The 133164-nt window shown below is 35.9% G+C and overlaps 9 protein-coding genes, 1 long non-coding RNA gene and 1 pseudogene across 16 annotated transcripts; 3 read left to right on the top strand and 8 right to left on the bottom strand.

Moving 5' to 3' along the window:
- The first annotated feature begins 11642 nt into the window (after positions 1-11642).
- Positions 11643-14630, top strand: LOC110825503 (tryptamine 5-hydroxylase-like). Its single transcript, XM_022055968.2, has 2 exons — positions 11643-12700; positions 13860-14630. The coding sequence occupies exons 1-2, from the start codon at positions 11765-11767 to the stop codon at positions 14493-14495; spliced, it is 1572 nt and encodes a 523-aa protein (XP_021911660.1). The 5' UTR covers positions 11643-11764; the 3' UTR covers positions 14496-14630.
- On the bottom strand, positions 14545-17413 carry LOC110825504 (multidrug resistance protein). Its single transcript, XM_022055969.2, has 6 exons — positions 17082-17413; positions 16058-16195; positions 15571-15657; positions 15359-15406; positions 14993-15145; positions 14545-14888 (listed from the first exon to the last, which is right to left on the bottom strand). Exons 1-5 carry the CDS (start codon positions 17340-17342, stop codon positions 14999-15001), a joined length of 681 nt encoding a protein of 226 aa, XP_021911661.1. The 5' UTR covers positions 17343-17413; the 3' UTR covers positions 14545-14888; positions 14993-14998.
- A 1546-nt stretch (positions 17414-18959) lies between these two features.
- On the bottom strand, positions 18960-22619 carry LOC148253491 (GRAS family protein RAD1 pseudogene; annotated as a pseudogene).
- A 341-nt stretch (positions 22620-22960) lies between these two features.
- LOC110811599 (serine/threonine protein phosphatase 2A 59 kDa regulatory subunit B' eta isoform-like) lies at positions 22961-39256 on the bottom strand. Of its 2 annotated transcripts, none has more exons than XM_088206314.1 (3): positions 39054-39256; positions 37127-38888; positions 22961-23802 (listed from the first exon to the last, which is right to left on the bottom strand). In XM_088206314.1, exons 2-3 carry the CDS (start codon positions 38339-38341, stop codon positions 23443-23445), a joined length of 1575 nt encoding a protein of 524 aa, XP_088062440.1. In that variant the 5' UTR covers positions 38342-38888; positions 39054-39256; the 3' UTR covers positions 22961-23442. The 2 variants fall into 2 exon arrangements, with proteins under 2 accessions (XP_088062440.1, XP_088062441.1); XM_088206315.1 differs by having other exon boundaries at positions 37127-38867.
- Positions 39257-49185: 9929 nt separating this feature from the next.
- On the bottom strand, positions 49186-49954 carry LOC148253490 (uncharacterized). Its single transcript, XR_015821848.1, has 3 exons — positions 49792-49954; positions 49526-49596; positions 49186-49284 (listed from the first exon to the last, which is right to left on the bottom strand). It is a non-coding gene; the product is annotated as an uncharacterized LOC148253490 (long non-coding RNA).
- A 14875-nt stretch (positions 49955-64829) lies between these two features.
- On the bottom strand, positions 64830-73892 carry LOC110811606 (CAAX amino terminal protease family protein). 2 transcript variants are annotated; one of them, XM_088206271.1, is made up of 9 exons: positions 73579-73892; positions 73445-73494; positions 73084-73344; positions 70379-70439; positions 68698-68807; positions 68519-68581; positions 68305-68429; positions 65527-65687; positions 64830-65056 (listed from the first exon to the last, which is right to left on the bottom strand). In XM_088206271.1, exons 1-8 carry the CDS (start codon positions 73673-73675, stop codon positions 65552-65554), a joined length of 903 nt encoding a protein of 300 aa, XP_088062397.1. In that variant the 5' UTR covers positions 73676-73892; the 3' UTR covers positions 64830-65056; positions 65527-65551. The 2 variants fall into 2 exon arrangements, with proteins under 2 accessions (XP_088062397.1, XP_021893842.2); XM_022038150.2 differs by having other exon boundaries at positions 68683-68807; positions 73579-73886.
- Positions 73893-74884: 992 nt separating this feature from the next.
- Positions 74885-84273, bottom strand: TNO1 (TGN-related, localized SYP41 interacting protein). The gene is made up of 8 exons (XM_022038143.2): positions 83765-84273; positions 83393-83671; positions 79862-83281; positions 78558-79425; positions 77832-78475; positions 76354-76501; positions 76184-76265; positions 74885-75334 (listed from the first exon to the last, which is right to left on the bottom strand). Exons 1-8 carry the CDS (start codon positions 83900-83902, stop codon positions 75232-75234), a joined length of 5682 nt encoding a protein of 1893 aa, XP_021893835.2. The 5' UTR covers positions 83903-84273; the 3' UTR covers positions 74885-75231.
- Positions 84274-89116: 4843 nt separating this feature from the next.
- On the top strand, positions 89117-108340 carry RAPTOR1 (Regulatory-associated protein of TOR 1). 2 transcript variants are annotated; one of them, XM_088222206.1, is made up of 23 exons: positions 89117-89921; positions 91475-91577; positions 92177-92259; positions 92345-92503; positions 92600-92716; positions 92830-92987; positions 94527-94681; positions 94782-94926; positions 95006-95084; positions 95231-95332; positions 95878-95961; positions 96071-96181; positions 96703-97053; positions 97148-97337; positions 97634-98218; positions 98394-98720; positions 98814-98943; positions 100248-100372; positions 100472-100617; positions 100714-100815; positions 106874-106959; positions 107360-107444; positions 107542-108340. In XM_088222206.1, the coding sequence occupies exons 1-23, from the start codon at positions 89619-89621 to the stop codon at positions 107878-107880; spliced, it is 4065 nt and encodes a 1354-aa protein (XP_088078332.1). In that variant the 5' UTR covers positions 89117-89618; the 3' UTR covers positions 107881-108340. The 2 variants fall into 2 exon arrangements, 1 of the variants encoding a protein (XP_088078332.1); XR_015821406.1 differs by lacking the exons at positions 107360-107444; positions 107542-108340 and adding an exon at positions 101957-102072.
- Positions 108341-108926: 586 nt separating this feature from the next.
- On the top strand, positions 108927-116211 carry LOC110811600 (regulatory-associated protein of TOR 1-like). Its single transcript, XM_022038140.2, has 10 exons — positions 108927-109172; positions 109393-109905; positions 111008-111334; positions 111430-111559; positions 112782-112906; positions 113008-113153; positions 113251-113352; positions 114936-115021; positions 115401-115485; positions 115583-116211. Exons 3-10 carry the CDS (start codon positions 111112-111114, stop codon positions 115919-115921), a joined length of 1236 nt encoding a protein of 411 aa, XP_021893832.2. The 5' UTR covers positions 108927-109172; positions 109393-109905; positions 111008-111111; the 3' UTR covers positions 115922-116211.
- A 3340-nt stretch (positions 116212-119551) lies between these two features.
- LOC110811612 (TOM1-like protein 6) lies at positions 119552-124521 on the bottom strand. Of its 2 annotated transcripts, none has more exons than XM_088222207.1 (9): positions 124148-124521; positions 123512-123590; positions 123200-123298; positions 122155-122268; positions 121573-121733; positions 121401-121482; positions 121241-121326; positions 120855-121118; positions 119552-120766 (listed from the first exon to the last, which is right to left on the bottom strand). In XM_088222207.1, the coding sequence occupies exons 1-9, from the start codon at positions 124264-124266 to the stop codon at positions 119806-119808; spliced, it is 1965 nt and encodes a 654-aa protein (XP_088078333.1). In that variant the 5' UTR covers positions 124267-124521; the 3' UTR covers positions 119552-119805. The 2 variants fall into 2 exon arrangements, with proteins under 2 accessions (XP_088078333.1, XP_088078334.1); XM_088222208.1 differs by having other exon boundaries at positions 123512-123586; positions 124148-124520.
- Positions 124522-128711: 4190 nt separating this feature from the next.
- LOC110811596 (E3 ubiquitin-protein ligase AIRP2-like) lies at positions 128712-130685 on the bottom strand. 3 transcript variants are annotated; one of them, XM_022038136.2, is made up of 6 exons: positions 130544-130685; positions 130375-130457; positions 129812-129974; positions 129654-129720; positions 129369-129582; positions 128712-129106 (listed from the first exon to the last, which is right to left on the bottom strand). In XM_022038136.2, exons 2-6 carry the CDS (start codon positions 130452-130454, stop codon positions 128896-128898), a joined length of 735 nt encoding a protein of 244 aa, XP_021893828.1. In that variant the 5' UTR covers positions 130455-130457; positions 130544-130685; the 3' UTR covers positions 128712-128895. The 3 variants fall into 3 exon arrangements, with proteins under 3 accessions (XP_021893828.1, XP_021893829.1, XP_088078350.1); XM_022038137.2 differs by having other exon boundaries at positions 130375-130421; positions 130544-130679; XM_088222224.1 differs by having other exon boundaries at positions 130375-130681.
- Positions 130686-133164: the final 2479 nt, after the last annotated feature.

Here is a 133164-nt window from a genome sequence, read left to right as displayed (position 1 = left end):
CAAAAGGGGCCCTAGGTCTGATTTGGGATTTTTTTGGACACGGGCAGGTACTGGTTGTGCGTTTTAGTTTTTCAGAAAAAATTCAGAAAAATTAGGGACAGCCTTAGGCGCATTGTAGAGTCGATTTCAGACCCCAAAACAAGTAAGGACCCCTCACCCTGTTTCCTATTACGGTATTAAAGCTAAATAAATAATTAAACTGTACTTTATGACTTCATAGATGTATAATTGATTAAGGTTGCTAATGGAGCCCGAGTTTGATACATTGTTGGTTAGTTGTTGTTTGATCTAATTTTCAATACAAAATGCAGTATGATGTTTGATGTAATTATGTTATGGTCTCGTATGCATAAATCATGGTTTCTTTTATTATGGTTTGTATTATGGTGAACCCGATACTGTGTTGTCTTGTTTGGTGTCAATTACTGGTTTACATGTTGTGTATGATTAGATGATTGAGATTAAGGAAAAAGGTAAAAAGGTTATGTGAATTAATAAGTGGAAAATGTGAACAGCCTGACTAGATATCCTGGGAGATGGTGGACGGATCGGGTCCGTAGGGAACCCTACCGGGAACGTGGTCTCTCATACCGGACGGGGTATGGAGACCTTATGTGTTTTGGCGCCCATACCGAACGGGGTATGGGGACGGCCCGTTTTACCCTCATACCGGACGGGGTATTGATGTTCATGGTTTTGGCGCCCATACCGGACGGGATATGGAGACGGCCCTGGAATTAGGTTGTAATGCTAATGGTTCATGGGTAGCGGGGACCCCCTATGGATCCCCATGGATACTAGTAGGCTGGTAAAAGAGAAAAATATGTTGTTTAATGATTGAAATGCAAAGGTGTGTTAAGTGTTATGTTATAAAGTTTATATGATTTCATGATGATGATAATGTTATTACTTTCATATGTTGTTTTCATGGATCTCACCGAGGTAAGTGGACAGTAAAGGTTTTTGTGTTAATAAACGAGTTTGTTATAAATTATGCTCAATTTGTCATTTTTATTTTCTACCCACCTTTACTTACGTGGCGGTGAGATAGTGTGATGTTTTTACTGGACTGGTGTAGCTCATTCCTTATTTAACTATTTCAGATCAAGAAGATGTTCCCGAGCCCGTTCCGCAGGAAGACGGCGAATGGGACGCCTAAAGACTTCATAGTTATATTTATAGTTCTTATTTCGAGTATCTCTTTTAGTTAGTTTGTTCCTTCATATTTTGAGTACGTTTTAGTTATTGTGTAAGGGATGTTAATCAAAATTTTTATTACGATTTCGCATTTGAGATTTTTAATACATACATTTCATTTAAATTTTCGGGGCCGTTACACAGGAACCGAGGATGTCTCCTCAAGAGTGGGAAAAATCGACCCATTCAGGAAGCTGAATGGTCTTCCTCGAGTGTGGAAACCCGATTCACCATTTTGGGTTCTGATTCGCGGTTTGGGAAGCTGAAAAGTCTTTATTAGGAAATGGAAATCCTGTTTGCCCTTCGGAAAGTTGAAAAATCTTTCCCAGAAAACGAAAATTCGATTCGCTGAATGGGGAGCCGAAAGGATTTTCGGGTACGAATCTCGATAGATTCAGATATTCCGTTGGGTGGTCGTAGGAACATGTAAATTGATTAAATTAATTTTTAGTATTTCGAAGTATTTTAATTAATTATGTCATGTGTACAGGAAAATTTAGACATTCAGGCGCATCCGGAAAGACGCGTAAGATGGTAAGTATTTCTAAATCTCAACCAGGTTCGAATTTCGACATGTGTGTTCATTTTATTAAATTATGAATTTTGAATTTTAAACGGAATTTGACATAATTTTCGATAAAAAACAGAATCCAAATCATGATCAGTAAACCTAAGCAATTGGAACCATGTGAGCAGATGAAACCAAAAAACAGACCCAATGGATTAAGAATTATTTAGACTGATGAAATCTAAAATTGAAAAGGAAAAATCCAAATTAAGGAAAAAATTGAAAAAAAAAGAAATAAAATAAAAATGTAAAAATAAAAAGGAAAAGAAGTAATTAAGGTTAAGAATTAATCATTTATATAAATTGTGAATTTTGGAATGAGAGTGCATGAGTGAATAGGGTAGGGACCCTGAATACTTTCTCATTTAGTCTGAATCGAGGAAGAAAGTGTGTGTGTATGGCTGAAGTTCAGCGGGCATGGTGAACCTGCACATAGATAGAGTCTGAAACCTAATCCATACGTGGATAGGCCTTCGTGTGAGTGTGGGCTACCTAACAAACGTACCTACTGTGGCCATTGTGTAATTTGTATGTGTGCTATCCATGCGATGTGGGATCCATTTCGCATTTCTTTGATGATGACATAAACAGCATCGCGCGATGAAACTTTAGAAATGACATTTCAAGTGTATAAGTGATCTTTCGTATGTATGTGATTATGTTTTGAGATTATGAACGAGATTCGAGTGAATTTGTGATTTTTTATGTATGTGATTATATTTCGAAATTACGATTGATATTCGAGTGCATTTATGACTTTTGAGAGTATGAAAATATACATTTAAGCTTTGTATATGATATTCGAGAGAATTCATCAAATCGATCAGGAACATATGAAATAATAAAAATGAGAACGTGAATTTTGTAGTGAAATATTTTTATTGTTTTTGTTCTTACAGTGTGTTTTGCATGAAATTTTATCTGGGTTGAGAGAATGAGAATACTTATTGAGTTAGTGAAACTCATTAAATTTTACCCTGATATTTTTCAGAAGAGAATGAAGAGCCAACATCGCTGCCAGACGAGTAGAATCTGTAAAAATATTCTTATTTTTGTATATTTTTTGCATATTCAAAAAGTTTTATTTTGTTATGTTAAACTTTAATTTCTAATCTCATATTTTGTATATATAGTTACTGTACATAGCACATAAGATGCTATATTATATTATATTTTTTATCCACATATGTATATATTTTTTAGGACCACTGCATGAAAATAGCAGGAGCAGAAATTGCGCCTCATATCGAGTATTGAGGCATGACAGGTGGTATCATAGCCCACATGACTAGAATCATCTATTGTGCATAAGGTTTTAGAGTTTAAATATGATATTTGGTAAGTAGGAAATATTATTTTGAAATATTCTAGTTCATTCTTTTCTTAATGAAGGGTTGTAAAATGAGACGTGGACAGACTCCACCGGAGTGACCTCCAGATTACATGTCCTTACAGGAGCATATTGACCAGTTATACCACATGGTAGAGGAGCTTGTTAACTAGCCTAGAGAATCGATACTACGCCCTCTTCTAGTATCGGCTCCATACAATCCAGAACCAATCGTTATAGATCCAGACTGTCACAGAAAGTTCATGAAACTCCAGCCTCCTACATTTGTTGGTACCAAGAATTTTATTGAAGCTGAAGGATAGTTGAAAAAAATTAAAAAGACATTCTGAGTTTTGGGGGTGACTTCTGAACAGAAAGTGATTCTGGCTACATATCTGCTCTTGGGTGAAGCTGACCATTAGTGGGAATTCAGACAGACCACCTTACCTGTTCTCATCACTTGGGAGAGATTGCTGGGGGCGTTCAATGTCGAGTACTTTCCAGCACGACTCCGACATCAAAAAAAGTTAAAGTTCATGCAGCTCACTTAGGGGAACTTGTCAGTGGTTGAATATGCTTGAAGATTCACTGAGTTGACCCATTTTACTTCAGCCATTTTGACTAATGAAGGATAAAAGGTGAGAAAATTTCAGTGGGGGCTACGCCCAAAGATTCAGGATGCTCTTGCAGTTCTAGAATTGAGGACCAATGATGAGGTTTTGGCGAAAGCAGAAATAGTACAAAGTAGACTTAGGGGTTTATCCTCCGAAGCAGGCAGTTCTAAACCCCTAGTACCTCCGAGAAGACAGATTCCAAGGTTTAGTTCACAAGATAAGAGGTCTAGAATGGTAACAGAGGTATCTCCTAGACCACCATCAACTCCTGGTAGGGCGCCGACCTGTTGTACTTGTGGAAAGAATCATGGTAATCAATGGCGCCATCGTGCCACTCGATCCTGTTTCAAGTGTGGTAGCGAACAACATCTTATTCGTAATTGCCCACTTATGAAGGAACAATCAGAAGCTCAAAAATGGGGACGAGTATACACACTTACTGCAGCAAATTTTAAAGCAAACTCAGATGTGACTCAAGTTATGTATCATGTCTCAAAGAACCTAGCTAAGGTATTAGTAGATCCTAGTTTCATACACTCATTTGTGTCACACACTTTTGCACAACGATTGGGTGTTACACTTGTTTATTTAGGGCATATCTTGATGATATCCACACTGAGCACAGAGGTATTACTTTCTGATGTTATCTATAAAAATTATATAATAGAGATAACTAGTAGGGAATTCAAAATAGATTTTGTACTTTTAGATATGGAAGATTTTGATATAATATTAGGAATTGACTAGCTAATGGCTCATTATGCGACTTTAGATTGTCGTAATAAGAAGGTTGTATTTAATATTCCTAATGAAGAAACTTTTACTTCATAATTGAACAGTTTTATTTACCACATAGTACGGTTATTTAAGTTATATAATTTATTGAGTCTAACATGTAAAGGTTGATGTGGTAGGTGATAAAGATAAGAATATTGATTTTTATGATGTGTTAGTGGTCTGTGAGTATCCAGATGTATTCCCTGACGAACTTTCAGGATTATATCCAGACCGTGAAATAAAATTTTTCGTTGATCTACAACAAGGTACCCAACCAATCTCTATTGCTCCTTACAGACTGGTGAGAGCTGAAATGGAAGAATTATCGAAGTAATTAACAGAACTCCAAGAGAAAGGATTCATTCACCCTAGTGTTTCTCCTTGGGGTGATCCTGTAATATTTTCCAATGAGAAAGATGGAACCAAGCGAATGTGTATTGATTATAAACAACTAAACTAGGTCACCATCAAGAATAAATACCCTTTGTCCAGAATTGATGACCTATTTAACCAATTGTAAGGGGTACAAATCTTTTTAAAGATTGATTTACGATCCGGTTACTATCAAGTGAAGATTAAACCCGATGATATTTTAAAGACCGTATTTAGAACCAGGTATGACCATTATGAATTCTTGGTATTACCTTTTGGATTGATGAATGCCCCTGCGGTATTTATGGACATGATGAATAGAATGTTTGAGCCTTGGTTAGATCAACTTGTTATTGTGTTCATTAATGATATATTGATTTTCTCTAAGAGTCGAGAAGAACATGTTGAACACTTAAGACAAATTCTGGAAACTGTTAGAAAAGAAAATTTGTATGCAAAATATAGCAAGTGTGCATTCTGCCTCGAACATATCATTTTTTTGGGTCATATAGTTTCTAAAGATGGAGTATCTGTAGATCCAGCAAAAGTTGAGTCTATCATGGGATTGGAATATCCAGCTATGATGAAGGGTGTCTGAAAATTTTTTTTGTATGGCTGGATACTACCACTGATTTATGAAAGGATTTTTTAAAATTGCAACCCCTCTTACCCAGCTTACTAAAAAGGATGTTAAGTTTGAATGGACTCCAGATTGTGAAAATAACTTCAGAGAACTCAAAAACTGACTTGTGATGGCTCCAATACTAACACTACTTAGTGGATCAAGGGGTTATGCAGTATATACTAATGCTTCAAGCCAGGGTTTAGGGTGTGTGTTAATGCAAAATAACAGAGTCATTGCCTACAGGTAGAGATAATTGAAGAATCATAAACGAAATTACTCGACCCATGATGTGGAATTAGCTGTAATTGTTCATGCCCTTAAGATCTAGCATCATATTTGTATAAAGAGACGTTTGAGATCTATATTGATCATAAGAGTCTTAAATATCTCTTCATGCAGAGGGAACTAAACATGCGTTAATGTAGATGAATGGATCTTCTTAAGGACTATAATTACAAGATATCATACCATCTAGGGAAAGGAAATGTGGTGGCTAATACATTGAGTCGCAGTACCTCCGGCATGATTGCAAAACTAGTAGCTTCTGAATGTAAGACTCTAGAGACCTTATAAGAATTACAATGGGATATTAACAAATAGGGAATGTATATAGCCAGCTTGAGAATCGAGACAATATTAATTTAGAAATTTAAAATGCTCAAGAAACTGACACTACTATAGGGACCTTGAAGAAAGAAACTAAACAGGGTTTAAGGTCTGACTTCAGAGTTCACGATGATGGTTTGCTTTGATTCAGAGGAAGATTGTGTGTTTATGATGACCCTAATTTAAAAAGACTCATATTGGAGAAATGACATAATTCTAGATTTACCATACACCCAGACATCACCAAAATGTATCAGAGTTTATGACCTCGGTATTGGTGGATTGGAATGAAGAAAAATATCTTTGAATTTGTTAGTAAATATCTCACATGTCAAAGGATTAAAGTCGAACACCAAAAACTAGGGGGATTACTCCGATCTCTACTAATTCCAGAGTGGAAATAGGAATACATCACTATGGACTTTGTGATGGGTTTACCTAGGACTAGATTAAACCATGATACTATTTAGGTGATAGCGGACCGATTAATGAAGTCAGCCTATTTCCTACCAATAAAAGCTATAGATCCTCTCTATAAACTTGCCATATTATATATTAAGGAAGTTATTAAACTTCATGGAATCCCAGTATCAATAGTTTCATATAGAGATGCTTGTTTTACCTCTAGGTTTTGGATAAGCCTTTAACAGGCCTTAGGCACCACTTTATCATTCAGCACAACATTTCACCCATAAACAGATGACCAAATGGAGAGAACCATCCGAACATTAGGAGATATGCTTAGGGCTTGTGCACTAAAGATGGGAGGAAATTGGGATGACCATCTACCATTGATTGAATTCGGCTATAACAATAGCTATTAGTCTAGTATTAGTGCAACTCCATAGGAAGCACTTTAGGGCAGAATCTATAGATGTCCTGTGTGTTGGGAAGAATTTAAGGACATGAAATTAATTGGACCCAAATTAATTAAAGAAACTATCTCCAAAATTGTCCTAATTAAGAAAAACCTTAAAACTGTCCAAAGTAGATATAAGGGTTATACAGATAATTATAGAAGGAGTTTGGAATTTGAAACAAGGGATCATGTGTTCTTGAAAGTGTCACCAATGAAGGGCCTTATGAGATTTAGAAAGAAAGGCAAATTGAGCCCTCGCTTCATTGGACCATTCGAAATACTGGAGAGAATTGGATCTACTGCTTACCGATTGGCATTGCCACCCGAGTTAGCTAACATTCATGATGTATTTCATGTGTTCATATTACGTAAATACCAACCTGATCCATCACATATAATTTAGTATTAGGAGATTCCTATTAAAGGAGATATGTCCTATCAAGAAATGCTCATAGAAATATTAAACAAACAGGAACGGGTATTGAGGAATAAGATTATTCCAATGGTCAAGGTACTTTGGTGACATCATTCGCCAGCAAAATCTACTTGGGAGACTGAAGATTCGATACAAACTTAATATCCTTAACTGCTTTAGAGACATATCAAATTTGGAGGATCAAATTTTTATGAGGGGAGATTGTAATATCCATCTAAAGAAAAAAAAGAAGAGAGAGAGGAAATGTAAATGAAAAATAAAATTAGAGTTATGATGTAAATGAAATTATTTTTTCAAAATTAGGAGGTTTTTGGTTAATTTCAGGGACTTAAATTAAACAAATGAGAAAAAATAAGGGGTAAAAATATGAATAAGGGGAAGTGGAAGGGGGCAAAGGAAATCAGAAAATGGATGATCCTGATCGAACTGTCTGAGAAGATCGAATGACTGAGATTTAAAAAGAGAATGGATGACCCAGATTGAGTCAGAGAGATCCGACGGTTAGGATAAAAGGGTATAAAAAAGAAAAGTTTAGGGTTTTTCTTCATTGTGAGGGCTGCTGAAAAAAAGAGAGAGGGAGAGGAGAGAGGAGCGATCAGGGAGAAGGAAAAATAGGGGGTCACACGGGGAAGCTGAGAGAGAGTAAGAAGGAGAAGAAAGGAATAGGGAGGCCGAAGAAGGAGAAAAAAAGAGAGTGGCCGAGCGGAAGATGGAAGAAAGGAGAGGGTCGCACAGAGAAGCTGAAAGAGAAGAAAGAAGGAGAGGGAAGGAAGGGGGAAGCCGAAAAGAGGAAGGGAAAAGAGAGGAAAAAAGGGAAGCAAAAGAGCAAGAGGAGTGACAGAGCAGGAAAGAGAAGGAAAGAGCCGAGGATGGCCGCCGCAAGGGAAAAAAAGGGAAAAAAAGAGATACGGAGGTGGGAGAATAGTGTAAGTCGAGCCGAAAGGAAGAATGGGGAAGAGGAAACGGTCGAGGCGTTGTAGGACGGCAGAGACTGAGGTTGTTCAGGTTTTTCGAGCACCGCACTTGAGATAGGTGCATTCTTTTTCTTCTTTCAGTTTGTGTTTTTGATCAAACGAGTGTTCATATGTGTGTGTGTGTGTATAGGTTTGGGAGTTAGGGAGTCGCGGAGTGACCGAGAAGAGGCGACCGGGAGCCAAGCTGAGGCCAAATCGCCCCACACTAGAAAAGTAAAGTTTTTTCGTATTTTTTGGTGGTTGTTGAGCGGCGGTGGAGCGGGGACGGTGTCGGGCTAGTCGCGCGGGCTCGACTAGACCACCAACTCGTGCGGAAACCGAGGAGTTCTCCTCAGGAATGGGGAAAGTCGACCCATTCGGGAAGCTGAAGGGTCTTCTCCAAGCGTGGGAACCTAATCCGTCATTTTAGGTTCGATCCGTCATTCGGAAAGCTAAAAAGCCTTTCTCGAAAAACAAAAATTTGGTGTGCCTTCTAGGAAGTTGAAAAGTCTTTTCTGAAAAACGAAAATCTGATTTGCCGAACGGAGAGCTGAAAGATTTTTTAAGTAGGATCCCGATAGATTTCGATATTCCGTTGGGTGGTCGTTGGAACCCGTAAATTGATTAAATTAATTTTTAGTATTTCAAAGTATTTTAATTAATTATGTCGAGTGTACAAAAAAATCTAAACATTCAGGCATATCCAAAAAGACACATAGGAGGGTAAGTATTTCTAAATCTCAACTGGATTTGAATTTTGAAATGTGCGTTAATTTTACTAAATTTTGAATTTTGAAATTTGAACAGACATTGACCTACTTTTTAATAAAAAAACAGAATCCAAATCATGATCAGTAAACCTAAGCAATTAGAACCCTATGAGGAGACGAAACTAGAAAACAGACCTAATGGATTGAGAATATTTGGATTGAATTATTTGAACTGATGAAATTTAAAATTGAAAAGAAAAATTCCCAATTAAGGAAAAAATTGAAAAAAAAAAAGAAAAATGTAAAAATAGAAAGAAGAAGAAGTAATTGAGGTTAAGAAATGATCATTTAAACAAATTGAAATTTTTGAAATGAGATGGTAGGAGTGAATAGGGTATGGACCCTGAATACCTTCTCGTTTAGTCTAAATCAAGGAGGGAAGTGTGTATGTGTGGCTGAAGTTCAGCGGGCATGGTGAACTTGCACATGGATAGAGTCTGAAACCTAATCCAGACGTAGATAGGCATTCGTGTGAGTGTGTGCTACCAGCAAACGTACCTACTGTGGCCATTGTGTAATTTGTGTGTGTACTATCCATGCGATGTGGGATTCATTTCGCCTTTCTTTGATGATGACATAAACGGCATCGCACGATGAAACTTTAGAAATGACATTTCGATGTATAAGTGATCTTTCGTGTGTATGTGATTATGTTTCGAGATTATGAACGAGATTCGAGTGCATTTGTGATCTTTTATGTGTGTGATTATGTTTCGAAATGACGATTGATATTCGCGTATATTTATGACTTTCAAGAATATGGGAATATACATTTGAGATTAATATATGATTTTCGAGAGAATTCATCAAATCAATCAAGAACATGTTGAATAACGAAATTAAGAATATGAATTTTGCACTGAAATATTTTTATTGTTTTTGTTTCTTACCGTATATTTTGCATGAAATTTTATCTAAGTTGAGAGAATGGAAATACTTATTGAGTTGGAAAAACTCATTAAATTTCACCCTGATATTTTTCAGATGAGAATAAAGAGCCAGCACTACTGCTAAATGAGTAGAACATGTAAAAAAGGTTCTTATTTTTGTGTATTTTATACATATTCAAAAAATTTTATTTTATTCTGTTAAACTTTAAATTCTGAACTCATGTTTTGTATATATAGTTATTGTATATATCACATAAGATATTAGGTTGTATTATATTTTTTATCCACACATGTATATATTTTATGGATCCACTGCATGAAAATGACATAATCAGAAATTGCGTCTCATATCGAGTAATGGGGCATAACAAAAAAATATTTAAATAAAATAAAAATAACCAAATAATAATTCTCATACTTAAACTCTTCAAATATTTAAAATATAGTATCAAAAACTAAAATTTAATAATATAATTTAAACATAAAAAAATTCATGACTTTGATACTACTATAGAATTATTATATATTCATAACACGCAGCTGAAGATATATAACAATCTAATATTATCTATTTGTGCTTTAAAAATTATATTACAAGTTAAAAATTAAATCTAAAACATATTTGACAGTCGAGTAGTTCTTAAATTAAAATTATTCGAAAGAATGAATACTTTATGTGTATCCACACCGAAACCGACTTTTATTAATCAATTTTTTGAATAACAGAATAAATAAATAAATTGAATAATATTTGTGTTAAAAATTTTTCATAAAATTTTAACAAAAAAAAATTTCCTCAATTTTTTTTCTTTTGGCGTGCGGTTAATTTTTTCAGCTCTTCTTTTCCCGAATTTTTTTTCAATCCTCACTCGTATATATATATATATATATATATATATATATATATATATATGTATACACATCATAGGTGTTTTTTACAATCCTCACTCATATATATATATATATATACATATACACATCATATATATAGGTGTTTTTTGCAATCCTCACTCATATATATATATATATATATATATATAGTTGGTATATGTGGTCATGTCCTGCTTGACTTCTTCATGTAGAAGTCCATATTAATTTGGACTTATCTACTTATTTTTTTTTTCTTTTTTAACACCCTATTATATACATATATATCTCATATATATGTTGCCTTTTTTAATTATTATTATTTAATAAAATAATTTTATAAATTAATTTAATTTCAAATTAAATTTTATAATAATCTTTTTTATTATAATAATCATATTATTACATTAATAGTGTAATAATCAAAAATAAAAATATTATTAATGTCTTATTTTAATGATTTAACGATTAAAAATATTTTAAATTAAATCATAAAAAATTTTATTATTATTATTAAGATATCAATTTTAATATAAAATTTATAAATTTAATCAAAAAATTTATCATATAAATTAAATAATAAAATAATAAATATGATAATAAAAATATTATTTTTATATATTAAAATAAATTATTAATAATAATATATTTAATATATTACATAATTAATTGAATGGTTAACATAAACTTGAGTAACTAATTAGTGCATCAACACTCTCGTAAGAGAGAGAGAGACATTGGGGCTCTAGCTGGAGATCTTGCTTTGAGCCAGACCTGTGTGTCACTTTGATATTTTGGCTCTTATATTAAGTGTGTTCCTATATATATGTATGTATGTATGTATGTATGTATAAATTGCTTTGCTTCTTCCAAATAAAAATAAATAAATAAACAAACAAAATGGACGATTTTACCCTTCCTACCATCCTCCTGTCTCTGCTGCTCTTGTTAACCACCTTCCTCTATCTCCACCGCAGGTCTTTCCCCCAAAAATGGAGCATCAACTTTCCGGTAAGTCTAAACTCACCGTCACAGTCCGTCACCCCACCCTCACCTTGGCCAAGACTCCCCATAATCGGTCACCTTCACCTCCTCACAGACATGCCCCACCACTCCTTCGCCCAGCTCGCTCACCAACTCGGTCCCATACTCCACCTGCAACTCGGCCAAGTTCCCACCATCATCGTCTCCTCCGCTCAACTCGCTCGACTCGTTCTCAAAACTCACGATCACATCTTCGCCAATCGTCCACAACTCATCGGCGCTCAGTGGCTCAGCTTCGGCTGCTCCGACGTTACCTTCTCCCCTTACGGTCCTTACTGGCGCCAAGCCCGCAAAATCTGCGTCACCGAGTTGCTGAGCTCGAAGCGAGTCAGCTCATTTAAGTTTGTCCGGTACGAAGAGGTGAACCGGATGTTAAGCGTCGTGTCAACTCAGTCGGGGTTAGAAACCAATATGAGCAAGATGTTTTTCTCGCTGTCGAACGATATACTTTGCCGTGTTGCATTTGGGAGGAGGTTCAAGGAAGAGGGAGAAAAGGGTGAGTTGGTGGATGTACTGACGGAGACTCAAGAGTTGCTTGCTGGGTTTTCCGTGGGGGATTTTTTTCCGGGGTGGGGGTGGGTTAACTCAGTGACTGGTTTTAAACGAAGGTTGAAGAAGAACTTACAGGATCTGAGAAGAGTTTGTGATGAGATTATAGAGGAGCATTTGGGTCGAAGAGACAGAAGGTGTGTCAGTGAAAGAGAAGATTTGGTGGACGTTTTGCTTCGTGTGCAACAACGAGAAGATCTGGACGTGGCCATTACTGACGATAACCTTAAAGCACTTGTTCTGGTACGCACTCATCTTCTCTTCTTCTTCTTCTTCGTTTCACAATTATTAAATAATATTTAATTTTTATTCATTTTAAATTTTGTAAAATATCTTTTAAATTCTTGAATTAAAAGACAATTTTAACATTTAAGAAAGTTATCTTTTTTTTATTTTTTCCGTTAACTGATTCTTCTCCCCTTGACCTAAGGTCTTTTGATTTTCCTGCTGGCCAAACAGAAAAATTTGAAGATTTTTTTTATTAGTAAATTATAATGTTTTTAAGAAATAATAAACTATAAGTTTACATCATATAACTCAAAATTATTTAGAGGTGTGATTTATTTTTAGTAGTTTTAATATTCATATTTTAATGTTAATAAAATAATACAATTGTGTAAGAGTGGTGTCGCACGTGCGGAAACTAACACGTTATCCATTTGAACTTAAATTGCACATAATTTTCTTTAAAGTTAATTACACAATTTGGGAGAGTTCAAGACAAACTTTTGTGCTTTTAATTTTTTCATAAAAATTTATAGAGTCGGTGAGATCATCGTTTTGACCAGAAAGTTTGTATTGCGTCATTATTTGGCGCTTACTAGATCTTGGATAGAATTTAAAATAGGATAATATTGAACTGGATATATAGATATATGCTCTTCGTATGCACTGCGGTTGTCAAATTTTGGCTAAATTGCTAAAAAAAAAAAACCAAAAACTTAGTATCCACAATATCTATTTTTATTTAGTTAGTCACTATTTTAATTTTCGAATAAATTAATTTCTTTACCATAAATTTCAAATATCAGATATATATAATATAATATATTTATATTTAATAATAAATTAATATTATCTACTAACGATAAATATCAAGTAACATCTTATTTAAAAGATACATATTTAATTTCAATCGGCCCCATGCTATATACATTTATGTGTTTTTTTTTATGTTAACCATCATATATTAAAATTATTATTAAAATATTTTATTAAAAAATCATATTATAGATTATAAATTTATAAATTAAATTATATTAAAAAAATTTAAATGAAATTACAATATAAGTCATAATTCAGAAACTAAATTGATTTATCCAAAATAAAAATGGTTGGAATCTATAACTTTCATCATCCCCCTAAAAGAAATGCATTGACTAAAGGTGATTGCAAACAACAGGACATGTTCGTTGCTGGAACTGATACAACGGCAGCAACACTGGAATGGGTGATGACGGAGCTAATAAGACACCCAAAAGTGATGAAGAGAGCACAAGAAGATGTCCGGCAAGGTGCCTCCGGCAATGGCGAGGTTGATCAAACTCATCATCACCACTTTAATTACTTGAAAGCAGTAATTAAAGAGGCCATACGACTGCACCCACCAGTTCCTCTGCTTGTCCCTAGGGAATCCATGGACAAGTGCGAGCTTCAAGGCTATGAAATACCTGCTAAGACTCGGGTCCTGATCAATGCCTACGCAATTGGTAGGGATCCAAACTCATGGGAGGATCCTCTAGAGTTCAATCCCGATAGATTCTCTGGCATTGACACTGATGTCAAGGATCAAGACTTCAGGTTTCTACCATTTGGTGGAGGAAGGCGAGGTTGCCCAGGCTTTACCTTTGGGTTGGCCACAGTAGAGATTGCACTTGCTAGGCTCCTCTATCACTTTGACTGGGACTTGCCTCAAGGAATGGATGCTGATGATGTAGATCTCACTGAGCTTTTTGGACTTTCTACAAGGAAAAGAATTTCTCTAGTACTAGTCCCAACAGCTCACCACCAGTATCAATTTAACAAGGCTAATGCCTAGTCTTGAGCTCTTATATATGTGATCAGATCTAGTCAAACTCAAAAGACAGTTAAGACTAATAGAAGTTGCTTTATGTAATAACTTTGTTACTTACAGGATCATGAAATAAAAGTTGCCTCCACATGCTTCATGTCATTTTGTTCTAAGTTTCATTACTTTCAGATTTGAAAAATACAACAATTATATCACTGGTGCAGGGGCTTAATTTGTATTTCTGTTCAATAAATGTACTTGTATAAACAAAATTGTGCGAAACATTTCCCGTAACTATCAATGAGCTTCTCCCATGATATTGTACAGACGGCATGATGCTCTACAAATTCACAGAACCAATTATGGCAGGAATATTTCAACGAGATTAGCTCATTGAGTACCGGTTCTCAGCCTTTAACCCTGGAAAGTAAACAAGTAATGTCAAGAATGCTGCCATATAATACAAAACCTGGAGTAAGACTTGGCTTTTCCAGGTTTTTAAATGAAAAAACAGCATTACCCACTTGTGCTCATTTGGCTTTTCCAGTAGAAGCTTCCTTTGTTTCCTCACTACTCTCTGAATTTAGAGCAGTTATCTTCCCAAACGACTCCTTTGCATCCCCAAAGAAGTCTTTAACTTTGTCAAGCACAGTTTTAAGCTGGTCTTCTGTTGGAAGCTGCAATTGGATAAAATAATTACACATTTCTGAAGGGGATAAAGATAGATGCAAGGCCTTTCAGCCATCTGCTTTCAACTGTAAATAAAAAATCCACAAACCACCATTGTAATACAATTTTTAACTATAGTTTCCTGACTCCTGATCTTTGTAAGGACTAGCTAAAGTTCAAAGACAGAATCCAATCCAGCAACATCCAAGTGCAGTGATTACCTCAATAACATCTGTAGTTGTGATTGCAGCTCTTAGATTTCCAGTTTCCTGCACATTTAGCGAACACAAAATCAAACACAAGATTTCTTCTAATCACTCTCATGCAAGTACACAAATAGGATATGAAGACAAAAACAATGCATATAATATCAAATGTAATATTTATCAATAATAATGCCATACAGGGTGAAATAAAGGACTAAGAACATTACGACAAGTTTGTAGCCATATCTAAATTCTGATGCTGACCGCAGCACACGGTATTGCTTAAATGCTGTCTTCTGTATTTCCTTCTCATCCTATTTGAATCAGAAGTCGGCCATCAGTAAGACAGAAGAAGCAAATTTGAAATGATCAACAACAATACTTCTTGAGTAACAGCAAGCAGAATCCAGGGTACTTTTCAAGTGGGAGTATAAATCTAGAAAAACCAAGTTTGATTCACCAAAAGAAAATAGGTCTCCATCAACCACAGGACAAGTTCCAAATGATGTCCAAGCATGTTTTCGAATTGCTTCTCCTGACTGAGTCAGGTAGCAATTTATTTATAATTTCTGAACACAATTCTATACTTTTCATCTCAAAAAAAAATTCTGAACACAATTAAATTTGAGTGTCTATCGCAGGCTAATCAGTAATGCAAAAGGCACTATAAGTTACAGGTACATGATATTAAGTGCCATTGCATACAGGACTTACCCTGTAAATAACAGCAGCAAGATTTCTGGCCAGTGTGTCCTTGTAGATATACTTCCCCAGGAAATTATCTTTTGCTGCAACCATGATTTTGGCGGTGGTGCCACCAGTTATTATACTAAGTGGGTACCAAAGATACACCTGACAGTATGGCAAGTCAGTAATGCAAAAGGCACTATAAGTTTTTTGATTAAAGGTCATCCTCTTTGTTCTTTTAAGAGTCTTGGAAATCTTATTGACAATCTGATTGATATGTAAATACTTCTTATACATGAGTTTGCACTCTCTTAGTGCATATAAATGAATAGATACATGACTTTTCATTTAAAAAGAAGAAAAACAAAAATGTACAATTCTCCCTATATATGGACTTCAACATATGATCCTGATTTTTTTGTTACCATAGTAATTTATTCAATCTTGTTATTGAGCTAAGTGTGGATTTACAAATAGATTCCACAATAATTCTATTTTTTCTAAACAAGCCTTAGCGTTCCACTTGCAATGAAGCTAAGATGAGAGGAACGAAGTTCAAATATGAAATGCTGTGGCAATTCGAGATAGGAGAGAGAAACTACATTGTAATTATATGTATCATATAAGGACTACTTTAATGAAGTGTACGAATTCCGTATAAATAAAGTAGAAATTGAAACAAACGACCTGCAAATACAATCGGGCAAAAGAAGTTTCTAAATTGCTATTTCGAGTCAGAAAACTCAATTCTTACACTTAATTTTGCTCCTATTTATAGTGCTATGCCGATTTGTAGTATTACACAAGAAATATTACTATATTGCTAAACACAAAGCATAAAAATAAAGAATCTGACCTATCTGAAATACTTGGGCTAGTTTAAAACATATCAACTATATTTACATAATCTACTGAAAAACAGTAAAAAAAAACATTTTATATAATTTCGACGGAAATTAAGAGAATGCTTTCCAAATGTGGTGAAATTTAAAATCCAGTCCAAAATATGCGGGAAATTTGAAGTAACAAAAGTGAGAGAAGAGAAACAAACATTGGCCATGCGGATGAAGACCACAAACCGCGGGTTGCCATCATCTTCAATCTTTGGCAGCGGAGGAGGTGGAGGTCGCTGAAACTGACGAGCCGCCATTCCTTTCTTGCCCTTGGCCTGCACTATCAGTCGTTTCTGCGCCGATTTGAGAGTACTAGTCCTTGAACTGAAAAGTGAATGCTTGACCAGTCCATCTTCGTGAGCTCTCGAGCTCGACAATGGAATTCTAACCAGAGCGTTTAGGGACATCGCCACCTCCATTTGAGCAATCAGCTTGCCTTTTTCTCTCCAGCTTCAATTTTTATGTCTGTCAATCTGTAATTTGGAATCCACTTCGTGGAAGAACCTTATCCACGATATACAGAAAATGGTAATCGGAGAACTTGATGGAATATTCACCATACACGTGGCAGGTGGAATGGCCTCCAGCTGTCGGATTCAAATCGTGGGACCCACCGGCCTTTCTACCCTTCGTGTATTGGCTATTGCTCCAAGAAATTAATATGAAATCGATATTAATTTCAAACGATTATAAGAATAATATATTATTTATTACTAGGCACGTTCTTGTTTTTATTTTTATTTTTTCTTACACTATGTTTTTATTTTATAAAGAAAAAGTTGTTATTTTTTTAAATAAATTATTTATTATTATAGTAATTTTTGATGATCAAATAAATTTTTTAAAAAATTAAATTAAAATTAATAAACATGCTTAATAACTTACTTAAACTAAAAAATATATAAATTCATATTAAAATGAAAAAGAGAATTATTATACAAAGAATATCAAATAAAAGTAGGACAATATATTCTTCTATTCTAGATAAACACAAAATATTTTTAGTAGTATTTTTATGATTTTATAGCTAAAATAAATAAAATTTATAAATAAACATAGTAATATGTTGTACATTAATCTTAAAGTATATTATTAATTTTCAATCATTAAAATTAAAATTTTAGTTATGATTAAAATAATAATTTTTTTTTATAAAAAAAATGAAATTCATTCAAAAATTGTACAGGAAGAGACAATAGCCTATACCAAAAAATGAACAGTTAAATGAAGATATTTTTTAATTATAAAATTTTTATTTAAAACATTCAGTGTCTCTCTAACTAATGTATGAAATACAATATTATAATTTTTAAAAATTTAAATAAAATTATCAAGACAAGAATTATCTTTAAAAAATAATGTCACTAAGAAATAAACCAAGTATAATATCTTCAGCATGATATGATTGATTTAAGTCTATCAACCGATAAGAATCTTCTTTCAACTTATATGTACTGTAGCCCCAATCTTTTGTTACTTACATACCAAAACTAATGTGTGTGCCTAAGCAAGATCAAAAGAGGTAGATATAAGTTGTCCAATCAAATGAACTTTTCTTCATTTCATCTTCCATTATTATTAAGAGACGCATCATAATTAATCTTAAATACATTAGATATTTGCCGAAATGAGACCTTAGCAGCTTTAATAAGTTTATGAACAATATTGTCAATAGTAAGCTAACTAACATTCATAAAATCTAGTTTGTTAACTTATAAATATAATTTTTATATAAACTTCATAGAATATTAACTTAGTGACGCTATTAATTAGATAGTTAATAAATACTGCATAATACATATAAAAGTAAAGATCAATATTCTCTACTAAAATTTAGAAATACAAGTAATCGACCAATTATTATAACCTAAGTCGTAGTATGAGATTTTCTGAAGTAAATTTAACAACATATCACATTCTTATAAAAAAAAATACAATACACAACTTATAATTAATCCATCTCTATACCATTTTAGTATAATTAAGTTCAAATGTTATTATTTAATTTTATATATTATCATTATCATTATTATTACTTACGTGCATTTCCAACAAAAAATTGCAACAATAGATTTAGACTTCCATCCAAGAACTAAACATTCTTTATCTTCCATGATCGAATACCCATCTCAATCTTTGATCTTTGCCAACCATTCTTTCACCTGGATTATCATCTTTATCCGCATAGATTGAAACCCAACACAAGTGATCAACCCTCTCGCGTTGCTCAATCCTAGCCGGCCCCTCGTAACTAACTATGTTCTTGATCTCCTCTCCAAAAAAATAAAGTGCTCTATCTTGGCACGCCTTGTGTCATACTTGGGTAACATTATATCTAATAAATCAAAAATTGCTGAATAATAATGCAGTGCCTCCATGGACCTCCCTGAAAAAAGAGGTCCATTATGACTTGAATATTGCTCTACAATTATCATTAGCTTTGGTGAGAACTCATGTAAGGTCTGTAAAACTGAATTAAGTGCTCCTCTGATTTCTTTTACTTCTCTGTGTAACTGGAAAATGCTGTTGATGATCACAATTTCTCCTTCTTTTACTTCAAAATCTTTTGGAGTCAAAAAGTTTTCCAGGTTGCTTTCTATGATCAAGAATTCGAAGTGAAGTGACAATGTTCTTGCCAAGTTTTGCAAATCATCTCCGATTGGTTGGAGGCGATCAGCGGATGCTACACCTAGGATTCGCATATTGGGAATGGGGTTTGTACGACTGGCTAGGGTTTGGATTAACAGCCGCCATTGATGACCATGGGGTAGAGCTTGAGTCATCCCTAAATCAACTACGTGAAGTAAATTACTCTTTCCCTCAAGGGCTTCCATTACTGATGAACTCGCTACAAAATGACCAATTTGGATGTGAGAACAGATCTCGTAAAAATGACGTAAGGCTTCGTCAACTTTTACTGACGGAGATGTTGCCGGAAGTGAGTGAAAATTCGTGATAAGATCAGAATGTCTGTAACGGCCCCGAAAATTTAGAATAAAATATGTGTATTAAAAATGTCAAATGCGGAAGCGTAATAAAAATTTTGATTAACATCCCTTACACTAAAACCAAAAACGTGCTCAAAGTATAAAAGAACAAACTAACTAAAAGATAAACTCGAAAATAAAAACTATAAATATAACTACGGAGTCTTTAGACGTCCCCTTCGTCGTCTTCCTGCGGAACGGGCTCGGGAACAATGTCTTCCTGATCTGAAATGGTTAAATAAGAAATGAGTTACACCAGCCCAGTAAAGACATCACACTATCTCACCGTCACGGAGGTAAAGGTGGGTAGAAAACACAAAAAGACCAATGGAGCATAATTTATAACAAATTCTTTTATCAATAATAAAATCTTTTACCATCTACTTACATCGGTGAGATCCATAAAATAATATACGAAAACAATAACATTATCATCATCATGAAATCATATGAACTGTCTAACAGAATATATACCACGCATTTGCATCTCAATCATTAGACAATACATTTTCCTCATTTACTAGCCTACTAGTATTCATGGGGATCCATAGGGGTCCCGCTACCCGTGAACCCTTAACATTTACAATCTGATTCCAGAGCCGTCTCAATACCCCGTCTGGTATGGGCACCAAAATCATGAACCTCAATACTCCGTCCGGTATAAGGGAGAAACGGGTCGTTCCCATACCCCGTCCGGTATGGGCGCCAAAACACAGAAGGTCTCCATACCCCGTCCGGTATGAGAGACCATGTTCCCGGTAGTGTTCCCTATGGACCCGGTCCGTCCACCATCTCCCAGGATATCTAGTCAGGCTGTCCACATTATCCACTTATCAATTCACATAACATTTTTCTTGGTTTCAATCATCCAAACACACACAACATGTAAACCAGTAATGGATACCAAACAAGACAACACAATATCGGGTTAAGTATAATACCGACCATAATAAAGAAACCATGATTCATGCATACGGGACCATAATATAATTACATCAAACATCATGCTGCATTTAATACTGAAAATTAAATCAAACAATAACAGACCAACACAGTATCAGACTCGGGCTCCATTGGCAACCTTAATCAATTATACATCTATAAAGTCACACAGTACAGTTTAATTATTTATTTAGCTTTAATACCGTGATAGGAAATAGGGTGAGGGGTCCTTACTTGTTTCGGGGTCTGAATACGGCTCTACAGTCCGCCTACAGGCTGTTCCTAATTTTTTCTGAATTTTTCTCGGGGAGCTGAAACGCACTACTAGTACCTGCACGTGTCTCAAAAAATTCTAAATTAGACCTAGGGCCCCTTTCGACCAATATCGCAATTCCGACACGGCGGCTCCGCCATACTCCGGCGAAGCGGCGGCGATTCACCTCGGGTTGGCCGCCGAATTCGACCATGTTTGCATCGGTCCCTACGATAGAACAACCCTAGGGCCCTCGGTGGGCCGAAAAATCACGAAAAATCGAAACTTACCGGCGGCGGTGCTCTCGGGTGCGGTGGCTCCTCCGGCGTGAGTCGCGTTTTGATGTTTGGCTCCGATCAACCTGTAAAGAAAAGAACGGTGATCACAGTGGTATAAAATTTGCATCAAACGGAGACCAAGAAGGGCCTCATCGGAGGCAAAAATTGAGGAGGGGCGCGGCAGCGCCGCTGGGTTTCAGCTGAGTTTTTCGGCCGTTTGGCCGGTGGTTTGGCTCCGGTTTAGCCACAGGCGGACTCAGTGTCGAAAAACGAGCAAGAGGGAGAAAAATTACCTCGATCGGCGGTCGAAAACTTCCCCGGTGTGGCAACGGGTGGCGGCAGCTGGCTCCTCCGGCGTCTGGTTCTTTTTCTCCGACGAGCACTGGCGGCTAGGGTTTCTTTGGTCAGGTGTGGGTGGGGGTATTTTTGCCCTTTGCCTTTTAATCTTGACCGTCCATCAAGATTGAATCTAGACCGTTCGATCGCGATTTAATTGGCATTAAATCTGGGTCATTCATCGCGATGCAATCTGGGCCGTCTATACCTGATTGAATATGGGTCGTCCGTGCGCGTGAATCTGGGCCGTCCGTGCGCACGTTTGATCTGGGCCGTCTGTGCGCGCGGGAACGGATCTGGCCCGTCCGATCGCGCGCACGCGAATCGCCCCCGTGGCCCGTCCCCTGGTCAGCGTGTCCTTGCCACGCGGCGCGTTCTGGTTGGTCGGGGCTGCTGACTGGGCCGCTGACGTGACTGCTGACGTGGCACAACTTTTCTAAATTACGTTTTGACCCCCTGATTTCCGATTTTCTTTTCAAAAATACCCCCAGAATCCAAATTTTCACCTTTTTTTTCCAAAATCAATTTCAATTAAATCCAAATAATATTTTTACCCAATTTTATCATTATAATTATTTTTATTTTCATTTAATTAAATTAAATTAAATTAAATAAAAATCCAAATAAATAAATAAATAAATAAAATATTTATTTTCATTTGGGTGTTACAATGTCCGTGGATAAAACAGGAAGCAACACGCTGAAAAGATTGTTCCGAAGACGAGGAATGAGTTGTCGGTAGTAATAATGAAGCATGAATTTTATCATTGACGAGCCGCAGCTTCAGCACAGGCAACGAGTTGTAGAACCAGTTTGATTTTATCTCCATAGTTAGAATTTACCTTCTTCAATGAATTCAATTTCGTAGATAACCATGTTCAACGCTGCTTCTTCTTCCATGGCTTCAATGGCTAAATATCTTCGTGCTTGTAAATAATACTTGCTTTTCGAGTACTGTAGAACGAACAGACGATTTGAATTTACAGTTTTATACTTTTTTTAAGTAAAAATTAGTTGCTTATTTTTTAAAATGAAAATCTAAAACAGTTTAGTGCTGTTTTAAATACATTTTTTTCAACAGTATCGAACACCATTACAGTAGAAAATTTGAATGAAAATTATAAAACTTATTTTTATTTAAAATTTTAAAATGAGATACTTACAATTTAAAACTTTATTTCCATTACAAAGAAGATTATATCCAATCAAACATCTCCTAAAACTTGATGAAAAAACCAATATGAAAATATGTGAAATTTTGTATATAAATAAGAAGCCACGCATACAATAGTTTTTATATTAGCAACAATAGACAAATATATTATACATACAACGCCATCATGTAGCTCTTTAAAGTACACCACCAACTGATAGAAATCATGACTCTGCACATATGTAGATCACCAATGATTCTCATCTAAGCTCTTCAGAAATTTAACTACGAGAAAGGCCAGATTTACCAGCTGTCTCCTCTTCTTCTGAATGAAGTTATATAGGAGCTTCGCAATTCCACCATTAGCAGGAGCCCTGGTACTCGGTAACCAAAATGGACTTTTGCCATGCCATAAAGTTCTTGATCAACAATACAAAACCCCAGATAAGGGTGCAAGCAGCAACGAATGCAGAAAAAGATCCATGTGCGTTTCACTTCCTAAAGCACAAATAATCTTTTGTTTCCACGTGTCAATTGAATTGAAGACCCTTCAACTGTACAGATACTGTATCACTGCGATGATGTTTGGAAGGGAATCATGCAAGGAATGAGGACGGCTTCACTGCTAGCAGCTTTCGTTGCAGCAATCTCCTCTAAGCGCTTCCAAGTAGTTTCATGTTTTGTGTTCAACTCTTCTATTTTTCCTTCATCTTCCTGAAACTTGAGCAAGCACTTCTCAAACAGTTCAGGGTCAACATCAGAAAAAATCTTGCGTACGGTAAGTGTCAAGTTCTGGACCACCTGATTCCAATGGTTGCGACCATTCTTCTCCAAGGCAGGGAAGATGATGGGCAGTATGACTTTGCGATTTTGTCTAATCAAGTTCTCTATATGATCATTGTTCCACAAATACAATGCTCTCTCTGCCACCTGTAGAAGCAAGCACAAGTTGGATTGATATTTTTATTAAGGAGGTTACCATCATCACGAACAAATATGATGGCCTAGTGGACCAACAGCATGGTACAAAATCATAGCCTCATTTGCAGGAGAGATCAACAGGAAACCACTCCAAACATATTTGTGCAAAATGGTTCGTGATTGACATATTCTTGACAACTTAGATTGCAGCAAGTTAACTTCAATTTACTGAATAAAATAAAATTTACGTGCACATTAAAAGCTAATAAGGAAGTTCATTTTACATACTTGTAAGAAAAAGAACTAACATTTGAGTGCATAATTTAGTTTTTCTTGATCCCGCCTAAGCAAACATTCATATTGATTAACAGACAGTCCCTGGTACAGTATCTTTCTAAAGAATAGAGCATAAAGATAGAGAAATGTAATACAAAAATATAGAGGATAAAGGATCCTTTTATATGCATGAACAACAAAGAAACAATGACATTTCTTCAGTACAAGAGAGCAACTCAATCCCCAATAATGTAGTTAAGAATGTGCAGGCAAAAAAAAAGACCCTCAGCCCATAAAATGCAAAAGCACCAATCCATCCAAGATATGCTTTGATGGTTGAGAACAATGATTGAAAATCCTGGATGTGCTAACCCCAAACACCCGGGACTTCACTTCAACAGCCAACCTCTTAAATGGCCTGCTGGGTTACACGCCCATGCTACCAAACCGGGCAATAATTGAAATGAGAGAACAAGTGACTATTAAGGTCCAAGATTTATGAATGAAAATGACAGTTTTTGGTGGAAGGTAATTAAGGCTAAGCTTGGTACTAAAGAAAGAGGTTGGTTCACTAGACTGATGTCTAGACCTCATGGCAACGGCTTGTGGAAGAAAATATGCATAGGCAAAAGAACATGCCACAATTGCATCAGCCGAAGGATTGGCAAGGGGGATAGGGTCAGGATATGGCATGACAAGTGGATGAAGGGGTGCCCTCTCAAAACCCAGTTCAATCAGATATATACCTTTGCTCAATACAAAGAGCCTTGATACAGGATGGCTACATCAACATTTCAGGGAATGGGGAGTGGTTAGTGGAGGTCAGAAGGAACCCTAGTGACTGGGAAGTCAGGGAGTATGGGACTTTACTCGCCCTTGTGAGGGTTAGGCTTGATGGGAGTAAAGACCGACCACTTTGGAGTCTTGATACTAAAAGACCTTTCTCAATCAGTTCTTTCTAGAACTATCTGACAAAAAGAGAGGCTATCATTAGGGGCTTTCTTTACAAGAAATTTTGGAAGATTAAGCCTAGAGTTGCCTTTTTTGCTTAGAAGGTTGCTAGAGGTTGCACTTTAACCTTGGATAAGCTGATCAGAAGGGTTAGGATTTTGGTGAATGATTGTTATATGTGCAGAAGGAATATGAAGTCGTGAAACCATCTCCTATAATGGGACCCCTTTGCATATGGTTTGTTGGGTATTAACTAAGTGATAACTGGTTCCTTGAGGGAGGAAATTTAGGCATGGATAGGGATCAGGAATGTGAAGAAACATTTTAGCCTTATTCCTCTAGCTACTTTTTGAGTAGTATGGAAGGAAAGGAACAAGAGGGAATTTGAGGGCACGGATGTCAATTTTGACAAGGTTAAGGATAGCTGGTTCCAGACTCTAGTTTTTTTAATTAAGGTCATAATCTCTATTCTTTTGAAGACTTTAAGGACCTTATTGATATTCTGATTGATATATAAATACTTTGTATATGGGTTTTCATTCCTTTAGTGCAAGTGGACAAATACATCAATACTTTTATTTCAAAAAGAAGTGACTACTAAAGTCCTAGTCCAAGTAATACATGAAACAAATAACCGAAGACAAAATTCCATGAGGTCTAATAACTTGAGAAATGCTATTGTTAATCTGGTTAAGATCCATAGTTCAAACAAATATTCTTACACTCAAGCAAGATATGGCAAATGGGGTCTTTGCTAGGGGGCGGGGGGGCGCGGGAGGGGGAAGGAGGGAGAAGGAAGGGGAGTGACAAATATCAGGTTTCTTGATACTTCGCCATCTGTCTACTCAAGTGTAAGAATAGATATGATTTAGCACAGTAGAACAGGAAGTAGAAAGATAACAACCACAGAGATCAACAACGATCAGAATACGAGATTTATCACAATAATAATTAGAAGGTTGTTAGGCACCCAATTCAATTAGAAAATATAAGTTGTACTCATATGCATTCTGAAAATTATCAATTAATCACCCTTGTTCTTATAGGGTGCCACATAAGCTACGATGACTGAACCCTTAAATAGGAAAACAATTAAAAAATAAAACTCTTAAGTAAATAAGAAATAAAATCTAATAAATTATAATAACTACAAAAACCCTACATGAAAATAATAATTCTAGCGGTAATTTTAAGTTAGTAAAAACTATAGATGGCCCGCACTATTCTCTCCTCTACTTCAGAACAAGAAGACACTGATGAGGAATCCTAGATATATTCATCAAGAGGTGAGAATCCAAAATAAGTAATAGCTTTTTATTGCCATGAAGTGCATGAATCTGGATGCTCCTTCCATCTTACAAGGAGTAGATAGAAACCCATGAAATGGAGTTAATGCATCCATTAACTAAAATGAGCTTCCTAGAAATTGGAGTTCAGAAGAGGGGGGGAGAGAGGAAGAGGGAGAAAATAAAGAAGAGAAAGAGGAGAAAAGAGAATAGAGAAAGTAAAAGAGAAGAGAGAATAGGAGAGTAGAGTAGTTAAGAGAGTCTTCAGGGGGAAGACTTAGAACAATTTCATCATTGCGACTTAGAATAATTTCATCACTGCTGATCGAGGAAATGTGAACGATACAACCCTAGAGCTTATAAAGCTAATAGTTAAGCTACTTAAAAGAGAGTCCAATTTTGGTGGGTATTAAATGGAGGGTGGGGAGGGGCAGGGAAGGGCGACAGACTCCATTTTTGGTGGGATCTTTGGCTGGGTTGTGACCTTCTCAGAGATCAGCTTCCCAAGATTTTTAATATAACACAACTAGAAAAATATTTTGATCTGTGACTCTTTCAAAGACAGTGGCAGTGGGGTATTGGAATGGCAGGTTAAAGTAATGAGAAAGCGGAATGATTGGGAGATTTCAGATTACAAGAATCTCCTTGCTACTTTGTCTCTCATTTCTCTGGATGGAAGCAATGATCAACCTTTGTGGAGATCAATTCTACAGGAGTGTTTGTGGCCATATCCAACTACAAGTTCTGGACTAATGAGGAGGGGAAGGACCATGGTGAATGGCTGTTACTTATGTAAAAGGGCATCAAAATCCTGCAATCAAGTTCTTTTTATAGTGTCCAGTTTCATATAGGCTTTGTACGATGGTGTACGGATTGTTGGATATTAGTTGGGTGATGTCGGGTTCGATCAGGGATGAATTATGGGCTTCAAAGGGTCTCAGAGGACGTAGGAATCATGTGGACCTCATTCCGCCAACTATCTTTGGCTAATTTGGAAAGAGATGAATAAAGAGCCTTTGCAGGGATTGTGGAGGAAGGGGATTTTGATAGAATAGGGATAGATGGCTGCAAATTTTTGGACCTTTGATTATGGGTCCTCCTCTCTATTCTATAGAGGATTTTGTAAATCTTGTTGTCATTTTGTTAGAATTGTTTTTTTCTTTTTATATATAGGTCGGCACCCCCTTAGTACTTGTAACATATTTATACTTTTTATTTAAAGAAAAAAAGTTAAGCTGCTTAAGAAAACTTACATAAAATAACAAAACACTAAACTTCACTAAACTAATTAAAACAACCTTCTCAACCCATTACAAAACCAAAATTCCAGAACATCTAAATATCATTTACCCTTTCAACAATACCCATACTACCCCTAGGTCCTGGCAATACCCTCCCCAAGAAGATTATCCTTGTTCTTGGTGGGTATATATTACGTGCAGCCACAATATCAATTCATATCATTGCAGAAGCAACTAATTTCCCACTACTCAAGGCTCTTGGATTGATGATGTTCACAACAAAAGTGATGTCAATTTTCACTTGTTGCTCATACTAAACCTAACTGATTATATCCACTGGTGTATTAAAAGTAGCTTTATACCAACTCAGGAGCTGTTTTTGTACCAGGAATGATCTTTGAATCCATCCACCGAAGAAACTACCACTTCTTCTATGAAGGCTTATTCCTCCACCTCTAGTTTTTGACAACGGCAGCTGATCAAAGGCATCAAATATGTTGGCTCTTTACTGGTGCCTGTGCGCATGCCTGCGCGTGCAGGCGCCTCAGCCAGCAGGCGTGCGCAGGCGCCGCCTGAGCGCAGCATGTCTGCGTGCGGCAGGTTTTGGGCAGCGCGCGCGGCCCTTGGGCAACACGTCGCCCTCGGGTAGAGTGCGCCGCCGTTGGCCGGCATGCCCTCAGACTTTGTGCCCAGCTATCGCGTCGCTGTCATCTCATTGGCCATCCGTCAGTCGTCGCGTTACGTCGGTCAACTTTTTCTCCCTCTCTCCTTACGGATTCGCACCACTAGACGAAAATATGACGACCAATTTTCTCAATAAATAGGGGCCCTCTCCCCACCATTTCTTCACACTTTCTCTTCATTTTACTTCCTTAAGAGTTTCCAAGAGAGAGAGAGAGAGAACTTGAGAAAGAAGGAAAAGAAAGAAGAAGAACGTAGAAACTCTTCAAACTTTCAGTAATGGAAGTTTTGGTATTTTCTCCTGCATTTTAAGGAGTATTTCTAGAAAAATTAATTTCAAATATTACATGACTGATGTGAAATAGAAATTGCTTGTTTTAGTAAATTTTTAAACTTTAAAAATTAAATTGTTAAATGATATGGCTATAATGGAATATTAGTGATGCATGAGATATCATGGTTTTTGCATTGAGATGCATGGATATTTTATGAAAATGGACACGTAGGCCTAACACCGTAATATTTATGCATAACGTTTACAATGATATAATCCGTTAATCTATTATCTCTTAAAAGTTTTGTTTCTCCCTCATCTGGTCTGAAAAAATGTGTGAGAACCATTACTTACAGATGACGGCGTACCCTCTGAGGAGAATGGTTACACGATATGATTTGTAGGGCTACTGTAGCGACATACGATCTTAACTATAGTCTACATGTAGAACTATTGTGATTGGCACAACTGTAGTCATAGAGCGCGTTGTGGTTTGGCAAACCGTAAATGTGTTGTGATTTAGCAAGCCGTAAATGTACTGAGATGAAAAGAACTTTATCATTCTACAATGGTAGTCAGAAATCTGTATTTCTCTCAGTAGATATTTATCAGAACGGCTTCGCGCGAAGAACAAGTAAAAAGATGAAACGAAAAGTCATAACATTATTCATATTTGTTTGATTTTCTCTATTATATGCATGGTTTATACGAATGTCTTGATGTTAATGATTTTTAAACAAAACAAAAATATTTTCTATTCTATTGAAATGGACTCACATGCAACGATCTTTGACGGTAAGCGATTAATGGTACATTTACTTAAAGTTTAAACACCTTTAAAATTTCAGTAATGTTGTTTAAATACCATTATTCTTATTGAGTTTATGCAACTCACTTATTTCCATGCCCCCCTAAATGAAGATGATAGTGATGACCCGCTCGTCGATTTGCCAATCGAAGCCTTTGAAGATCTCGTGGATCCTTGAGATGATACAAATGTATGTTTTTCTTCCATATTCTTATGAGTCTAATATGTAGAAGAGACTTGTATATTATTTTAGCCAAATTTTTAGTCTCAGTGATGTAAAATTTAGAACTCAAATTTTTATTTTGTAAGGAATTTATAAAAATTTATTATGGTGCATTTAATTTATTTTGATGTACTCGTAATTTGTTTTTGTATCAGACTCCCTCATGCTACATTTAGTATTTGGGATGTCACAAATGGTATCAAAGTAGTTACGCTAAAATATCTCTTACACTGAGGTTATGGTCTAAGAAACAACTCTAGAAAACTTAGGGGATTTCCTCTTTCTTAAAATTAGTCAACCAACTCGTTATCTCCCTTTCTTTTCTGTAAGACCAAGGACTTGAGGGAGACCATCTATAGGGAGAATCGAAAGAATCAAGGCCCAGGACACACCGATCAGGGTTGAAACTGAATTCTTTCGAGCAATCCAAGACCTAACACACCAACCACGCCTCCCAAGGGGCAGCACACTCTGCCCGAGACCTGTCGCACACAAGCCTGCTGCACGTAGGTGTGCCTACTGTGCGCATGCTGGCCGAGGCGCCTACGCATACAGACTGTGTGCCTCACGTGTCACATGGACGGGATGTGCGCGCAAGCGCACGTCCAGCTGGCCGCGTGTGCACGCATGTGTGCGGCACGCAGGGACCCGCATGGGTAGAGATTTTTCCCTGCTGTTTCCGTGGGATTTTCTCTGCCATTTTTTCTCCGTTTTTCCTAAATATCAAAACTTAGTTATAAAATCACATAAATAAAATAATTTTAAGTAAATCCTAAAAATATGTGAAATTAAAACATCAAATTAAACAGTTAATGATCTTAAAACCTGAATAAATAGGAGTTTCACACAACCACATTTAAGCACGAAGGTGCCAAGGTGTTACAATCCACATCACTTATTGTTCTTATTACCATAGCAGCCACCCTAGCATCAATGCTAAAAGTTGGCACATCCATGAATTTAATTAGCTGATCTGGTACAAGCTCAACTGCCATTGTTTTAGCCTTCTGCATCCACTGTTGAAAGATCACCAACACCAGGCAGTCCTACAATTGCTTCTCTTAATGAGCTCAACTCCACAAACTACATCACTTCCTCATGGAACAACTTGTAAGACCATTTCCATTTTGTTCCAAGTCCATGAATTGAACCCCTTTGATGTAACTGGATCAAGAACCCTAGAATACCATGTCTCATAATGAACACTGACATTTTCCTTTTCTCCCAAGTGTTTCAAGTCAGCTAAGGTTCTTCATTCATCAATCTTTTACATGTAGGCCTTAACAAGGACGAGACAGTTACATATATATAACCAGTGAGGAAAATGTTACAGATATAAGAATCTGAGGTTCTTAACTTTTTCTTCAAAAAAAAAAAAGAATCTGAGGTTCTGCAAAAGCACTAACAGGAAATGTAAGACTTAAGGTTCTCCCTGTTACGGAAAAAGTCCTCTTCTATGATAAAGTCAACTAATATCCACATGACCAGCAAAATCAAGTAAATAAGCATTAGATCCAGTTTTCTCAAGATGTGAAAAGGATCATGGCTCAAGGGTGTAAATTCTTAACAAAGAAAAATGACACATTTAGTGCTAGTCATGGCATAATCCATAATAATAAATTGACGGTCTTATGTTGCACAAGACTAATAACCTTACAATTCATATTACTACCGATGCTACAGCTTTGAGATAGAGAACTTTGATTGAGCAAACTGCAAGGTAAGCAATGGAGATGAACCTTGGTGTCCTGCCACAGCAATCTAGAGCAAGTTACTAGGGTCGCTAGTGCAGACCCGTGTAAGTTCTTCAATGGAGAGCAATCCTTTTCAAATGATGAATATTTTGATGAAGATTTTGATGGCTCAAGGGTGATAGCTCTGAGAACAACAGAAAGGGAGGTTAAAACATGAGCAACTTTGATGAAGATTTTGAAGATTCTCTAACTTTTGTTTCCTCTATTGGTGTTTGGAGGAAGGCTCTGAAGGTCATGATCTCATACCTAGTTTTGCTATACCGCTATTATGATCTTCTAGTTAGTTAGAAATGAGAAGAGGAGGATTTGGAGGAATAGCAAAACGGTACTAGGTTTTTATAATGATACAATTCTAGATGGGGTGGATACTCTCTCCAGTCAATCAACTCCGGCAGGCGATAAGCATGTTAGTCCTCCGAGCACGGAAAAAATTCTATTAGTGTGTTATCCAAAATTAGCAAAGGATGAGAATCCTAATCTCATTCATGAAGTACAAAGTTCTTCTTGTGAAAAAATATCTTCCTTGCCTTCCATCATCCTGATGCTTTTGTACCCAACCATCATATGACAATTGATAACTTTTCAACTAAGGATTGTAATTGTTGTAGAGCTAATAGAGGAATTTTTCCTACTTCTGTAACTACTGACCTCTTAACCCTCTAAAGCTGCAAACTGTCAAGTACTTAAGCATCCTGCCTCATATATTAAGCTATTAAGGTCAAGAGATTAAAAATGAGAACTCGAATGAAACCCTTAAACTTGATATATTAGATTAGTGGATCCTTTGACCGAGAAAATATGACCCAAATACTTATGTAAGGAAGAAACTAGAGCTTAAAAAGTTAACATCCATCATCCAATATGGAGATTCTAAGGGATGGAGGGGTAAGTTGTCTTCTCAATTAAGATTGTTAATTTGAATGTTAATGGGTTGGGCAATGTTCTAGAATGGAATAAGATAAGGAAAGTCCTTTCTAGAGTTGGTGCGATTATCATTATGTTTCAAGAAACCAAGAGGGATAACATTTATACTTTGCTTGTTCAGAGCATTTACGGCTCTAGATTTCAGGATTGATCCTAGAGCCTGTCTTGAAGAGCTTCTAGCCGTCCCTTGTGATGTGAGATATTAGGGTGGCTTCTTTTGTTGATTTCATTGAGGGTGCTTTTGCTATTAAAGACTCTAATTCTTAAAATATTTAAAATCAAACTAAAATATTTAAATAAACCTAAAACACAAAATAATTATAAAAGATGGATTGAAGTGTGGGAATGGTGCGAGGTTTTGGAAAGACAAGCAAGTGGACAGCAATGCCCTTTTCAAGCACTATCCATCTACTTTCACTATTGCTCAAAACAAAAACATTTCTGTGAAGGATGCAGTTATAGGGATCAATGGGGAGAGCAATAGGTCCATCAGTTTGTCAAGGTACCTAAATGATTGGGAGATGGAAGAATATATGGATCTCCTCAACTTTCTTGCACGTGTGCATCTGCCTAGAGGGGTGGGAGAAGCCAGTTCCGAGCCTCTATCAAAATGGCTGGTTTTCTGTCAAATCATCACATATTTTTAATCAAAGGGGCAGATAGTGTTAAATTTCCTTTTAGCATGATTTGGGACTCAAAGGCCAAGACTAGTGGGGCTTTCTTTGCTTGGAAAGCAGCTACGAAAAATATCATTACTCTGAATAAGTTGATTAAAAGAGGGAAAATTATGGCAATTGGATGCTACTTGTGCAACTACCGCGAGAAGACTTGTAATCACATTCTTTTCTGGTGCCTATTTGCTCACCGGCTTTTATCGTTAGCCTATGGTTTGCTGGGGGTTGATTGGGTCATTGCTGGAACGGTTAAGGATGAGTTGTAGGCTTTGAAGCGTTTTCCAAGGAAGAAAAAACACTTAAGGCTTGTTCCTCTAGCCACTATTTGGACTATGTGGAAAAAGAGAGGAAAAGAAGGGCATTTAATGAGATTGAATTTTCTTCTAATAGATTTAAGGATTCTTGGATTAGACTCTTAAGTTTTCGATAAAGAACCAACCATTGTACTCTAGTGAGGATTTTGGGACTTTATACATATTATGCTTCATTTATAAATACTTTGTACACAAGTTGCAACCCCTTGGTGCCTTATAATCTACACTTTTACGTATTTATACACAAGTTGCAACCCCTTGGTGCCTTATAATCTACACTTTTACTTCTCAAAAAAAAAAAAAATAATAATAATAATAATAACAAATTACTCCAAATTATGATATTCTTGTTCTGCATCAGTACGAGTTATACTTTTTCTCACCTTGAACCCCAAAAGAGATTGTTCTAACAAAATATGTGATGCACTATTAGCATGCTCCCTAGTGTTTACAAAATCACTAAAATGCTTCGTTTGAGACTGAGTGAAGTATTATATGAAACTATCTCCATGAACTAGAGTGTATTAGTTGGGGCAAGAAAAATTCTTGACACTTCTGTAATAGCTAATGAAATGGTGAAGGAAGGTCAAAGATCAAGAAATAAGTGTTTGTTTTTGTTTTTGATTTTATTTTTCTAATATAGAGAAAGATGGCAATAAAACAATGGACGATTGTTCATCCATCTAAAAGAAAAAGGAAAAAAATAGAAAAAAGGAGAAAAAACCAACATCTTTCAATCAAGGATAATGTCAGGAATAAGACTGGTAAAGAATGAATTAGGAATTTTGAATTTAAGTTACTGTTAGTTAGTTACCAGAAATTGACTGGGAATGTTCATGCCAGCTCATGATGACAGCTGTTGATACACTGCTGTCCTTTACACCAATCATTCTGTCCTTTTTACCAATAATTGGTACTATATATGCATGGTGAATACCAGAAATGAGTAGGGAAAATACCTAGAATTTAGTCCTCTAAATTCTCTCTTTCCCCCTTCCCTCTATCTATCTCTCTCTCTTTTCCTCTCCCTCTCTTTTCTCTATTTCCAACCTTACTTTTAGCCACAGTTAAAACTTAATGGGCCAAGAGCCTGACTGATAATAAGTACATCTCTACTCGAAATAAACAAAGAAAAAATCTTTAAAATGCCCATGCACTTTAGCCTAAAGAGATGCCGAGTAAAAACAACCTATACCAAAGGAACACAAAAATGGTCCCTAAAAATCCTGATATATTCTCTGATCATAAGATCTGAAGACCAGAAAAAAAGGCCTCATATCGCAAAGACTTAACTTAACCTCTTTCCTCTTCCTAGTACCGAAAAGAACAAGAAAGAAATCCTGTATATGAGAATAAGAATCCCAACAAAATCTGAAAGTGCAAAATAAACGGATCCAAATCTACAAGCATATCATAATGTAGAAATAGATGATAACTATGAGACGCAGCTGCTCTGAAGCACAGAGACAAAGCACAGGTCAGGAACAAATTGTTAGAATTCAGTCTACTCAAAAAACTACAGTCCACAACAAATACCTGAAGCTCAGAACAAGTAGAAACCTTCTAAAAACAAGCAGTGAAAACAATGTTATTATAAAATAGCTATGAATTAAGAAGGCAAAAAAAAAAAAAAAAACTTTCAGGTACAAATATCCGAAAGGTCTAAAGACCAAACTCTACAGTTAGGACATAGGAAAAAAATGAAAACTGACAAAAAACCACATAAAAAAGAACAAAAAATATGATCATCAGGCCTAAAAAAACACATAAAAGCAACCTCCTAATCCTACAAAAAGGAACAAAAAAGAAAAGCATATAAGCATCAATACAAAATTTAGACCAGTCCCTTTACAGTGTACCTAGAGAAAGAACCCCAAAAAGCCGATTAGTCTCTGCACACGAAAAAGCAAATATCACAATTTTGTCGCAAAGAAAAGATGAAGGGAAGTAGTGATCCTTGAAAAGTCTAGCATTGCGCTTCAGTCACGGTACTTCCAAAACAAGCAAACGAAACTCCTCCCTTGAGCACCCTGGCTCGTTTTTAGCAAAGTCTCTCAAGGAATGAAGAGAAGAAACAGACAAAGGGGCAAAACCCACAATGGTGGCAGTATGATAAATACAAGACAATGAGGGCTGCGTTGGGAATGGTGGCCAAGATGTTCAAGGGAGTAGTAGGACTGAAAATTCAACCACCAAAGTTGATTCAAACATTGGTTCAGGAGAGCCCTCTCAAGGATTTAAGATGGGGCTCACTCATTATGGCCTATATTGAAAGTGGCTATTTTAATTTAACAAAAGGGTTTCAAGTGCAGGCTCACAGTATTTCTTGGAAAAGCCTTCTTCCTTGATGGTTGAAAAACATTATTACCTACTTGACAATGTTGAGGACAACAGAACAAAATAATTTGATAAAATCTTTTGTTTATTGCCCTTTTTTTATTTGAGGGTTTGTTCTTTACACAACAAGAGGTCTTTTCCTAGATTGCAATGCTAAATACAAAATAGAAAGACCAAAAGAAACTCAACTCCCTACACTTTCTTCTTCCCTTTTTCTCCATCCATCAAATCCTCCTCCTCTTCCTCCTCCTCAAAAACCTCTCAAAAAACTTGATCTGCCTCCATCTCCACCGTGAAATTTACTAATAACAAGATCGAATGATTGTGGCATTCGGATAAGTGTTTGATGTTAAAGTGAAAGAGAGAATTGAAGAACTGGAGATTGTGTCGCAAATTAGACCCTCCAAGGACAATCTACAGTTGGTTCTAAAAGAAGAATTTAACATGGAAGAAACAATTTGGAATTGAAACCAAGGGTGTTTTGCATAATCTATTTTCTTCGGTTTCCAAACAATGGTAAAATTGGTTATGCTTTTTTCATCCATTTTTAAATAGCTGTTTGAAATAATGCAGAATGTTAATGATTGTTTTGTAACCGAGAGAACATTTAAATAAAATCTAACATTAGCTATCATTTGGGGGTTAAATTGGGTATTTTCCATTTCCTAAATATAAACATGAGAGAAATTGATTAATAATTTACTATTTATCAAAAATTATTCAAATATTTTCATGTTAAATTTTAAATTAATGATATAGAGCTAATATTGATATTTATGGTAAACAAAGCACATCAAACTAATTAAAATGAACAGAGAATTTTCATTTTTTCACAATAATATTTAAATTATTTGTAATAGTAACTCTTATTGTATTCAAAATTTCGTAAATACCAAACATAATAACATTTCCTTTTTACAGCAACACTGCACACTATCTAGCTTTTACCTGAAGTACTTTTGCTGATAAAACTATTATCTCAAACGATTTTTAACCAATTAGAACACAAGAACTGGCATGGAGAAAAAGACACTCAATAGCATTCAACTATTGTAGCTACAGATATTCCCCAATGCAACTCCCCTCCACCAGAAATGCAGTCCCACCCACCAACAGCCAAAAAAAAAAAAAGAACTACATGCCATAAATTACTCAAGATATCATCCATTATCTACTGTGTTAGTCCACAACGCATCTCTCTTAATTGATAGTCATTGGTTTGCAGTACTTAAATCAAGTTGGTAGATCTCCAATTAACAAAGAATCCCTGTTCTCTTCCTTTTAAAAATTAAACTCTTTATTCCCTAAAAGCAAGTAAGCAATTCTTCAGGTGGTGCTTTCGGCAATAACTACTATAGAAATTTGTTTCACTGATGGTAAACCCATGGTTTCAGGTCTGACTAAATTCCTCCACATGGAAATTTTCCATAGGTTTGCAGTAAATTAGATCTTTCATATGTAGAATCCATTTACCATTTGGAAGAACCATGAAATAAGTAGACGAGACAAGGAAACAAGCTAAGAAAAAAGCCAAACGCATTTCAAGTGAAATAATTAAGAAAATCAAGTAATGAAGAACCAAATATTCACCTGAAAATGTGAACTGCTCAAGCATCGAGCAATTTGGCGGAAGAGAGGAACCATACATCTTTCAAATTCTGCTGGTTGAGTCGCTTCCAATATTTCCTCGAGCTCACTTAGGAACATGACTTCCTTTGAGCTGTTGGTGATTGGCCAGTACTTTAATAATCCTCTTATAACAGTGTCTGCAAGTTTGCAGTCTTTCTCCACAAACTGTGTAATACAATACGATAATTGCTGATGGTACATTGGCAAGCATTTTGGTTTGTGAAGTGGAATTAAGGCTCGAACAAGAAACAGCTTGTGTTCTTCTTTCAGCGGCAGCGCAAACCCATTGATTATGCTGCCCAATACCTCTAAAAGCTCGGCAATTCCATTATGCTTCTCAGTTTCAAAAATAAACCGGAAGAAGATATTATTTATAGCTTTCCTGATAAATGGCCGATGGACCATAAACTTCCCATAGGTGCGATGCAGAATCGTTTTCAAGTATTCCCTCTCCCTGGGATCCTCAGAATCAAAAAGATCTAACAATTTGAGAACAAAAGAGTGATCAATGAATCTCTTTGCCAACTTTGTATCTGTCTCAGGGGAAGCAACGAACCTTAGAAGGAATTCATACACTATTTGCAAATGAGGCCATGCAGGATCCATTAGTGGCTCCTCCTCTTCCAAGTCAAAGGCTTCTAAACCTTTGTTCTCTCGTGGTTGTGGAGTAAGTGACCTAAATAAATTAGCAGATATCATCTTTACAACTTCCTGCATGACAGTTTCTGTGAACTTTGCATTTGCTGAAGTAACATAATCCACAAGCTCAAGCAACATCTGCCTCTTGATGTCTTTTTCTTTCAAGTTCTTTGTCGGGTCAGTGAAGTCAAAGACAACACAACATAAATTAAGCTTTCTAATAAACAAATTCTGTTTCTCAGAGCTAGGAACATCCCTAAATGATGGCAACAGATCATAGGGAACAGTGGCAGAATCACCATTCAGTTTTTGATTGACAGCTTGTGGAAGTTTATTTGCATTACTATATCCCAAATTTGAAGTAGAATTATGGCCTGCAGACGACATATTATCTGAATTTACCAGCCTACTACTCAAAGAATCACTGCTTCTTGCAGAACTGGAAGTATTTGGAGGAGCAGATGAACCCCCAAATTCACGATTCTCAGAGGATTTAGAAGGCTTCCTAGGAAGTCTACCAAGTATCTGCTTAATCATGATTCGTAATTGCAAACAATAAAAAATAAATTGAAAAACAAATAATGATATTGGCACTGTTTCTAGAGGTTCCCTCTAGGGAGATTTCAGTCCGTTAAATAGAGGAAAACCTCAAGGTTCACATACAGAAAAAGAGGAACAGATGCATAAAAGTCATTTCAAGCCAAGAAGGTCACTTGTATAAACTGAGATCCCAGATACCCAATACCACCTGCAATGGAGGATTGAAGAAACCGCAGTAGCATCTCTCCAAAACATCAAACCAAGAACTCATTTGACCCATCATCCTAAATCCAATTCAAAGTTCAGCGACAGGAAGTTGACACCTTTTGACTTCCATTCAAGGACCCTAGATGCAGGAATTAAAGAAAACAGCACTAAATACTGCCTAGAAGCAAAACAATAAAACCTAACACCTTCAATTATTAACAAGCCACTGGAATCAAAGTGGAGTTTTTCCGTGCTTCTTCTTCCCTCCCTCTCAGATTCTTGTCTCCACCATCCCCGGAATTAGAGCAAACACAGACTGATCAGAAAATAAAAAGATCTGGGTTCAATCAAAAACACAAATCAGCATTTATAAGCAACAAAAGATTTTACCTTAAAGACCATTAAAGACGAACTTGTGGAGAAAATTAAAAGCAGTAAAGCAGAGAAAAGGAAAAGGAAAACCCAGAAAAAAGAAGAAAACACTGGAAGGTTTTAATCTTACAGAAGCTATAACTGGTAAGAGTAGCGGAGAGCATGAGAAGCTCCAGATTTTCCTTTACTTTTGCTCCATTTCTCTGGGCAAAAGAGAGAACTGACCGAGACAACCCTTGAGAATACAAACGACATTAACTTAACTGCCCGTAAATACAACACAGGACCAGATTTCAAACAAAAAAAAAAAAAAGTTGACAAGAGAATCAAATGACTTCTCTCTCTCTCTCTCTCTCTCTCTCTCTCTCTCTCTCTCTCTCTCTCTCTCTCTCTCTAACTTTCTTTATCAATTTCCTTTTATCTTTTAATGCACTTACTTTCTTCATCTATTAGTAGGTATATGTAATTTTAGTTATCTCATTATATTATTACGTAATTTAAAATATATATATATATTGCATATTTACTTTCTTATTTTTTAGATTAATTTAATCCTATTATGATTTTTCATATTTTTATTTTAATCTTTTTACTAATTCTAAAACCAATATAAAAATTTTAAATTATTTATTATATGCATTAATCTATAAATTTTCTTAATAAGCTAAATTATGTAATACAAATAATAATTAAATAAAATTAATTTAATGAACTTATTATGTTGTTCATTTTCTTATCGTTTTAAATTAAAAAAACATCAAAGATTTATATTGAATCAAAAGTTTAAGTAAATCCTTTAACGTTTAAAATTGTTCATTTAGATCCCTATACAAAACTTGTACATTTATGGATATTTGTAGGATAGATATTGAAATTTAAAACTTTTTATTTAATTAACTTTTAATTAAATTAATTAATATTTAATCACATATAATTTGTTCTTATGGTAAATTTTTAATATTTTATTAAAATTTAAATATGTTAAATTAATGTTTTTTTAATTATGAACTAACATAAATTTAAACACAAATCTTGATCTATTTATTTTGTTCTAGCTTTGACAAAACCATCAAGGATAATGTTTCCTCCATGCTTCATGGGTTAGGATAAAGTCTGTTATATTAATTCTTTCTCTTATTCTTCAAGTTCTTGGTTTAATGTTATTCCTATAAATATTTTTTTTTCAATTTTTTTTTTCTTTTTAAAACAATATCAAAATTAATTTTCACTAATTCTGTATAGATTCTATCCGTAATTTTAAGAAAAATTTTTTCTTGGAATTTTTGAATGGATGATCATATAATAATAAAAAAAAAAAATAAGTGAAAGATTATACTTTTTTTAAAAGTACACAAAAAAAAAAGTTCCAACTATACTAAAAAATAGAAGAAATAAATTTGTAGCGCCCGGAGAAAAGGGGCTGAAAAAAAAAAAAAAAAAAAAAAAAAAAAAAAAAAAAGCCACGTCGGCAGCCACGTCAGCAGGCCCGGTCAGCAATCCCGGCCAACCGGGGCCTGCCACGTGGCAAGACCACGTCACTCCGGAACGGGCCACGTTGGCGATCCGCGTGAGCGCGATCGGACGGTCCAGATCAATCGCGCGATCGGACGGCCCAGATGCAATCGCACGGACGGCCTAGATTCAATCAAAAATGGACAGCCCAGATTAAAACAAAATGGACGGCTGAGATCAAAGAGCAAGGGGTTATAAATAGAACCCCCACACCAGACCACAAACCCTAGCCGCCTGCCGCTCACCGGAGAAGCAAACCAGAAGCCGGCTGCCACCACCCGCCGCCGCACCGGAGGAACTTCCGACCGCCGATCGAGGTAAATTTCGTACCCCCGACTCGTTTTTCCACTCTGATTCCTCCTGTGGCCAAATCAGAGCCAAAATCCCGGCCAAACGGCCGGAATACACGGCCGAAGCCCAGCGGCGCCGCCGCGCCCCTTCTCGGTTTTTGCCTCCGATGAGGCCCTTCCCGGCCTCCGTTTGATGCAATTTTTATATCACCGTGATCACCATTCTTTTCTCTACAGGTTGACCGGAGCCGAATCACCAAAACACGAACCTCGCCGGAGAGCCGCCGCACCCGAGAGCGCCGCCGCCGGTAAGCTCCGCTTTTCCGTGATTTTTTTGCCCCCCGAGGGCCCTAGGGTTGTTTTCTCACAGGGACCGATGCGAGTGTGGCCGAATTCGGCCAGAAACGGCCGAAAACAGCCAACCCGAGGCGACACACCGCCGCCAGCGGCGGCGCCGTCGCCAGAGCACGGCGGAGCCGCCGTGCCGGAGTTGCGATTTGGGCCGAAAGGGGCCCTGGGCCTAATTTGGGATTTTTTTGGAACACGTGCAGGTACCAGTAGTGCGTTTCAGTTCCCCGAGGAAAATTCAGGGAAAATTAGGGACAGCCTGCAAGCGCACTGCGAAGCCGTGTTCGGACCCCGAAACGAGTAAGGACCCCTCACCCTATTTCCTATCACGGTATTAAAGTTCAAAATGATAAAACGGTATTTCTTGAATTAACGAATGTGTGAAATTGCTTAAGGTTACTAATGGAGCCCGAGTCTAGTGTGATTGATGATTTACTGTTATTTGGCCTGTTTTACAGCTTTAAATGCAGTATGAGGTTTGATGTGTTTATTTTATAGTTTCGTGTGCATATATTACATTTTTATTGGTTATGGGTTGAATGACTGAAAAACTGATACCGTATGTTGTCTGTTTGGCATGAATTACGATTTGCTTGTTTAAAATGTGAATTGATAATGCTTACTGAGGAAGAGGAAAATGAAAGATTGTGTAGACTGATAATTGTATGATGGGGTCAGCCTGACTAGATATCCTGGGAGATGGTGGACGGACCGGGTCCGTAGGGAACCCTACTGGGATTGTGGTCACACATGCCGGACGGGGTATGGAGATCTTATGTGTTTTGGCGCCCATACCGGACGGGGTATGGGGACGGCCCGTTTCACCCTCATACCGGACGGGGTATTGAGGTTTATGGTTTTGGCGCCCATACCGGACGGGGTATGGGGACGGCCCGTTTCACCCTCATACCGGACGGGGTATTGAGGTTTATGGTTTTGGCGCCCATACCGGACGGGGTATGGGGACGGCTCTGGAAACTGATTATGAATGTTAAAGGTTAACGGGTAGCGGGACCCCTATGGACCCCCATGGATACTAGTAGGCTAGTAAATGAGAAAAGGATATGTTGTATAATGATTGAATTACAAAAGGCGTGATAAGTGCTATGTTTTACAGCTTATATTATTCCATGATTGTGATAATATTATTGTTTTCTTATATTGTTTCATGAATTCCACCGAGGTAAGTGGATGGTAAAGGTTTTATCATAAATAAAAGGATTTGTTGTAAATTATGCTTCATTGGTCTTTTGTGTTTTTCTACCCACCTTTACCTCCGTGACGGTGAGATATCGTGATGTTCTTACTGGGCTAGTGTAGCTCACTCCTTATTTAACCATTTCAGATCAGGAAGACATGGTTCCCGAGCCCGTTCCGCAGGAGGACGACGAAGGGGATGCCTAGAGACTCTGTAGTCATACTCATAGTTTTATTTTCGAGTTTCTCTTTTAGTTAGTTTAATCTTTTATATTTTAAGTACGTTTTTGGTTTTCGTGTAAGGGATGTTAACTGAAATTTTGATCTCGCTTCCGCATTTTATGTGTTTAAATACTCATTTCATTTTAACATTTCCGGGGCCGTTACAAAATTAGTTTTAAAAGTATACATAACTAATTTCAAACCTTAATACAATTCAACCACAAAGAACCCTAATCTCTTACACTGGTTTTTTTTTTTTTTTTTATGTATCATTCTTTATTTCAGCTTTGATATATCCTACATTAATAAGTCCAAAGTTTAAATGGCAATAAGTTTTAAATTATAAATTAGATTAATTAAAAACATTAAATATTAGTATAATTAGTATTAATATTTTAATTCTGATTTTAACACTAATTATTTTGGATACTTTAATATTAATTAATTATTCATATAATGGTATCAAAATCCATAGAATATTTGTTTCTATAGCTAGTTGTCCATACCTAAGCTAAAGCTAAATTACTTAAGTACTCTTGTTTATTTGTGCCCATAATTATACTTCATAATTAACTCTAATTTAAGGCACCTTTCAGCCACAAATTAGTATTTAGACTTATTAAAACTCACTAATACACTTCAAAAATAACTAATTGTTATTTATTTAATCTAATTAATTATATGCTAAATAGTTAGTTTGGATTCTATTTTGATCTCACTCTTAATTGAACCATTTATTCAACAAGTTCACCATCTTAAATTTAATTAGTTTTATTAAACTAACATTAACATAACATCCTTCTAATAACTCAACATGTAGGAAAAATATTTTGGTTTAATATGTATTGTAACGGCCCCGGAATTTTAAAATGAAATATATGTATTAAAAAGGTCAAATGCGGAAGCGAAATAAAAAATTTCGATTAACATCCCTTACACTAAAACAAAAAACGTGCTCAAAATATAAAAGAACAAACTAACTAAAAGAGAAACTCAAAAATAAAAGCTATAAATATGACTACGGAGTCTTCAGGCGTCCCCTTCGCCGTCTTCCTGCGTAACGGGCTCGGGAACAATGTCTTCCTGATCTGAAATGATTAAATAAGGAATGAGCTACACCAGCCCAGTAAAGACATCACACTATCTCACCGTCACGGAGGTAAAAGTGGGTAGAAAACACAAAAGACCAATGGAGCATAGTTTACAACAAATTCTTTTATCGATAATAAAATCCTTGCTATCCACTTACCTCGGTGAAATTCATAAAACAATATACGAAAGTAATAACATTATCATCATCATGAAATCATAGGAACTGTATAACATAATGCTTATCACGCCTTTTGCATCTCAATCATGACATAACATATTTTTCCTTATTTACCAGCCTACTAGTATCTATGGGGATCCATAGGGGTCCCGCTACCCCTGAACCTTTAACACTTGTAATCAGATTTCAGGGCCGTCCCCATACCCCGTCCGGTATGGGCGCCAAAACTATAAACCTCAATACCCGTCCGGTATGAGGGTGAAACAGGCCGTCCCCATACCCCGTCCGGTATGGGCGCCAAAACACATAAGGTCTCCATACCCTGTCTGATATGAGAGACCACAATCCCAGTAGGGTTCCCTACGGACCCGGTCCGTCCACCATCTCCCAGGATATCTAGTCAAGCTTACCACATTATACAATTATCAATTTACATAACCTTTTATTCCCCTTTTCCTCAGTCAGCATTATCAAATCACACACAAACAAGCAACCAGTAATTCATGCCAAACAAGCCAACATACAACATCGGGTTCTCAGTCATTCGACCCATAATCAATAAAACAGTGATTTATGCACACGAAACTATAAAATGAGAACATCAGACATCATACTGCATTTAAAATTGTAAAATAGAACAAACAACAACTGACCGACAAATACACCAGACTCGGGCTCCATTAGCGACCTTAAACAATTTCACACATCTACTGATTCATGAAACACCGTTTTATCATTTATTGAACTTTAATACCGTGATAGAAAATAGGGTGAGGAGTCCTTACTTGTTTCGGGATCTGAATACGGCTCTACAGTGCGCCTACAGGCTGTCCCTAATTTTCTCTGAATTTTTTTCGGGGAACTGAAACGCACTACTGGTACCTGCACATGTCCCAAAAGATCCCAAATTAGACCCAGGACCCTTTCGGCCAATATCGCAATTCCGGCACGGCGGCTCCGTCGTGCTCCAGCGACAAACGACGGCGATTCACCTCGGGTTGGCCGTTTTTGGCCGTTTCCGGTCGAATTCGGCCACACTTGCATCGGTCCCTACGATAAAACAACCCTAGGGCCCTCGTGGGGCCAAAAAATTACGAAAAATCGAAGCTTATCGACGGCGGTGCTCTCGAGTGCGGCGGCTTTCCGGCTATGTTCGTGTTTTGGTGATTTGGCTCCGATCAACCTGTAGAGAAAAGAATAGTGATCATGGTGATATAAAAATTGTATCAAACGGAGGCCAGGAAGGGCCTCATCGGAGGCAAAAATCGAGGAGGGGCACGGCGGCGCTGCTGGATTTCGGCCGTGTTTTCCGACCGTTTGGCCAGGATTTTAGCTCTGATTTGGCCACAGGGGAACTCAGCGTGGAAAAACGAGCTGGGGGTATGAAATTTACCTCGATCGGCGGTCGAAAAACTCCCCGGTGCGGCAGCGGGTGGCGGCGGCCGGCTCCTCCGGCATCTGGTTCGTCTTCTCCAGCGAGGGCAGGCGGCTAGGGTTTTTGTGGTCAAGTGTGGGGGTTCTATTTATACCCTTTTGCCTTTTGATCACAGCCGTCCATTTTGATTAAATCTGGGCCGTCCTGCGCGATTGAATCTGGGTCGTCCGTGCGCACACTTAATCTGGGCCGTCCGTGCACGCGGGGACGCATCTGGGTCGTCCGATCGCGCGCACGCGGATCACCCACGTGGCCCGTTCCCGGGTCGACGTGGTCTTGCCACGCGGCAAGTCCTGGTTGGACAGGGCTCCTGACTGGGCCGCTGACATGGCTGCTGACGTGGCGCTGACGGGGCACAATTTTTCTAAATTACGTTTTGACCTCCGGTTTTCGATTTTCTTTTCAAAAATACCCCCATAATCCTAATTTTCACCCATTTTTCTCAAAATCAATTTCAATTAAATCCAAATAATATTTTTACTCAATTTTATCATTATTATTATTTTTATTCTTATTAAATTAAATTAAATGAATCAATTAAAATTCAAAAATTATAAAATAAACTAAATAAAATAAATTCAAAAATTAATTAAAAATAATAATAATAAATGACAAAATTAATGGGTGTTACATGTATGGTCCATTAATTTCAATTATTTTTATTTGGCAATAAATTTGAATAATTAACTTAATTGAATTAATAATATAATTAAATAAATTTTATTTATTAATTCTCTTAAATGTATGAACCATGGTTATATGAGATTTGCTCTAAAAAATATCAAAATGAATTCTTAAGATATATTTCTATTGTATTGAGAGACCTGAGTATAGAGAATGTTAAATTTAATAACATTCACCATGATCCACTAATATTTAAGTTAAGCCAAAAGATATGACTACTGATATTTCAATCAATTATGTTAAAAAAACATTCCTCTATATTTTACAACTATGGATATGATGCTATATATCATACTAAAAGTGATTAACCACAACTAAATATTCACACGACTATGAAATTTGAATCATACTCAATGAATAGTATGGCTAAAGTATATTGAAGTAACATTAACCTTTTATTCTCAAATGTAATTCATTCAATGTAAGTCCATAATAGTTGAACAAAATCAAAAGAATAATTTCTGCACTGCTATTGGGTTTATATTTTTCTTTGGCACGTAATTTAACTCAATGCAAGAATATAATTATTCGAGTCAATTTAGTAAATTTTTTCTTAGCAACAACACCTGTCCAAATACTACGATATCTATTATATTAATGTTTAATGAGTTTAATTACTTTTTTATGGATGAATAATATGTGCTAGTTTCTTCAAATCAATGGTATCCAAGTCATAATAATTCTTTTACTATAAAATTTTATTAATTGTGCTTAAGTCTAATAGTTATAATCTCATTACAATCTTATTTGTTCTTACCATTTTAATGAATATTTATCATGAAATACTTGCAATAATTTGATAAAACATAATAATTTGTCCTTTATGAATGAAATTAATCATTATGATATCTTTGAAAATAAATTATAATAGTATATTCCTAACATGTTTTATGTAATTGCTTGTTGGACATATTATTACTAACAACCTCTTACTTGCTTTAAAGTTAATCATTCTTATTTCTCATATCGTTTCTCTAAATTATAATTAAACTGTTGTCAACATATTGTTCCAGTTAGTGGATCTACTATATTACTCTTTCTGTTAGTTGTTGCCATATTTATCTTTCTGTTTCTATAATTTCTTTGATGAGATGATATATGTACAATAAACTTAACTTGGCTTCTTAGATTATGTAATGATTCTATTGTTGTTGTAGCAAAGGTTAATTAGGTCAAAAGATTTGGGACCATCTCAAGTCAAGTGATGAACTCATGTATATTGCTTTCATTTTTGCTTTACATGTAGTAATGTACTCGATTTTAGTTGTCAAATCAATAATGTTCTCTTATTTGGAACTCTCATAACTTATTGTTTATATTTGACTCAGAAACTAGAATTTATTATCTCTAACTTTGAGATTTCTTGATAAATAATGAAATATTCTTCATTTTTTTTAATATATTTAATGATATTTCTTGTTGTCGGTAATGACTCTCAAAAAGTTGGCTTGAAATCAACTTGTCACACTAAAAGCTTATGAGACATCTAGCCTTGTACATAGTACAAAATATATGATAGAACTTATTAATGAAGTATAAAAAATTCTTTCTACGTGTTTTCTCTTCTTCTAAGTCTTACGGAACATGTTTTAGAGAGATATATTCCATGAGGCATGGGTAATAACTCTCTCTTAGAATTTTTCATGTTGAACCTCTTTAAACATCATCTTTACATTTAGTTTAGGTCAAGTCTAATAACTTATGAATATTATTTCTGGAGATCCTAATCTACAAAATAAAAAGCTTTTCAATTTTCATTCATAGAGAATTTTTTTACAATTATTATTTAACTAATTGGAGCATTTTTACGTTATTCCTTAGGAGTATAATATTATCAACATACACACTTAAAAATACCACAATGCTTCAACTAACCCCTTTTAGTCTAAACATGGTTCACCTCATTTTTGTAAAAGTCGAACTCTTTATTTGTTTTATTAAAATGTAATTCCAATTGTATGAAGCTTGCCTAAGTCCATAAATGAGCTTTGCAACTTACATATCTTATGAGGCTCAATAACATATCCAAACCCTTCATGTTATGTCATATAGATAGGGATGAGCATGAGGCAGATACGTCAATCATCATAATCACACCTGTAGCAGCCCCGAAAATTTAAAATGGAATTTATATTCAAAAATATCAAATGCAGAAGCGAGATCAAAATCTCAGTTAACATCCCTTACACGAAAACCAAAAACGTGCTCAAAATATAAAAGATTAAACTAACAAAAAAAGGAAACTCGAAAGTAAAGCTATGAGTATGACTATGGAGTCTCTAGGCATCCCCTTCGTCGTCCTCCTGCGGAATGGGCTCGGGAACCATATCTTCCTGATCTGAAATGATTAAATAAGGAATGAGCTACACTAGCCCAGTAAGGACATCACGATATCTCACCGTCACGGAGGTAAAGGTGGGTAGAAAACACAAAAGACCAATGGAGCATGATTTACGACAAATCCTTTTATTAATAATAAAACATTTACCATCCACTTATCTCGGTGGAATTTATAAAACAATATACGAAAGCAATAACATTATCATAATCATGGAATCATATAAACTGTAAAACATAACACTTATCACGCCTTTTGTAATTCAATCATTATACAACATATCTTTTCCTCATTTACCAGCCTACTAGTATCCGTGGGGGTCCATTGGGGTCCCGCTACCCGTTAACCTTTAACATTCGTCATTGGATTCCAGGGCCGTCCCCATACCCCGTCCGGTATGGGCGCCAAAACCATAAACCTCAATACCCCATCCGGTATGAGGGTGAAACGGGCCGTCCCCATACCCCGTCCGGTATGGGCGCCAAAACACATAAGATCTCCATACCCCGTCCGGTATGGGAGACCACAATCCCGGTAGGGTTCCCTACGGACCCGGTCCGTCCACCATCTCCCAGGATATCTAGTTAGGCTGAACAAATTATACAATTTCCATTTACATAATCTTTCATTCTCCTTTTCTCTCAGTCAGCATTATCAATCACATACAAACAAGCAAAACGATAATTTATGCCAAACAGACAACATACAGCATCAATATCCCGGTCATTCAATCCATAATCAATAAAACAGTAAAATATGCACACAAAACTATAAAATGAAAACATCGAACCTCATGCTGCATTTAAAACTGTAAAACAGGCCAAATAACAGTTAACCGACAAACACACTAGACTCGGGCTCCATTAGCGACCTTAAGCAATTTCACACATTCGTTAATTCATGAAATACCGTTTTATCATTTATTGAATTTTAAAACCGTGATAGGAAATAGTGTGGGGGGTCCTTACTCGTTTCGGGGTCCGAACACGGCTTCACAGTGCGCTTGCAGGCTGTCCCTAATTTTTCCTGAATTTTCCTCGGGGAACTGAAACGCACTACTGGTACCTGCACGTGTTCCAAAAAATCCCAAATTAGGCCCAGGGCCCCTTTCGGCCCAAATCGCAACTCCGGCACGACGGCTCCGCCGTGCTCCGGCGACGGCACCGCCGCTGGCAACGGCGATTCGCCTCGGGTTGGCTATTTTCGGTCGTTTCCGGCCGAATTCGGCCACACTCGCATCGGTCCCTGCGAGAAAACAACCCTAGGGCCCTCGGGGGGCCAAAAATCACGGAAAAACGGAGCTTACCGGCGGCGGCGCTCTCGGGTGCGGCGGCTCTCCGGCGAGGTTCGTGTTTTGGTGATTCGGCTCCGGTCAACCTGTAGAGAAAAGAGTGGTGATCACGGTGATATAAAATTTGCATCAAACGGAGGCCGGGAAGGGCCTCATCGGAGGCAAAAACCGGGAAGAGCGCGGCGGCGCCGCTGGGCTTCGGCCGTTTAGCCGGGATTTTGGCTCTGATTTGGCCACAGGAGGAATCAGCGTGGAAAAACGAGTCGGGGTACGAAATTTACCTCGATCGGCGGTCGGAAGTTCCTCCGGTGCGGCGGCGGGTGGCGGCGGCCGGCTTCTGGTTCGTCTTCTCCGGCGAGCGGCAGGCGGCTAGGGTTTGTGGTCTGGTGTTGGGGTTCTATTTATAACCCCTTGCCTTTTGATCTCAGCCGTCCATTTTGTTTTAATCTGGGCCATCCGTTTTTGATTAAATCTGGGTCGTCCGTGCGTTTAAATCTGGGTCGTCCGATCGCACGCTTGATCTGGGCCGTCCGATCGCGCCCACGCGGATCGCCAACGTGGCCCTTTTTGGAACGACGTAGTCTTGCCACGTGGCAGGTCCCGGTTGGCCGGGACTGCTGACCGGGCCTGCTGACGTGGCTGTCGATGTGGCTTTTTTTTTCGGCCCCTTTCCGGGCGCTACAACACCGTTAAAAAATCTATGCATAGTAAACTTTTACATTATTTCTAAAGCCTTATACTTGTTATAATTTAGTTTTTAATATTTTTCTCATTACAATTTGATTCATAATTTTTTTATTTCAAATGTTAAGTTTACTTTTATTTTTTATCAGAAAAGATAAAAATAGTTAGATCATATTTGTATATTTTGAAAAATAATTTAGAATGACTCTAATTAATTAATTAATTAATTAAACAATAATTTATTATTATTAGTAATAAATTGCATTAATAATTAATTTACTGTTATTAATTTATTAATTTAATTAATAATCAATATTTTTTAAGAATGAAAACATGATATAATTATTAAAAATGGAATGAAATTAAATGTTTGAAACAAATCTTCTCAAGGGCATTAGAGTTTATTGGAAACAATTTCCCCCAAGAAAATTAAGGGTTTTCAAGGTAAAAACAAAAAGATAAATATTTCATTAAAAAATAGCCTTGAGACATTATCTAATTCCACACTACAGAGAAATCATTCTCTTGTTGTTGTTTTTTGCTTTGGGTGATCGAAATCTTTTTATTGTGCTTTAAATTAGAGAATAGGTAATGATCTAAAAGTTAATTCGATAGAGCTTCATTGGGTTGTTGCTAAATGTTTTTTAGTCTCTTTTATAAGAAAAAAATAATTTCTAAATTTTTAAGGTCATAGAAATTATTTTACTATCTTTCAAGTGTTTAAGGCTTTTTTGTTCCTTCTCACATTGCCATTCTAAGCTTATTCCATTATTGTTTTTCTTGAATAATTATTTCTCTTTTATTTTTATAGTTTTATTATGTCTTTTCTTAGAATTATCATTCTAAATTTTTAGCGGCGTTTTCTTCACTTTCAATTATTTTTCTCTTTATTTTTCTTTCAATTAATGTTACACATATAGACATACTTTATGTCTTTAACTTTGCTTGTTGCTTGATCAAGTTCTCTCTTAGTGAAACAAAGTATATCACCGGTACTTGTCTTTAAATCTTTAACATAACTCGAGCCTCTATTGTTGTGAATAACCAATTTTATTCGACTTTTAAAGTTAACTTTTATCCCAGATGAAGTAATAATTATTGACTATTTTCTTCTCCAAAATTGTGCATGTAAAAATTTATGTTTGCAATTTGGCTCAACTTTTGCAGGATTCATAAGTTTTATATAAAACATTTGAAACACAACAAAACAAAGAGCAAAAGAATAGTTGTGTACTTGAGCATGTGGTGATGAATGAACACTCTTATCTCCTTGGATTCTACTTCTCATTTTACTTAAAGAAACCAATAAAGTTCCATAAAGACATTACCTTCCAATGTTAGACTACTTTTGGACATTCTTATGCGCTTAATATTTCATTAACTATATCAGTGCATTGTCAAAAACTTTGTAGGCTTAATCCATATACAATAATTAAAGGATCTTCTAAAGTTGTATTGGGTGCTTCATGTGCTCAACATTGGTAGATATTTTCATCTATATTCTTAATTTGTAGTATTTTCTTCATCCTTCCATACTCATTGTTACTAATGCCTTATCAACAATTTTAAGTCGATCTAGTGTTCTTTTTCCTTTCATGCTTCCTCCTCCCCCAAAGCTTTCTCTACTCTTTTTTGACTTCATGCCTCCTTCTCCCCTTAAGCTTTCTCTACTCTTCTTTGATTTCATGCTTCCTTCTCCCCTGAAGCTTTCTCCACTCTTCTTTGAATTCGTACTTCCATTAATTCATTAAAGATCTTTATATAATGACCTTTAGCTAAAATAATGTTTTATCTCTATATTGACTCTTAGTCATTTAATCTTTCACCTGCTCTATTGGCTTTCTTAGTCATTCTTGATTCTTTTCTACATATTCAAATATTTTCAATGTATCCTTTGAGTCCATGGTTTGGATTTTTTCTTTTTTAATCTTGCATTGTCAGAAAATGAAATAACCTTCCCTTTTTATTTTCAGCAGAGTACCCGTTGAGGTGGCAAATATAGCTACTAACCTCTTACTCTAATTTTATGGAGTGCGACGAATGGAATAACCATTGACTCTAAATCAAGATGGAACTAGAATGCCAAATAAAATAGAGAATAAGTGAGCAAAGTAAATATAAAGTAAAAATGACTTAGACACCTATTAATTAGGGTTTATAAAAATGTTTATAGCCAAGTTTATATGAACCTATGATATCCGATAATATAAACTTACAAAAAAGATAAGTAAATATGTACACATGTACCTATGAAAAGGGTGGCGAGGGGAATAGATACATCCAAAGTAAAAACAAAAGTAAATGTGAAAAAATCTAATTTTTGTAGACTCCTTTCCAAAACTAATTGTAGCGCTTATGCTCCCTCTAGTTCTTTATTCTCATGAAAAATCTCAAAAGAGGTTAAAGCACAACAAAGAGGATAATCAAAAGAAGGATAAAACAACATCAATCAATGCAAACAAAGATATTAGTGACATCAATCAACAAAAACAAAGAGATTAGTGACATTCATTTTCTCTCTTAAGCAAACAAGCCGAAGTATGTACAACTTAAGCACAAAGAGAGACACACATTATATCTATTTCTCTAGTGAAATTCAAGTTAAATGAATGAAACAAATATTAACCAACTTGAAATTGTTCATCAAAAGCTAAACAGATCATAAAATAATAAGAAATATTCTAAATTTGTAGTTGTAACGAGATTGGAAAGGAATTTCCTATATAAATAAAAGACTCCATGCACTTCATTTAACTCTCTTCACTCAAGAAAGGTTGGTTTTGTTCACTCCCGTACAAGAAAATAATCTAAAATGCATGATAAACATACACCAAAAAATTATTTCAAAAATGAAACAAAGTCAGAGAAATATCAATGAGCATAAAGTAATGTCCAACTAAATCACTAGAACCAAAACAAGCATGAAAATAGCATGCATTCGATGAGGAGGGAAACTATATACATATGCTTACACTTGTGTGCAAATATTCATACATATACATATACATATTGTAATATCTAGCTGGTGCCGAACTAGGTAAATATATATATATATATATATAACTAATTATAAATTAAAAGAAAATATAAAAAAAAAACGGAGGATAGTCTAGAGGTACACGCCTCTGGCCTCTGGGAGAAGAAAAAAGAAAAAATAAAATAAAACATTTGGAGAATATATATATATATTTATATGTGTAGATATATAGATATAATTAAACAAAAGAAAGAAGAAAGAAAAAAAAAGAACCCAACTCTGGGAGTTATATATGTGTATATATATATAATTAATTAACATAAAAAGAAAGAAAGAAGAAAAAACATGTAGAGAAGAGAGCGTCGAGCGGCTTGAAGAGAGAGGGAGGACTGAGAGAGGAAGGTCACAGCCGAGAGAGGGAACCGACGGAGATTTAGAGAGGAGGTGGGTCTCGTCCCGTTGCGCGACACCGCAGTCGAGAGAGTAAGAAAGAGGAGGAGGGTTATGCGGGTTGTGCGACGCGTTGACGCACGATTGGAAGAAGAAGGAAAAGAAGAAGAGAGAGAAAAATAATGGTCGGGTAGAGACAGAAAGGGAGGAGAGAGCGAGGAGAGAGAAAGATGCGATTGTGAGAGGACAAAAAGGATCTAGTGGTGTCGACGACCTAGAAAGATAAGTCACGTGGTGTTGCGCGACGCCGTGACCGAAGGAGATAGAAAGAGGGGAGAGAGAGAGAGAGAGAAAAAGAAGAAGAAGAAGAAGAAAAATAAAAAGAAGAAGAAGAAAGGAAAAACAAAGAAGAAAAAATAAAAATAAAAAGAGAAGAGAAGCTGCGGGAAAGGAGGAAGAAGAGAGAAAAAAAGGAAAAAAAGAAGAAAAAAAAGTAAAAAAAAAGGGAAAAAAAGAAAAAAATGAAAGAAAAGAAAAGAAAAAATGAGAAAAAATAAGAAAAAAAAATGGAGGAATAAAAAATGAAAGTGTGGCAACCAAATCTAATGTTAGTGCGCTACATGTAGCAACGTGCGCTGATTCCATTGGTATTATCAGTAACATGCGTGTGATGGCGTGTGGTGACGTTGGCTATCAGGATCGTGTGTCTCAAGATAAAATCTATTCCTCATTTCGCATAATATAATTTTTAAAATTATTTATAATTTAATATATGTGTTTTCTATTATAAATTAGAAACATTAACCAAACAATATTCGAATTTCTGAGAGTACCGTAAACTGAGTTAGAAAGGATTTTCAAAATTTTTTTCAATCATACCATAGGTAAGAATTATGTGTATTCCGTACGGAGACATAAATTATATTTTTAAGTAAATATGTATATATATAGTGCATTATGTGTGAATGTTTAAATGTATATGTAATCTAATATGAATATAATTAGTATGTCTAATTTATATTTGTTTGTATTTATATAATGTATATTATCTATGTTGTTACGTATCTGTGTGTATTTATATAGATAATATATGAATTGATAATAACAGAATTGATAAGAATAAATGTGTGAATATATATATATATATATATATATGGTATGTTGTGTGTATACGTGTTTAAGTTTGAACTTATGTGTATGTATAGGTAGAGATTGTGTGTGTATAAATATAAATATATATTATGTGTGAGACATGTAGCGATGGTACATGTTTATATTATAATATATATGTGTGTGTATTAATATGTATGTACATATATTATGCATGTTAAATGTATAACTAGTGTGTGTACGTGTGAAATTTGGGTACACTGCAATTGTAACATCCAAACCTTTATTTATTATTTTTATTGAAATTTTATGTGATTTTATCTTATTTTAATAATTTATTCATAATGGTGTAATTTAATTTAATTTAAATGAAATAAAAATAATAATAATGATAAAAATGTTTAAAATTATTTTTTGGATTTAATTGAAAATAATTTTGAAAAAAAAAAGGTGAAAATTTAGATTCTGTAGGTGTTTTTGAAAAGAAAATCGAAAATCGAGGGTCAAAACACAATTTAAAAAGTTGTACCACGTCAGCAGCCCCAGCCAACCAGGATATGCCGCGTGGCAAGGACGCTGACGCGGGAGGCCACGCGGGACAGAGCCACGTGGGCGATCCGCGTGCACGCGATCGAACGGTTCAGATCTCACGCATGCGGATGGCCCAGATTGAATCACGCACGGACGGCCCAGATCGCATCGCGATGGACGGTCCATATTTATTCCCATTTTAATCGTGATCGAACGGCACAGATTAAATCGTGATTGACGGCTGAGATTAAAAGGGGAAGGTTATAAATAACCTCACCCACACCCAACCTCAAACCCTAGTTGCCAGTACCCTTGCCGGAGAAGAAAACTCAATCGCCGGAAGAGCCGGCCGCCGCCGCCCGCCGCCGCACCGAAGGATTTTCCGACTGCCAAACGAGGTAAATTTTCTCCTCTTGGCTCATTTTTCGATGCTAAATCTGCCTATGGCTAAATCGGAGCCAAACCACCGGCCAATCGGCTGAAAAATATCATCAAAGTCCAGCGGCGCCGCCACGGCTTCCCTCGATTTTTACCTCCGATGAGGCCCTTCCCGGTTCCCGTTCGATGTAATTTTTACACCACTGTGATCACCGTCCTTTTCTCTACAGGTTGACATGAGCAAAACATCAAATCGCAACTCGCGTCGGAGAAGTCGCCGCACCCCAGAGTTCTGTCGCTGGTAAGTCTCAGTTTTTCGTGATTTTTTGGCCCACCGAGGGCCCTAGGATTTTTTTATCGCAGGAACCAATGCAAGTTTGGCCGAATTCAGGCGAAAACGGCCAACCCGAGGCGAATCGCCGCCGCGGGAGGCGGTGCCTTTCGCCGAATTAGCCGAGTAGGCCCTGGGTCTGATTTTGATTTTTTTCGGGACACGTGTAGGTATCGGAAGTGTGTTTCAGTTCTCGAAAAAAAATTCAGTGAATCTAGGGACTGCCCGTAACCACAGTGTAAAGCCGATTTCAGACTCCGAAATAAGTAAAGATTTCTCACACTATTTCCTATCACGGTATTAAAGCTCAATAAATAATAAAACGACATTTCATGAATTAATACATGTGCATAATTAATTAAGGTTACTAATGGAGTCCGAATCTGATATATTTTTTAGTAAGTTGTTGTTCGATCTATTTTACAGTTTTAAATGCAGTATGGTATTTGATGTGTTTATTCTATGGTTTCATATGTATGAATCACAGTTTCGTTTATTATGGTTTGAATTATTGTGAACCCATTGTTGTCTTGTTTGGTGTTCATTACTGGTTTACGTGTTTATGTTTGATTAGATAAGTGAGACCAAGAAAAAATAGAAAAATGTATGTGAATTGATAAATGGATGATGTCAACAACCTAACTAGATATCCTGGGAGATGGTGGACAGACCGGGTCCGTAGAAAACCCTACTGGAAACGTGGTCTCTCATATCGAACGGGGTATGGAGACCTTATGTGTTTTGGCGCTCATACCGGACGGGGTATGGGGACAGCCCGTTTCACCCTCATACCGGACGGGGTATTAAGGTTTATGATTTTTGGCGCCCATACCGGACGGGGTATGGGGACGGCCCTGAATCAAGTTATCAATGTGAATGGTTCACGTATAGCGGGAACCCCTATGGATCACCATGGATACTAGTAGGCTAATAAAAGAGGAAAATTTGTTGTCTGGATTGAAATACAAAGGTATGATATGTGTTATGTTATAAAGTGTGTATGATTTCATGATATTATAATGCTATTATTTTTTTATGTTATTTTCATGAAGCTCACCAAGGTAAGTGGACAGTAAAGGGTTTTATTATTGATAAATAAGTTTGTTATAAATTATGCTCCATTGGTCGTTTTTGTTTTCTACCAACCTTTACTTCTGTGACAGTGAAATAGTGTGATGTCTTTACTGAACTAGTGTAGCTTATTCTTCATTTAACCATTTCATATCAGGAGGATTTAGTTTCCGAACCCGTCTCGCAGGAAGATGGCGAGTAGACGTCTAAGGATTTCATAGTTTTATTTATAGCATTCATTACTAGTATTTACCTTAATTAGTTTATTCTTTCATACGTTGAATACATTTTTGGTTATTATGTAAGGGATGTTAATCAGAATTTTTATTTCGCTTCCGCACTTAGAACTTTTTAATACATACATTTCATTTTTATTTTCGGGGTCGTTACAGCAATTATTGTGTGATCTGGTGCGGATGTACAGTATACTGTACTTGTTGTGTGATCTGGTACAGTTGCGCAAAAAATTTGAACATCTTGTGCTTGCTGTATGAACTGGTATAGGATGATTCAGAAAGTGGTTTGAAATATATGGCTCTGATGTGCGTGATGATATCGTGTGTTTTAGGTATGTGTGTTTGTATTTTATTATGCATAGAAATTGAGATCTTAGGTATGCAATAAATGAATTAGAAATGAGAGATATTTGGAAAGAGCATGGAGTGTAAGGATCCTACATACCTACTCGTTTAAGCTGAATCGAGAAGAAGATGATGCGTATGTGACCGAAGTTCAACGAGTATGGTGAACCTGCACATGAATAGTATTTGAAACCTATTCCAAACATTGATAGGTATTTGTGAGTCGGTCACCTAGCAAATGTAACTGTTGTCGCCAAGGTAAGTGGACAGTAAAAGGTTTTATTATTGATAAATAAGTTTGTTATAAATTATGCTCCATTGGTCGTTTTTGTTTTCTACCAACCTTTACTTCTGTGACAGTGAAATAGTGTGATGTCTTTACTGAACTAGTGTAGCTCATTCTTCATTTAACCATTTCATATCAGGAGGATTTAGTTTCCGAACCCGTCCCGCAGGAAGATGGCGAGTAGACGTCTAAGGATTTCATAGTTTTATTTATAGCATTCATTACTAGTATTTACCTTAGTTAGTTTATTCTTTCATACGTTGAATACATTTTTGGTTATTATGTAAGGGATGTTAATCAGAATTTTTATTTCGCTTCCGCACTTAGAACTTTTTAATACATACATTTCATTTTTATTTTCGGGGTCGTTACAGTAATTATTGTGTGATATGGTGCGGATGTACAGTATACTGTACTTGTTGTGTGATCTGGTACAGTTGCGCAAAAAATTTGAACATCTTGTGCTTGCTGTATGAACTGGTATAGGATGATTCAGAAAGTGGTTTGAAATATATGGCTCTGATGTGCGTGATGATATCGTGTGTTTTAGGTATGTGTGTTTGTATTTTATTATGCATAGAAATTGAGATCTTAGGTATGCAATAAATGAATTAGAAATGAGAGATATTTGGAAAGAGCATGGAGTGTAAGGATCCTACATACCTACTCGTTTAAGCTGAATCGAGAAGAAGATGATGCGTATGTGACCGAAGTTCAACGAGTATGGTGAACCTGCACATGAATAGTATTTGAAACCTATTCCAAACATTGATAGGTATTTGTGAGTCGGTCACCTAGCAAATGTAACTGTTATCGCCAATGGGAGATTGTGTGTCCTATCTATGCGATGGGAGGATCTTTTTTTGCCTCTCCTTGATGACAATATAAACGTGATCGCGCGATAAAACCTTAAATGTGATATTTCAATTGTATTGTGATATTTAGAGTGTATGTGTAATATCTGAGTGGATATGTGATATTCGAGTAGAGAAGTATTACGAAGAAAGAATGTGAATTTTCTTTATAAATCCGAGTTGAGTGATATGTGTATTTGAGTAAATCTATTTTGGTTTGAGAACTCTGTGACTCCATAAGCATGATTTGAAAGGAAAACAAAAATTAGATCAGAAGAGTGAGAATTAAAATATGTCTTGTGTGATGATTTGTTTTGTTGTGCATTTCAATTATGATACTTGTTTGATATTTTTCTTACAACAAATATTATTATATTTTATATATTGTGTGAATGTATATATGTAAGTTTCCATTATACAATCTTTTTTCTTACTAAGTTCGTAAATCTCATCCTAATTTACCCCCCATCCAGGTTAGAGGAAGTTCAAAATCAATGGAAGATTATGAAGAAAACTTTATTAGTTTTTATTTTAATACTGTAAATCAATTTAGATGCATCAATTATTTATAAACAAATAATCATCCAGTCATAAGGGATGTGTATTAAAATGTAGTTCCGTTGTATATTTAATATTTATTTGTTCCACTAATTAAAAATATTGTGCTAACTTCCGTACCTACCGATATTGAAGTTCGGACTGTTATAGGTGGTATGAGAGCACACATTCCTTAGAACCATCCCTTTGTAACCTAAGGCATAGAAACTTTATAAGGTTTAAGACCTACAGAACTTAAGAGAACGACTCTTAAGAGATGTTTTCAACCTTTTTTGAAACATTTGTCAACATGAGAAATAAGAGAACGCTATTTAACAAACATAACGATAGCGACCACATAGTTTACTTTTGGGCAAACTTAGAACTCCACAAATTAGGGATTCACCATGAAGTTAATGGACACATAACCAACTCCCATCGTAGAACTACATAGGTGTTATGGGAAAACCATCAAAGCCTTAACTTTTTTATTGACGTATTGATCTCGTAGAGTTAAAAGACAGCAACTAAGCTCTTAAAAAATATCTAATTTCCCTTAAGATAAAAAAGAAGTTCTTTGGGGGGGAGGGAGGGGGGGGGGAATCTCCAAACTAAGAGAAAATTTCCCATGAGCGAGAAACACTTTTCCATTAGGAGCCAATGTCCCAACTGGGAGAAAAATTTTCATCTAGGTGGAAGTCAGCAAAATGGTACCAAAATTCCTTTAAATGAGAGATTTATTGAATGAGAGCAACATTTCTTAAATAAGAGAAATCTCTCAAATGGGAGTTTCTCGAGCAACATTTCTTAAATAAGAAAAATCTCTCAAATGGCAGTTTCTCGAATGATAAGAAATCCCTTAGCTGGAAAGAAAATCTCTCGAGTGAGAAAATTTTTCAATATGAAGAAATTCTCAAAATGAGAGAAATCTCCAAATAGATAAACTCCACCTAACAAATTCTAGGCCTGATATGAGCCAAATGGCGATTTAAATTTTTCTAAGAATTCTTGTTGCATTCCTCTAGGAAAATAAATACCCCAACCGTTCCATAATTCTTTTTTCCAACTTCGTTTAAAGACTCCAATAGTGGTTCCGAATCCTAGGGAAACAAATAACTATATCCTTAGAAAATAAACTATTATTCTAGGAACTAAATCAAATAATACCTAATTAGAATCCTCATTTCTAATAGTTCTAGTACTCGTAAGAAAATTCTATAGATGAGGGGTATGGTCGTAAGAGCCATCCTCAGATCTAACTATTCAAAAAAAATTCAATATGTTTCTCATCAAAGTAGCACAGTGGAAGTGTGATGAACTACCATCACCACACAAGATTACTTTTCTCTTTAGACTAAAAAGAGTAAATTGATGGTGTGATAAAACGGTGATTCGTATCTCAAGGTCATACTTAAGAATAGTCTCTTGGAATTCCTAGAAACATGAAGAGTACATGCGAAAACTATAACTAAATATTGTTGCTCATAACAAGACTAATGATTGAATGTGCTATTAAAAGAATTCTTAATCACCTTCAAAGACAATCATCGATTCTATAACTCTCTAAATCCATTTCAACTAGTCACACTTTAATTGTTAGAAATTAGAAAATTAATAAATTAAATTTGACACCTGAAACTTAAGGATTGATATGACTTTAGCTCAAATAATATTTTTCTAACTATACTAACTGTTTTTAAGAAAATTTGAATAAAACACCATTAAACTTAATCTTTAGAACTAAGAAACACACTCATAAGCAAAATCCCTAAAGGACATATCCTGATAATAGAACTATTAACATAGCATTAGACAAATACGAAAAAAAAAGTAGGCATCAAAGACGTTTTTTAAACAAACATACCTTTCTCGGCTTTTTAGCTAAGATCAAGTTTAATAAATGTTGATGAAAATGTCAATAGAATACATAGATGGTTGTTTCAAGTTTCTCACAAATGAAAATTTAAAAGATTAAATTTTCTATGAGGAGAGGAGATTCGCACACGAAAGAAATTTGTCCAAGTGACAAAAATCCCCCAATAGAGATAGACATCTCCCTAGTGAGAGAAAAATTCCTTACTAACAAGAAATATTTTTTCAAGTAGGGAGATTAGTGATTTCAATTCCTTGACGTACAATTTGGAGGACCAAATTGTTTTAAGGGGAGGATATTTGTAATACTCAGTTGGTGCTCAGCTGGGTACAAAATATATATATATATATATACAACTAATTATAAATTAAAAAAATAGATAAAAAAAGAAGGATAGCCTAGAGGTGCACGCCTCTCGCCTCTAGGAGAAGAAAAAAGGAAAAAAAATAAAACATTTGGAATATATATTTATATGTGTATATATATATATAATTAAACAAAAGAAAAAAATAAAGAAAAAAAGAACCCATAGTGTACTTTGAGGGTAGAAGAAGAAAACATATGGCTATATATTATATATAGGCATATATATAATTAATTAATAGAAAAAGAAAGAACGAAGAAAAAACAGGTAGAAAAGAGAGAGGGTCGAACAACTTGAAGAGAGAGGGAGGAGTGAGAGAGGAAGGTCACAACCGAGAGAGGGAATGACGACTGAGATGTAGAGAGGAGGTGGGTCTCGTCGCATTGCGCAACGTCGCAACCAAGAGAAAAAGAAAGAGGAAGAGGGTTATGCGGGTTGTGTGATGCAGTGACGCACAATTGGAAGAAGAAGGAGAAGAAGATAGAGAAAAATCATGATCGAGTAGAGAGAGAAAGAGAGGAGAGAGCGAGGAGAAAGAGACGCGACTGTGAGAGGAGAAAAAGGATCTAGCAGCATCGACAACCGAAAGGAATAAGTTGTGTGGTGTTGCGCGACACCGTGACTGAAGGAGAAAGAAAGAGGAGAGAGAGAGAGAGAGAATAAGAAGAAGAAGAAGAAAGGAAAAAGAAAAAAAAAGAGAAAAGAAGCTGCAGGAAAGGAGGAAGAAGAAGAAAAAAGGAAAAAGGAAGAAAAAAAGAAAAAAAAAAGAATGAAAAGAATGAAAAAAAAAAGAAAAAAAAGAAGAAATGAAAGAAAAAAATGAAAAAAAAAGAAAAGAAAAAAATGAAAGTGTGGCGACCAAATCTGATGCTGGTACATATGGCAGCGCGCACTGATTCCATCATCAGCGTGTGGCATTATCGATGACACACATGTAATGGCACGTGAAGACGTTGGCGACCGAGACTGCGTGTCCCAAGGTAAAATCCATTTCTTATTTCGAGTAATATAGTTTCAAAAATATTTCATAATTTAGTATGTGTTTTCTATTATAAATGAAAAATATTATCCAAATGGTATTCAGATTTTTGAAAGGACTGTAGACCGAGTTAGAAAAAATTTTCAAAGTTTTCTTGATCACACTATAGGTAAGAATGATGTGTATTTTGTACGGATACATAAATTATATATTTATGTAAATGTATATATTTATAGTGCATTATGTGTGAATATTTAAATGTATGTATAATATAATATGAATATAATTAGTATGTCTAATTTATATTTGTGTGTATTTATATAGTGTATATATATCTATATTGTTACACATATGTATATATATATATATATAAATATACGATAGATAAGATATGAATTGATAAGAATAAATATGTGAATAAATATATATATGATTAATTGTGTGTGATTGTGTATACGTGTTTAAGTATAAACGTGTATGTATATATCGGTAGAGATAAAGTGTATAAATATAAATATATATTTTGTGTGAGACATGTAGTGAGGGTACATGTCTATATTGTAATATATATGTGTGTATTAATATGTGTGTGTATATGTTATACATGTACAATGTATAATCAGTGTGTGTACATATGAAATTTGGGTACACTGCATTTGTTGTATGATCTGGTGCAGATGTACGGTGTACTGTACTTACTGTGTAATTTGGTACAATTACGCGAGAAATCTGAACATCTTATGTTTGTTGTGTAAACAGGTATAAGATGATTCAGAAAGTAGTTTGAAATGTATGACTCTTATGTGCGTGATGATATCGTGTGTTTAGTGTGTGTTTATTTGTATTTTATTATGCACATAAATGAGATCTTAAGTATGGAATTAGTGAATTGGAAATGAGAGAGATTTGGAAAAAATGCGGAGTATAAGGATCCTGGATACCCACTCGTTTAGTCTAAATCGAGGAGGGGAGGGTGCGTGGCTGAAATTCAGCAGGTATGATGAATCTGCACATGGATAGTGTTTAAAACCTAATCCAAACGTGGATAGATATTTGTGAGTGGGTCACTTGACAAATATAACTGTCGTGACCAATGTGAGATTGTGTGTCCTATCAATGCGATGGGGGAATCCTTTTCTCCTCTCCTTAATGACGATATAAACGGCATCACACGATAAAACTTTAGATGTGATATTTTAATTGTATGTATGATATCCAAATAGATGTGTAATATTCGAGTATAGAAATATTACAAAGAAATAATGTAGATTTTTTTTATAAATCCAAGTTAAGTAATATGCGTGTTTGAATAAATCTATTTTGGTTTGAGGACTCTGTGAATCCATAAGCGTGATTTGAAATTAAAATAAAAATTAAATCAGAAGAGTGAGGATTAGAATATATTTTGTGTGATAATTTGTTTTATTGTGCATTTCAATTGTGATGTATGTATATAAGTCTCTATTATAGATTTTTTTTTTCTTACTGAACTCGTAAAACTCACTCTAATTCACCCCTCATTCAGGTCAGAAGAAGTCCAAAATCAATAAAAGATGACGAATAAAATTTTATTAATTTTTATTTTAATATTATAAATTAATTTAGATGTCTCAATTATTTGTAAACAAATAATCATTCAATCTCAATATGTATTTATTAAAGTATAATTTCACTGCATATTTAATATTTATGTGTTCCACTAATTAAAAATATTGTGATAACGCTCGTATCCACTGACATTAGAATTTAGAGTGTTACACATATACATATACATATGTATTTATATATATGGATACATGCTTCCGTAAAACTTTGGTGATAACAAAATAAAATAGAGAAAGTGGATTATGACTACAAGAAGCTGAGAAGAAAAACAACCAGGCGAAAGAAAAAAGAATTAGTAAGTGCAAAATGATCTAAACATAACAAAATATAAGAAGCAGCATAGAATAGAAAACAGTAAAATGACAACCAGCGGAGTATGCATATATATATATATATATATATATCTCCATACTTATAGGTGTCTATATATGCATATGTATATATATTGGTAAAAAAAACTATATGTGTGCGGATTACATAGTCTGGCGTTGGACATAATAGCATAAAGAAAGAAAGGAAATGTATATACAAATATACAATTATAATAAAAGAAAAAACAGAGGACGAATAATGAAAACCATTAAGCTAACATGCAATGAAGAAAAGATCAAGGAAGATTAAACATATAGGCATGCATCTATCATAAATACAAGAAACAAAGTAAAAATACTGTGAGTACGTCCACAAAAAGATGTAAGGAATAAGAAGTAAGGAACAAAATAAAGAAGAGAAAATAAATATGAAAGCAATACAGAAAAATAGAGGGGATTAAACAAAGAATCATACCCATTAAAGTAGGAGTAAGAAAAGGAATCGTGAATAGAACCAGGAACATGACTAAGACATGATTCAGATAAGGGTTTATCCAAAGTTGAATGTCACCTTCAGAGACAAACGAACTACAGGCAAACAGAATCACCAAAAAGTGAACATAGATCACTAACAGGAAAGCTTATTTTCTGCAAAGAGCTCCCCAATGAACATGAATTCCCATTCTGATTTAAGGAAAAAAAAGAAACAAAGAATAGATTCAATCGTCGCTCATTCTGACTTTTTTTTTTTAAATGAAGATTTAAATATTGAGTAGGTTACTGTTTGTAATAGGAAGCTAACAGCAAACCAATCATATTAAATCTTAATATACTGCAATTGCTATAATCTGTTTTAATAAATACTTCAATAAAATACTTCGTGACAACGTTGGGCAAGAGCTTTTCAACATAAGTTGTTTTAAAAACGATAAATATCCAATAGACTACATACTTCCAATGTGATTGGGGTAAGATCATTAGGATATTGAACTGTTAAAAGCCCATAGAAACTGAATTATAACTAAACCAAATTATAGAGATAATAACTTATTCTATGATATATAGATACTTTAAAAGAAAACACATGTATGATTACTCTTAATTTTATTCAATATAAATTACATAAAAGTGCTTAAGAGTATAATTAGACCAACCTGGAACACCCCGAACAATACAGAGTTATTTCAGTGATTTGGAAGTGTATCGCCACAATATACCTCCAAGCAGATTGTTCAATGCATGGGAACCCATTGCAACAAGGATGCTCGAAGAGACAGTCGTTGCCCAACCATATACTATTCCTACAAAGGTTGCCCTAAAACAACATGGAGCAAACCAAAGATTATGACAAAATTATTCAAACCTATTTGTTTAATTAGGGATATTTCTCTGTATTTTTTAAATAATTAGAGGTACCAATACTTCATTTTATGTGAAAAGTTTACATGTCTTCAATAAATTATTCACTTGTTAAACTAATTGATTCCTGGTCATTTCATAGAATAATAATCGACAGAGGAAACCAGACAATCAGTACTAAAAATAAAATAACTACTAATGTAAATGAGACAACTATTAATTGACTGAAGATGATCTCTACTGGAGAATAACAACTGACACTCTAAAGGAATACAATCATGAGAAGAAAGAAGATAGACATCAATAGAAATAAAACAATTCCTGATACCTATTTCTAGACATTCTTTTTTGTTCTATAAAAAAGAATTTATTAAAACAAAGAAAATATACAAAGTAGAAGAATGAGACATCCTCCCTAAAAAATGAGAAACAAGAATGGAGAATCCGCAGGCAGCAGAAACAGCCAACGCAAAAGCTAATAGCTATGAATAATAATATCCCTTTAGTCCACAGGAAGGTCAAAAGAATCACCCTATCCCACAACTCGGAGTATGGAGTACTCCTATTATTAATAACTCCCGAGTTACAAGCTAGTCAAATACACCATAGACCAGCAAAGACAACTCCCTCCCACAAGGGTTTAGCATCCTTCCTCAGTGCGTGCCCATTTAAATGAGTGGAGAGGAAGCTCTCCACAGAAGAGGGCAACACCTAGACCAAACCAGACAACCTAAAAACATCAATCCACAGTTTCCAAGAAAACTCACAATGAAGAAAAATGTTCATGAGTTTCACCACCTTTAAAACACAGGAGAAAGAGCACAATGACGACAGCGAACCTGAAGCAAGTCATTTGTATTTAGCTTTTGATGAATAGTATCCAAATAAAGATCTTCACCTTGAAAGGAACAGAAGCCTTTTAGAAATCCTTGACAATGTGAATCTAACTGGTAAAAGCAGGCAAGGTGGGCCACAAAGGGTTTGTTGAGAGATTAATGAGGATTTGATGAGGTATTCTAGAAAGGATGTATGTGTAAAATAGCCAAAAGATTCTAAGTTCCAAAGTCTAACATCAGGTTGTGAGGATGGTATGGTAGAGGCCAAAAGATCCAATAAGGCTGACATTCCCAAGGTCTACCTATCCAAGAGATTTCAGGAGAAATGGAGGGTCCATGAAATTGTCCCCCAGGTTTTTCAAAAAATGTGAGACTAGAGCTTCATGCCTACAGGAAAGTCTATATAATCGGGGTAAATTGTGTGGCTAATGGTTGATTACCCAACCATTCATCCTCCCAGACTCTCAAAGTAGATCCATCACCAACCTAAACACGTGTACAGGGAATGAAAAGGGGGTAGACTTGTGTGATAGCTTTCTAGGGACTGCACTGAGAGATATACACTCTAGCTAAGGCCTTCCAAACACCCTTCTCGTTCCCACGGATGCTTCTGATCACCCTATTGGAGAGTCTGATTCCTTGGTAATTGTCAAAGCCATTTAGCTAATAATGATAGGTTTAATCTAAGATTTCCAATCCCCAACCTTGCTAAATTTTTAGATTTGCAGCATATCTCTCAATTGACTAAATGGTCCTTAAACTCCTCTCAATCCCCAACCAAAGAAATTTTCTCATGTATCCCTCAACCCTAGCTGCTATCCTACCTGAAATCCTGAATAGAGACAAGTAATAGAGTGGGATACTAGAAAGGCATGCCTGAATACGAGTAACCCAGCCCCCAAAAGTGAAGAGTCCCCTTTCCAACTCTCAAGGCGCTTGGCAATTTTTGTTTTTCTAGACATTCTTAATAATCAAATGTGTTCTGGCACGTAATATTTTTAGCATATGTTAGGGATAAATTTATCCTCATACAATTTTAGTTCTCTGTTCTCCTCTTTGTGTCCTCAAATTGGAAAAATTATCAATCCTACATAAAGGATAAAAATTTAGAGGCGAAATTCAGCTCCGCATTTCCTTTCTTTCTAAAATATTAACTTCCACTCAAAAAAGAAATCTCGACTTCCATCCATCCTAAACATACTTTTTACTCATGTTTAATTTAAATTTCAAATATATAGATAGGCATGGGAATACCAATAAAAATTAGGAAAAGTTTAAAAGAAATTTGCATTTTGACCTCAAATCAATTCTCTGTCTGATCTAAATTAGCTGTTTTTACCAATCCTCCCTTTACAAGTTGAAATACATATTCATCATTGTGGAATTGAACATATGAGTAGGGTAGATTCAATTATGCATAAAATATGTAAAATATGACTAAGTTTTACATGTCAAATAATTAAGATTGAGGAATTGAATGGAAATAAAATATATTTAAATAAAATAAAATGCAGCTGTAAACATGACCATGAAATTAGCAAAAATCAAAATACATCCAATATAACCAGAAAATGAACAAGAAATCAAGTATGTCTTCAAAGAAAAGGGAATCAGGGGTCAGCGACTGTCCAACTGATGAAAACTAGAATGATATAACAGTTTTTTTAAAAAAAAATAAAAAAGTGTAGTTCTATAACACAGTATTCCTTGATAAGTTAGAAGGCAAGAGATGAGTACCAGACTGCAAAGGAATACTTTCGACCACCACCCAAATGTAGAATACCAAATATGCCAGCAACCAGAAAGACACTTTTCCAATTTATTCCAAATAGCGGTAGCAATGCACCACGAAAAAGGAGTTCCTAGACAATTAACGTATTCATGTAAAACAATCATATGAACTGAATAATCCTGACAAAAAAGTAAGAAAAGGAGAAAATGTTCCTCTTACCTCGCTAATCCCAGGAAAAAATGCCACCAGTAAGTAATCCAAAGGTTCAAGTGAAGTAAGCACCTGAATTTGGAAAAAAATCTAAAGGATAGTGACTGGGGTTCATTGAAGAATATGCAAGCAGAAGGATGGCCAACATTTCATGCATAGTAAGTTCAAGCTACCTGCTGATTGGCTACCTCACTAGATTCAGCGAATTCTGGCCATGTTCTTAGTAGCAGGTATCTACATGACGTTACAAATACTACCAAGCCAGCAACCAACTCAAGATGCCAGATCTCAAAGCCAACTGCAAGTGCACCAGGAAAAAACACATTCTTTTTGGCCGATGATATATAGCAACTTCCATTAATGGCATAAAAAAAATATTTCAATCAGAAATGTCAAAGACATTCACTTTTTCACCTTTAGTTTTAGAATGGAATAGCTTGTTAATGTTAGCACATCCAGGAGCCAAAATGACAAACTATATTCTTAACCACATAGCATAAGCCTTAAGCAGCAACAAGAGCACATGCCCAATGTTAAAATTGAGAGAAAAGCTGCCTCCTTAAGGATAGATGAACTTGGGGCTAAGTTCTTGATGTGAGTATAGACATGGATCAAGTTGGCGGAAAAGATATCTCAATGCCAAATGAACCCATTACAAGGGGGCAGAGCTAAAAGATTACAACAAATCTTTCAACTTTTTATTCAATCGTGGATCAATGAGAAAGATGGGTTTGGACCCATTAAAGAAGTTCAAGAAAAGAAGACAACAAGGCCATTAACCCAAGGGTACAATAGTTATACTATTCACACCAACTCCAAGAGAAAATAAGCAAGAAAGGGAAAAATTTTACAAGACATGAAAAAGAAAAATTTTCATGAGATTTTATTTCCTAATCATGTAGGAAATCTTCACAATTAAAGATCAGCAAAAAGAGAAAATTGTTCATAAGTTGCAAACTATCTTAAGAAAAATGAAAACTATTTAAATGTCAAATCTCACGGAAAAAAAAAATACTTGATAAAGAGAAAAATATCTTGCCATAATCTTTTCTCCTAAATCAGTTACAATTAATTAAAATATTCTTTATTTAAAAAGTTTCATTCGTAGGGAAATTATTTCGATCCTATTTTAGTTGTAATTTTCTTAATTTTTACTAGTTTTCCATTCTATTTTAGATTTAATTTTATATATAATTTCTACCATTTTCCCTTATTATTAGCATAACCTACACTATAAATAGATTTTCAATTTAGAGTTGTAATTCAATTCAGAATTTTTAACTTATTAATAAAATTCAGGTATTCTTACTTTAAGCTTCCAAACTTACAAGAGTTAGTGAGTGGATCTTCGACCGACTTGTTGATATGGGAATTGGGATCACTTATCGAGATAAGTCTCGTGACGTCTTTTCAATTATAATTCTTTATTTCTTACTCAGTTACCTTAGTTCACTTCCCTGTTGAGTGCGGGTCAAGTGAGAAGGGTTTACTTAGCATTTTGAGTTTCTGATTATTGATGTATATGAGGGTTTTGGATTCCATTGTTGATCCCGGGTTCTGCATCAATTCTACTTTCATGCCTCCGCGTCCATGCAAAACAGATTCCATTATTTTCAGCATTGTGAATAATGAGGACAAATACTACTCTGCTTCAAAGTCCTTACCATCCAATTCATGAAACCTCAAGTCCTCAATACCATGCAAGGTATATAATTACTGTTTTAAGATAATCTTGAATTTGTAGTGTTAGTTATAGTTATCTAACCTAGTTTACAATTCCAACTCAATCTTCTTATTGTCCAAACCAAGCACGGGGCCACTTATTTGTGATTCACCACTCAATGAAAAAGAAAAAACTGCACTTCATACATGATACTTCCACTGAACAATCAAGGACCGGCAATCCTTCCATGGATGCAACATGAGATACCTGAAAAGCAATACAATTCAGGAAGAGAAGAAGTTAAAATTAAATATTTTGGTGGTAAGAAAGCCTAATTAATTTTCTATTTATTTAGTTTATTAGGTCCTTTAGGAAGATCTAGTAAAAATTGAATTGATTAAGTTTAATAAACTTTGGACCTTATCTTCACTAATTATTGCTTGAGAAAATTTCTTACTTCAGTTGTAACTAGGGGCTAAACTAGAATGCAAACCTAGATTAAAGCACAGAAGATTAAGTTAAGAACTATCTACCAAGATTCTATTCCATGTTTTATTTCCAATCTTTCCTAGTTCTCTTGGGTTGTCTTCTCTATCCTTAATTTGTCTTCACCTTCGTTCGAATTTCCACAGCATTCTTGCAATTATATCTCTAAATTATATTCCCTCTATTCCCCTAGCTTCTCTTCTCTTAACTCTAAATTCCTCTAATCTATCCCATCTAATATAAATTGGAATATTCTCCAAGTTCTTTTTTTTAATAAAGTAGAAAAATATATTAACAGACACCAAAAAGGTACCAACTTATATATAAATTACTTACAGATCTAACAAAATATCTATAAAATCTTCCATAGAATATAGAGGATGACCCAGAATAAAAAACCAACATTCTAGAACCATCTAACCTGATCCTATCAAAGTCCTCCACATCATTAACCCCCTCAAAAGCTTTTCTATTCCCCTCCTACCAAATTACCCAAAAGATGGTAGTTGGGATGAGGTTCACATATTTCTTCCGCCCACTGATGCCCTTCCACGACTATATTTCATCTCTAACCGAACCCACCATCACCCAACTAACACCCAGTAACCCATACACCACAAACCAAAATTGTACATAATTGAACACCGAAAAAGAACATAATTACAAAATTCCATGGTTTTCTTACACAAGTAACAATCATTTCCCATAATCATTCCCCTCTTCATCAATTTATCAATAGTCAGAATGAATCTCCATCCAGCCTCTCATAAAAAGAAGGCCACTGGGGGAGACACTTTAACCTTTCAAATTTGTCTAAAAGGAAAACTCAATCCAGAACATTTCTGCTTAGTCAGATACTTATAAAAAGATTTGACCAAAAACACTTCTGTAGAAGTAAGGCTCCAAAAAAGGTTGATTGTTGCTACCATCTAAAGTAATGAGAGACAAAGTAGATAGGAGATTCTCATACTCATTAATTTCCCAATCATTCAGGCTTCTCAACACATTTACTTGCCACTTCATTTTCCCACCCACTATTTCTTTGAAAGAGTCAATGATCAAAATATCTTTGTATTTTGTTATAGTGAAAATCTGGGGAAAATTCCCTCTAAGGATTCCGCATTCTAGCCATCGGTCCTGTGAAAAATTGACTCTGTCACCCTTGCAAAACGTCGTATTCAATATAGGCCTAGAATCTATCCCTTCCCATGCAAATTTTTTTCCACACTTTTTTCTTGTGTGGTCTTGACAGTATTTTGGTAAACCAACCTTTCTCATCAATTCCAGACTTTTCTTCTCTCACCCTTATCTACAGCATACCCTCTTCTCTAAAGCCTTGTAAGGTTATGTTCATTTCCACTAGGGATCTCAACCCCAACCCTCCCTGGGGAAATGGTTTCTTAGTCTCCTCCCAAACTACTAGATGAAATCTCCTACTTTCCTCCCAATTGCCCCAAAAGAATCTAAACTGGATAGTTTCCAACCATTTTGCAACACTTGTCGGAAGAGTCTTAAGAGACATATGATAAATGGGTAAGTTATCTAATATGCTTTTGATAAGTGTAAGTCTTGCTCCTTCAAAAGGAAGAGCTCTCTTCCAACCCGCCAGCCTTTTCTCAAATCTGTCACCATCAGCTCCCATGTTCTCACCTCTTTTCTTCAAATTGAGCTACAAATATGAAGCCTAAGCAAAAAATTTTCATGAAAAAAGACATTATTACAAAGAGGAAATAAGAAAAGGAAAAAGGATCCGAACAATGAATTGCAGTTTATTATCTATTTTTCATTTTCTTACTTCTGATAGTAGTGGCATTTCCTGGTTAGTGTTCTTAGTAGAATTCTATTTTGGAAGAGATTATTAGGCACTCCATAAAAATCTTTGTAATCTCCTCTGAGAGCACTATCCAGTCAATATGAATTTTTTTAAGCATTTCCCAATACTTAATTGTGTGATTCAATCAAATCTTAGACATGATACCCAAGAACTCTAATCTAGGTTTCTCCCTAAATTCCTAATAGTAAATAGGATCAGATTTCATTATTGGTGAAGCGAGGACTTGCCACCACCTATGAACGAACTTTCCTCTGGATTCTTATGATTCTATCTCATCCTTTATTTTCTCCATTTCAATTCCTCCCCCATTCTCATGCGTTCTTTACTCTTAAATACTACCAATTTATCCTACTCCACATCCTTTGGCATGAAAATCATTATATCATATGTATATAGACATATATAATATCTGGATAATAATGCAAAAAAGAATATATAAAATCATTTACTAAGTGAAGCTGAATTTTACCCAAAAAATTGATGCATTTTCTTCATACTGGGGCTGCTAATTTATAGACATTCATGATCCAGTAGCCAATAGTAGCCAACGCGAGAAATGTACTTTTTGTTCTAATATAACTGAAAGATTACCTGTCTAATTGTTACCCCCAGAGCAGCTATCAGTCCAGAAGTGATAATACATGCCTGAAGAACGTTATTCCTGGAAGCAACCGCCACTGTGTTTTGACTGTCATCAGATTGCAGTGGAGACCTTTCTTCTACGGAATCATTTTCTTCGGAAAGATTCTCATCAGACGGCGACTTACTTGAATTTCCACCTCGTTGTCCACCTCTTCTCAATTTCTTGGCAGCTTTGCGAGTGGCAAAGGCCCTCATTCGAAGCTTAGAACCCTGCTTTGCAAGTTTCCATATAATTTAGTTATATATTTTCAGAAAAAGAAAAAGAAAATCTCTAATTTAGAAAAAAAAATCCAACAACTGGGAATCTCACGCCGCGAGGTGAAACTTCGCGAGCACCAAAAAGGCTGATGAAGTTGGCACCTAAAAGATGAAGGCACATCCACATATTCACAAATCCGAGCAAATCCATATCCGGAAAAGAAAAAGGAACTGAGAAAGACTAACCGTTAGGAATGTAAGCGTGAACAGGAGAAAGATGTATTGCAGAACCAGAGGCGTGGCTTCTTCTGGCACTCCAACTTTGAGTGGTGAGAAAATCCATAGATTTCAAATATGTTTTACTTCCAAAAATGAGCAGTCCGTTGAAATTCCAAAAGGAAAACGGGAAGTGCAGAGAGCATTAATGATTAATATTCAGCAGAGAACGAGAGACCTGCATTTTACAGAGATTAATTCTTCTTCCGGTCCATAAAAAATCAAATAAAATCAAATTTCATCTACAGATATTTATAAATTTACATTCAACTTAATTAAAAAAATAAAATGATAATAACTAAATTCGTGAAATGTATTATTTTGTACTTCATTTTTATACTCTGCTTCTTTAAATTGGTCTATATGACTTTTAGAAAACATAAAATCAGATCCTAAAGAGGAACACTGAGAAAGGATAAAAAGCACATCTCTCAATGGTGCATTGTTATCATGTTTAAAACAAAAATGAGGGATAAATTTTGTATTGTATTGCTCTTTAAAAGAATTTATGCATGTAAATTAGAGACCTGATACAATTTCTTCTTTGAGAAAAATGTTGAACACCTCAATATATAATTGTAATATATCAGAGGTTATAGTTTTCAAAGATTTAAATAATAAGTTTTATCTGAGATTTTCAAATATTTTGTGTCTTATTTAATATAATCATGTTTAGAAATTTGGTTTTATTAATTAGCTTTGAATAGAATTACTACGATGAATTCACTTCAAAAGGAGCAGCAATAACTTAAATATTTTTTTATAAAAACGTCTGCGGTGAAGGAATACTTTACCAGCGACATTCATAATAATGTTGATATGAACTGTTCAAGATAGCCTAGCGGAGAAAGGCCAAGACAAAATTCAACAAGACTATGTTTGAAGAATTGCACTCTTCCCCTATTTTTGTGACATAGAGTGAGGTTTGTCATATAGAAAAACTTATGATTTATCATATAGTAGTTAGTACCTCCGATATTTTGACAATGTGAGAAGCTTGACCGCGGAATGCTCTGTTTCTTCCTTCCATTTTGGCTACAGATAATTAAGATTTTATAAACTTACTGTCATAGCAGATTCATCTATTGAATTTCATTGAGTTCCAATCTTACAGAACATCTTGATGGAGATGAAAAGTTGTAATTTCTATTTTACATCTTAATGCAACCTCCATTTTATTTCAATTTTTACCCAAAGTTAAAGTGTAAAGAACAAGGCCTATGAAACAAACTAAAGTTGTTATCCTCATCCATCACAAGCATATCCTAATCCAAAATGTTCACAACAAAACTTCATATATTTGTATATTTCACTTTCACATATTAAAAATAACTATGTGAACCCTCATATCCAAAAAAAAAAAAAAAAGAAGGGTAACAAAAAGGAGGACATTTAAATTAGTTTATCTAGACATGGAACCTGGATTCTCTGCAATCCCTAAAACGCCATTTGCAGAGAACCAATTAAGGAATATGTACAGGCAACATGTATACGCCAACATTATGTAGTAAAAAGAATAGGAAAGGTAATGAGTACAAAATGTCCATGATATGATTCCAAGTTTAAACAGTTGACGACAACTCCTGTAGATCACATCAAGGATAAATGCAGGTATTGATTCAGTTACAAAATGGTAGCCAGCAGCCATATGTGTAAGAAAAGCCAGTAGGCAACAAGGCTTAGTCTTGCTCCAGGATGACTCATCAATACTCGACCACCAGAAACCCTGCATGAATTGAAACACAACTTAGTTTCAATCTTTCAGATCCCATGGCTTTGACCCATTAACAAGTTTCTCCACTCTTATGGAAAATGACTAAATAAACAGAACCAGAAATTTAAGGTAATGTAATCTCCGGCTCTACATGCAGGGGAACCAACATTCCTTTGCCTTTAGCTTCAGTATTCAGCTTAAATTAAAATGATTTTTAACAAAAATTATTTAGTGCTTCCTATTTACTTTCTGAAGTTCTGTAACGGAAAATTAGAAGACAGTGTGCTAGGTTAATTTAATCTAGTTAGTAAAAATTACCAAATAAAGCAAAAAAATATTACAAGACGATTATCATGACAAAGTGCAACATGATCGTCAAATATAAGTTTCTTTATTTCTCTTCTCTTAGTATTCATAAACTCTTTGCCTTAAATCATGAAATTGTTGGAAAATTTAACGCAAACTCTTCTACATCTTAAATATTTTGTATTGAAATAAACATTAAATTCCTAAAATGTTTCTTGATTATGTGTCTCTAGAAAAACATTTCTTAATTATGCATTCCATAGAAATATCCCAGCCTTACAAGAAAAGTTCTATGTCTATGTTTGGCCTAGAGCATTTTTATTGTGTGGCACTCTTAGCTTTATATTTCTTTCCTTAATCCTCCATTATAAGGGAAATCCAGTCGTAAGTTTGAGTTCCCCAAGTGAAGATTTGCAGTTGGCTTTGACATAGGTATTTTGTTGAACCATGATAAACTATGTTTCTCTTCTTCTCACTATTACTTTAATTTTTGAGTGCGTTGCATGAGTATACTCTACAAACCAAACAATCACTTAAAACAGTTTAAAGCTTTACCAAAGTCCATCAATTCGATCTGCAATCATCTTTCCTTGCTTTGGAATGAGACCAGATGTGTTGAGAGACTTGAAGACATGACCTGCCAAAGATAAATAAACAGATAATAATCAAGAGTAAACCAAGCTTTGAGATTTGCTATAGGAAAAAGTATGTTATCAAATAGAAACCTTTATCTATATCAGTTTCCCCCTTGTTGATCAGATTATCAGATTCAGAATCAATATTAATTGCAAGATGGTCAGTTGATCCCTTTCGCATGGTTCGCAATTGAGCAGCCGATGGAACAGGAGATATTGCGTTATTCACATGCGAACCCTGTGCAATCATGGGAAGCAAAATTACATTCATGAGCTTCTTTAAACTTAGCAAAAGAAGGGAAGATAATTTAAAAGAGGCCACAAGTTGACAATCAACCTACAGCTTCTCAACTAAAGAAATGCACATATCAGATGATGCATTCAGCAGTCTAACTTCTCAAATGAAACATGCCAGTGAAACGACAAACATATGCAAGATGAAGCAGATGATTCTTTCCGTAGATGGGAAAGGAGACAGAAGATTAATTGCTTAAAATTAAACTGTATTCCTCATCTGGTTAGCAATAATGCAGATTAAGATTTGATTATCAACGAAAAGAAGAAACTACCATCATAAGGTGCAAAAGGATCTTGTAACACCAGCACAAATCACCGGGCACGATTGAACAAATCTTGATTAATCAATTTACATAAGAAACCAGTCATCAGGACCCGTCAGGCCCATTAACCCAAGCATGGGTTTATCTTCAGTTTACTGATAGCACAAAGCAGTAGCCTTTTAAAGGATCTACTTTATTCAAATTTTTATTCAATAAGATTTACATTATGTTTTCCTAAGTTCTTAACGATTAATTTTCTGTCCTTAACAGGAATAGTATTAGCATTAATATTCATACTTTGGGAAATTAATCTAATATTACTTAGTTAATACTTGGGGAGCTATAAATATTTTTGTAATCTCACCTTTAAGATCAATATCAGTCAATGACAAATTACTATAAGAATGTTCTCAATATCTTGGTTGTGTGATTCAACCAATTCTGAAGTTTGATGCTTCAGAACCTAGATCAATATCTAAGTTAACCAAATCTTTAAGAACCAAAAATATTCCTATTTCTTACTACATCAATTATCCAATGAATAGCAGAAACTGAAACAATTACAAATCTATTATAGATTTGACATCATAACTAAATCATGAGCAGTACTATCCTCTTAAACCAAGAAGCAAAGAATTCATCAACCACTTTAGTAAACATAACAGAAAATAATTAATTGACAAAAGTTCCAGGAATTCACTGAGACCAGAATCAAAAACTATACAAGCACCATGTAGGAACTTTGTTTACTATGAAAACAGATTATCGACTATGAAAATCATAAATAGAACCAAACTTCTCAACAGATATTTCTCAGCTATGTGCCTGACACCCTTGCAAACATGTCAAAAGTTCACTTATAAATCTTTTTGTCTTCAACACCATAAGGTCCAGACTGAGCAATCTACAAATTAAGCTTTTGCACTACTAATATGGTAAATAAAACACCACAGAAGGCACACATATTTCTAATATCACACATCAAGGATGGATGAAAGCCAACATTACCATATCTTCAATTTCAGAGATTTCAGGCCCGGATGGCAATTGAGATGCTTCAAAAATATTTCTGTCCTGGATAATCTCTGGCTGAGTATTTCTATCCTTAAATGACTCTTCAAGCACTTTAACCTTTGTTGACAATTCATCTACAAGCTTTTGACTCCCGAGAAATTTTGTGCCTAATTCTTGGGCTTTAAGTTTTGAATTTTCAGCTTCCAAAAGCAGGGCCTTCACCATCTTTTCTAATACAGGTAAAAGTTCACTTATATCATCAGATCTTTGATTCCCAACAAATCCATTACCACACAACAAGTCAATAATTTTTTCTAAACCAAATGAAAGCTCAAATAATTCAGTTTTTCTCTTCTCCAAGTCCAGCTTGCTTCCCTTGTACTTTTCAACCTCCTTCTTCAGATAATCAATTTCAAGAATTTGGCTGGACAATGTCAACTGCAACTCTTCTTGCTCATGAGATAAAGAATTTACTTGCTGCTGCATTTTAGTTACACTATCTATAATCTTAAATAGCTTCTTTACATTAGGCGCACTAAATGGCTCCAGGTCTTCAACTGATTCTGCAGAAGGGATGTTAATCCCATCTATTTTGTCGAATAGGGCCCTGATTTGCGATGCTGAAAGGAGAGGATCCACTGTTTATGTACGTAAAGAAAACCAGGTCAGTTCCAACAATTAGTGGTAATAAACAAAAGAGAATTGAAGCAAGATGCTCACCTTGTTCTTTTACCAACAAACTATTCGACAATAATGCAAGTTCTGCCTCTTTTTCATGCCTCTTGCCCTCTTGGACATGAAAATCTTCTACTTTAAGTTTCAGCTCTCTGCATGAAACTTGTGATGTTTCAACATCAGCCTCCAAACAAGAAATCCTATTTTGGTTTAGATCTCTTTCATTTACAACCTTTCCTAAAGCTTCCTTGGTTTCTCTCAATTCATGCTGCAAATCTTGAATCATAGAAGCTGCCATATTAATTGTATTCTCAAACAACTTACTCACAGTCTGCACCTTAGTTACAGAAAAGGATGACTCTTCTGCCTCACTGATATATTTTCCACCATCAAGCATTTGCTGATACGGTACAACACCTCCGCCACCGAGTTTCTGCCCTTCTGCTGGGACCAAGTCGTGGTTCAGTAAATCCATCTCAGGAACAGAGATAAGTTCTCGTAGATTGCTTTTTACATCAAATCCTAGTTCTTTAGATGCCTTAGTACACATAGACTCTAGAACTGTAAAATCTTTCTCTATTACGGCTATAGCTTTCTCCTTTTCCTTGTTATGGATTTCCATATTCTTCAGTGTTTGGTTCAAAGATTCAGTGTAGTCAAAAAGATTTATCAGATCATCCCTTGTAGCCTGCATTTTACTAAGCAAATATGAAACAAGCTCATCTAGACAAGCAGAAAAACCTTCAAACTTATCAGCAAGAACTTTGTTTTTCATCTTGAACCCTTCTGCAATCTTTCTGAAACACGAACAAACATCTTCATAACTGACAGCATTAACTTCATAGTTCTCCATTTCAATGTTCACAGCATCACTAAGACCATTCAATGAAGGACCTTGCACAAGTGAATCGTCCTGAAATAAATTTGAAAAGATCATTAGAGGAAAAGAACATTGATAAGACAGTTCAAAAAAAAGATGACGACAGTTTAAATCTTTTAAAACTGCCACAAGCAGATCAATATTGACATACAGTGTTGCAAGTCTAAAAGTTCAATCTACCTAATGTTCATAACTTCAAATTCCATAATTTGAGGGATGATTAACTTTAATAATATTTCTAATCTGAATAAATAAAAGGGCTTTGTTAGTGGTATCAAAACTGAATGGGTAGCCTTTCATTATTGGCAAACTAAACCATAAACCTTATAGCATTTTAACTTGCCATAAAACACAGAAGAACAGTAAACAGAGTCAAAAAAATAGGCAGATTTTAAATGCAGAATAGATGGATAAAAAGGTTGTTACATGGTGAATCCATTGTGCATTACTAAATGTATAGATATATTACCTCTATACCATTGGCACATAGCAATGTTCTCAAACCTTTATCGGCACAATGGTCCCTGATGTCTCTAATAATGAGGTCCATATCTCTCAGGCTCTTGATTTTGCTCTCAAAGCCAAGACTAAATTGGGAGAACAGATTTGCATCTTTTAGAACAAGTTGTAGATCGTTAACATAAAGAGCGAGCTCCATCGTTTGACTTTCTAAGTTGCCACTGGTTCCAGCCAACTTGTCCATGCATGCCTTCAATTTGGAATTAAGTGTTGATAACTCCTGCTCAGCAAATCTCTTTTCATCTTCTAGAACAGAGTAACAATTCTCTGCCTTTACTAATGCGTGTTCTAATGATTTTATTCTATTGCAAGCCTCTGCCAACTTGCTTGCCTGGGATTCAGTTTCATCTTTCAGCTTCTTTACCTCATTCTCCAACTTGGTTCTGTCTGCTTCCATATCCTTATTTTGGCTAGTCAGCAGAGCAGCATTTCTTTCTGCCAAAGAAAGTGCATTTTTGAGTGATTTTATAGTGTTATTCACCTCAGCCAGGCTGCTGGTCTTTTCAGCTAGTTCCCCTCTCATTTTCTCTACCTCCAGGTCTGCAGCAGCTCTGCTAACTTGAGCCTCTTCTTTCCCATCGATGAGCTCCAAAATACCATTTTCAGCATTTGATAACGCATCTTCAAGGGATTTTCTGGTCACACAAGCCTCCAAAACCTTGCTGGTAAGGGAGGAAACTTCTTCTTCTGCTTTCTGTAGCTGTAGTTCAATATTTTTCATGCTAACTTCAATTTCCCTCTTCTCTTCTGAAAGTTGAGAAATGTTGTTTGTTGCAACTGATAATGCATCTTCCAGTGATTTGACAGTTGCCATGGTCTCCACTAACTTGCAATTTAGAGTTCTGACTTCCTCCTTAACATTTTCTACCTCTAGCTCTGCTTGCATCTTACCACTCTTACATTCATCAATGTAGCCAGCAAGCCAGTTCACCTTTTGGATATGATCCTCAAAAGCTGATTCAACAGGAAGAAAAATACTGTCAATTGTTTCAATCAATCTTTGCAAGAAGTCATCTCTTTGTGACAACAACCGCTCAAGTTGATATTGCTGATCTTTCGTAGCAACTAGATCAGCCTCCAACTTTGGAATCTGCTTTAAATCTTCTGTTAGCATATTGATCTGATCCCTACATTCATTAACTGTAGATTCTTGGTGTTGTATTTCGAGCTTCAACTTCTCAATTTCTGCATTTTTCTCTTCAAGAATAATTTTCAAGTTTTCCCGGTCTTGGAGTAATCCCTTCCCTTTCTTAACTGCCATGGATAATTTCTCCCTCAACAAAGCAGATTTCTCCTCAGATCGCCCAAGATCCATCTGCAGGCAATCCTTTTCGTTCTTCACCGCCGCAAGATCTTGAGATACCCGCCTTAATTCATTTGTGAAGTCACTTACCTGTGCTCTCACCAGGATTTCTTCTCCAAGTATTTCTTTACATATGACCAACTCCAGATTTGTCAAATACAAGTGGCTCTGAATTCTTTCAAGCAATTGCGCATCACTATGAGAAATTTGAAATGATGATCCAGTTTGTTCTTCTATCTTCTTAAAGCATCTATCCAGAAGCATTTCTGAATCAGCTGAAGCCTGATCCACATCTTCTTGTTCTTCAGTTTTCATGCCAGACCTTGTTAGTAACATTCCCACAATCTGATCCTTCTCAAATGTGACCTTACGTGCCTTCTCTACCAATTCACTGTGCCTGCATTCTAGTTCTTCCAGCTCCTTTTGGATATAGTCCTTCTCTTGTAATTCAGTTGAAAGCGAAGAGCTTAAACGTTCAGCTTGATATTGCAGCATATTTATTTCATCTTTGGCCTGATAAAATGATTCCGTAAGCCAACCCAAACAAGATTCTAAATCAGGAAAGGAAAGATTGTCCGCTACTTCAATTGAAGAAAAGGCATCTTTCAATTTGTTGTACTCCAGGGAAACAGCCCTGAGTCTATTTATCTCGTTGGCAACCCATTTAACTCTCTCCACGATGTCCATTAACTTGTATTCCTCAGGTATATCAACCTGAGAAAGAATTTCTTCAAAATTTTCAACAATCAAGTTCCTTTTTGACAGCATGTCCTGCAATGATGCAAGAAAATCTTCACTTTTGACCAATTCTTCCTTTGTTAGCTCAGCAGCCATTATTTCACTTGATTTTTCTTGCAATTCAGCCAAACATTTCTCCAGCTTGTTCCCTGTCTCTGCCAGTGATTGTTCCAACTCTCTGTTTGTTAGTTCATGTGCCTCCAGTGCAGCTGATTTCTCTTGCAATTCAGCCGAACATTTCTCCAGCTTGTTCCCTGTCTCTGCCAGTGACTGTTCCAACTCTCTGTTTGTTTGTTCATATGCCCCCAGGGCAGCTGACTTCTCCTGCAATTCAGTGAAACATTTCTCAAGCTCATTTGCTTTCTCTGCCAGCAGTTGTTCCAACTCACCCTTGGTTATTTCAGCAGCCTGTAAGGCACTTGACTTCTCTTGCAATTCAATCAAAAATTTATCAACCTCCTTTGTTTTCTCAGCCAGAGACTGCTTTAGTGCATCCCGCTGCTGAACTAATGCCTTCCCTTTTGTCACAGCCATGCTAAGCTTTTCTTTGGTATTAGCACATCTATTCTTTTCCTGCTCAAGTTCTATCATTGTTTTTCCAAGTTCAGCTCTCACTGTCTCCATGATTTCTCTGTCCTTGTCCGCTTGTTCAACTAGCTTCCTTTTTTCATCTTCTAGCTGGTTTAGCATTTCTAACCCCTTTGATTCTCTTCTTCTGAGTTCAAGCACCTCCTCACGGGCATCAACAAGGACCGAGCTAAACTCCTCTTGCACTCCAAGATCAGGTCTGGTTTTGGATAAATGTTGTCTGAGTTGATCAATTTCATAGTTAATCTCGTTATATTTCTCAATTAAAAGAGAAGCACATGTCTCAACATGAGTTATTTTCCCATTAAGAGAATTATCATGCAATCCTTCATGACATACTACTCTTGCAAGGGAAGCTAGCATCCTGTCGGCAACATTCTCAAGGTGCTGATTGTTCTCAAGCCGAGCATCAGATTCAGCCTCCACTACTGAATTCAAGTAATATGAAGCAACAGTATGTGACAACGTAAATTCAGTAACCTTAGCATTGAGATCTTCAATCTCTCCATTCTTGGCACAGAGGACGTCCTGAAGCTCCCTCATCATAGTCTCACTCTGTAACTGCTCTTGCTTCACAATTTCCAGAAACTTGGAGCAGTCACTAATCATATCGTGCAACGAAACACCAATAACCGAAGTCCTTTCCTCATCCTTGCCGGTCAACAGCTGTCGCTCATCAGTCATCGTTTTAATCTGATGACGAAGGTCAACAACTTCTTTTGCAAGGGCTTCAGTATCTTCCTGCAGATCAACACAGGCAGGAAAATCAGGAGCCTAAACAATTTATTTCAAAAATAAATAACCAAACAGAATCTTAATGCCACAATCTCAAACAGATACAAACCCCCGAACCTGGTATTCTTTTTCTAAGCGTTGTTTCTCGTTAATTGTCTTCTCCAGCGTAGCTCGCAACCGTCCCAGCTCATTCATTATGTCATCATCTACTCCTCCATTCTCCATTTCACCCGACTGACTCTCTTTCATGTCAAGATTTTCCTGCGAATCATTTTGAACTTCGGCTCCATTAGCCGCCATGACTGCTTCTCTACTATCGACATTCAACTCATCAGGGGCATCAACAAACATATCTTCCTTACTTTCGACAAAATGCATCTCCGCAGACCCCTCTTCCTGCAATACTCTCTTATCACATCAATATCTTACATACATACACATAAATATATCTATACATACACAATTGAACATGGCCATATTTTTGTATACCTGATTAACGGAGGCTTCCTGCTGAGATGCATCGAACACGTTCCGTTCTTCCTCATGTGCAAGACTCTGCCCCTCTAGGGTTACATCGCCGTCTCCATTATCAACAGTTATTGAATCCTCTTCATGATTCTTCGGCATTTTGTTCGATCATAACCAGATTGGTTCCTCTTCTACAACAATCAGATGCGGTAACTTGCAATCCAAAATCAACTACCATGAAATACCCAATATTATAAATAAATTTAAAAACTGAAAGAAATAACCCTAGCTATAAGGAAATTAAAAATGAAATGGTAATAATCGATCATGACCAGATTGGTTCAATTTCGGTGAGTGATTTCGTATAGCTGAAACTGAAGAACATGGCGTTTGCTTAACTTTCTATTTCAATGTGTTCGACTTAGGATTTCATTGGTCATAAATTTATATTTCACGTGTTCTGCCCAATAGATTTTGATTTAACAACTGCGAGAGATAGAGTAAACCAGGTAGCTACTTTGTCAAGTGAACCATTAGTAAGGTCTAATCTATTCATATATATATATATATATATATATATACAGTTTTGGTGTAAGTATTTCTTGCGTCAAGCCACATGTCAATACTTAATTATTTGACGAACTAGTTGTACGACCGTGACAAAGACTTATACGGTTCAAGAATAACCTAAGTATATTAACTCAATCCATCATTTATTGTGATACATTAATTTTAAATTGGAAAAATATATAATTGTTAAATTTTATAATATGATTCAAGTTACATATTATTAATAATTTTTAATTAAATTTAGAAAATTGATAGTTTAGATCCAAAAATTTATTAGGTTACTAGTATTTAGGCATGTAATGTTATATTTGTGGTACTATGAGGAGCCTAATTTTAGCTGACTTTAACAATTTCTGTAAATATAATCTATGTGAATGCATATAGAGTTAAGCGAGTTAAAATTTATTTCAATCATCATTTTATATTATTATGACGAGCTTGATTCTTGTCAATTTTTTCTGTTTATAAAAGTGTATATTCATTAACTTAATTTATATAGTAAATTATTAGCTTATATTTTTTATAACTCAACAGTTTTAATTATTAAAATGTTAAATATGATGTTTAAATATTTGAGTATCATTACCACATTGCTAACAATATTATACTAAAAATTATGACTCAATGTATCATGAAAGTATATGAAATTATACGGAATTCGGTTTTGGCATCCATATTTTTGTTATATCTAATCATTTTATTATATTCAAAATTTTTTATTGAAATTTTTAATGTAGCACACGGAAAGGAGGAAAAAAAAAAAAAAAAAAAAAAAAAAAAAAAAAAGGGGGGGGCCACGTCAGCAGCCGCGTCAGCAGTCCCGGCCAACCAGGGCCTGCCACGTGGCAAGACCGCGTCACTCCAAAAGGAGCCACGTTGGCGATCCGCGTGGGTGCTATCCGACGGCCCAGATCAATCACGCGATCGGACGGCCCAGATTCAATCGCACGGACGGTCCAGATTCAATCAAAAACGAACGGCCCAGATTAAAACAAAATGAACGGCTGTGATCAAAAGGCAAGGGGTTATAAATAGAACCCCCACACCAGACCACAAACCCTAGCCGCCAGCCGCTCGCCGGAGAAGACGAACCAGAGGCCGACCGCCGCCACCCGCCGCCACTCGCCGCCGCACCGGGGAAATTTCCGACCGCCGATCGAGGTAAATTTCATACCCCCGACTCGTTTTTCCCCACTGATTCCTCCTATGGCCAAATCGAAGCCGAAATCCCGGCCAAACGGCCGGAATACGCGGCCGAAGCCCAGCGGCGCCGCCGCGCCCCCTCTCGGTTTTTGCCTCCGACGAGGCCCTTCCCGGCCTCCGTTCGATGCAATTTTTATATCACCGTGATCACCATTCTTTTCTCTACAGGTTGACTGGAGCCGAATCACCAAAACACGAACCTCGCCGGAGAGCCGCTGCACCCGAGAGCGCCGCCGCCGGTAAGCTCCGTTTTTCTGTGATTTTTGGCCCCCCGAGGGCCCTAGGGTTGTTTTCTGACAAGGACCAATGCGAGTGTGGCCGAATTCGGCCGAAAACGGCCGAAAACAGTCAACCCGAGGCGACTTGCCGCCGCCAGCGGCGGCGCCGTCGCCGGAGCACGGCGGAGCCGCCGTGCCGGAGTTGCGATTTGGACCGAAAGAGGCCCTGGGCCTAATTTGGAATTTTTTTGGAACACGTGCAGGTACTGTTAGTGTGTTTCAGTTCCCCGGGAAAAATTCAGGGAAAATTAGGGACAGCCTGCAGGCGCACTGTGAATCGTATTCGGATCTCGAAAACAAGTAAGGACCCCTCACCCTATTTCCTATCACGATATTAAAGTTCAAAATGATAAAACGGTATTTCTTGAATTAACGCATGTGTGAAATTGCTTAAGGTTGCTAATGGAGCCTGAGTCTAGTGTGATTGATGATGTACTGTTATTTGGCCTGTTACAGCTTTAAATGCAAAGTGAGGTTTGATGTGTTCATTTTACAGATTTGTGTGCATGTACTACGTTTTTATTAATTATGGGTTGAATGACTGAAAAACTGATATTGTATGTTGTCTGTTGGTATGAATTACGATTTGCTTGTTTAAATGTGAATTGATGATGTTGATTGAGGAAAAGGAAAATGAAAGATTGTATAGACTGATAATTGTATTATGGGGGTCAGTCTGACTAGATATCCTGGGAGATGGTGGACGGACCGGGTCCGTAGGGAACCCTACCGGGATTGTGGTCTCACATGCCGGACGGGGTATGGAGATCTTATGGTTTTGGCGCCCATACCGGACGGGGTATGGGGACGGCCCGTTTCACCCTCATACCGGACGGGGTATTGAGGTTTATGGTTTTGGCGCCCATACCGGACGGGGTATGGGGACGGCCCGTTTCACCCTCATACCGGACGGGGTATTGAGGTTCATGGTTTTGGCGCCCATACCGGACGGGGTATGGGGACGGCCCTGGAAACTGATTATGAATGTTAAAGGTTAACGGGTAGCGGAACCCCTATGGACCCCCACAGATACTAGTAGGCTGGTAAATGAGAAAAAAAGGATATGTTGTACAATGATTGAATTACAAGAGGCGTGATAAGTGTTATGTTTTACAGCTTAGATTATTCAATGATTATGATGATGTTATTGTTTTTCTCATATTGTTTTCATAAATTCCACCAAGGTAAGTGGATGGTAAAGGTTTTCATGTTAATAAACGAGTTTATTGTAAATTATGCTCCATTGGTCTTTTTGTGTTTTTCTACCCACCTTTACCTCCGTGACGGTGAGATATCGTGATGTTCTTACTGGGCTAGTGTAGCTCACTCCTTATTTAACCATTTCAGATCAGGAAGACATGGTTCCCGAGCCCGTTCCGCAGGAGGACGACGAAGGGGATACCTAGAGACTCTGTAGTCATACTCATAGTTTTATTTTCGAGTTTCTCTCTTAGTTAGTTTAATCTTTTATATTTTAAGTACGTTTCTGGTTTTTCGTGTAAGGGATGTTAACTGAAATTTTGATCTCGCTTCCGCATTTGATATATTTAAATACTCATTTCATTTTAATATTTACGGGGCCGCTACATTTATAACTGTCATTGCTTAAAATATGTGGATTAGGTATTTTTAGTAACTAAAAAAAATGCCTAAAATCAAAGTGAGATCATAAAATTTTATTTTTTATCATGTCATCGTATTAATTATAAAAATAAAAATAAGACATGTTGTTAAACACATTGCACCACTAAACTATTAATTTTAAAGTTTTGTCATTATTTATAAGTGTTACATTTATATTATTTTAAGTTGTTTCATTGTGCCATAAACTCTCTATTTGCTCTTCCCTTTCTACCGCTTTTTTTTTTCCGCTATTCATTATTTCTTTCCTTTTTTTTCCTCTCTTATTGTATTTCCCAAATGATACCCTCTTCTCATTTTTCTTTTTAATTAATTATTTATTCTTCATACTATTAGGCATTAAGTAACTTCTCTTTATATATCTTGTTTTATTAACATTATGTCGTAATATACACAAACATTATTTATTTATTGTTTTATATTTGTCAATTGCATATCTACTAATTTTCTATGTTCATAAAAAAAGTTAAAAAAATATTTTTTGTGCCATTTATTAATTTTTACAATATTTATATGGAGTACTTTTATAAATGAAAAATATAAATTATTAACATGAATAATATTACGACAAAATTTGGATGATGCTACATAAGGTATGCATATTTCTTATCGTTGTTTATTTTATATTTAATTTAATTAAGGTCTAAAAAAATATGTACATTTTCGCTACATTAATCATTATTTATAATTTTACGTATGAGAAATTTGTTACATAAAATTTTGAAAGGATGTTATATAAGATACGCAAATTATTTTACATGCTTATTATAAATGTTCTATAATTAAATGAATCAAGATATAAAATAATACATATTTAAAAATAAATCTAAAAAATATGTACATTTTATTCTTATAAATTTTTAAATTAAATTATTTATAATCTTAGTTATGAGAAACTTGCCTCATCAATACATGTTTTGAATATGAAATCTACATCTCTTGTCAAATACATTTATTTCTTATTTTTTTATTAAAAAATTAATAATATAGTCATAATAATTTGCAAAATAGAAGCAAAATTCTTATAAATTATTAAGTAAAGTTCTCATATATATATATATATATATATTCCACATATTTAATCACGTTACCCTTATAGGTTGGAAAAGTTCAAGACAAAAAGAGAGTTTTTTGTCATTAATATTTTGGTGCACTTTGTCAAACAATTTCATCCATTTTCATAAAGAAGCAAATGATGATTTATCTATTTCATACTTAAATACTTATTATGTTATTTTATTAAGGATAAAATTTTTTATTTTTTTTGAATAATAAACTATTATTTTTATTATTGAATAATCATCAATAATATTTTAAAAATACTTTTTTTTTTATTTTTTATTTTAATAAAATTAATTTTTTTTATAAGATTACGGTCCCCAATTGTTTTAAAATATATTTTTGTTAAAAAATCGTAATATTATTAATTTTATTATTAATAATGTGCATATATTAAATGACAATTGAAGTGTATAATTTGTAGTAAAATAAAAGTTAATAGTGATAAATATTATGGGAATATTTAAGAAAATTAATCCGAATACAAAGTAGCTCAAATATATTATATATAAATGCATTAAAAAAATAAAAACAAAAACATTTATATACTGCGAGACAACTGTAATTTTCCAAAATTCATTTACATTTTGGTTTGAGTATAAAGAGAAAAATGGGAGAAAGACCAAACCAACCAAACAGCAAACGGTATACACAACACTCTCGCTCTTCCCAACTCGCACAACAGTTTCTCTCTCTCTCTCTCTCTCCGGAGTCCTATTTTCGCATCTCTTTCTATTTTTCTTTCCTTTTGCTCGTGCCGCCACTGTTCTATGCGCCTCCATCCGCCTCCACCTCATCCTCGGCCTCGCCTAGGGTTTCAAGAGTTTTTACTTTCATTTCCTTGCCTTTCTAGGGTTTTTCGAGCTGGATTCTCTCTCCTTCCTCCGTCGAATCTCTATGCGCCGCTGGTTCAGCGGCTTCGTTGATTGACTCACCCTCTGTCTCTTCGTTTCTCTCTGTATTTATCTTTTCTCTTCATCGATCCCCTGCGGAACCTAGATTTATCTCTTTATTTAGTTGGCTATGATATCTCGATTAGGCCGGGGGCGAGGTTGATTGATAGATAGCTTGAATTTGGGTGTGATCAGGGGTGTTAATCTATTTTGGGCTTGTTTTGGAGTTGGATGGCATTGGGTGATTTGATGGTGTCTCGGTTCTCGCAGTCTTCTGTCGCTGTGGTCTCGAATCACTACGACGAGTGCGCCTCGAGCCACGACGATGGGGATTTGGCTTCTCAGATGAGAGATTCTGAGACTGCGAGCAGTAGTTACGGCAATGCTGCTGCGACGACAGCCACAGCCACTAGCATGGCCTACCTGCCCCAGATTGTCGTGCTCTGCGAGCTTCGGCACGAGGCCTTCGAGGCCTGCGTCCCCACCGGTCCTTCAGATAGTGGGCTTGTGTCCAAATGGCGGCCGAAGGATCGAGTAAGCTTTTGTGCAACACATTTTCTTGTGCGAATTTTGTAAATTTGTCGAATATGACCTTGATGTTTCTTATAGGGTTCTATTTTTATTAACTTATTTATCAAACGAGAGCTTGTTTTTCTAAGTGAATAATACTGTGTTAGTTTGATCATTTCTTTTATTAGTTGGTGTTGTCAACTTTTTGGATTCTCTTTCAAACTCATCTTGAGTTAGGCTGAAGAACGAAAACGGTACTTCGTCTACGCCTCTAGGATTAGCTTTGCGAGCCACACGTATCTAACATTCGGTATCCTTGGTTATGTGAAAGGTTCGCTTTTCTTTATTTAGTTAACTGAAGCCCTGAGAAAGGATTGGAATTCTGCCTCTATGTGTGCCAAACTGAAAACTACTGAGAAAAACCAAGATGCACATAGCCTGAATAGAATTTATTAGATTTTGGAGATGATAGCCAGGAAATTCTGAATTGAGTAGATAATGGCTTGGAAATGAACATAAGACTCCTCTTTACTGCAATATGTGCCAGCTTAGTTATTTTTTTCCCTGGTGGATCAAGCCTTGCATTGTCCTCCATACTATTTCCCTGAAAAGGTCAGATATTGTGGCATCAAAATTGATTCTTGAAACTTACCCATATGCAAGAGAGACAATTAGTTTAGTATTCTCGACGTCTTACATAGATGGTGGTTTTGGATCAAGAAAATTGGGGATTTTTAGGAAATATGAAACATTATTTGATGGGCAAGAGAACTAAGTAAATACATGGAGGATAAGAGATCCTCCTAATAAAGAAGGAACAAAAATAAAAATGAATGGCTGTCCAATCTCTTTGTAAAATAGCTAAAGAGATATTCCATGGAAAAAACACTAATAAATCCCAAATGAATGGAGGAGATTGGAAACAGTATTTAAAGGGCATAGCATTTCTCTTGAACAACAGCGCCATCAACTCTGTATTGTGGCCTCTTCAAGAAGCATTCTACTCTCATTATTCTTAGAGAGGAAGAAATAAAGCAAGCAAGAGAGATTAGGAGACTGATTTTGCACCAAAGTATGAAACAACCAAGCCCCAAGCCTCCAGGCCTTTTTTTTTTGAAATATCCAAGCCTTCAGGCCATATCAGTGTAAAAAACTAGTTCGCGGGACTCGGCCTTATAATAATACATTACAAGGACATCTAGAGATAGAGCTACCTTTGTGGCCGAAGGACAGCTTGCTGTTATTTCTGTTAGAAACAACTGCCAAAACAATACTTACCTTAGAGGGAGCAGTCATGTTTTTGAAAGATATTGGTGAAGATTGCATTTTGATTGATACGGTTGTCATAAGATATGTAAGAGGGGTTTGCAGAGTTTCTTAACTTTTAATAATGCATCAATCATTAAGGTAGATAATTTGGTTTTATTTTAAACTACTATTTCTGATGATCAATAGGTGCATCTTGTTTGCATATACTTAGAAAATTCTTATGTTGCATTAAATTTCTTGAGAATGGCTCTTGTGTAGTTTAAATGGTGATGTTATATATTTCTATTTCTTGTCAATACTTTTTGCAGATGAAGACAGGGTGTGTAGCTCTAGTTTTATGTTTAAACATTAGTGTTGATCCACCTGATGTGATAAAGATATCTCCTTGTGCCAGAATGGAATGCTGGATAGGTACCTCGTCAAAGTTTCTCTTATTACTTCAAGTCTTTGTTTTTAATATGTGTTTTTGCTCAGCTTCACCAACTTCTTTGAAAGTTCTTTTAGTCTAGTTTGTGACTTTTGCTAATGATTAATACTTCTTATGTTCTTCCCTTGCATGACATTTTCTCTCTTTTTTTTCTTAAAACGGGGGCCATTAGTTCTACTAAAGGTTTCGAAGCAAACTTGATTACAATGATATCATTCTTTTGTTTTCCTCGGATTCCTGAAGTGGCATTTTTCTTTTTGCTTGAGTCCTCAGAGTACTGCCATCTGGTTCTTGTGTAAAGTTGGAAGTTACTTTTATTCAGAAAGCATGTTTACCTATGATTAACTCATGTTATGAGATAAAGCATTATTTTGTTTCTTAGAATGGAGGGAAATACAAGAAGTTTGATGTTATTATTATCACTATTTCAACTAGTTTTGGCTAGAATGGTTTTTCTATTATCTTCAACACTTTCTCTGATAAAATGAAATGTATCTAAAAACAAAATGATGTTTTTCCTAGTACTATCTTGGTAGCAATATAAAAGTTCCTTATCCATATTAATATTTTCTTTTTCTAACAGATCCCTTTTCTATGGCTCCTCAAAAAGCACTTGAAACAATTGGGAAAAACTTGAGTGGTCAGTATGAAAGGTGGCAACCAAGGGTGAGAACAGTTTCTCCTTCTACCATTTTTAATTTATTACTATGTGACACACATCTCTCAATTTAACTTGTTGAATTGTTGGCAGGCGCGTTATAAGGTTCAACTAGATCCTACAGTGGATGAAGTGAAGAAACTTTGTACTACATGTCGCAGATATGCAAAATCAGAGAGAGTTCTGTTCCACTATAATGGACATGGTGTTCCAAAGCCTACTGCTAATGGTGAAATCTGGCTGTTTAATAAGGTTATCTTTTCTACTGTTTTGAAGTACTTCCTGCGCTTGTACATTTCAATTTTTGCTATGATCTTAGGCCCTTTCGGGTGTCTTGATGGTCTGCAGAGCTATACTCAGTATATTCCCTTGCCGATTAGTGACCTTGATTCCTGGTTGAAGACTCCATCTATATATGTTTTTGACTGCTCTGCTGCTGGGATGATTGTAAATGCCTTCATTGAGGTATATTTACCTTGTGAATCAGTTTGGCAGGATACCATCTTTCTGATCTTTGATATATTCTAATTATTTTCTTCTGACAATTAATGTATTTGTTGGACTGAAATTCTTTATAGCTTCATGACTGGGGTGCTTCTAACTACTCCGGGTCCACGAGGGACTGCATATTGCTTGCTGCTTGTGAAGCTCACGAGACTCTTCCTCAGAGTGATGAATTTCCTGCTGATGTCTTTACTTCATGCCTCACAACACCCATCAAAATGGCATTGAGATGGTGAATTTCCCTCTTTACCTGGTGTTGATTTTCTAAACGAGTCCAGGCTATCTTTTTCTTTCTAGATAATAGAATTTGTTCTCAATTATCATCTATTTTTGTTGTTTGTCCTGAGCACATCAAAATGAGAAAATATTCTGATAGATTGACTTTCTACAACCATGTTGTTTCCCTTGTCCAATCCTCCACTGTCTAGATAATCTAGCAGAACCTAAAAGGGATCAAAGTTAGATGAAGAATGGTGTTTATGGAGACATTGCAAAGGAAATATGAGCCTCATCGTTCATTAGTCTGGGATCAGTGACATTCATCCAAGAAACCCTTTTGTTATTCTTATTGTCCCTGTTCACTTTCTGAAACATGGCTTGCATGGTTAACTGGAAGTCAAGATTCAGAGATGGAGCTGTTGAGGGTTTCCCTTGTCCTATCCTCCAGTGTCTTGATAATCTAGCAGAACTTAAAAAGGGATCAAAGTTAGATGAATAACAGTATTTTATGGAGGCATTGCATGAGAAATATGAGCCTCGTAATTCGTTACTCTGACATCAGTGACATCCATCCAAGAAACCCTTTTGTTATTCTTTTTGTCCCTATTACTTTTTGAAACATGGCTTGCATGGTTAACCAGAAGTCAAGATTCACTGATGGAGCTGTAGCCTTCTATCCCATATGTTTATTAGTTTCTGGCTGATTCTCTCTGGAAACTTCACGGTTGTTTTAACTATCTTGTAACCAATGTTAACATTATCTAATAGGGATTGGAATCCCTTTGTATATAGCTTTGTTTGAGAGGACACAGTTCAGTACATTTTGCGTATCTCAAGAATGTGTCTAATTATATACCAACGCATCACGCTTTTCTTGAGGGTTAAATTGCATCAAGCCCTGACATTTATTTATAAGCTATTAACAGAAACCAAACATTTATTTCTGGATAGGAATTTTACCCTTGTAATGCTGTATCGTTGAATTGTTGTTGACCATAACATATTCACCTTTTTTTTTTTGAAATAAATAAAATATTCACCTATTTTTTTCAGAAATTGTTATTTGGTTATTGTTCCATTAAATATCTTTGAAATGCAAGTTTTTGTGTTATTGCCATCCTTTGCATTGTTCATCATAAGATGAGTTTCTGTTGTTAGCCACGGTATTTTGTGTGGCATACTGAGCAATATTTTTTTCCTTGTTCTTAAAACATACTGTAATAAAGAACTCAGTGGCCTTTGCAACATGTGGAGCAGTTTTACACAAAACATGCTTATCAGAGCTATACCATCGGGTAAAAAGGTTTTCAGTGTGCAATTTGTTGGTTAGCAGTTAATTCCACAATCTAAAATTCTCTGTAAATGGTTTCTGATGGTGCTTATATGTCTGTCCCCATTGTCTTCATACTGTTTCTTGATTTCTTGGTATCTGGATTACTATATTGGGTAGTATTGATTTTTTAAATAAATTGTATATACTTTTCACTTCAAATTCATTGATGATCTAATTTATTATGCTTCCTATTGCATTATGGTTATATCTTGTTTCAAGGTTCTGCACACGCTCGTTGCTTCGAGAAACTCTTGACTATTCTATTATTGACAAAATTCCTGGTCGCCAAAATGACCGGAAAACTCTTCTGGGGGAATTGAACTGGATTTTCACTGCGGTGACTGACACCATTGCCTGGAATGTTCTTCCTCACGGTAACTTCTTAAACAAGATGATTTATGTAACTCTTTTGTCTAACGGTTCATCTGTTGCTCTTTTTGGTCATTTCAGCAAATGTTTAGTTTTGTTATGCAGATCTCTTTCAGAGACTGTTTAGACAAGATTTGTTGGTTGCCAGTCTGTTCCGCAATTTTCTACTTGCTGAGAGAATTATGCGTTCTGCAAACTGCTCTCCTATCTCTCACCCTACGTTGCCACCAACCCATCAACATCACATGTGGTACTGTTATGAGGAACTCATTCATCTGTTTTTAAATGTTCAGAATTTCTTTAATCAGTGTCTCGCCTATGTGCTGCAGGGATGCATGGGACATGGCTGCTGAAATTTGCCTCTCTCAACTTCCGCAATTAGTTGAGGATCCTAATGCAGAATTTGAGGTGCGTTATCCCTATTGTTTCAGTTATATTTTGATTTTGTTTATGAATTCAGATGGTGTTTTTTTGTGTCAAAAGAATTAAAACTGACGTTTCTTTTAAATTACCTTCATGATTTGTCATTTGAAGTATTACTTGTTTTCTTTCAGCCGAGCCCTTTTTTCACTGAACAGCTGACAGCTTTTGAGGTATGGCTTGATCATGGATCGGAACATAAGAAACCACCAGAGCAGTTGCCCATTGTTCTCCAGGTTGGGCAGTTCTCCATGACTGTTTTATGAGTGTCTTCACTTACTATATCACAGTGATTTTTGGAATATAAGTTGGATAGTTTCTAAAGTATGACTCTTTTTTCCATTGTTTGGATTAGAAGGTGAAATGAGGTAGGCTCTTTTTTTATGAAAGAAAAATATTCTCTGTTTGTTGTCACTACTTATTTCCCTTGTTGATATTTTAGTTAATCAGTTTCACTTGAATGGCCAATACGTTTTTTGATAAGCTTGATCATGTATCAGGAAAAGCATGTTGACCTATGGTAAGCTCATGCACATACGCTGTCTGGTGCTGGCATAACAATTTGTAGTTTCTGCTGCTAATTTAGTTTTGTGATAAAAAAGGAATTAGATATGGTAGTATTGACTGCTGTGAGGCCTGTGCCTTTTGGCCTTCCATCAGGTCAAAATACATGCTTTTAAATCATTTGTTGAAATTCCTGGTTGATCTTTCTAATGGTTTGAATCTTTGAACACTATCATTTGAATAACACTAATCAGTCAATTGAATACTTATATTTCAGGTTTTACTCAGTCAATGCCATCGTTTTCGTGCATTAGTTCTTCTCGGAAGATTCCTTGATATGGGGCCATGGGCTGTAGATCTGGTAGTTTGTGGTGACTGTTGCTGCTCTTATTTTACTTTTCTGGATAATATTTTCTCTTTGGTGATGATTTTATGGAATGCTTACTTCTGGGTTGTTTTCATTCTTCTAGGCCTTGTCTGTTGGAATATTCCCATATGTGCTAAAGCTTTTGCAGACAACCACACCGGAACTAAGACAGATTCTTGTTTTCATATGGACGAAGATTCTGGCACTTGACAAGGTATATATGAAGTTCTCATTCTGTACTTAAAATGTACATGCACTTATTTATTTATGCTTGCATGGCATGTGTGCGCACATATGGCCATGGAAGACAAAAAAACACATTCCAATATGTGTCTCCTTACGTAATTACTGCCAGGCACACCAAAATTAAGTGTGAGCCAGCCTAACTGTCAGGAAGATGTGATGTTGAATGTTTCTACTGTACTGCATGTTTGTTTGTGTTGGTATAGAGATGTACTTAATATTATTTGACATATGAACTTCTACAGTTTATCTTTGTGAGATGCCTTCCAAAATTCAATTTTTGGTTATTAAGTTAAGAATCAACCCTTTGTTCTCATGCTCTGGAAATCTTGTGGCTGGATATCTTGTTGCTGCAGGAAAGCGTATTTGGTTTTCATTTTCTTTGTTGCTTTTCTTACCATGAAGCCCCTTTATAGTTCCTTTTTTTTTGTTTACTTAAATGAAATCCTTGACTTTCTTTAGCCAGAATTATAATATTCTTTGGGAATATAGTCATGTCAGGTTGATCTCGTGAAGGATGGAGGTCATACATATTTCATCAGGTTTCTAGATAGTATGGAAGCATATCCAGAACAACGTGCTATGGCCGCATTTGTTTTGGCTGTCATTGTGGATGGCCACAGAAGGGGCCAGGAAGCGTGCATTGAAGCAGGTTTAATCCATGTGTGCTCAAAGCATCTTCAAGGCTCTCCGAATGATGTGCAAACAGAACCCTTGTTTCTTCAGTGGCTTTGTTTGTGCCTTGGAAAATTGTGGGAAGATTTTTCTGAGGCACAAATAATTGGCTTGCAGGCAGATGCCCCTGCTATATTTGCTCCTCTACTGTCTGAGCCCCAGCCTGAGGTTTAGCTTGTTGCTTTGAGATCTATTTATCATTAGTTGTTGGCTAGCTAATGATAAATTGTAGATAAAATCTCGTCTTTGTCTTATATTTCAGGTTAGGGCTTCTGTTGTTTTTGCACTGGGTACCCTGCTTGACGTTGGCCTTGATACATGTAAAGATGGTGTTGGAGGAGATGAAGAATTTGATGATGATGAAAAGATTAAAGCTGAAATAAATATTATTAGAAGCCTTTTAACTGCTGTTTCTGATGGAAGCCCACTAGTCAGGGCAGAGGTTGCAGTAGGTAAGTGATTTTATATCAGATGATACCATTGGATGAAAATTTCTGATTTGGATATTTTGAGACACACTGGCCCACTTTCTGTTGTATATTTATCATTTAATTCCTTTGGGGTGCTACCAAACGCGTTATGCTGAAAATTGATCTTTTTGTTTGGATCAAAGCTTGCATTTTGTTTGCATTTTTTTCCTGTTTATGAATGCATAATTTCTTTCCCTCTTTGGGTCTTGGGAAAGGGGGAATTTGTTGCTGGTGTTATGGATATTAAAGAAGTTTTTATTTTCTTCTTGTATCTGCAGCTTTAGCACGCTTTGCCTTTGGTCACAAGCAGCACCTGAAATCAATTGCTGCTGCGTATTGGAAGCCTCAGCCTAATTCTTTGCTGAATTCGTTGCCTTCATTGGCTAACATAAAAGGTTCAGGGAGCGGGAGTATTGTTTCTTCCCAAATTGGTCCTTTAACAAGAGTTGGAAATGATAACCAATCAGTGGTTCGAGATGGAAGGGTCTCAACAAGCAGTCCACTTGCTACTTCTGGAATCATGCATGGGTCTCCTTTATCTGATGATTCGTCCCAGCTTTCTGATTCTGGGGTAATGAATGATAGTGTCAGCAATGGAGTTAATCATTCAAGGCCAAGACCACTGGATAACGCAATTTATTCACAGTGTGTGCTGGCTATGTGTTCCTTAGCCAAAGATCCATCTCCACGGATTGCGGTCCTTGGTCGGCGCGTTCTGTCCATTATTGGGATTGAACAAGTGGTGACAAAACCTGCGAAGTCGACCATTAGTGGTGTTCGAGCTGGTGAAGCAACAGGAGCTTCACCAACTCCAAGCTTTGCTGGGTTGGCTCGTTCATCTTCGTGGTTTGACATGAATGCAGGTAATGTTTCTTTTAGAATTTGATCAGTTATTCTTAATTGCATGAAAGGATAATGTGGTGAATTTATATGGTGCCTATGGTTTTCATCTTTTGCTTCATGTTACTTCTGATGTCCTTGTTGTCTTTTTAGCCTGTTTAGATATAAATCTGGTTGATTTCAACCTGTCATTGACAGGTCAGGTTCCTTTAACATTTAGGACTCCTCCTGTCAGTCCTCCTCGACCAAGTTACTTGACAGGAATGAGGAGAGTTTGTTCTTTAGAGTTCAGGCCTCACCTGATAAATTCTCCAGATTCAGGATTAGCTAATCCACTTTTAGGCTCAGGGGGCTCTGTGGTTTCAGGACGCAGTTTGCTTCCACAATCAACTATTTACAATTGGAGTTGTGGCCACTTTTCTAAGCCACTTCTCACTGCAGCAGATGACAGTGAAGAAATAACAGCCAGAAGAGAAGAGAATGAAAAATTGGCCCTGGAGCACATTACAAGATGCCAGCACTCTTGTAAGGCTTTTCTGTTTTTTTGCTCTATTTATTATCAACATAGTTTTTTCTCATTATTGCTAACGCTCTTTGTTTTTTTGAATTTTTATCCAGCTGTTCACAGGCTTAATGATAATAATCAAATTGCTAGCTGGGATACAAAATTTGAAACTGGTACAAAAACAGCTTTACTTCAACCCTTTTCATCTGTTGTAGTTGCTGCTGATGAAAACGAGCGAATTAGGTATGCAGTTTTCCATGAACACTATCCAAAGGAAGCTATATGCTAACTTGCTAGTGTCACTGCTAAACTTACAGTGATATATCTGTGGTTCCTGTTATTTCAAAAGAAAATATCTATAATTTCTGACAATAGTTTGAATGGACAATTATACCAATCATTTAATACTGTGAATTTCATTATTACTTCTCATGCTTAGGACATGGAGAAAAGGACACCTATTTATTTTTGAAGCTTGTTAGGATGTTGTCAACAAAGTGTGGTTCCTTGATTTGATCATGTCCTTTTGTTTGTTTGAGAGTGCACTGCAACTGTTTTTGAATTTTGTTTAAACCCATGCCAAATGAGATTGGGTCATCGTAATAACTCAACTTTTTGGTTGGTGGTTGGATCTTGTTTCTATTCTTTAATGTTTCTATATTCGTTTTCTGTAGTTTTTGCCATCCTAGTAAAACAAGGTGTTACAGCAGTATAGCTAAAAATCTTTTTCTCCTTAAATTTTCCTTGCAGGTTCCTTTTTTTTTTCTTTTTCTTTTTTTAAAAAGAGTATTTCTCTTGTCTTTGCATAGTATCTCTCCCAAAGTCCTTGTGTTTTAGAATTAAAATTACTATTGTTAAAGAATGTATTTGAAGCACTAGTACCTAAACCACCTGGGTTGTAATTTTAAAAAATAGCAGTTGTCTGGTTGGATAGAAGCAGTTTTTTGTAAAAAGAAAAAAGCACTGTACTTACTATATTTTAATAGAAAGAATTACTGGGTTAACAGGTAATAACATGTTAAGAAATAGGCCTTAAGTCATTAGAGAAGAAGTAACGGTTGAGTTTTTTACTTTTCTCGTATTAAAATATGCATAACCATCGGCTTATTTCTTCCAAAGACCACCTATTTATCAATAATCCTAAATTTACTAACGGCTTCTTAAAATAGTAAATTTGCGAAAGAGGTAAATTAGGATTGGGTACTGATATGTAGGTCTTGGGTAATTCTAAACACCCTCTAAGACTAATGGAATGTTGTTAGTATGAGCATTTTTTATTTTTTGTTTACACACCTAGCAAGCTTGATAATTGAAGCAGTATGTTGATTGATCACTGTAATTACAAAATCATTCTTTGGCTTCACATACGCAAGTGATTTCTTGGTGATTGTTACTTGGGTTGTCTGCTTGCTTGACTATTAATCATTTAGCACTCGTAATTACAAAATCATTCTTTGGCTTCACATATGCAAGTGATTTCTTGGTGATTGTTACTTGGGTTGTCTGTTTGCTTGACTATTAATCATTTAGCACTTCTTTCTTTTCAGGGTGTGGAATTATGAGGAGGCTACCCTTCTCAATGGTTTTGAGAATCATGATTTTCCTGACAAAGGAATTTCTAAGCTCTGCCTTGTCAACGAGCTTGATGACAGCTTGCTACTTGTAGCTTCAAGTAATACTTTCAATTTCTTTTGCTAAAAGTTATTTGGCTATTTGCTAGAATTTTAGAGATTCTTTGTGAATTGAGCTGAAAATATTATCTTTCATGTAGGTGATGGAAATATTCGTATTTGGAAAGATTACACCGTGAAGGGTAAACAAAAGCTTGTTACTGCATTTTCTTCTATTCAAGGCCATAAACCTGGTGTAAGAAGCGTGAACGCTGTGGTGGACTGGCAACAGTTATCTGGATATCTGGTAGATATTTTACGAACGTAATTTTGTGGATTAATTTTTTTGCCAATAGGTAATGTTGAAAGTGCTGTAATATGTTCTTGAATGTTACATTATTAGTACACTTCTGGAGAGGTATCAACTATCATGGTCTGGGACCTGGAGAAAGAGCAACTTTTTAGTTCTTTTTCATCATCATCAGATTGCAGCATTACAGCATTGGTGAGTTTATTGTTTGTATATCTTTTCTTTACTGGGAAATTCTATTATACTGCTTGAATACCTGTTATCTAGTTAACCTGTCTCAGACAACAGCTTTTTGTTTTCTCTCCCTTCTGTGGGAGAAATTTAAAAAAGAAATTGTGAAGAGGACCAAGAGGTTGTCACCCAAAGACAAAACAAAGTTAACCTGTCTCAAACAACAACTTTTTCTTTTCTTTCTCCCTTTTGTGGGAGAAATTTAAAAAAGTTAATTGAAGAGGACCAAGAGGTTGTCACCCAAAGACAAACAAAAGCACGTGTGAAAATTACAGAATTGTCTAGCTGTCAGTTGAGTCTCCCTAAATCTTCCCCTTAATTACACAGATGATCCTTGGAGAAAAACAAAAGGGATGGAATAGAACCAGACAAATGTAACTCTATCAAAAGATAAACAGTATCCTTGAAGACTTCTTGATCCAGAATGGAGTAGCTATAGATAACCTAAATTGATTAGAAATTATAATTTTGTTAAATATTAAAACTACTATACTATTTAGGAGATTAATATTATAGTTCTAGTAATATTAAGATTTTATTCTTTTTAATATTTAACTTTTTATTTTTATTAGTATTTCCTATCTTATTAGGAAGAAAATTCCTATTTTTATTAGTTTTAGCATTCCCTAGGCCAATCCTGTTTGAGAAAATATTTACTTTCGAAACCATAATTCAGTTGCTCAATAAAATATTTTGTGGATTTCTTAATAAAATTAAGCTGTTGAATGTGATGCTTGAAAGATGCAATGTCTTGGAAATCCTAGGTGTGATATCCAGGTTTTTCCTCCCAAATTTCTAGGTAGCGAAACTAACCCTAATTTTTTGTACATCAATTTGGCACTGGAGTTAAAAGAATATGACACCCTAAAATCTCAAAATCTTAAACTCAAACAGTCTCGATCCCTTTTGAAAAAAAAATGGGATATACCAGAATCTGAAAACCACCCCTTATCATCAACTGCCAACACTGCCCCTACCACCGGTCTTCTAAGACCCATATTGGCAGGGAGACAAAGGTCTGCGTCAGAACTCTGCTGGAAAGTGTGCCACTTGCAGCCCCACTTTTGCTCATTGTTGCTTCTTTCATTCTTCAACTTTCTCGCAGCTATATCTCACACTGCTATCCGATTTCCGCCACCATCTCAAGCCAAGTCACCTTCCAGAATCCTGACGCCTTCTGGTGACTTGAAATTGCACGAGAGCCCAACATGCACGTGATCCGTAAGTAGTAGTTATAAATTTGTGCTGCAATTGACTTTTTTAACTAATTTTAATGAAATCTGATCATCCAGACTGGTTTAGCCTCTTCCAGTCTTGTTTTAGCAAAGAGGTTCATAACAATTCCCCTTAATTGTTGTTAGCTCTTCTTATTTTTGCAGTCTTCACAAAAGTTGCATTCTAGCTTTATAAAAAATTTCAAACTCGTGGAATTGTAAGGAAGAGAATGAATCATCATTTTTGGAGGATAGAATAGACAAATCTTTCTTACCTATAGCCAAGGGCAACTATTAATTAAAGTAAAGGAAGATTGGAAGAATTCTCCATTTTTTCAAACCCTAGCAGTTGTGAAAATAAAACCAAGAAATTTTTTTTTTTGAATTTAGTTTTTTAATAGGAAAAGGCCTCCACCTTATCATTCTTAAGGATTGTTACGAGGATCTTGTTTCAATTTCTACAGTTGAATGATTCAGTCTTTCAAAGCAGCCGTATTTGCAGTCATAGAGATTAGTTTGGAAGGATAAGACAAGTATTTGGTAACTTAACAAAGTGTTACTTCTATTTGTCATAGTACGTCATTTAATCTTGTGTGATTTAGTCCGTATAATGGTCGCTTATCTCAAAAAAGAAAAGTCTGTCTAAGGGTCATATATATCCTTCTTGGTCAACCTTTGTTTTATGATTGACATATTCAAACTTATGAGACTGTCGATACTTACCATTTTATCTTTTACATAAAGAATCTAGTCAGTGGAAAATATGGGAGGAGCCCATTAAAGTTGAGAAAGAAGAATCATCCTTTTTTTTCCCTAAGAGTGGAGATGTTCTTAGCTGCTCAGGACCTTTCACTTCCTAAATTGAGTTCTATGGAAGTTTAATGCAAAGAGGAAACTGAGCCAGTGATTGGGTCTAGTAATGTTCAACTAAAGGATGAAGTTGAAGAGCAAATTGGTCAATATGTTGATATCATTCTACCATCACAATTTTATACTCCTAATCAATTACATGCTTTCCTTATGTTTGCTATCGAAGAGAGTAACTGAGCACAAAGTTCATTAAATTTTGACTGGGAAGCTTGAAAATCAAGGTTTTGCAATATTCTGCACTTTGAAACTCTGTTGTTGCCACTTGAAAATCAATTAGAATCATAATTCTGTTTAAATATAAAACTACTATACTGTCTAAGAGTCTATTACTATAATTTGAGATTTTATTTTTGTAGTATTTAGTTTAACTATTTGTATTAGCATTTCCTATCTTATCAGGAGTAGTATTCCTAATCTTATTAGTTTAAGTATTTCCTACTCTAGTGTTCACACTTTTTATTTCAAAAAAACTATTTCCTACTGTAGTCCTATTTGAAAAAGACTGATGTCACTCAGCAAATACCTCCCTAATTTCCTTGATATCATCATTCAATTATTGAATAAAATACTTTTGAGAATTTCTCAACTTCTTGGTTGTGGGATACAATTAAGCCCTTAAATGGCCCCTAATTTATCCCCAAATTCCTAAGTAGGCAAATGGCCCCTAATTTATCCTACATTACTTATGTTTCTTTCCTCCCAATTGATCTGGAAGTAGCTTCTTCCTCTTATGCCTTGAGATACCTTGCCAAGCCCAAAACTCATCAAAAACAGAATCAGCTAGCATGCGTTGCACCTTTGAGAAAGTCCAAAACCATATACTCCAAAGAATAGAGGAAAGAGCATCGCAGAAGAAGATGACATGAGGTCTCATATGCAATCTTACTCACAACTAAGAGCCATTCTTTGTTATTTTTCCTTTTGTGATGAAATTTTCTAATTTTTTGTTTTTTAGATTTATATTTATCTCATTTACAATACCATATTATTTAGCTAATAACAAAATGAATGATGGTGAAAATTGATAGTAGAATTAGAAAAGTTTAAGACATTGTTTCTACTGTTCCATAGAAAAACATTTTTTGTTGTGTTTTGATTATTTAACAAACTTGGAAATCTTGCAAACTTTCATGAGTAAAATCATTCATAAGCACTTGAATTTAGAAATGAAAATTAGTAAATATTTTGTATAAAATATTTCCTAGCATCTTTCAACCAATTATAAGCAACATAGACAGTCCTCGGTTCCATTCTGTCAACCAAATTGGCACTATTCCCATGAGAATCAAGACTATGAAAGAACCTTGTACCCTATCCTTTAATCCATAGCACTTCCAATTTCTGCCATCAAGCGAAATCCTCAGAGAGGGGGAAACTAGGGAAGCTCTATATTAATCTTTGCCATCTCCTCTCTCTTCCCACTGGAAAGACGCTTCTCAATCTCCACCTTATATGACTCTTCTAACAAGCAAACAAGAGTTTCCTTCTTTATGTCAGGGACGACAAAATTCTCTTTGCTCCATTGTTTAATATTCCTCTTCACATGAAAGACTTGGCCACCACCAAATCCATCAACTTGTGGCTCTCTTCACCATTATCTAAAAAGATCCCCAAAAGGCCGGACCTTTAACTACTTGTTCTAAGAACTGAAGGGACATGGACTCCATTTACTGCCACCCAATTTCAAGCATAACAGGAAGTGATTAAAAGTTTTTATGGGCTACAGCATCTGTATCAAATCTGGAACTTGCAGATCAAATGGGGAAGAAATAGAAAATCTCCTGATCTGGGCTCATTAGATCAAGCCCGACTCCCTTCAAATAAGGGAAGGTCAACAAGATTGCAGTGATCAAGCAACTTCCTAAACTCTCCGCATGAGCTTTGTTATGTGAACCTTGATCGCTTGTCGCTGTTGTTGGCATGTGGAGCTATGTTGAAGACCCCAAACACCCAAGAGAATCCCATATTCTAGCAACTTTAAGTCACTCCGAAAAAAATGTCTTTTCTCGCTGCTCTCCCTTTCCCCTTAAACCCTTGTAAACAAGAAGCATTAGCCTGATGCTGTAATCCTTAAAGACAAAAAATTGAGGACACACCCTTCTCCACCATTTCCATAATCCAATTGTCCTGCATCGCCGAGATATCCCTCATAAGTTTTCTTAGCCAGTAAGATGCACCGGCCAATGTGCCTAGCTTTTCACAAACCATTCGCTGTTTTGTCTATTATGCACCTATCATGGACTCTCAAAGGCTCACAGCATTCAGTTTCCAAGAAGAAAAGCAGCTTTTGATGATTGCCCTCTTGCTCATGTTATTCATGTTTCTCATGTTCGATGAGATTAACAAACAGTCTGAATACAGTGCGCCTCTATCTCCTTTACCAGCCTTGTAACTAATAGAGCAGCTTTTGATTAGCGAGCTCTTGCTCATTGTAAAGGAGATTTGCTGCCTTACCAGCCTTGAGGTGATTGATCATGGGCGTAGTAGTAATTTACTTAGGTTACTTTCATGTTTCTTAGTATATATATGTTTTGTTTTTCTAATCTTATTAGGATAAGTTTCCTATTTCGTTAAGGATGAGTATCACCCTGTAAATTCTTTTATAACCTCTTTAAGATTATTATTCAATTATTCAATTATTCAATGACATATTGAGATTTTCTAGATTTCTTTTCTCTTAGGTGTGATATTGAAGAGCTCTAAGGTTTTTCATTCTCAAATCCCTAATTGGACACATAAACTCTATATGCCTTACGTCATGCTGCCCTCTTATAATAGAAGCATTGTTCGAACGACTGCTCTGGTCACAATGCACCGCTCAGTTGATGTTAATGTAGGTAGTTAAAATATGGGCCTGTGTATTGAACGTACATAATTTTCTATTGGCTCCCTACAAGATTTTGTAGGTGCCCAAAAGCAGAGAAGAATAGACTAGGAAGTACAAGATCTGCATTGGAGTTACGTGGATGACGGATGTATTTCTGCTGCTTAGGGTATATTTAAAGCATCTCCAATCATCTTCTTTGTGTATAGTCCCCTAGTTTTGTAGATGTGAGAAAGGAATGAATTATTTGAAGAATAGTTTCATCTTCCACTCTAAAGTCTCTCTTTCTTTTTATTTCTCTCTCAGATCCCTCTGTTTCTCCTCTCTCTCTCGATCGATATATATATATATATATATATCTATCTAAAACCTGAAACACATTCCTCCAGATTGGAGCCATGCACCCCAGATTCTGACTGATTTTTACATTGACTAAAGAGGAGACAAAATAGTGCATTCTAGTGTGTACAGGGAAGGAGTGTGTGTTTGGGTGTTCTGACTAGAACAAAATCCTTATATTCCACTGCTGTTGAGGAAAGGAGAAGCAAATAGCATATTGAACTTTTTTAGTGTGCGTTGGTGGGGAGAGTAGTTGGGGAGTGGGGAAACTTGACTTGTGCTTTCATTTCCTTGACATCAACTCAAATTAGCATGCTCTAAATTGTGCTCTTAAGCCATCCTGGAGTTATCGCAATCCTCTGTAGGAACTAGATGAATTTCGGGTCAGATTCAAACTTCTGACCTTGTGGATAAGTTTACAGGTGGTTGAAAATTCATTAACTGGACAAGCAAATTTCCTTGTCTGAATGACTGTTTTCCCACTCTGCAGTTGGGGGCCGCATTTCTATCAATGTCGGGTCAGATTCAAACTTCTGACCTTGTGAATAAGTTTACAGGTGGTTGAAAATTCATTAACTGGACAAGCAAATTTCCTTGTCTGAATGACTGTTTTCCCACTCTGCAGTTGGGGGCCGCATTTCTATCTGTGATATGAATTTCATGTAACTATTTTCACCTCATTTTTTATAATGCATGTTATAGTGCACGCACCCATATTATTATTCACATGGCTAATACATCGATTTTCTTGTTGGCTATATCACATGCTGAATAGTCTGCTTCTCAAGTCCATAGAGGTGCACTTGCTGCTGGATTTGCTGATGGTTCTGTTAGGCTCTATGATGTTCGAAAGCCTGAAATGTAAGTACTGATGATCCTACGTTCTTTCAAAGGGTTGATTCTTTTTCTTTCCTTTTTTTGGTTTTTTTGTTTGGGATGGGGGGTTGTGCATTTGGGGGAGGGACAGGGGTTTGTGTACTGTTGACACCAGCAGGGAAAAAATTGCATGGTAATCCATTTTATTCTTTGCCCAACTTTTGTTCAACAAAGGCAGCTGAAGAAAATTTAATAAACAAAACAAAGACATCTCCAAAAAATTTTGGGACTTCTATTTTCTCTTCATTTAATTGAGAACCCTTCCACTTGAATAATAACGAATTTGCAGCTGCTGTGTTTTTTCTAGATCTCTTTCTTTTTGTAATCATGTTTCATAATTTTTTTTGTAGTACTTATATATCTCAGTACATGTGTAATCTTTTAGGCTTATTTGCTCGACTCAGCCTCATACTCAGAATGTAAAAAGAGTAATGGGGATTGGCTTTCAACCCGGACTTGATCCTGGAAAGGTAGTTGGCAAAGTGACTCTTTTCCTCACTTTAAGATAATGATCTGTTCTCTCTGCTGGATCAATTTTGATTTTCTCAACCTGTCTTTTTCTGTCAGATTGTTAGTGCTTCTCAAGCTGGTGACATTCAGTTCCTTGATATCAGAAATCTCAGGGATGCTTACCTGACAATAGATGCTCACAGGGGCTCACTTACAGCTTTAGCTATTCATAGGCATGCCCCAATCATTGCTAGTGGTTCAGCGAAACAGTTGATTAAGGTCTTCAGTCTGGAGGGTGAACAGCTAGGAACCATTCGTTACTACCCTAGCTTCATGGCCCAGAAGATTGGTTCTGTGAGCTGTCTTACATTCCATCCCTACCAAATACTACTTGCTGCTGGTGCTGCAGATGCTTGTGTCTCCATATATGCTGATGACAATGCTCAAGTGAGATGAATTTGCAGTGTTTTCTGGTATCTTTTCGTTGAGTCTTTCAAGCAGCAGAAGTACACAGAATTTGATGGGGGAGAAGGGATTTGGATCATCGAATGGGAAACATTCTGCTGCTCCAAACCCCTGTGTTCTCAGTCTTTCTGGATAGAGTTGCCTGCTACATTCTGCTGAAAATTGTATGGTATATATTCATTAGCCTCCAGTGCTGACGACGCACAGGTTAAAAAAAAAAAAAACCTGCATTGGGTAAAAGGGGGGGGCTTTGGCAAATAAATTTGTTATATAGGTAAATGCGTGTAAATAGTTGCGTAGTCTTTTGGTTTTCTCCTTTTGGCGTGTTAATTGTTTCTTCTATTCCCTTGCTCAATTTGTAAAAGTAGCACCTGTCACAATCCAAATCAAGTGTTAGCTATTTGATGGTGCAATTGGTAATTCCCCTGAAATTGGGGGGCCCTTCAACTAACCCATCTGTTTAACCTTAACATGATCCTGAATTCTTAATTTTCGAGCAAAACAGTCAACCTTCATGCAAGGCTTGAGGCTTGAAGTATGTGAAATCAAATTATACATCAAATTAGCATGATCTCAAGTGAGTGATTTACTTATTCGGAATTGAATCTCATTCCTTATTAGGGATAGTTAAAAGAACTTGCAAATATGCGTCTACTCAATGTTTCTCAGAGATTTAATCCCAACCTCTCACTTTTCATGATTATACCAATAATAAAATGATGCAGCCAGTTTGTGATCTTAAATGTTCACAAGTCAGACATAAATAAGCAAAATAGCTGAGCTGATCCACAATTGTTATGACCCGCTGCACCATTTTTATCGAACACTTGAGACAACATAATGAAGGTGAAGCAAATTGCTAAAATGAAACTGAAAAATAGTGCTTTCTTGAGAAGGAAAATGCAGAGTAACAACAGTAGCAACTTCGAGTTGGATAACAAGCAGCAGTCAGTCATGCATCAACCCCCCTTCTATTTGCCTCTTTCCAACTATCATTTACCTAGATAAATAGCGCCGTCCAAGGGCAGCATTCCGTGGAGATGGATCTTAGGCTAAGGAACACCTGGCCAGAACACACTCTGTATAAATTGCATTATCCCTTGGTCTTGGGCCTTGAAGGATTAACTCCATTGCTGACACTATCATTCATTACCCCAGAATCAGAAAACTGGGACGAATCATTAGATACAGGATAGCCAGGCATGATTCCGGAAGTAGCAAGTGGACGGCTCGTTGAGGACGTTACTTCTGCTTGGTAATCATCTCCAACTCTCGTTAATTGGGTAAGAAACAATACTTCTGCTTCCTGTACATTTTATATTAGCCAATGAAGGCAACGAATTCAGCAAATAGTTACTGATCTATTGTATTTTGATTACATTGTTAGTATCTTTTTTCACTTAAATTTAGAAGAATTTTTGAATAATTTTGAGTTAAAAATAAATTAATAAGTACGTTAATGAAGAAAAGAGGGAAAAAGGCTGAAAAGAAGTTTTCTCCCAGGTCCAGATCTGTATCACGTTCAGCCCAGCACCAACACTTAAAACGACGCCGTTTTAGGAGCTGGAAACCATAAGCCAGCAATGATCAAACGGCGCCGTTTTGATGAATGAAAAAAACAGAAAGAGGCGTCTACGTCTCTGAAGAAGAAACGAGGACTGAAAGGGAGAGGAGAAGCCTCAAGAGGAAGAGGCGGGCGAAAATTTGGGGCGGCCGCCTACAAGAGGGGAGATCTGGAGGAAAAAGGAGGAGACAGAGAGAGACAGGAGCTAGAAAGAGAAAGCAGAAATCAGATCTGCATACCCTGGAGCGCGAGCAGAAGGAGAGAACGGGGAGCTTGGCGGATATTTAGAAACGAACTGGTGGAGCGAGTGGTAGCGAAGCAGAAGCTGAGAGTGACCCAAAGCGATCTGGTGGAAGGCAGACTGGAGCAAACCGATTGACGATGGGGAAGCTGAAGCTGAAGTAGAAGCAATCGCAGAGAGCTTAGAGGGAGAAACTGGGAAAAATATTCAAGTAAATTAAAATATTTAGTTTTTAATTTGCATAGTTTTGTGATAAAAGTTTCAGGAATTTTTATGGCATTTGAGGGCTAGTATTTGGAATTGTTGGGAATTTATTTCTTGAATATTACATGATTATTTTTCTCTCAAATATAATTATTGTTTCTGAAGTTACGTTTTGGGATTAATTTTTAGCTTTTTAGCAATTTAAACTTAATGCGGTTGTGAGAATTGATCAACAGCTTAATTTGTGGAGTGAAATTGTATTAATTAAACATATATTGTTAATTATTAATTGAGACTTTAATGAAAGTAATATAGTTAAGTTAACGTGAAAAAATCGAATTATTACAGCTTTAATTGAATCAAATTAATAATTATTATAAAAGGTTAGTAATGGTTAATTAATAGACTTTAGGAATTCTGTGAGGGAAATCGAAATTTCATTATGATAATTCGACAATCGCATACTAAATTAAATGATTGCGAAACTAAAACTCGAATGTATACAAGATTTAGGTGAAATTAATTATTCTGGTACGTTTCCATTAATAGTTTGTTTTTAATTTTTTTACTTTGATTAAGTTGTTTTAATTTTTTATAAAAATTTAATTTTGATTTTTAGATAATAATAGAATTTTTTACAATTTTGGTACTTAATATGCAATTCATGTGGAATGATATTTTACTTATCATTTCATTACTTAAATGATTTCGTACACTTGCGAATCAGTTATAATGAACACCTACAACAAATTCCTCATTTTCCAAAACGCTAAAGAGGGAAAGAAATTATGCATTCATAAAGAGGAAAGAATATAATGTTAAGGAGAAAAAAATGCAAGCTTTGATCCAAACAAAAAGGAATTTAAATGATAGAACAAAATATACAATAGATTGTGGGCCAGTGTGTTTCAAAATATCCAATTCAAAAATTTTCACCCAATGGTATCATCTGATATGAAACCATTTACCTACTGCATGAAAAGATAATGTGGTGAATTTATATGGTGCCTATGGTTTTCATCTTTTGCTTCATGTTACTTCTGATGTTCTCGTTGTCTTTTCAGCCTGTTTAGATATAAATCTGATTGATTTCAACCTGTCATTGACAGGTCAGGTTCCTTTAACATTTAGGACTCCTCATGTCAGTCCTCCTCGACCAAGTTACTTAACCGGAAGGAGGAGAGTTTGTTCTTTATAGTTCAGGTCTCACCTGATGAATTCTCCAGATTCAGGATTAGCTGATCCACTTTTAGGCTCAGGGGGCTCTGTGGCTTCAGGATGCAGTTTGCTTCCACAATCAACTATTTACAATTGGAGTTGTGGCCACTTTTCTAAGCCACTTCTCACTGCAGCAGATGACAGTGAAGAAATAATAGCCAGAAGAGAAAAAAAGAAAAAATTGGCCCTGGAGCACATTACAAGATGCCAGCACTCTTGTAAGGCTTTTCTGTTTTTTTCCCTCTATTTACCATCGACATTGTTTTTTCTCATTATTGCTAAAGTTCCTTTTTTTTTTTGAACTTTTATCCAGCTGTTAACAGGCTTAATGATAATAATCAAATTGCTAGCTGGGATACAAAATTTGAAACTGGTACCAAAACAGCTTTGCTTCAACCCTTTTCATCTGTTGTAGTTGCTGCTGATGAAAACGAGCAAATTAGGTATGCAGTTTTCCATGAACAATATCCAAAGGAAGCTATATGCTAACTTGCTAGTGTCACTGCTAAAATTATACTGATATATCAATAGTTTTTATTATTTCAGAAAAAATATCTTTAGTTTCTGACAATAATTTGAATGGACAATGATTTATACCAATCATTTAATACAGTGAATTTCATGATGATTTCTCATGCTTAGGACATGGAGAACAGGACACCTATTTATTTTTGAAGCTTGTTAGGATGTTGTCAGCAAAGTGTGGTTCCTTAATTTGATCATGTCCTATTGTTTGTTTGAGAGTGCATTGCAACTGTTAAAAATTTTTGTTTAAACCCATGCAAAATGAGATTGTCTTTATAATAACTCAACTTTTTGGTTGGTAGTTGGATATTATTTCTATTTTAATGTTTCTATATTCGCGTTCCTTAGTTTTTGCCATCCTAGCAAAACAGGGCGTTACAGCAGTATAGCTTAAAATCTTTTTTTCATAAAATTTCCTTGCAGTATTTCTCTTCTTTTTGCTCAATTAATCAGGTTACGGTTTTTTTTTTTTAAAAAAGAGTATTTCTCTTGTCTTTGCATAGTATCTCTCTGTTGATTTATGTTTGAAGATAAATTTTTGTGTTTTAGAATTACAATTACTATCGTTGAAGAATGTATTTGAAGCACTAGTACCTAAACCACCTGGGTTGTAATTCTAGAAAATAAGCAGTTGTCTGGTTGGATAAAAGCAGTTTTTTGTAAAAAGAAAAAAGCACTGTACTTACCATATTTTAATAGAAAGAATTACTGGGTAAACAGGTAATAACATGTTAAGAAATAGGCCTTAAGTCATGACAGAAGAAGTAACGGTTGAGTTTCTTACTTTTCTCTTATTAAAATATGCATAACCATCTACTTATTTCTTCCAAAGGCCTCTTACTTATTAATACATCTAAATTTACTAATGGCTTCCTGTTAATAGTAAATGTGCGAAAGAGATAAATTAGGATTGGGTGCTGATAAGTAGATCTTTGGTAATTCTAAACACTCTCCAAGACTAATGGAAATTTGTTATTATGAGCATTTTTATTTTTCGTTTACACACCTAACAAGCTTGATAATTGAGGCAGTATGTTGATTCATCACTGTAATTACAAAATCTTTCTTTGGCTTCACAAATTCAAGTGATTTCTTGGTGATTGCTTGTCTATTAATCATTTAACATTTGTTTCTTTTCAGGGTATGGAATTATGAGGAGGCTACCCTTCTCAATGATTTTGAGAATCATGATTTTCCTGACAAAGGAATTTCTAAGCTCTGCCTTGTCAACGAGCTTGATGACAGCTTGCTACTTGTAGCTTCAAGTAATACTTTCAACTTCTGCTGCAAAAAGTTATTTGGCTATTTGCTAGAATTTTTAGAGATTTTTCTGTCAATTGAGCTGAAAATATTGTCTTTCATGTAGGTGACGGAAATATTCGTATTTGGAAAGATTACACTCTGAAGGGTGAACAAAAGGTTGTTTCTGCATTTTCTTCTACTCGAGGTCATAAACCTGGTGTGAGAAGCGTGAATGCTGTGGTGGACTGGCAGCAGTTTTCTGGATATCTGGTAGATATTTTACGAATGTAATTTTGTGGATTAATTTTTTTTGCCAATATGTAATGTTGAAATTGCTGTTCCGTCTTCTTGAATGATACGTTATTAGTACGCTTCTGGAGAGGTATCAACTATAATGGTCTGGGACCTGGAGAAAGCGCAACTTGTTAGTTCATTTCCATCATCATCAGATTGCAGCATTACAGCATTGGTGAGTTTATTGGTTGTATATCTTTTCTTTACTGGGAAATTCTATTATACTGCTTGAATACCTGGTATCTATCTAGTTAACCTGTCTCTGACGACAGCTTTCAATTAAGTCTCCATAAATCTTCCACTTAATTAAGCAGATGATGCGTGGAGAAAAACAAAGGGTATGGAATGGAATCAGACAAATGTAACTCTATCAAAAGATAAACAATATCCTCGAAGACTTCTTGCAGAATGGAGTAGCTATAGATAACGTAAATAGATTAGAAATTACAGTTTTGTTAAATATTAAAAGTACTATACCATTTAGGAGTTTAATATTATAGTTTTAGTAATATTAAGATTTTATTCTTGGTAGTATTTAGATTTCTTATTTGTATTAATATTTCCTATCTTACTAGGAAGAACATTCCTAGATTTATTAGTTTTAGCATTTCCTAGGCCAATCCTATTTGAAAAAATACTCACTTCCGAAATGTCTTTACACTTACTTCCGAAATCACAATTCAGTTGCTCAATAAAATACCTCGAGGATTTCTTAATAAAATTAAGCTCTTGAATGTGATACTTAAAAGATGCAATGTCTTGGAAATCCTAGGTGTGATATCCGGGTTTTTCCTCCCAAATTTCTAAGTAGCCAGACTAACCCTAATTTTTCCTACATTTATTTGGTATCAGTATTAAAAGAATATGATACCCTAAAATCTTAAAATCCTAAACCCAAACAGTCTCGATCCCTTTTGAAAAAAATGGGATATACAAGAATCTTAAAACCACCCCTAACATCAATTGGCAACACTGCCCCTACCACCGGTCTTCTAAAACCCCTATTAGCAGTGAGTGGAAGGTCTTGTTCTGAACTCTGCTGGAAGGTGTGCCACTTGCTTCTTTCATTCTTCGACTTTCTCGCAGCTATATCTCACACTACTACCCAATTTCCGCCATCATCTCATGCCAAGTCAGCTTCCAGAACCCTAACGCCTTCTGGTGACTTGAAATTCCACAGAGCCCCTCATGCAAGTGATCTGCAAGTAATAGTTATGAATTTGTGATGCAGTTGACTTTTTTTAACTGATTTTGATGAAATCTGATCATCCAGACTGGTTTAGCCTCTTCCAGGCTTGTTTTAGCATAGAGATTCCATAATGTTTCCCAATAATTGTTTCTCAGCTCCTCTATTTGCAATCTTCACCAAAGTTGCAATCCTTCTATTCCACTCTTGTTGAGGAAAGGAGAAGCAGTCAACTCAAATTAGCATGCTCTAACTTGTGCTCTTAAGCCATCTTGGAGTTATCGAAGTCCTCTGTAGGAACTAGATGAATTTGGGGTGAGATTCAAACATCTGACCTTGGGGATAAGTTCACTGGTGGTTGAAAATTCATTAACTGGACAAGCAAATTTCCTTGTCTGAGTGACTGCTCTCCCACTCTGCAGTTAGGGGCCGCATTTCTATCTGTGATATGAGTTTCATGTAACTATTTTCGCCTTATTTTGTATAATGCGTGTTATAGTGCGCACACCAATATTATTATTCACATGGTTAATACATCGATTTTCTTGTTGGCTATCTCACATGCTGAATAGTCTGCTTCTCAAGTCCATAGAGGTGCACTTGCTGCTGGATTTGCTGATGGTTCTGTTAGGCTTTATGATGTTCGAAAGCCTGAAATGTAAGTGCTGATGATCCTCTTTCTTTCAAACAGTTGATTCTTTTCTTCTCCTGTTTTTGGTTTTTTTTTTCTGGGATTGGGGGGGGGTGTGAGGGGGTGGGGCTTGTGGATTGTTGACATCAGCAGCGGCAAAATTGCATGGTAATCCATCTTATTCTTTGCCCAAATTTTGTTCAACAAAGGCAACTGAAAAAATTTAATAAACATTTCCAAAAAATTTTGGGACTGCTGTTTTGTCTTAATTTAGTTGAGAACCCTTCCACTTGAAGAATAACGAATTTGCAGCTGCTATGTTTTTGTAGATCTCTTTCTTTTTGTAATCATGTTTCCTAATGTTTTTTAAGTACTTATATATCTTGGAACATGTGTAATCTTTTAGGCTTACTTGCTCGACTCATCCTCATACTCAGAATGTAAAAAGAGTTATGGGGATTGGCTTTCAACCTGGACTTGATCCTGGAAAGGTAACTGGCAAAGTGACTCTTTTGCTCACCTTAAGATAATGATCTGTTCTCTCTGTGGAATCACTTTTGATTTTCTCAATCTGTCTTTTTCTTTCAGATTGTTAGTGCTTCTCAAGCTGGTGACATTCGGTTCCTTGATATCAGAAATCTGAAGGATGCTTACCTGACAATAGATGCTCACAGGGGCTCACTTACAGCTTTAGCTATTCATAGGCATGCCCCAATCATTGCTAGTGGTTCAGCTAAGCAGTTGATTAAGGTCTTCAGTCTGGGGGGTGAACAACTAGGAACTATTCGTTACTACCGTAGCTTCTTTGCCCAGAAGATTGGTACTATGAGCTGTCTCACATTCCATCCCTACCAAATACTACTTGCTGCTGGTGGTGCAGATGCTTTTGTCTCCATATATGCTGATGACAATGCTCAAGTGAGATGAATTTGTAGTATTTTCTTGTATCTTCTCGTTGAATCTTTCAAGCAGCAGGAGTACACATATAATATGATTGTGGGAGAAGGGATTTGGATCATTGAATGGGAAACATTCTGCTGCGCCAAACCCCTGTGCTCTCCGTCTTTCTGGATAGAGTGGCTTGGTACATTCTGCCGAAAATTGTATGGTATATATTCATTAGCCTCCAGTGCTGAGGACCCACAGATTGGAAAGCGTGTAAATTTGTTATATAGGTAAATGCGTGCAAATAGTTGTTTAGTCTTTTGGTTTTCTCAGTTCGGCGTGTTAGTTGTTTCTTCTATTCCCTTGCTCAATTTCTAAAAGTAGTACCTATCACAATCCAAATTGGTGTTAGCTATTAGATGGTGCAATTGGTAATTCCCCTGAAATTGGGGGGCCTCCAACTAATCCATCTGTTTAACCTTAACATGATCCTGCGTAATATTTGTAGCGCCCGGAAAATTGAAGAAGAAGAAAAAAAAAAAAAAAAAAAAAAGAGAGGGCCTACGTCAGCAGCCCCGTCAGCAGACCTAGTCAGCAGTCCCGGCCAACCGGAACCTGCCACGTGGCAAGACCACGTCGATCCGGGACGGGCCACGTTGGCGATCCGCGTGCGCGCGATCAAACGGCCCAGATCAATCGCGCGCACGGACGACCTAGATTTAATAAAAAACGGACGGTCCAGATTAAATCAAAATGGACGGTTAAGATCAAAAGGCAAAAGAGTATAAATAGAACCCCCACACCAGACCACAAAACCCTAGCCGCATGCCCTCGCCGGAGAAGACGAACCAGAGCCGGCCGCCGCCACCGGCCGTCGCACCGGGGAGATTTCTGACCGCCGATCGAGGTAAATTTCATATCCCCGACTCGTTTTTTCACGCTGATTTCCCTAGTGGAAAAATTGGAGCCAAAATCCCGGCCAAACGGCCGGAAAACACGGCCGAAAGCCAGCGGCGCCGCCGCGCCCCTCCTCGGTTTTTGCCTCCGATGAGGCCCTTCCCGGCCTCCGTTTAATGCAATTTTTATATCACTGTGATCACCATTCTTTTCTCTACAGGTTGATCGGAGCCGAATCACCAAAACACGAACTTCACCGGAGAGCCGCCGCACCCGAGAGCACCGCCGCCGGTAAGCTTCGGTTTTCCGTAATTTTTTGGCCCCCCGAGGGCCCTAGAGTTGTTTAATCGCAAGGATCGATGTAAGTGTGACCGAATTCGGCTGGAAACGGCCGAAAACGGCCAAACCGAGGCGAATCGCCGCTGCAAGCGGCGGCGCCGTCGCCGTAGCACGGCGGAGCCGCCGTGCCGGAAATGCGATATTGGCCGAAAGGGGTCCTGGGCCTAATTTGGGATTTTTTGGAACACGTGCAGGTACCAGTAGTGCGTTTCAGTTCCCCGGAAAAAATTCAGGGAAAATTAGGGACAGCCTGTAGGCGCATTGTGAAGCCGTGTTCGGACCCCGAAACGTATAAGGACCCCTCACCCTATTTCCTATCACGGTATTAAAGTTTAATAATGATAAAACGGTATTTCTTGAATCAACGAATGTATGAAATTACTTAAGGTCGCTAATGGAGCCTGAGTCTAGTGTGTTTGTCGGTTAACTGTTATTTGGCCTATTTTACAGTTTTAAATGCAGTATGAGGTTTGATGTTTCTATTTTATAGTTTCGTGTGCACATTTTACTGTTTTATTGATTATGAATTGAATGACTGGGATATTAATGCTGTATGTTGTCTGTCTGGCATAAATTACCGTTTTGCTTGTTTGTATGTGGATTGATGATGCTGACTGAGGAAAAAGAGAATGAAAGATTATGTAAATGGGTAATTGTATAACGTGGTCAGCCTGACTAGATATCCTGGGAGATGGTGGACGGACCGGGTCCGTAGGGAACCCTACCGGGATTGTGGTCTCCCATACCGGACGGGGTATGGAGATCTTATGTGTTTTGGCGCCCATACCGGACGGGGTATGGGGACGGCCCTGGAATCTGATTTCAAGTGTTAAGGGTTAACGGGTAGCGGGACCCCTATGGATCCCCATGGATACTAGTGGACTGGTAAATGAGGAAAATATGTTGTGTAACGATTGAATTACGAAAGGCTTGATAAGTATTATGTTATACAGTTTATATATGATTACATGATGATGTTGATGTTATTGCCTTCGTATATTGTTTTTTATGAATTTCACCGAGGTAAGTGAATGGTAAGGGTTTTATTATTGATAAAAGGATTTGTTGTAAATTATGCTCCATTGGTCTTTTTGTGTTTTTTACCCACCTTTACCTCCGTGACGGTGAGATATCGTGATGTCCTTACTGGGTTAGTGTAGTTCATTCCTTATTTAATCATTTCAGATCAGGAAGACATTGTTCCCGAGCCGGTTCCGTAGGAGAACGACGAAGGGGACGCCTAAAGACTCCATAGTCATATTCGTAGCTTTTACTTTCAAGTTTCTCATTTAGGTAGTTTGATCTTTTATATTGTGAGCACGTTTTTGGTTTTAGTGTAAGGGATGTTAATCGAATTTTTGACTTCGCTTCCGCATTTGATATTTTTAATATACATTTCATTTTAAATTTCCGGGGCTGTTACAATATTCGTGCAAAACAGTCAACTTTCATGCAAGACTTGAGGCTTAAATTATGCAAAACCAAATTATACATCAAGTTGGCACGAGCTCAAGTGAATGATTTCAATTAATCTTTTACTTTTTGGCATGGAATCTCATTCCTTGCTAGGGATAGTTAAAAGAAATTGCAAATGTGCTTCTACGGAATGTTTCTCAGAGATTTAATCCCAACGTTCCGCTGTTCTTGTTTATGCCAATAATAAAATGATGATGCCGGTTTGTTACCGTAGATGTTCACAAGTGCACATAATTAATCAAAGTGCAAAACTGCCGCTAACCTGCTGCACAATTGTTATCACCTGCAGCACCATTATCAAATGTTTTAAACAGCATTATCAAATCCTTTTCCTTGTTCGAGAATCTCCTCCCTTCTTCCACTATGTCCCGAAGAGTAAATAGGACAAATTCAGTCACGTTTTCATGCTCCAATTGAACATTTTTTATTTTTTTATTATTTTTAAAGTAGAAGATTATTTTTTTCACTAAACATCTGCGAATCTAATTACACGATTTTATAATAAGAATAAGAGATCTTTCTCGATCAATTCTCTTGCCCCTCATTCTTTTAGAATCAGAAAGATACTTTTTCAAGTTTGAATTTATTTATTTAAAATCTGAATTCTTCTATTTTATTTTTATTTACTTATTTATTTATTTATTATTATTTTTTATTTCTTTTTTAATTTTATTCCCTTCAATCATGCCTTCCTTAAGTCCCATGGTTTGATTTTATAGAATATGACAAAGTACAAAATAAATTAAATTAAATTAATTTTTTTAATCAAGAACACTATGAAATCTTCAATTTTTTACTCTTTTTTTTATCCCTATCCCATAAGGACAGCACTTGAATCAATATAGAAACCTTTTATTCTGTATCCATATGAATCGATATTATTATATTCTAATTCCTTAATGAAGGTGAAGTCAAATGCTTAAATGAAAATCAATATTAGTGCTTTTCTGAGAAGAAAAATGCATAGTAACAACAGAAGCAGCTTTAAGTTGGATAACAAGCAACAGTCAGTCATACATCAACCCACCTATTATAGCCTCTTTCCCACTATCATTTAATTAGATAAATACCACCCGAATAGTGTAGTCCAACAATGACAAAGAAAGGCACTATTTCATCAAAGTAAAATCTTCAAATATGTTTGAGAAAGAAAGAAGATGCACTAATATACACCATATTCACATAGATAGGTCCTTTCTTCGGAGGCTGATACTTCACTTTCTTCCTCCTAGCATCCCTTGGCTAGAAGTTCCTGACAAGCTAGGAGATGTGCTGCTTGTCACCTTAAGCTTTCCATCAGCATTTCCAAGAATATTCAAATCTTCAAACAATCTGTATGAGGGAATGAAGGGCTTCGGTGACTGTCCTGCTGCAGTGGCAGGGTTCCAAGTACTGGTATTCTGCGGATTTCTTACCATGGCTGACCCATTGTTTCCCCTTACAGGAAATGAATTATTGTGCTGCATGAAGGGTCTAGATGCCTGCGCTGTGTAGGTTGAACTCACGTTTGCTCGGGGAGTCCAGAACATGTTGGTAGGCAAGTCTCTTGAGGGGTTGGGGTTATCTAAAGTAGCTGCCCACGGTGGAGGAGGGTAGCCAGATGAATATTGAGAATACTGAGGTTTGTACTGGGACTGGACATGAGGTTGCCACTGAGACTGGACTTGAGGATGAGATTGTGGTTGCAATTGAGATTGAGATTGAGATTGCATCTGCGGCTGTGTGCGTAAGCGAGGCTGCGGTTGAGACTGAGACTGCACATAATTTCCAGGTTGGGGTTGGTTCTGCAACTGAGGTTGGGCCCAGGGAACAACATAGCTGTTTAATGATGCATGTTCTTCACTTCCACAGTAAGTCTGGGAAGTAGCTGGGTATTCCTGTGCACTAGTGTAAGGGGGTGTCGGATGGATGTTCTGGCTGGAGGCTGATGGATTCTGACAGGTGCGAGGAGATGTGGACACTGTTGACAAGGTGATACTTAGAAGATCTATCATGTCCTGATCCTTTGTAGTTCTAACTGGTGTAGGTGGATCCAGCGGAGTAATTGCATTGCATGGAACACTGGTTGAGACTGCTGGAATATGCGGCTTAGTGTTGTTATCACCCTTAGATACAACTGCACTGCTGCTCCCAGCAGATGTGGTCTCAGAAGGCACAGGCTGTGTTTTGGAATGCCTGCATTAACATTAAACGTACTGTAATGCGATAAATATCAACAAGACATGCATTCTATGATCAAAGGGGAAAAGAATACTAGGCCTACCTTCTAGCTAGCTGAGCAAAGTCATCTTCCTCCTCTTCCTCCTCATCAATCTGGCTCCTTACCTTGCTGGAATCAGCAGTAGGGTTAGAGCTAAGTGTTGGCCTAGAGTCTCTTTCATCAATAGGTTTGGTGGAACTAGATATGTCAGTTGGTTTTGTCACAGGAGTCGGCAACATCGAACCAGAGGCAATGGCATCATGTTTTGCAAGCAAACTTTGCAGACTGTCATTTAGTTCAAGACCCCGAGCTAACAGCTCCTCATCACTGCCACATAGTAAGAACGAGGTTTACAGATATCCCATCAATCCACCCATGACACTGACAAGCACCATTAATGTAAACAAAAAACCATGACAACCTTTCTGAGAAGTTTAAGTAGAACTAACCCAGTTGTAGTTAGCATCTGCATCAACTTTTTTTGGTTGGATCGACATCGACTAACCAGATCAACAATCACTTCATCATTTACTGCCTACAAGCATGAGTAAATTGAGGGTAAAACCTTTTATTTCTTGCGAACGCAACACTAGAGATAGAAACTCATACCTGATGATCACTAGGGTTAACAGCTTGTAGCATGTCATTTAAAAGCTCCACCACATTTTTCATAGAGTCCAAGCTTGATAAACTGTGTAATTAACAAGAGGAAAACTGGTGGGCTAGGTGGCAGGAGGAACTACTTTAAACACAACTGCCAAACTAAAGGAGATTCCCTTACCTCAGACTTTCCATTTCTGTTGCCATTGTTTCATCAAGCCTTCTAGATGAGCCACTTGGCATTCCATAACCAGCATGAGCATGCCTCAATGTTGGATGAGTAGCAGGTGGAGTAAATATTGGAGATGCGTCTAAACGTTGTGGAAATTCTACTCCAGATCTCTGCCAAACATGAAATTCAAAACTAAGGCTGCACATTTCATTGGTGTATTGCATGCACAATCCTCTGAGGCAATTGAACGAGACCAGAAATGGGGCAGTAGATGAGTACTATCCTTCCCAGGGAATAAAATCTATCTGATATAGAATTATTCCATTATATCAGTTCTGCTGATAGAATTCTTGTTTTCCTCTTTTATGGTCCATGAGTAGCTGCTTTTTAAAGGCCATTGTAAGCCTAAACAGTGGGCAAATTACCAAATTCTTACGTTCAAATTCTAGGACAAGTTAATATCTCATGTGACATCTGCTCACCAATAGCAGAAGCATGGCCCCAGAATGAGCTAAACTAATTTTTTTTTTTTAAAAAAAACTGAATTTAGTGCAAGATGAGACAATTGCAACTAATATGAAGTATGCTTACCCTTAACTCATCATATGCTGAGTAGTATTGAGGGTATTTTCCTCTAGGCCCACCAAACGCCTCTTGCCAAGAGTCTAACATCATCAAGACCTTATCCCTCACTTGCATGTCTGCCTGCAAACCCAGCCAAATGGAAGTTTCAGAGATCAGGCAAAAGCCTCGAACAGAAAGAGCTGGGAGCATCTGACTCAGATCAAAGTCAACAGATTTATCGCTGGTGTAAGTAGTGGTCTTGCAGGGGGAAGGGGGAGAATGGCCCAACAAAAGAAAAGAGTAAAGAGAGAATATTTTGGCAAGGAAACTTAGTCTGCTTTTCAAGGAAACTGTTGATATGGAAAGAAAAAAAAAAAAGTCTGTCATAAACAGAATATATCACAGTAAGAAACAATGACAATATATACTGAGAATTCCTCTTATCATAAAAGGACTGGTATTTTAATCATCCAATTCTCCAAGTTAAGCTGAGCCAAGCTTAAAAATTGTTACCCCTAGTTAAATACAAAAAGTGCATGCAGGCTCTAGAAGAAAAGGAAATAAACTCTTTACACCACAGAGGGCTGGAAAAGACAAGACAAAAAAAAAAAATAGATTGCTTCAGAGGCCATTCATCTAGTAAACAGAGGTAAAGGCAATATCTAAGTCACTTGACATGTTTTAAATAGGAAATTGGTGAAAAACAAATTTTCTTAGCGAGCATTCCCATGCCATTGTTCAAAATACACTCAATCTTGTGCAAACCACACATCAGTATCCAGTAGTGTCTGCTGAACATGTTCTACGCACTGTAAAAGCAATCTAGTTAATATCCATTATCTATGATGATTTATAAGTGAACAAAACAATAATGAATAATAAGACAGCAGTAGAAAATGAAGTAAAAGCTTCAAAAACATAAATTAGAGTTTTCATACAACTAGTACTGGAAATTTTATATATACAAATTTTTTAAATACAATGAGAATTACCTGTACCGAAAAGTATAATGAAAATTACATGTTTAGCAAGGTAGCTGTAGCACAGAAACACTAAAGCTTTAGTGGATTACCTTCTTCCTCACAATTTTAACCATCTCTCCCAGTATATTTTTCTCAACAATTTGAAAATGGACATAATCTCCGCAGTTCTTCACCATTGTTTCCAAGAGCTACATAAGCAGTGGCACACATAGTTAATGTTCTAGTCACAAAAAAATTTGCGCATTTCGGCGCCATGAAGTCACAAACTTATATGGATAAATACCAAGTTTGTTGTGCAAGTATTCAAAGAGATAGCACACTTTCATCCCAGAGATCAATAAACAAAACCAGATGAATCAACAATAAAAGTGAAGATGAAGGTGACATAAATAATTAAATACCGTCAAAGCAAGTAATTGCACTCTGGCGTTCTTATTCTGCAACCTTCTTTTTACAGCTTTTACAACATCTTTGGCCTGCCTGAGCAAAATTCAACATGTACCCATCAGTATGTCAAGAAAAAGAAAAGATGTTCAATCTATTTTTACCAGTCAAAAACGATTCCAAAACATGCAGAGACATAACAGGAATGGAGAGAAGAAGATAGAAATCCAAAATCTAATTCAACAAATTATCAGGTTTCTGTTTTGATCAATTTTCATGTAAAGAGAACCTTCTCCGCTTCTCTGCGTCCAGGAAGCGTCCTCGACTTTCGAACAGCCTTTTTTATTTTCTTTCAATAAAATTTTCAACAAGATGAAGATTATAGGATGACACTATCCTTACATCAAACATCATCTCCTTCCTTTAAATTCTAATGAACAAAAATTATCTCCAAAAAAAAAAAAAAAACGAATTCAGGTACATATGACATATGTATAAAAACAAAATCACGTAAGAAAATTATGCCTGAAACTGAAAAAGCTAGGGTAACAAAACAAGTTAGAATCATTAATTGAACTGAAACCTTAGGTTGCAGGAATATTGATAGCCAACAAAAGCAAAAACATATTGTTGTAGGACAGTAACAATAGTACCAATGGTTAGAATTGACGGAATCACAAATATCGATGTTCATAGTCCAATCGGGAGCTATTAGAAGGTCGCTGGTTGCCTTCTCCACTGCAACTGTAGCTGATGATGTCGACGAAGACATCTTTCTACCAAACTGAATACAACCCCTGGCTTGTTAACGGAAGAAAAATCAAAAGCAAACGGTATCGAATATCTTGTAAGAAAGTCAACTGGCTTCAAGTTTGTCCCGGAAAATTCAGCAGCAAGGTTGGTGAAATTGGAAGAGTAGAAAATTTCAGAAACCCTAGAATTGGTGTGTATCTTGCAGCAAACAGCATCAGCAGATTTTAGTTATAATTTTCTTGGGGAAAACTCATTTTGGTTTCCGTCTGGTTCTATTCTTGATTATTATATCTTTTTCTCGGGTTAAGACTGCTTTCTACAGGACTTGAGAAACACGCGCTCTTTGACTCAGTAATTGATATGCCACGTGGCGTAAACCCATTTTTCTCCGCTGATAATACAAAATTTCACGGCTATTAAAGCGAGTGGTGTGTGTTAAATGTGGCACTTGCTTTTTTTTTTTTTTTTTTTTTTTTTTTTTTTTAATTTAAAAATTTTAATTTAGTTGCTTTTTAAAATAAAAATAGAAAGTAAAGTAACTAAATAATTGGGGCTTTAATTAAAATAAAATTAAATAATAGGGGTAGGATATGGTACTCCCGTGTGTATTTTAAGCATTGGTATCTATCCCTTCATTTTGGATGACATGATCATCATATGCTTTAGTTTTAAAAAATTGAAGGAGCAGCAAGAGAGGCAAAATAAAGTCTACGAGTAAAAATGGCACACACTTAATCTATAAGTGATTGAGAGAAATAATTAACAACTTCACTAAGTTTTGTTGGTTTCACATGTCCTTATCTTGTAGTGTTAGGTTTTGTACTTATAATTTGTTTTTAATTGCATATGACTTTTTATTTTCTCTTAAGTTTATGTCAATGGCCTTTTTTAGAAAAAAAAAAAAAAAAAAAAAAAAAGATTTGTGTATTTTGGATTTGATTATGTAAAAGAAAATATTTTATTGATTGCTGTAAATATATGATAATAAAATTAAACTGAATAATTATTTTAAATTAAACTATAAGACATAACAATTACTATTCTCAAAATTATGCTCACGATCATCATTATATCATTTCTTTGCATTCTTTTTGAAATACGCAACTTTTTATATAAGTTTTATTCTTTTTTGTGCTAGAGATATTTAATTACTTGTTACATAACCTTCAGTAATTCTACGTATGCAAGAACAAAATCTACACAAAAGATAAAAACTATGAATATAATATACTTATTATTATAAAATAGAGATAAACAATAAGTAAATTTTAATATATAACTCTATCAATTCATTTATGACACAGAATCTACGAGTAACGAAAAAATGAGAATATAGTCATATAATAAATGAGTAAGAGAAGAATTCAAAGAAATTTTAAAGAGAAAAAAAATAAAAAAATTTATGAAATAAAGTATGAGGTTAAACCATAATAAAAAATCTTTTCGAAGGTTTGCAAGAACTCACAACGAAAAAAGTGTAAGCACCAGGTCTCTATAGATGAACTTGGGCATTGGAGCGCTATTATTTTGCCCTCACTTATAGCTAAGCTTTCATCTAAAAAAAGTTAACCAACTGTGAATATAAGTATTCAAAAAAGAAAAAAATAGAAAGTCGATTTTAGAAGAAGATGGATGAATCCTAAAAGAGGATGAGGAGGAGTTATGATAACAATGGAGATGCTGTAAAAATCAATGATATAATACTAGATAGCTTGCATAACTAGGAGGAACCAAGTCCTCTACAAGCACCCTAATTGTAGCCATGATAAATGTCTTATCCTTTAAGAGATAACTACATGATATAAAATTACAAATTATGAGGGACTCTTTATTAAGATTTGTGCTATCACTATAAGACTTTCTCATTAAAGTACCACACAAGAGCATTAGGGCATTCCAAGATAACCTACGTTCTACAAGAGAGATATAAAGACTCATAAACTTTGGCTAAGAAGACTGAATTCTTAATGATTTTTTATGATTATAGGTATCCATCGTTTAGAACTAAATTGGATTAAATCAAATATCAAATTAAGCAAGGAATCCAAACTAAAAACTGAATCACATTAATTTTGGTCTAGATTAAAGTGAAAAATACTTCTCTGATCTAATCTAGACTGAAAAAGAATTATATTTCTTTTTTAAAAATTTAAGTTTATTAAAATTTTTAGATTTTTTTTTTAAAAAAATTGATTTCTTTTATAATCTAGTATTTTTTTAATTAAAAACTAGAACAAAATGGAATAGATCTTACGGTTCTTCTTATTTATGGATTGAAGGCTATAATACAAGCACTCCTACACTCAACCCCAAAGGAAGAAAAGTTAAAACAAAACAAAGAAAGTCAAGTAGAATGCACATTAATTATGGACTAATACATTTACCACGACCATGTGCAACTTGTACAAGCGGTGTCAATAAGTTGAGGCCTCGTAGGAAGTAAGTTTGTTAGCCTAACAAACTCTAATTATATAGAATTTTGATTCAGATTCTAATTATATAAAATATAAATAAGAACAATTCAAATAAAATTGAAATATGAAATAAAATTATACTTTAATTTCAAATTAATTTATCTTTATAGAAAAGTTAATTTAATTAATATTTACGTGTAATTTAAAAATCAAACGAGAATAGAATATGACTGAAATTAGATGAGAATAACACAATACTACAATAATAGGGTTCACTCACTAAAGCTCAAGAATTGATCTTGATCGGGAATAGTTCTTGAGATTAGAGAAGATAGTGTGTTGTCTCATATAGAGAATTCTTGGTTTACATAATTTTTCTTAAAAGAAAAAAAAAAGAAACAAACTCCAAGTGTATATACATGATAGAGTTTGACCGTGGAAAAGAAAAACAAAAAGAAGTGTTTTTCTAAGACTTTTCTTCTTGTGGCCGGATACACCCTATGACTAGGAAAGAGAAAATATATATATACATTTTTCTTCTGAGTTTTTATCTATATGATTACGGCTTACGTATGGTTTATTGTCCCAACTTTATGATCCCAAAAAGTTAGAAGCCTACGAATTGGCATAGAAACTTGAGAATTCTAAAGGGTAATAACAAATTATGCTACTTGAACTTCAAACAGTTGAGGTTTTTAGCCTATATGATTGCTTTGGTTTTTTATTTGCATGACTATATTCATCTATGCATATTTTGTTTGTAACGAGATTAAAATAAAAAGTTAAAATTTGAATAATCAAACATGTTTTAAGTAATTGTAGATCGAATAAAATTTGCTTATTCCCTATTCTCCGTATGCATTCGTTAACACAAGCCAATTGCTAGCCATTTTTTGGCAGATCCTAATTACCAGCAAACAAGCTGCACTAGTCTGACTACCACAAACCAATTGCTGGTCATTTTTGGCAGATCCTAATTACCAGCAAACAAGCTGCACTAGTCTGACTACCACAAACCAATTGCTGGTCATTTTTGGCAGATCCTAATTACCAGCAAACAAGCTGCACTAAGTGTCTGACTACCACAAACCAATTGCTAGTCATTTTTGGCAGATCCTAATTACCAGCAAACAAGCTGCACTAGTCTAAGTAGTCGGATAATCATTATAAACTCGAAAGATAAGTATCAAGAATGAATATAAGCATTCAAGAGATTCAAAATATAAGATAAAAATGTGAAAAAAGGAAACAAAATGAAAACTAGTTCTATAAGTGTGGAACATCCTATTTCATATAGACAGCTCAGAGTGCTGAATTTGTTCCTGCACAAAAGAATGTATGTTGCTTGAAATTATGTTTCGTAAAAGAAAAGCATAAAATTTTCTTGTGTTTCAAAGGAAAAGGAAGTGAATGCCTTGCGTTTAAGGGAGAATACTTTAATTGATAAATTTTCATGCTACTTACCTTACTTATTAAAACTCAAATATAAATGGAAATGATTAGAAGTTATATGCACATCCAAATTGTCTTGAGGTACCATAGTTGATACCTTTATTTTCTATATGAAAAGAAGAAACGGTAAGGAACATAGTTCTAGAGGCTTTACTAAATGTGTATGATGTGAGAGATACAAGAAACTTAACAGGATTTAAATCACATAATCTGTGTCCATCAAGTACATCCATATGAAGATTTAGATTACACTTATCCACACATTGAATAAATTATGTTTTGAAAATATCTGTATAAATTTCAAATAAGATTTGAGATTTTCTTGTATAGTGGATGATAGAATTATAGGAATAAAGTTTGGGATCATATAACATGACATTGTTGAATTTGTGACTGCAGTCCTATATTTTTTGCTGAGGCAAAAAGCCTTCATATGCCCCTTCAAACACATTAAGACAACTGGAATCCCTCATAATTTTCTCCATACGTCAGGATAGAACCAAAGTAGCAGATACTCAAATATTTTATAGTCTTTCACAAGATAAACAAAGAATTTAGATCGCTTTGTAGTTACTGATTGAACCACAGGGATGAAATCTAAACTAAAAGCTCATAAAATGAGTGGTTGACATTGATAAATAGAAAAGTTATCTTTACATTTTCATTGAAGTAGGAGCAATTTTATCCGAACATGTACAAGAAGCCTTACCAGACTATATACATTTGAAGGGGGGCTTGTTCTGTATCTGTACATTATTCTCCATTTCTCAAATTTTTTCTGATCAGATTAGGTACTCGTAGTATACTAAGAAAAGTGCATCTGGGTAATCCTTTGGAAGGCTGTTAATATAGAGGTAGAAGCGCAACAAATCCTCTTCTGAAACTGTTTCAGTATCAACCACGTCATTGTTGCAGGTAAGCACCCATAAGTCTTCAGATTTTACTCTCTTTAAGCTACCACGACAAAAGGGACATGACTCTGATTTTGTATTCCTGCAACACAAGGACATACTTGGTTCACCCAATTGGGCCCTCCAGCGAGATATGAATCTTGAATTCATTGTAAAAAAGATAATGAGATCTTTCTTAAACTCTAGTCCCAAAATACACCCAAAACTCATCACTAGTGTATGGTCCAATTCTAACAGCAAGATATGTATATGGCAATTTAGGAAACAACTCTAATATTTTGAAATCAAAAGTATTTTTGACACTAGTAGTTGTGGTTAAAGAAGTAGAAACATAAGATGGTTACCAGTTGCGATAGCATTTGATGCACATTGAGTGACAGCAATTGGGTAACACCATTTTGGTGCAAGGCTCCAAGCAAATGCCACATTCATCCTCTCTCTCCAAGTCAACATTGCTCAATCTACTATGTCCTTTCATTTTCTTCTTGTCAAGAGGATTCCCTTCATCAACATCCCCCAGCTCACCATGGAGCCGTTGAAGAGACGGTAAAATTATGCCTGTAATTGCTATAAATATGAGAAAACGATACACAAACCATTGATTGAAGGACACAATAAATGACATATACCATAAAATTCCCTAATCGTTGCCTTCCTTCCATAGTTAGATAGCCGAGGTCTCCCATCTGTATATACCTGTGCCAAGACAAAGCCAGCGACAACTAAGAATATGTTCAAAACTTATAAACCCTTGTCTGAGAATCAATGCCTGCAAAAGGACACCAACCTTATAGACAAGTATGTGAAAGAAGTTTAAATATCTGGGGAGTAGACACGAGCAGGAACTATCAACCCATTGTAGCAAAATCAGATAGAGGGGAGCCAAGTGATTGTAAACCAGTTTCATTTGAAGATGGCTTCCACCCTTCCCTCTTGGAATTGACGCAGACCTAGAAAACCCCAACAACCAAAATCAAAATTATGACCGTTTATCTGAATAATTAAAATGAAAAAAGAAACCCAATATTAGACATGGAGAATTAGCAGAAAATAACACTGAAACAATATGAAAGAGCATTCAGAACAGAATATGCTCTTTAGATTCTCTCAACCCACTCAGCTACTTATATCATGGATTAACGGCTCTAGTAAATTAGCCTTTGATCCTCAAATTTTAAAATCGACAAAATATAGGGAAAAAAACCCTCCAAAACTGCAGAAATTTCTGAGAGTAGCCACTATCAACTGGATGGTGATCACGACGACGATGACTAAGAATCACCAAACACATAAATGTCTTACAAAAGCAAGAACAATTCATTCAGTAAAGAGCAAAAGAAGAGAACTGACAGTGAATTGGCAAGGTGTATATCGGCCTCCAAGACTTTCAGAGAGTCCTGGTAAGAAGAGTTAGCCAACTGGTAATACATTTTCTGTGTATATACACTCGCCGATGAAATCGCAGATAGAATTAAAAGGAGGCAAAAGAAGATAAGCTTGGGAGTGAAGATAAACTAACAGAGATGAGATGGACCCTAATCCACCATAAAGACGAGCTTTTCTTCTATTTGCTTTATCCTTTATTCGAGTTACAGGCCATGGGGGCAGCTCGTTTGGGAAGAGGAAAATTTGTTTGCCTTTTTTTTTTTTTTTTTTTTTTTTGGGGTCAGAGAGATTATTTTATTAACAAATAAATAAATTCAAATGTAATTTTCAATTATGAGTTTGTTGGCATGCGATTCTCAAATTTATTTTTCCTTCATTTATTTAATAATGTTTTTTGGTAGGTCACATTTTTTTAATTGGATAAACCATAATTTATTCTCTTTGCTTTTTCAAATTAAATAGAGATATTATATTTTAAAAACTATTGTTATATTGTTTGCTTATTTTTTCTCTCTTTTATTAAAAAACTATTAAATTTCTTATCACACATAATATATATTATTAATACTTAATATATTTTATTTAGATGTTGAATTTTCTTCCAAAATAGACCATATATATTATTAAAAAAAATTGTTTTGTTACTTCTAGTATATGCATATGATTTTTGTGATATTTTATGTTACTCCTCATGTCTTAAACATGTTTTACTCTTAATTTTTCTAAGTTATATATTATTAACCTCAAAATATGAGGTAGATATCTCATAACATGTGGTTATCTCACATGTCATTTTACCTGTAATACTCGAATTCGAAATTTGATCCGAGATTAATTGTAAAATTTTTAAAAAATGTATAAAAATATAATTTTAAAATTAATAAATTTTTATTTAATGTGAAATTAAGAAAAAAATAAATAAAGAATGAAATTGAAAACAATTTTAGAAAAAAAAAAGTGAAAATTTGAGTTCGGATGATGTTTTTAAAAGAAAAATCAGAAACTGAAGATTCAAATGCAATTAAAAAAAATTGCGTAATATAGGACTGCCCAGTCAGCAGTCTCGACGAACCAGAGCGCGCCGTGTGGTAAGGCACGATAACTCGGTGCTACACGGGAGGCCACACTAGCAATCTGTGTGCTCGCGATCAGACAGGATGGAAGTGTTCCTGCGTGCGTGGACAGTCCGGATCAATTCCCTCCTCAGGCTTGATTGGACGGTCGCGATTAAACGCGATGAACGGTACAGATTCATTCTCTCTTTAAATGCGATCGCACGGTCGAGATCAAATCACGATGAACGATCTAGATTTATTTTCTCTTTAAATGCGATCAGACGGTCGAGATCAAACGCAATGAACGGCCCAAATTTTAGTGAGATGAGTATAAATATCTTGTATAATACCGAACCCAAACCCTAACCACCAGCCTCCCGTCGGAGAAGAAAACCAGTGCCGAAGAAGGGAACCGACCACCGCCCGCCGCCGCGCCGGAGCCTCATTTGATCGCAAAAAAAGTAAAAATTCTCCTATCCGCTCGAAATTTGATTCCGAATACTTCCATGGCCAAATCGGAGTAAAAAAACGGCAGATGAAGAGAAAATTATGGGTAAAGCCCGGTGGCGCCGCCGCAAGCAAAACTTGAAACAGTCTCCGATGAGCCCATTCCCGTTTCCCGTTTCGTGTAATTTTTCTACTATTGTGTTCACCTTTATGTTTCTATAAGTTGACCGAAGAAAAATACCCAGCCGTGAAAGTGAGCCGGCAGAGCCGTCGCACTGGAAAATTCCGTCGCTGGTAGGTTTTTATTTTTTGACTTTTTTTAGTTAACCGAGATCCCCTAACGTGTTTTCTCGTAAGGATGGGTATAAAATCGGTCGAAACTGGCCAAAACTGAACAAAAATAACTAGGTCAAAGCAAACCATTATTGCGGGCGGCGGTGCCACTGTACCGAAATTCTGAAATTGGCCAGAAAAGGATTTTAACATTGATTTTGGATTTTTTTTTGAGTATTTTTAGGTACGTGATAATTTCGGCATAAAAATTCAGGAACTCAGAGACCACTAGTTGGTGCAATAGAAAGTTCGATGTTTCGATTAGCGATTCGGGTAAGAATGCCTTACTTTATTCTCTGCTATGGAATTGAAGCTTAATAATCAATAATATGGTATTTTGTATAATTTAAAATTTTTTGAGAATAATTACAGGTTACTAATGGAGTCAGAAACTAGTTAGTTATTTATTTCTTGTCCTGTTTAACTGATTATTGAATTTACATATTTAAATATATGATGATATACTGAAATTATTAATTGATTCAATTGTGCTTCATGATATATATATTACTTATCTTGCGTGATTTACGATTGATTTATGAAATTGGTAATTAATATGCAAACGTAAAATTGATTGGTCATGTGAATTAATGAATGATAGACTTACTGGATATCCTGAGAGATGATGGACGGACCAGGTACATAGGAAACTCTACCGTGAACGTTGCCTCATATCAGACGGGGTATCGAGAATTAGTATTTTTGGTACTCATACTGGACGGTGTATGAGAACGGTCCGTTTTACCCTCATATCGGACGAGATATTAATGGATGATATTTTTGGTGCTCATATCGGACGGGGTATGGGAACGACTAGTTAGTTGACAATGTTGAATATTAGTTCATGCGTAGTGGAACATCCCTATGGGCCCCCAGAGATATTAGTAGACAAATAAAAAGAATTGTTTTTGCTCACTTG

Source organism: Carica papaya, chromosome 6, assembly GCF_054855325.1.
Source record: "Carica papaya isolate Zhongbai chromosome 6, ASM5485532v1, whole genome shotgun sequence".
Taxonomy (NCBI): domain Eukaryota; kingdom Viridiplantae; phylum Streptophyta; class Magnoliopsida; order Brassicales; family Caricaceae; genus Carica; species Carica papaya.
The sequence above is the reverse complement of the archived record's forward strand: the minus strand, read 5'-3'. Positions and strand labels throughout refer to the sequence as shown.

Excerpts from the sequence above, each read along its gene's own strand:
- LOC110811612 (XM_088222207.1), bottom strand. The coding sequence starts at position 124,266 with ATGTCTTCGTCGACATCATCAGCTACAGTTGCAGTGGAGAAGGCAACC. Across the intron at positions 121,483-121,572 it reads ACAGAAATGGAAAGTCTGAG|TTTATCAAGCTTGGACTCTA; the intron begins GTAAGGGAATCT and ends TTAATTACACAG. Across the intron at positions 121,327-121,400 it reads TTAACCCTAGTGATCATCAG|GCAGTAAATGATGAAGTGAT; the intron begins GTATGAGTTTCT and ends TCATGCTTGTAG.
- LOC110811599 (XM_088206314.1), bottom strand. The coding sequence starts at position 38,341 with ATGATTAAGCAGATACTTGGTAGACTTCCTAGGAAGCCTTCTAAATCC. Across the intron at positions 23,803-37,126 it reads TGAGCAGTTCACATTTTCAG|GTGGCAGAGAGAGCATTGTA; the intron begins GTGAATATTTGG and ends TTGCTTCTACAG.
- RAPTOR1 (XM_088222206.1), top strand. The coding sequence starts at position 89,619 with ATGGCATTGGGTGATTTGATGGTGTCTCGGTTCTCGCAGTCTTCTGTC. Across the intron at positions 92,988-94,526 it reads ATCAAAATGGCATTGAGATG|GTTCTGCACACGCTCGTTGC; the intron begins GTGAATTTCCCT and ends TCTTGTTTCAAG. Across the intron at positions 96,182-96,702 it reads AGATTCTGGCACTTGACAAG|TCATGTCAGGTTGATCTCGT; the intron begins GTATATATGAAG and ends TTGGGAATATAG.
- LOC110825503 (XM_022055968.2), top strand. The coding sequence starts at position 11,765 with ATGGACGATTTTACCCTTCCTACCATCCTCCTGTCTCTGCTGCTCTTG. Across the intron at positions 12,701-13,859 it reads ACCTTAAAGCACTTGTTCTG|GACATGTTCGTTGCTGGAAC; the intron begins GTACGCACTCAT and ends TGCAAACAACAG.
- TNO1 (XM_022038143.2), bottom strand. The coding sequence starts at position 83,902 with ATGCCGAAGAATCATGAAGAGGATTCAATAACTGTTGATAATGGAGAC. Across the intron at positions 78,476-78,557 it reads TTTGTTGGTAAAAGAACAAG|TGGATCCTCTCCTTTCAGCA; the intron begins GTGAGCATCTTG and ends GTACATAAACAG. Across the intron at positions 76,502-77,831 it reads TCTCTGAAATTGAAGATATG|GGTTCGCATGTGAATAACGC; the intron begins GTAATGTTGGCT and ends ATGATTGCACAG.
- LOC110825504 (XM_022055969.2), bottom strand. The coding sequence starts at position 17,342 with ATGGAGGTGGCGATGTCCCTAAACGCTCTGGTTAGAATTCCATTGTCG. Across the intron at positions 15,658-16,057 it reads TTGCTGCTGTTATTTACAGG|GATGAGAAGGAAATACAGAA; the intron begins GTAAGTCCTGTA and ends TGATTCAAATAG. Across the intron at positions 15,146-15,358 it reads CAACTACAGATGTTATTGAG|CTTCCAACAGAAGACCAGCT; the intron begins GTAATCACTGCA and ends ATCCAATTGCAG.
- LOC110811600 (XM_022038140.2), top strand. The coding sequence starts at position 111,112 with ATGAATTCTCCAGATTCAGGATTAGCTGATCCACTTTTAGGCTCAGGG. Across the intron at positions 112,907-113,007 it reads CTTGCTACTTGTAGCTTCAA|GTGACGGAAATATTCGTATT; the intron begins GTAATACTTTCA and ends TCTTTCATGTAG. Across the intron at positions 113,154-113,250 it reads AGCAGTTTTCTGGATATCTG|TACGCTTCTGGAGAGGTATC; the intron begins GTAGATATTTTA and ends ATACGTTATTAG.
- LOC110811596 (XM_022038136.2), bottom strand. The coding sequence starts at position 130,454 with ATGTATTACCAGTTGGCTAACTCTTCTTACCAGGACTCTCTGAAAGTC. Across the intron at positions 129,583-129,653 it reads AACGATTAGGGAATTTTATG|GCATAATTTTACCGTCTCTT; the intron begins GTATATGTCATT and ends TAGCAATTACAG. Across the intron at positions 129,107-129,368 it reads ATCAAATGCTATCGCAACTG|GAATACAAAATCAGAGTCAT; the intron begins GTAACCATCTTA and ends CTTGTGTTGCAG.
- LOC110811606 (XM_022038150.2), bottom strand. The coding sequence starts at position 73,675 with ATGGATTTTCTCACCACTCAAAGTTGGAGTGCCAGAAGAAGCCACGCC. Across the intron at positions 68,808-70,378 it reads TTGTTCAGTGGAAGTATCAT|TTGGCTTTGAGATCTGGCAT; the intron begins GTATGAAGTGCA and ends GTGCACTTGCAG. Across the intron at positions 68,582-68,682 it reads GTGAGGTAGCCAATCAGCAG|GTGCTTACTTCACTTGAACC; the intron begins GTAGCTTGAACT and ends TTCCAAATTCAG.